Here is a 128453-nt window from a genome sequence, read left to right as displayed (position 1 = left end):
GTTTTACACATAGAAGACACATTTACACATTTATACTTTTACTAATGCTGCTACGCACATGGAGTTTATGTAGTTACAGGTTTCATGAAATAAGATCATTCGTTTCTTATTTACTGTAGATAAAAACAATGAGGGGTCGATGTAGTGGACTTACAGGGCACTGTGGAGCTATGACTTGACATGACAGCTGAAGAGAGACAGGAAAAACGGTGACAGCGGGGAAAGAGCCAAGGGAGGGTCGAATCTGCAGCCGCTGCATCAAGGACTGTAGCCTCTGTATACGGGCGCCTGCTCTACCCACTGAGCTAAACCAGCGGCATCTATACTCTATATTTAAAACAAATCTAATCAATCAGATGCAGACTTATTCTGCCATCTTTTGTTAGCAGATCGTTTTTAAATAAAACAGGGAGAAATGATGGAGCAGCAAGTTCTTACTGTGGTTGTGACCGGCACACCTTCTACACTTGATCAACTACTTTAACCTGACTGTGCTGAGCAGTGGAAAAACACTTTCATGGCTCAGCATGACTAACCTCCACTCCATTAAAAACCCATGATGCTGGATTACACCAAAAATCATTATTTAATGTGAGATTTGTGTTTTTATTTAGTTAAAATTTTATTTAACAGAGAAAAACCTCATTGAGATTAAAAATCTCTTTTACAAGAGTGTCCTGGCCAAGACAGCAGCAGCAGCAAGTTTCAGACATGCAACACAACAATTACAAAAACAAGTCTACATATTCTGTGTCACATCAAAGCATCAACAACCTGATGCATCTTCCTCTGATGCCTTCAATCTACTTTTAAAACGATTTAAAGAGATAGGGTCCTCCTGCAGCAGAATCCAAGCAGCAGGAGCAGCGTACCTGAAACACCTTTTCCTCATTTCAACACGCTCTTGTTGTGTTCAAAGCTGAGCGAAAGAAGTTTAAAAAAGATTAAATCAATCTGGTAAATTACAGAGCTCTGTTGCAACATTAACTCTCAGTTTATTGATGTAAAACTGAAATTAAAAAGGAGTTTAATTGATGCTGAGATGATTTCTAACCCAAATTGAAATCAGTATATATTAAAAAAAAATAAATGTCAGGACGGAGTTAGTATAAAAGATGGGTAAAAGCTTCATTCTTTTTCCTTTACAAAACATTACTTTGTTTTCTAGCCTGCTTTAAAGTTAGTCTTCTCTTGACTTCACAGTACAGAATTATTTCGTCTCCAAAAATATCTTGTTGACCAAATTAACAATTTCCAGTGATTCTAATTGGCCGAATCATCTGAACACAATCTCAGAAGGCCCTTAAACTTTATTCCAGCAGTATAAAATCTCAGGGCCAGCTGGAGTGGGAAGAAAAGCTACATCTCCCTCACTGCTATGTTTGACCGTTGGATCCAACTTCCTGTTCAGCTCCACAACAGTTTCTTTGCTGATTTAGTATCTGACGAGAAATTCAGGAGAACCATTAAGGAGCGGCTGATGCTCAGTGGTAGACTACATTGTCTCGCCATCAGAAGGTTGGGGGTTCGATCCCTGACTGCTACGGTCACGTGTCAAAGTGTCCTCAGGCAAGACTCTGAACTCAAAATGCCCTCGGGTATGAATGGACATACATCTGATTGGAAATTGGTAGTTAGGCCTCTGCCATCAGCGTGTGAATGGGTGAATGTGACATGTAGTGTAAAAGCAGCTTCGAGTGATCGGAAGACGAGAAAAGCGTCATAAGAACAGTCCGCTTATTAAGGTGAACTGCTTTAACCTGGAAATCAGAGTTCAGCAAAAGAAGGTTTAATAAGACTAAATATGTGAAATCACGCAGAGCTCTGTTGTAACATTGAATCTCACTTTAATAAATCCAGCTTTATTGATGTAAATGAAATTAAAATGGAGTTTAATCAATGTGGAGATGCTTTCTTAGCCAAATTAAAATAAATAAAAATCAACGTCCGTATCAAGTTTGTATAAATGATGGGTGAAAACTTTCACTTCAGCAGCTCAGTTTCTCTAACAAAACATTACTTTCTTTGCCAACTTGCTAAATACTTTATATGTGTACTCACGAAAGTGCGGCAGAGAAGCTCTAACTTGTTTGAGAAGTACTTTTAGACCAAATAAAAGTTTATTACTTAAAATCTCAGGGCCAGCAGGAGTTGAAGCAGCGGTTGAACTGTTGTGTTTCTTTCACTGCCATGTTTGACTGTTTGACTTCCTGTTCAGCTCCAGAAAAAGTTCTGCAGCATCATAAAACTTACATTAGATGAGTCTGTTTCTTTACTTTCTCAGAGGAACTTTATCATTTTGATCGATCCATCTCAATAAGGCAGTTACTTTAAAATCTCAACTTTTCAAGTGTAAATTATAAACGAAAGTTTTGGTGCAACGCAATAAAATGTAATGTGCGTTAGATCTTTCCAGGCTCACATCAAATCGGTCACCAACTCTGCTGTTTACCACCTCCAGACTCCGGCCATCACTCTCCAACCCTCATTCATGCTTTCATTACCTCCCGCCTGGATTACTGCAATGGAGTCCTGTTCGGGTTCACCAAGGTCTGGCAGCACATCACCCTGACCCTCATCCACCTCCACCGGCTCCCTGTCAAGTCCTGCCTCACCAATAAAATCCTCCTCCTCACTGACAAGTCTCTTCATTCCCTCGCCCCCCAGTACCTAAAGATCCTCCTCCATCCCTACACCCCATCCCGGAGTCTACAGTCCTCAGATGCAGGCCTGCTCTCCATCCCCCACTCTGAACTGTCGGGGACCGAGCCTTCAGTGTTGCGGCCCCCACCCTCTGGAACTCTCTGCCTGCAGAGATTTGCAACACCGCCTCCCTGGACTTCTTCAAAAACACCCTCAAACCCATCTGTTCACCACGGCCTGTGGACGATAACTTCCCCCGTTTTCAGTGCTAGTTTTATCTCTCTTTCTGCCTTATTTGTTTGCTTGTTTTGTTCCTGTTCCTTATTTACTTGGCCTTGGGTCCCATGAAAGGCGCTATACAAGTCTAAGTTTTTATTATTATTATTATTTATTAATTACTTTTTAATAATAATAATTAATTATTAGTTTAAATTCATTCTTTCTTAACTTTGCTCTTGGCTTGTCTAAAATAATCGCCCTTATTTTGGCTCGTATTACTCTGATGATCACTGCACATTCACTGTTTGCCATCGGGATCTGTGTGTTCATGATGGACGCACACACGAGCATTTTAAAATAAATATATTTTATTACTTTGCCAGGACAGTTCATGGTAAAGTTAAACAGTATATGAACATAAAAAGCATATGTTAATGTACAAACAAAGACAATATTTAAAATGCAGAGCTGAAACAGATCGAAGCGCAGACCTCGGAGCAGCTCCTGAGGTCCTCTTCACCCTACAGGCCGGCAGCAGGGGCTGATGGGAAAAACCCTCTACAACCCCCGCCTCTTCCACCTTCATGTCTTATATTAACACGACTATACAACACTGCAGGTGATTGGTGGTGGATTTCTCTGATAGAGATGGAAAAAAGGCGACGATGGACAGTTTGTGATTTTTACCAAGAACACCTTCAGGACGGACGACAACAGAGCTGCTGTTCATGATTCATTTTGAGGTTCACAGTCATGTTTTCTGGCTCCTGTTTTCTAGGGTTGGACCGATACGTGGGGCTTTAGTCTTTATACCTGCTACTTAGCTAGTAAGCTAATGCTGTGTTCCTATGGTGTTCAGAAGAGTAAAAAAACTTCATCAGTTTTAAACTTGTAAAACAGATTGAAATGGCTGCTTGGCCACTAATACTTATGGTTATATCAAAATACACTCCAATATTAACCTTAATTTAATTAGGCCATTTTGCTTTGTCCAGAGTCGCATGCTAACAAGCCTTATATTTAACATGATAAAAATATCTAATGACACATAAAAGGCTAATAACGCAGGTCAGAGGTTGTGGTATTCCAGGTATGTACCAAGTATTTTTAAAAGATCAAATTTAAAAGGAACATTTAAAACCAAAGCTTTTAAAGCAAATTTTGTTTAAGGACCATTGTACTGTATGTACCGTTTTATTCTGGTGGGTTAGTGGCCCAGTATGTAGCTTTGTATCCACCCTTTCAAGCTGCAGTTCGCAATTTCATACAAAAAATCCTCTTCAGTGTAGCTTCAGGGGCTACAAGCTGATCTGATGCTAACTATAGCTCAGCGGCTGACTGAAATCCACACTTGGGTAAAGTTGTAACATCTGGCCAACAGCTTTCGGGAAACTCAGGTACAGGCTCCGCCCTCTACTCTCTATGGGTACTACTCTCCTCCAATCACACGCACGTATTAGCCCACTGAAATTTGCATCAGCGTAGCCGGCCTATCAGGACGTGCCTATCTGAATACATGTGTCTCTCACAGTACATAAGGCAGCACACACCAATGTCTGCTATTCTTTTTCTCTTCAGCGAGCGGGGATTTACCCACTGTCTAGTTTTTTGACCCCCGTGAAATTAGGCCATGGCTCTACCCTGTTCAGTTGTGTAATAGCTGCTGGGGCTCCTACTTATCTGCGGTACAGCCAAGTTATCAGGGGAGTAGGTGGGCCAGGTCACCTGACCTTTGCCAGTAAGGGTCAGTATGGTTGGTTCGACAGGGCGTTCCTGCATCGGGGCTCCACCCACTGTACCCATACCCTGTGTGAGACAGAACGAAGGTTATGTGTTATAACCCTAGTTCTATAAGCACAGGCAGAGCCCTCTAGCGAGGGACTAGAGATGTTTCAGTCATGAACAATTCGCTAAAAAAGAACGGAATGATCCGGGGCGGAAGTATCTGTCAGCGTTTAAACCACTGACAGATGAACACACACTAAACTATGTTTATGTAATTAGACATTATAACGTCCAGTGAATGCAACAGGAGCAGCCATCGTTCATGAAGGAGTGAAAGTGAGGAAGGAGGGAGTTGTTTCTTGTTGTTACGGGTAAACCTGAACGATCACTGAATGACTTGGTGAACAAGTCTAATGAACGAATCTCGCAGCTGAACGAGATTTGAAGATCCGGATCACTGTAGACCTCTACAAGGGACCCAGTCACTCCTGCAACGCTGAAGAGGGTGTAGGATCGCAGACAGCAGTGTGTACTGCCTTTGTACTGTGAGGTCCACACGTATTCTGGTAGGCTGATACCAGCCTGATAGGCCGGCATGCAAAATTTCAGGGGGTGAATACGTGCGCATGATTGGAGGAGAAAGTACCCATAGAGACCAGTAGAGGGCTCTGCCTGAGCTTATAGAACTCAGGTTATAACACATAACATTCGATATATTCGGCGTTTTGTGCGCCATTGAACTGAAAAAGAAAAAGAACAGAAAGAACAGACAAATCTGATTTTACAGACATCGTTCTGAGTCCTGGAGCCGTGTAAGATCTGATCGATTAACGTTGTTGGGCTGATTATTGGCAGAAGCAGCAGCTCTACCTGATTACACTGAAAAATGTTCTCATATCGGTCGAACCCTAGTTCATTAGATGACCTGTTAACCAACCAGCTGTCGATTGATTGGGTTTGATTGATTGAGGACAGCTGATTGGCTTCCTGGCGGAGGAGGGGGAAGGGGAGCAGCTCTGTTGTTTGACATGGAACAGGAACAGAACATATCAAAGAGATCTGGTGCTGAGGTGACTCGGTCGTCCATCTCTTCCATTGGTGGGCTTCTCGTTCTCATCGTCCAGGATCATGTGTGAGTGTGGTGTGGAGCCTGATCAGCCCACAGAGTTCCAGCTCCTGCTTTTTCTGTTTTTTTTTCTCCATGTGGATGTGTGTTGATGTTCCCAAGGACAAACACCAGAGCGTCTTTTCCACAGAGCTGCCAATTGGAATGCAAAGCACACACCATTTATATAACATCTCTGCAGTGAGCTAGATAGTAGAGTATTACAGTTACGTCGGTACAACATTCAACAGAAACGAACAAGAGTAATTCAGCATTGTGAAGTTGTTTCCTAAAGGAACAGATAACAGTCCCTGCCGCGGCCGGGCGCCTGAGGGCGGAGCCTGACGCTTCAGGGGTGGATGTGGACATTCTTCGGCTGTGAAGGTTTTCCATCTTTAAGAGAAAAAAAAACAAAAAGAAAAACACCAAGATGCCTCCCTTCATCTCTCACCAGGAGAGCAAGACAGAGAGAGAACCGAGGGAGAGCATTTCTTATGTTACATTGAGAGAGAAGTAAGTATTCCTTAACACTGCATATCATTCTTCTGACAGACTCCATGACATTATTCACATTCAAACACGGTAAAAACGAAAATCTGAAACAGCTCTGGTTTCCCTTATGATATGTATTTCTGAGCAGGGATGGAATGCAGATGGGTTTGTCGTTATGTGCTGCTGAGACCCAGAACCCGCCACCGCCCTAAAGGGGTGTCTCACTTTCCCATTTCAGATCCAATGCAAGAAGCTGAATGACTCATTGCAACAGTTTCACATACAGTCTACATCTCTGCAAATACTGTGAGGTTTACGGGACAAGTGTGAGAAGATATTTGTGCCAGAAACAGGTTCTGAATTTGAATTGTATTTAAGATATGGTCTGACAAGGATTTCGCCTATGGGCTTCTGGTGTAGCCAACGAATATCCAGAAGTGATAACAGATCTCTGACCAAGACTTCCTTTTCTGCATGCTGGCTGGAACTAGAAACCTACCACTCAAGAATGGATGCCTTCAGAGAGGATCTCCAGCTGTCTATAGGTACTAATTAAAAGTAAAATCAACATTAGACAAAAGCTATCGCATTCTGTCAGTTCTGCGTCTTTCGCTCTCCAAATAGACTGTTCCACTCTAATGTGACGCAAAATTCAAGAAGTTGACGTAGCCTCTTGCATTCAAAAGTGAAGACATTGCAGAAGTGCCTTAAACCTGCATTCTTTCTAACGGCCAGTCCAACGACTTCAGTGGTTAAAAAAAGAAGTCAGATTGTATTCAAGTCTACCAGAAAATACGCCAACTTTTCAGTTGATTTTCTTCCTCAGTAAACATTTTCCTAATGAGCTTATGGCCTCAATCTCTAGTGTCAAGTCTTCTTCAACACAGCATGACGTTCACTGAGTAAATAAAGGAGTAAAATAGACCATAAGGGCCTGTGTCCACAAACAGTGTTTTTTGGGTTGGTCTATATAAACTCAACGCCCTCGCTGCGCTCTCACTTAAAAACAGTTAAACTTTTGGAACACTGTCGCATTCGTCAATGTCACTTCTCACTCACCGACCAATCGATATAAAAGACAGGGTGGGACTTCAGATATCAACTTTGTCAACAACAATGGCGGTGGAGAAGCTAATCCTTTTTCTTTGTAAAATTTCCTTGAATAGAAGTAAATATGAAGCATGCAGAGCGACTTAAAACAGACTTAACGGTGCTGCCAGACAACTTTCGTAACCTAGCAACAGTAAGCAGCGGTGAGAAGCACTCTCAAATTGAGGTTGTGGGCGCTGCGAGCACAAAAAACATTAGTGGACACAGGCCCTAAAGCAGCGTATGCTTCGGGGCGTGGCTACCTGTGATTGACAAGTTGCCACCTGGTTCTCCACAAAGTAAGATGGCGATGGTCAAAATGGCAAACTCTGGGCTTCAAAGAATAACTCAGCTGCCAATGGGAGAAGTCACAGCGGCTACATCTTCACTTCTTAAAAACATTCTATGAGCGAAATGAATTCTGACTCATCAAATTCAACACCTGCAGGCACAAATATCTGCTCAGAAGAGCAGGACTTCCTGCTTCAAAAGGAGGAGAATCTATATTCATCTTCCCAGTGACTTTGTGCTTCATTTCTTTAAAGCTGAACTTTGGCCTCCCCTTATTGTCCTGGTTCAGTCGTATAGCAATGTCTCAGGGGTTCAACATGTTTAAGTGCTTCAGTTAGTTTGTCCCCTGTGCTGTACAGTTGATATCAGAGTAATTGGAGCTGTTATTAAGCCATCAGGGGCAGCGGGGTAGTGAGGGATCTGGGTCCTATAAGACGATAAAATGGAGGTTATTAGTTATTGTTCAGTATCATGTGTGACCTCAGCTGTGGAGAAAAGCAGCTTTCTAGAATCATCTGTTAATTTCTCCTCATCTGATGTAAAACACACCGCCTTCTTCCCTGCCAATGAGATTATGAGCTCAGCTGGATCTACTGTCCAAACCGAGGCTTTACTCGACTGCACTTCTCAGGGGGTTCAAAGGTCATCTGGAATCTCCTTTTGCATCGTTAAATGTAACTTACACTGTCAAGTCTGAAGAGCAAGGCGAACGTTCGGAGAGGATCTGCGGACCCGCCCCGCCGTGTGCTTTCTACATTAGTGTACAATCGTCCCGACCCTCGAGGTCCGGTCATCAGCGTGGTTTAAGGATTGCATTGCCCCCGTGTTTCACCGGTTCAATCAAGACACTTCTGAAAAGGGAGAGCGGGCTGAGGAGCTCTGTTCATAAGGCCGTAACAGAGCCAATGTGCGTTCGGTTGGTAGTACATGCTGTTAGCGGTGGATACACACTCATTAGACCGACATTCAGGCAAAAGCCGAAGTCTTCGTAGGCTGTGATCAGACAGAAAGCTTAGACACAGAGCAGAACATAGACAGCAAGAATTTAAATGGCAGTAGATGCATTAATAACTACAGAGGAACTACAGTTTGTTCAAATTTGTTTTGTTTTGTAGTTTAGTCATGATTTCTAAAGGTTAGGATCATGGTCATTGTAGTCAGCAAAGTAACAGAACGGTGTCACGTACAACAATAAAGAACGAGAAAGGGTTCAGCTTTTCAGATTTCCATCTGTGGACAGCAAACACGCCAAGGAAGTTCAAAGTTGAAGTTAAAGAGGCAAATCGTCTTAAAGAACTAAGTCCAGTTGCCTTTTGGATTAAACTTTGAATGACCGTGACCTGTATGGCTGTGAACCTTCACAGACACGCCAAAAGCTCGGCTAATGTTACTCGTTGTCAAGTGATGAGGCTGTTGAGCTAATGCTGTTAGCTTAAAATAAACATAGGCATTGGCTCGTTGAAACAGAGACGCTACGATTTTATAATCATATAGAAGTCTGCATATTTCCCAGAGCTTTATCTCCACAGACTGCAAAGATATCCTAGTTTTCTAGCCATACTTGACTGTTGTTGTTAGCACAAAGTCACGGTGGTTGGGTCGAAGGCTTTATTTAATTTCTCTTCTAGATGTGTTTCGGCAAACCTGAGGTTGTGTTAAAAAGTGATTGTCTGACGCTCTCTTTTTACAAATGTTGCTGCTTGATAAGATCTTAGCAATCACTTTAGTGAGTTCAATCTTTAGTACCAATAGAGCTGATGGCCAAAGATGTGAAAACACCAGTTGTGATAATCTGACATTTTAGATTATTCCGACAAACTTTTTCAGAAGACAAAACAAAGACGAATAGTTAAATTATGACCAATCACAAGACAACTGTCTGGTTTTACCTTTACGTTCTACATCATAGTCTTGCATGAGAACAGTTTCCTTCTGCAATTAAAGACATTTCTGGTTTGTTCACCGTCTACTTTTCAAGTAAGCTAGCTCAACTTTAGCTTGCTTACAGCCTGTGCTAAGTATCCTCGTTGGCAGGAGCTGGTAAGATATCTTCCAAAAAGTCACATCCTACGAAGGTTGTTAAATGCTTTATCATGACCCGCCTTCAGCGCCTTCATACTGACAAACAAGGTAGCGTTTGTTTAGTGTCTGTTTCAAGGTACTCGCTGGTACAGTGCTGAAGTGGCTAATGCTACCAAATGTTTGCTAATGTTGAATTGTTGTGTGTACCTGAAATTAAAGATTCAGTTCAATGACTTTCTCCTTCTTATCTCCTCCTTGCCTCCTGTGTTCTGTTCAGTAAAAGACATAGACTCACTTTACAACAGGCAATCATGTATGCTAACACATCCGCTAGCTAGCTAACAGGAAGCCAGCTAGCCAGTCAGGAAAGGTAAAATATGGATACATGACATTTCAAGGATTTTTTTGTTCATCTCAGCTTTACTGTTGTTGTGCCAACATTTGTATTCCCCTGTTTTCTCTGATAAGTTTTCTCTGCAATGAGATCTTTTTGTACTTTTTCCACAGAACCACAAAATCGTGTTGGTGGATATAAGGTGAATAAAAAGCAAGTAACTAATGTGAAGCCAGACATATTCCTCATTGTATAAGTGGAAACTAAGTATAAGCGTGATGTCTTAACTTTTAGGGGAAACAAATTGTAGCACAACACCGGCTTGTTAAACTTGTTAACGGCTTAGATGAAGATAATAAAGTGCGACACAGTTTAAGTTGAATCACGGTCCAGTTGAAGTGCAGGCTAACAGAGAAGCGTCCTATGTGATCACAGCCCGCTGCAGAAAACATCTCTGGCATCTTTCAGCAAACTAATTTACCCAATTTGTTTTGACAGCGAGGTAAACTGATTCAGTGATCAGATACAGACACCGAATGAGTTCATTTCATAGACCGGCTTATTCTAAATCTAATCTCGTACGCCGGGTCTCGGCGGTTCATGTCGAGACTGCGACTTAAACAGACTCAGTCGGTCTGATGAGTGTGTATCAAAGGCTTCTGCTGTTGTGCTTCCCTCCTTTGAGGAAACAGTTGAACAGACTCGGCTGTCGATATGGAGAGAAGCTTTGCATTCTGGCGGTGTGGATGTACACTCACTCATGTAGAGACATGAAGTGTTATAAAAGACGAAAACAGTTTTAAATATAGGAACAAATATAAAATATTAGACTTCCATAATGTCTATATGCAATAACATTCTAGATAACTTTTTGAGGGACAATTAGTCCCGCTTTAAACCTTGATGTATCGCCTCAAAGATAATATTTAAGACAATGAAAAAAGCACCACAAAATTCATCATAGAAACAGAGATCTAACCATACAATGGTATGTACAATGTACGTATGCCAACAATACGCGAGATGAAGAGATGAGGACAGAGAGAGAGAAAGAGAGAGAGAGGAGTAAAACCACTTATCAAACTCCCGTCATGCAGATAAGAATTTACACAGGAGACCTGAGGAGTATCAACTCTGGTGGATTCGGGGGCCTCGCCCCCCCGTCACAGTCCCTGTCCCAGAGACGCCACGCCAAATAAGAGCTCAATTCAGATTTATACACAAAGCACTGATCCTTTGAGGCCTCCGTGTCGACGTTTTCTTTTCAAGGAGGGAATTTTAGGGGAGAAAAATAGGACGAGGTTATAAAGATAACATAATACCAAGCAAAGGAGAAGGGTCGGGGGGTTATAGGAGATCGGAGCCTTGCCCGGCTGTTCCTTTTTTTTGTGCAAAGGAATGTCAGAGAGTTTTGGAGGCACCCGTAGGTGCCTCCTAGGGCTCGTCGCTGGGTGGTGTGGCTGCAGCCCCCTCCGTGTCCAAGGACTCTGGTGACTCAACAGCAGGGGCGTCCTCTGTGTTGCTGTCCTTGCTGCTGGGGCTGGCCGCCGCCTCTGCAGAAGTGCTGCTGCTACTGCTGCTGCTGCTGCTGCTGCCACTGCTGCCACTGCTGCTGCCACTGCTGCTGCCACTATTGCTGCTGCTGCCACTGCCGCTGCCACTGCCACTGCTGCTGCCACTGCTGCTGCCGCTGCTGCTGCCACTGCTGCTGCTCTGGCCGTCCTGGCCCTCTGAGTTCTCAAGCATCTCCTGGATGAGCGGCGGCATGGAACCTGGGATCTCCATCTTCAAGGAAATGACCCGCTCCGCTCCTGCAAGACAGAGTTGAGGGCAAAGAAAGTTTAACATTTTAAAGTAGTTAAAGTATGAAAAGTTTTAGAATTGTTCTAGTAGATTGCTTCAGTCTGCAGCTTTATAACGGGCTTTAAGGTCGTTAACATAATGCATTGGGGCAAATGTATCAGATTGAAGTACATCATGCACGGGGAGAACATGCAGACTCCACACAGGAAGGCCCCCTTCGTCCGTACCGGGACTCAAACTCGGAACATTCTAGCTCTGAGGCAACAGCACTAACCACTGTGCCACCGTGCAGCCCCTGGTCTGGCATACTGTGTGAAATAATAACATAAAAAAGAGGAGTTAATACAGAGGTCGCTGGAACCTCTATATTTACTAAGCATGAGTAATTTAAATTAGAGAGAACTTTTAGAGCTAAGCTGCTTTAGGACAGCAATAACAAAGAGATAATAAAACCAAAGAGTGAAACCCAGAGTAAGTGATACTTTAAAAAAAGGATTAGGAGAAAAATAAAAGCAGCACAAACAGTAAAAGCATCAGTAAGAACATAAGCTGTTAAAGCAGACAGATAAACCTATGCAACGTTACAAAAAGGAAAGTTTAAAAGACGGGATTTAAAGAAGACACAGAGAGGATAAAGTACAGGGTCGTCTACAGGAACTTCTTCAGGCAGGTCATCTCAAAGTCAGGGGGCCCGGGTCTGCAGAGGGGCAGCAGGATCTAACAGAAACTCCGGCTCATTCGGGGTTAAAGGCTCAGCACTATGAGCCGGTCCAGAATGTGCATTAAAAGTTAGCAACAGAAAGTTCAAATCAACATCAGGCAGCCGGTGCCGAGAAGTTAACGCGAGGTTATGTGCTCAACTTCACAGAGGAGCTCCGCTGTGAACTGAACACAATCTATATATATTAATGTTGATTTTATGCCTCCTACGTGAGGGCAGAAGAACTACACATCTAACACCAAAACACAACATCACACATTAAACGGTCTTGTGATGTTGTTGTTGGAGCAAACTGAGGCTTATTTAAAATCTATCTGGGTCTCCACCAACTGCTTACAAAAACATCTTTATAGCTGCTGGTTGTAACCCTAACCCCAACAGAAATATACCTTTTTGTTGAGGAGTAAGATGCATTTTAACATCATTAACATTTCTGTCTTTAAAGCCACCAAACACCATGAACAAAACAGGTCATTTTACCTCACAGAACATGATCGGTGTGGTCAACCGCGGCCTTGTTTGGCTGGTTTGTTTCTGTTATTGTGTGACTTTAAAGGGTTACCTCAGATCCAACGCAACACAATAACGCATAGAAAGCAACAAATTGATGCAGCGGTAGACCAGCAACTTCTATATTGTCAAACTTAAAATCAATGGTTTTGTTAATGGAGTCTGTGGCTTTGAAGAAAGTGAAGGAAAGGCTGATTCTGGTTACAATAAAGCCTGTTATTCTTTAACAAAAAGGCCTATCTCTGTGAGGATCCTTTCTGTAAGGTTGTCGGACACAACCTGAGCCTGTCAGTGACAGAAACAAGAACTTTTAGTGGACTAACTTTTCCCCAAAGGATTACATTGCAGCCAATACAGCTTGTGCCATGGCTGCAGACTGAAGCAATCTACTGGAGCAATTCCAAAACTTTTTCTACTCATTAGTCATTTAGACCCAAAGAGCCCAGTTATTGTAATATTTCAGAGTGGGAAAAAATGTGTCTATAGAGGAGTCTGGGACTAGTGATGCCTTCGCAAACAGAGATTAGCCAAGTGTGCAGGGATATGAAGGTAAACGGCATTTGTAATTCTGGCTCAAACACCAATTTGTACAAATCATACTGTCAAGATTACAGCAGACTTTCCCCATCTGGAGTGCAAGCTTTAAACACTTCCTGTGGTTGTCTAAAGCCGGAGATATACCTGCTTTTAACTATGCCACGCATTCCCTGCATCTGTTCGGAGCGTCATCTGTGCACGTCCTCTAACTACCACAAGAACATACACTACACATATGCACATGAACAGTAGGGGCAGTGTAGAGGCAGCGGGGGTGTGACAGGGTCAACACAGCAGCAGGGACAACAACGGCAGAAAGTTCTGAAGACAAGCTGATAGACCAAGTCCTCAATTATCTACATCTGTACGATGTGTCGTAGCCACTGCACAGAGACAAACATGCCGTCAAACAGCTGCAGACAGATAAGTTCTGTTTTAGGAGTCGACGTGGAAACCTGCAAAACTAAATGGAAACAAGTCCGGGACCGTTACGTCTGTGCACGGCGGAACATGCTGGAGAGACGGAGCGGGGACAGTTCTGTCCACTGAACTGAAGCTGTCACTGTTTCTGCTGTGATCTCAGAATGAACATCACAGTAACCTCCTCGAGTGTCTGCATGTCTGTTGTTTACATTCCACACATACGGTAGTTGCATGGGCCTGAGCTCTCTGGTGCGCCCTCTAGAGGTATCCTCCAGTAACACACGTAGTGCAGAGACAAGTATGTGAACAATTACGTTCATGACGCAGACGGTTGTGCACGTGAATGCAAGGTTAAAACGCCAGTATATCTCCGGCCTGAGGGGTATTGAGACTAAACAGCCACTGTACTCTTGAAATATTTGTCCACAGTTACATCAGGTAAACTGTAAGTTGATATCTGTCTTACCTTTAGCGCTGATGCTGCGCAGGTCTGTGATCTTCATCAGGGTTTTGGGGAACATGTGTGGTTTGCTGGGCCGACGCTTCCTCACGTAGATCTTCAGAGCCTCCAGGAGCGGCTCCTGGAGCTGGTCCACCTTCGAGGGCTCCTCCAGGTCCTGACGGTCTGCGCGCACACACACACACACACACGCACACGAATCCAATCAGACTCGAGGCTCAACGATGACAAATTCATGTCTGGGCTTTATCTGATTGAGACAAGCTGCAGGCTGCAGTGTGTATCACAGCATGAAGCCGGTTTGATTAAGAAGCAGAGTTTATCTCATTATGTCAACTCATTACTGCAGAGAGATTCTGCAGAGATTCTTACAATTAGATAAGTTGAGCAGAAAACTCATTTGAATCCTTTCTTTTGAGTGCTAAGCTCTGATAAGCGAGGTTTTAAAGTCTCAAACAGCAGGAGGCAACAACTGAACCCATCGGACGTTTTATTCACAGCTCTGCAGGCGTTCAGAAACCAGGTTTGTGCACACTGAGGACGGCCAGAGCCCTGGCCCCCTGATAAGAGACGCTGGCTCAAATCCACCATCAAAAAACGTCTTGGACCAGACAGCACCCTTTTACTCCAGATTCTTTAGTCCTTCCTCATGATTACAGCTTTTATTTTACTTTATTATACATAAAGCTGCTGGCAATGTAGAGACCAATCTTCATTTAATTTTCATCACACTTTTGCTTCCATTTGTCCTGGACTTGTTCAGAAGTAATCTGATGAGATTTCGGCCGTCTAATAGGTAGATTCTGAAATAGTATTACATCACATAATCTTGTTTGATTGTGGATCTGCATCAAACTCGACAGTATGTGCTACATTTTTGAGTAGAGTTGGATACTGGTGATCCAAAAAACTTCAGTGAAACATTTTCGCTCTTTTGAAATGTTAGAACAGGAGTTTAAAGGATAGAACCACTTTTTCCAATCTGACTTAAAACATTATTAACTTGCCAATACGTACATTGGCAGATTCCCCCCCATTAATTTGGGCTTACCTCCGCCCCCCAACTACAGTCTTCATTGAGTGTAAAAACCATAGGCTGTACAAAAAGATGACCGACAGGCAGCTCCCTAAAAGCAAAGCCAAACCCTCTCTATCACCCCCTGCTGACTGGCTGCAGTATATATATATCATAAAGCCCGCCTCCTCCATGTTAACAGATGGGACATGAGTCAAACTATAAAATCTAAATTGTGACCGCCTCCTGCCTGCCGGGCCTGCTATCTGTTTCCTTGTTTCTATTGTGTTCTGTCTTTTTGTCCTTGCAGGTCATTGGTGGGTGGTGCTGCGAGACCTGGCCAGTCTCGCAGGGGTATAAGTCCATGAGGTTAGTCTCTGCGGCCCCTCTCTCCTCCTCCGCTCAGTTCTACCAGGCTCTGTCCGGCTGGGTGGGGTTCGGTTCACCCACAGCTCCTCGTGCTTTATTTCTGTTTATTTATCTTAAGGTTGAGAGGCATTGTTTATCTGTGTTTATGTCATAAAATATGTTCATTATTTAGTTAAACCGTGCATTCCAGTGTATTTTGTCATGACCCACCTCAAAAACATGACAAATACATTTTTCTCAAACATGGTTTCTGTCATTATAGTTAGTTCTTATCATGCAGATTTATGTCCAAGTGTTCATTTTTCTGACAAGTTTACTTTTAATTATCTATTTGATGCTGTAAAAAGGGGGTGTGGCCTCATGATTGACAGCTCAAATGGGGCTCCTGCAGCATTCTGTTCCCGAGTAGAGGAGGAACGGCGAGAGGAGACGAAACACTACAGTCATTGAACTTTCCATAAGCGTGAATATCTGCTTCAGACCGACACAAGAAGCTGTTCTGCTGCAGTTTGGTAGAGGAAGGGGCAGGACGTCTATAGTGCGGCTCCACCAGCCGATCTCTACTGCACACACTCTGGATACAGATGAGCAGGATGGCAAAATGCCTGGACAAAGTTAATTCATTAATCTTATAAGTCACTTCTGAAGTGTAGATTTGCTTCTTTTCTCTTTTTGTGCAGAAAACACAAGACAACTGAAGAAGTGACCTTTGAATCTGAGAGTTTTTAACTGGAATATTTCACATTTTCTGACATAAAGACAAAATAATTCATTAAAAATCAGCAGACACTTCATGAGGAAAATATATATATATCCTCAACACAACGAGGACCGAAGTATAATAAATTGAAGATATAAATGTAATGTGTTTCATGCTGAAGACTACATTTCCATTGGGTCTGCTCTTCACACACATGCATGCTCTTCCTCATCCGGCCATCAGGTGGCAGTGTGTGCACTGGAATCAGCAGGTGGAGGTGTGTGTGAGCGCAGATGCAATCAGCGGCGTCCCTCACTGTCCGTGGATTATGCAACAGCCTGTAATGTCTGCTCAGGCTCCGGGGATTCAGAATATAAATATATATTGTTGGATGAAAACCAGCAGCGAGGAAGATGACAGCAGGAGGGGAGAGAGGAGGGCTGCGGCTGTGTGACTGTCTGTGGACGTACAGTACAACTTTATGTGTGTGTGTGTCTGTGTGCGTGTGTGTGTGTGTGTGTGTGCGTGTGTGTGTGTGTGCAGCCTGACATGAGAGAGTAAGTCATGTCTCTTGGCAGAAAACAAGCAGAGCCGGATTATTTCCTCTGGGAGGTCGAACACTCAGCGAACTGACGCTGCAGTGACACACCTGTACGTCATCCCTCCCTCCCTCCTCTCCTCCTCCTCTCCTCCTCCCTCCTCCGTGTTTGTGGGTCAGGATTTTGCTGCCTCACTGATATCAACCTGTGTTTGACCTGGTTTCAGGCTCCCGTGGAGGCTGGCTTACTTCCCTCCCAAACTTGGCTGCAGCTCCGCTCAATATTTAACCGGAAGAATCGATATGAGCTGAAGATGTGGGAAGGAGAGCAGACAGGCACGGTCTGAATGTGGAGTGGATTAGATTGTTCATTCCACTTGATAATCTCTCACATCTGTTTATCTCTGAATCTGAATTTATGCTAAACTTATGATGCAATCAGGCTGCAAAATGATTTTAATTTGACGTGTCAAGTTAAGAAGTAAGGGAGTGTGACTCTGCAGGCAGACACTGATCGTCTCGGCTGAAGCTGCAGACATTTGATACTTTACAAAACATACTCATCAAGATGTTGAAAAAACTTTGCTTTTCTCAACTCAAATCTTTGCAGGACGGTAGCACCCTGAATTTGCCTCTAAGATTACCATGAATCCACTCATAATGGCAAATGGCAAATTAAGTCAGAAGGTCCTCTGTGCTTGCTATAGCCATGTCAAGGATACATTGCTGCATTGCTCAGCTTAGCTTCTCTGTATTTTTCCGTCTGTATACCCTGTCGTGTATCAAGTTAGCTGAATATTCAATCAACCCAAACTCGTAAAATGTCTGCTTGTCCAAAACACCCTTTGCACGCATCATATTTTGCGATGCATTTTGTCTGTTTGTAGTTTAGTTTTGAAGCTTGTTTGCAGAGACTACAAATCCCAGCTGAAAGTTCTTCTGAGCAAACAACTAGAACAAATTACAGAAGAACTGTTTTTGCAGCTTTGCTGAGCTGCATCCCAGAGTGACAGAGAACCTCGTCAATAACTGCAAGTGTTTTCCACACTGTAAACCATAACTCTGATAGGAAGAGAAAACATTCCCTTTATAAACATCATCATTAAGTGCGCTGACGGAACGAGTTAAATTAGATCTAAAACAGGAAACATGTCTTCTCCTGGTGAGGCGAACCCAGTGAACACTAACCGGGATTTCAATGTGGAAATTTGGTTGAAAACGGTGAACTTCGTTCTGAACATCTAAGACCTCATTTAACCATTTTTTAACCAGCTAAAATACAGTAAAGACATCAACGTGTCAGAAACACATTTTTGTTTTTTCATTTGTTCATTTTAGCGTTGAAAAGGTGACAAAGTGATGATCGGAGCGCGATTGTCCAAAGTAACTTTGCAGCGGTGGTTAAATCCGGTCTGCACGAAGACGTCATTTCAACAAGACATCGTGAAGGGAGCAGTTTGAAACATTCCCCACAGAAGAAGAAGAAAGAAGAAGACTGAGCATGTGCAGGAACTGTGGCTGTGCAGCTCTGACTGTGAAGGCAGAACGAGCCCTGAATGCTGACGGGGGTGATTCATACCTGACGGGAAGACGAGTCTGAAGAGACCTTGGTGGCCTACGGGGATGAGTGCTGGGTTTAAATGCAGCTCTTGTGAGATCCGACTCCACCCATGTGTGCATGAATTTTTTCGTTGATGACTGTGATGCTCTGCTCACTTATACAATCCTTTTATGCCGCTAGATATGAGATGCGACTTGAAAATCACTGTTAATGTGTGTGTGAATGTGTGATAAATCTTGTGGCAGAACAGATTTCCTGGTGAAATTTGGTCTAAACGTAAACGTTTAATCAACTTTTTCAAATAGTCGGTGAAAAATGTCTTTTCAACAGAAAAATGCTCCCTGGGAACTTTTTGTTTACCTTCTGATCAAATCTAAAACATCAATAAATTGAGGTATAAAGCCAGGAAAGTCATTAAACTTACTCAGTGATGTTTGGAAAACATTTGCTCACATAAACAACTAATCATATCAGACTCTATTAGGCTGCAGCAGTATATAACATTGATTAAGAGTTTGCTTGTTACTTTGTTAGGAATTTAACTTTTCGTCTTCTGTAAGTCACATAATCTAGCTTTGGATGTAATTAAGTGATGAAGTCGCTTTGAAAAGTAATTTTTCCTGAAAAAGTTGGTGTTTAAAGTTTTTCTTAAAATAAAAGAGGGACTTCAACTTCTACACACATGCAACATGTGATGATAGGCGCCGAGTACTCTTAAGAAATGTTCTTCTAACTAATATTCATGTCATTTTCTCTCTATCAGAGTCCTTCTGTCCTGCTGTCCCCTCCCTCCCCTCACTAAATGCCCAGCGCGCCGCTCCGGCTCGCTCACCTCCAGAGATGAGACAGATGGCGCTGAGGAGGCCTGTCTCCGTGTCGTCCATCTCGATGGGCAGCAGCTGGTTGGCAAACGTGAACACCAAGTCGGTGAGCGGGCCGAAGCCAGCGTTGTGCATCTGCGTCCGGTTGAGGGTCAGCCCGTCGGAGAAGGTCATGGTGTCCTGGTCGGGGGTGTACCTCGTACAGATGCGCAGGATCTGCAGCGAGGGGAAGACGAGTCAGCAGAGTTAGTGGGCACAAAACTTGACACACAGAGAGTTGATCCAAAGACGAGAAGATGCAGAGATGGTTGGCTTTTAGCATCTTTAATATGAGCAGAACTTAATGTTTATTTCCGGCTTTTATTCTTGTATTCTTCTTCATATTTGAGGTCTAGATGACTAATAGGTACAAAAAGTTTAGGAACAGCTCCAGCAGATATCTCAGCTGCAGCCAGGCTGGAATGGCTGCAACGTCATCTTTGGGAGGAAACGGTTTGATCAATGTCCTCCAAAAGTCCTTGTTTTGTTCACTGACTGGTCTGACAACATTGCAGAAAGGATCCCTACAGAGACAGACCTTTGAGTCAAACTGGAAGATGATTTTTTTAACCAGAAATAACTGTTAGAACAACCTTTTAAAAGCCACCAAACCCCATTGTTAGAAACAGTCATTTTACCTCGCAGAAAACTGGAGTGTCTCGTTTATATAATTTATTAACCACCAATAAAGACGTAACTTACAACTCAGTCAGCCTACAAACAAGCATCATATTCTTTACACGCTTCAGGGTTCCCATGCGTCCTGGAAAACCTGGAAATTTAGAGACTAGTTTTCCAGTCCTGGAAAAACCTGGAAATTGATTAAAATAACCAAATGTCCCGGAAATAATTTATGTTGTAAAATTTTAATTTACTTTACACCCTCAGTCGGATTGCATACATAAACCTAGGTGCGTATTTTTGTTTGAAACTTGACTGTTGGTAGGATAAGCTGTGCGGTATGACAGGTTTGCCCTCACCTGGCACACAATGTCTCCTCCTAGTGGTGGCTGTATTTTTAAACCCATTGCATTTCTGAGTTTTGACCCTTTGAGGTTGCTGTACCTGGTTAGTGTGCAGTATTGAAGCAGCAGATTGTTAGCAATGTAAAGTGAGAAGCTAATAGTTATATTCCTGTAAGTATGAGCACACGTCTTTTTATGTTAAGCATGTAGTAAAATGGATTGTTTGTAAAGTTAATTTATCGTGATCGAGATGCTAATTTCTGTTAGCGCACAACTAAAACACCCGATCTTTTGACTTAGAATTACTTGATGACATATTCTAATGTCAGCTAGTCGGTAGCACAAGCTTGCTGTCTCAACTCCAGTCTCGGCTCGACGATCGAGCCCTGCGAGCGATATAAGATTGCCGCCTTGAGACACTTTGTAACCAACTGAAAGATGATAGAAAAGTATGACACTTTCATCGATTGCTATGTTCTTTCAGGTGTAACTTCGATAGGCTTAATTAACGACTTTGCTCCGCCATTCGGACTCCGTGCGTTTACACTGAAGCCGGGACATAACAGAGGTGTAATAATCCCACCTTGATCTGACGGTGTAAAAGCGGGCTTGAGACACTTCATCATGAACCCTGCTTCATTAAAAAGGAGGATTAAAAGTGGGGTTAAATGTGTCAGGCCTTCCGCTAAATTATATGACCGTTTGCAATAAAGTGTTGTCCTGTATTGTCAAGAAAAACTCCTGGAAAATGATTAAACATCATTTAACATTTAACATTAAAGAGAGTGGGAACCCTGATGCTTATAGTGGTTTGACAGTATTTACCTGAAGTATTACTAACAAACGGCAGCAAAGAGGGACAAATAACTTTGTATCTTAAAAAATAAGGAACAACCATTTTCAAGTCTTTGTATGTGCAGAAAGACCAGGAGCAAAAACCTAGAGTCATGTTGAAACTGTCCTGCAGGTCTGTGTGAGGCTTTCAGGGCAGCTGTTGAAGATCGAAAACAAATATAATTGTTGTGAGTTGCAAACAGCTGTGAGCAGGTGTTTTGCCCACTCTAGTTTTGGTGCATATCTCTGTGTGACAGATTGCCGCCCGAGCCCTCCTGGAGATCAGATGTGTATTACTGAAGGTAATAAGACAACAGGGCTTTCTCTCAGTGCCATTATCCCTGATACAAAACATAGTTTAAAGAATAATTCAGACAAAACTGATCGTACTGTGCTCAGACTTTTGGTTTATTTGTCCAGATCTCTAAAGCTGAACCAATAATATGTCTCTGTTAAAAATGGATCAAACAACTGCGTGTAAACTCTGCGGCTCTCGTCAGCCTTACGGAGCTTTTAGTGTCTTGGAGGTCTTTGTTTTGGTTTTCTGACTGGTTTACCTGCTCAGCACCAAACAGCAGACAAACAAAGTTAGCAACAAGCTGGCAACTTCATATGGTGACAATATATCAGGTAACGACTTTTCAGACTGGTCAGCCAGAACAATCAATTAATGACGCTTTGAACGAGATCAAACATGTTATAGTTCTGTGAGTAATTTGGGTGAACTAGCTTTTAACAGAAACCGAATAAAGACAGAAAATACCGCCCTGAAATATACAACAAGTCCTCCGACCCTCTTTCCAACACACAGGACTGTTCCCTAAATTAGTGCCTACAGACGGCAGCCAACACGTCCTCATACCGACACTTCTTACAGGAAGCGTTGAACCTGACAGTTTTGTTAGGTTTGTTAGGCAAAAAGAGCTTACAGTCTTGTTAAAATAGGTACATTAGTTATGTTACATGAATTATGTAAATGAGTTACATGCCATCACGTTATCAGTCCCTCCAGGATTCCGTGGGCCCTTCTTGTGATTGTTGCAGGCTGATTTCACGCCAGATTTTTGCAAAAAGTTGCGATACACGTGTAACACGTGACACATCCACTGTGAGCGACAGGGGTAATAAAGCCATCTATTGGCTGAGCGAGCTGTTTGTCTTCTAAACAGGTGTAATACAACGGCTGCGGTTGTTGTCATTTCACGTTTTTACTTACTGTATATCTGGCTCCTTCAGTTGCCGTGGTTACTAGCCCGCGCACGCTTGATAGCCTCCTCTGCTAGGAGGGCCTTGGAGGCTGGACTGAGCGCCGCGGAGAGACAGGGGGAGGGACCTGGAGGTTTTGATCTTTCTAATTTTGAAGCAAAGTCCGCTCTCTCCTCCATCTTACCTACTGCAGCTTTAATCACTCAAAGTTCATCGTTCGACTCTTGCCTTTACTTCCATCATTATAACTTCGGCCACTAGAGGTCACCGCCTAACTATAGAGGTAAGTATGGCTCTTAATTAGCAGCAATAAAGTCGTATTTTGGTGCGGACACTCAAAAATCAAACAGTCCTTTAACCTCCTGATACACTGACAGTGATGTCTTATTTTAATCATGAGATCATTATTCACTGGACATCCTGTCACCCTGTGATTTATGATAACCTGCTAATCAGGGGAGGCGGACTCAGAAGTCTGAACCCGGTCTGACAAGTTTCCCATAAAGAGCAGCAGACACAACGACACAAGCGAACAATGACCTTCCACTCACACAACTGAATAACCTCTGGATCTCCTGCTGCACTGCGTGTGTGTGTGTGTGTGTGTGTGTGTGTGTGTGTGTGTGTGTGCACCTAATGAAGCCACTGATGGTGATGTGAAGCTCTTTGAAGCTATTTGAGTGGGCTGGCTCTGACAGTGAGTGGCAGGCGTGTCTGCAACATGAAACAGAATAAAACATGGCTACTGGCGGTGACTCGCACCGGCTGGCCAGGCCTGCGCTCACTCACACACACACACACACACACACACACACACACACACACACACACACACAAACACACACACACATAGTGTTTGATCTTTCACTCTGACACTCCCTCACCCAGCCCTCGTGCACAATATCAGCGCCCTTCACCACAGAAATGTGCTGGTGAGCGGATGTTGATGGCTGAGCGAGAGCCAGAAAGTCATCACAGCCGGCCTTCAACTTCTCACCTCTGAGTCTCTGGGAGTTCACTTCACTGCTCTGTCACATCTGACGAGTATGACTGAGTCAATACAAACTCCACCACCCATCTATTAGCACTGCCCTGCCACTGAACGTAAACAAACAACTTATGTGCAGCAAACTCCTCCTCGGTAACATCAGCGTTCATTTATCCAGGTTGATCGGATTTACCTACTCTGCATTACACGTCACATAAATAAGCATCTTCATGCATAAATCATTGACTTGCATTCAGCCACCAACATGCAGAACATCGTGTATCCTGTGCCACCTTCTCTCATTATTCAGTGTTGGCTCGTTTGTCCTTTAAGGGGACAGAAAACAACGTGCTTAGAGCGATTCTCTTCTTAAAAGGCAGCCTGTGTGAAACTGTAAGCTCTGCCTTTATTAATGATTAAATAATGTGTCATGTATACGTCGCACGCATGTCGGTAAAAAGCCAGTAATAAGGGTAGCATGTGGGTTGCAAGGTTTATATCAATAAATTATTAATAAAGTTGTGGCTATACAGGGGGTCTAAATGCTAAATGGATTGCACTTATAAAACCACTCAAAGCAATCACATTCAACCACACACACTGATGTCAGAGGCTGCTATCCAATCATCAATCAGGACCATTCACGCACTTCGACACTTCAACAAGTAGGCTGCAGCAGCCGGGATCGACCACTGAGCCACAGCCGCCCGTAGAAATCGTTTTGTAGCTGCTCCAGTAGATTGCTTCGGCCTGCAGCATCAGAACAGGCTGTAATGGCTGCAACGTAATTGCTGAGTAAAGTACGTCCGCCGAAAGTGTTTGTTTTTTCTACTAACAGGCTCAGATTGTTGTTCTAGACATTACAGAAAGTATTAACAAAGACGTTGGTAGACAAGCAACTCCTGAGCTGTGTAAAAATTGCTGTTTTTGTCACTGTAGTTTCTGTTTCCAAAAGAAGTATCATGCTTTACACATAAAGGTCCATCTCTGTAGGGAAGCTTTCTGAAATGGAGCCTGTCAGTGGCAAACACATCTGGTGCATTGGCCCTAAAAACCATTGTAGGTCTTTCCCAAACCTCCCCACTCCCACTCCATCGTGGAGTGAACTCTGTTTGACGTCACCCTCACAGCCGAGCGGAAAGCTCCCCTAACCCTTTATTAGGGTGAGGGGAGTAAATACAGCGACAAGCTTTGAGACGAACTCCCCTCACACCGGCGGAGGCAGGAAATGTGTGTAACCATGGTTACATCACTCAAATAATAAAAGCGGCGTAAATAACAGCGTGGCAGAGTCATTAAAATCACTCAGGAGGAACATGAACTTCATCCCGCGCTTCCTTGGTGGCTTGTCTTATTTGTTGTCAATCTATTTCTAATCTAATGTTAATGACCTGCTGAGTTTTTACAGCCGTCCATGTTAATAAAAAACACCTTAAAGTTTTCACTTGTGTCGTTTCTAAGCAAGAAAACGGTTCATTACATCCTGAGTATCACGTTAACTTTGAGACGCTGACGTCAGTTTATTATTTCATGTTTATCTTAATTAAAGCAGTACTCGTTTGTACGGGTAATAACACGGAACTTTAATTTACGTCTCTCATCTCATGACGAACATAAGACAGCTTTGCACCTGCTCAGTAAGTCAGCATCGGTGCAGACTCGCTGTTGGTGGGTGGAGCAACCCACTCCCACTCCTCAGAGGTTTGGGACAGCACTCAACGTGGAGGACCCACAGGGAGAGGGTGCGGGAAGTGGTTTGGGAAAGGCCGTAGACGTGCCTCTCTGATGTAACAAATTTCCCCTATGAATAGCCTCCTAGCAACATTTTTGGACACTGTGTCGCTCTTTCTTTCTTCAGTTATCAGTTTTTTTGGACTGTGAATCAACAATGTCGTTCACTAAGCAGAGAACCGATACAAAGCATCCTAAGTTGACTAAACCATCGTCACGACTAGATGCAGTTGATAGCACTAGCATGGCTAACAACTCTGATCTATGGGCTCTGCAGCAGGCACGTTGGAAATAGAGGTGCAGGTGGTGCGACAGCAGACATCACCTGGATTGTCCCAGTTTCAAGCAGGCTGCCCAGAGTCCTAGCAGATATTTGTAGAACACTAAAATGTCCCGATTCTGATAATAACATACTTGTTTTCAGCGCTTACATTGGCGTTTATCCTGTTCTGCCCCACTCATTATCATCTCACCCAATCAAAAAAAACCACCACGTGTCTGAATTCAACACGGATTTGTATGTATGTGTGTCAATCAAGCAGTGTGTCGTTGTCAGGGCTGTTGCTATGACACGTGTGGCTGGATTTCTGATGCGTGCTTGTGTGTGCATACAGGATATCAGATGATTCCAATGGTTTACAAAAGCACAAAGGTCTTCACACACACAGCTCTTAATTTTGCTCTCAGAGCACCAGACTGATGCTTTTAACACAACAAACCCTCCACACAGCAATGCTGGATGGAGGGGGTGGACTCTCTGAAGGAGGAAATACGTGGCTGAACTGACTCACTGGCAACTTCTTTAAGAGCTCAAATTCACTCAGTATGCATGGAGTTGAAAAGAAACATAGCAGCCAATAAGGCCAGTTTCACGGCTGCAGGCTGAATGAATCCACTGGAGCAATTCCAAAACTTTACGTATGGGTAATTTAAACCCACAAAAAGGCAAAATGTAAAAAAAAAATACTGAAATAACCCTTTCATAACAATTAAATTAAAGCTTTTTAAACGTCAGAACTTCTAAATGCTAAGTAGTGATTAAAAAGAGTTCTAACAATAGGCTTGTAGCTGTAAACTCTTACAATCCCTCTGGTGCTTGTATAATACATTAATAACAGCTTGTAAAACAACAGGTCTATTAGCATATAGCGTGGCTGATTACCTGCACAGCACAGATAACCTTAACTGACACTCCCGCGGACCATCTGAGAAAGTAAACTTCTCTGTTTCACTTTCCTGACTGTGTTTTCCAAACTTCTCCGCAGACATCATTTCATCTCCTTTTCCTCTAGTCTGAAAACCAACTCGCAGAGACTCGAGACTTGCATAATCATCACAGTGAAAATAAGCCATGCTTCTATTTTTGTCGGTTACATAATGGAAGATTTGGGTTGATGCAGCAGCTGAACGTCTGGAAGTGGAGCAGAATCAAAGAGGTCTCACGACGTGTCTGCTCCGTGTTTAAAGGCTGACAACGTGGAGCTGACGTCAGCCCAGACACCGGAGGAGCCGCGCGTTCGTGTGCACCTCTCTTTGACTTTCCTCAAAAGAGTTTTCGCTCCTCATGAAGAGGTGAAGCAAACTGTAGCCGTCTGCTGGATTAATATAAGACAGCTGTTTGTATGCCGGCTGGTTCTTTAAGTGGCAATTTGCTGCTCACTCCACCTTATGCAAAAACTGTCGCCTGTGCTCAGCTCGTTAGGCACATCGGGTTTTTAATTTGAACTTATTTATTCTAACGTTTGTGTTGTCTGTGAATAAAGGCTTCAAACTGTTAATAAATATTTTAATTATACTTGCCATTAATATGAGATATTGCAAACCCTGTCAACTCTAAAGTTGTTCTTAGTGATCGTTTATAACTGACCTATAAAGAAGTAATAAATGGTTCATTAATCGTTAATGAAGCCACTAGTTACAACATATATTCTTGTCATAAAACTTGGAACCGAGGGCCCATGTAAGGGACAGTAAAGCTGAACTTGTGATGTCCAAAGCTAAGAAGATAGCTGACAAACAGGTAGCATGATGGTGGTTTGGATGTATTACCTCATCCATACCGTGCAATTATGTGCAATTACTTCTCATGTGCAATTGTTATTTATTCTGCAGTACTGTAGGTCACTTTACTTACTATCAACCATGTCACCATGACAGGTGAAAGGTGAACATTGTGTGTGTATTTATTATTAATATTATTGTATTTTATTGTCTCTTTTTCTCACCTTTTTTTTTACCCATCACTTGTTTTACCCCGTCCTTTACTTTGAGCTGTTGTAACAAGTCAATTTCCCCCAATGGAGGGATCAATAAAGTCGATGTTATCTTATCTTATAAAAAGGTGTTCCAAACAAGTCATTGGTTGATGCCTACGGAAGCCCTAAGCGGACATGCATGCATACATTTTATTTACTGCATTTTCCCGTGAGTCATTTCTGGTTGTTTTCTTGAGATCTCGACTTATTTATGTCGAGATAACAAAGCAGCAGCACCGTAACGTCAGATGATCATAACTCGTGTCCTCAGAGCTGCAGAAGCACAACACAAACACAGAAACAGGCTCCACACACCTCATCAGTGTGGCCGATGGCAGCATGGCATGTGCTGCTCTGTAATATCACAGTGAGCAGCCTGTTGTTCTGTTTTCTAGATCGACAAAAAATAAGTCGAGATCTTGTGAAAACAACCGGAAATGTTTGTTGTCACAGGAAAACAGAGTCAATTAAATGTATGGATGCATGTCCACTAAGGGCTTCCGTAGTCGCCAACCAAGATGAGAAACACAATAAACGTTAAATAAAAGTTCCAAACATTTCCGGGTCACGTCCTTTTTTACGTCTTGGTTGTTTAACGATTTGTTTCCGCCAGGTGAAGGATTTTAGTCTTTAGGTGTCTGGATGTTCAGTTCTATGTTGCTAACGTCCTGTGTACATCAAGAGTGTTGAAGAGACGTGGATTTTTAATGTGAAACAGTTTATATTCAGTTTCACCTGTGTTAATCACCTAGTCTGTTTAGTTTGGAGTGAAGAATAGTTTGTCCATCGGACGATGAACACTCAGACGACCCCTCAAGAAAGTTGCAGTGACGATGTCGTTGATGTGCAAGTAATTTATTCTATTCTATTTTGAACTATAAATTAAAGTTGTTCTGTTCAATGCTGAGTGTCCACTTGGGGCTCCAGAAAACAAGAAATAACATTACGGCAGATGGGGAAATGACCATTTGTACAGCAGAAATTATAATTAAATAAAGCTTTAAATTTTAGGGGTGGGGTCACAGGATTGACACAGACACACAGTCACTGAACTTCACCTGTTTGTGTTGTTGGAGCCTTTTAGGGATTTTTTCATGCAAAAATCAGACAGACAATCTGTCTCTCTCTGTGGGATTTATGGAACTTTTTGTCCATGAAAGAAGTGCGCCCCAGCTTTTTGTTGAGTTAAATGCAAGTTTAATTGTATTCATATATTATATGCACTAAGTAGCAGGTATACTGTGCTCGCCATACCTGACTTGTGAGCCTGTTCAGTGTTTATCAATCATTTATTTATTCGTCGGCCAGTGCAGGAGTCAGGGTTGTTGGCTTTTAGGAGAGATTACAGCGGACCGTCGTGATGAGAAGATTTTATGTTTCCTGGTACTTGCGAGTGAGCAGCGAGTCGGCTACTTCTTTAGTCTGATAAATAAACACCTGCAGTCGGTCACCACCACAGAAAAAATCTCCTCTGTGGGAAACATAAAGTTAAACTATTTCATTCCCCAGCTAATGGATCAGCCACAGACTGTTTAGCTTTGATCACTTGGTGTTTGCCAACACCTCGCTCCTCTGAAGCTCCACCCTCTCATCCAAATATGGTCACTTCTGGCTCCAGGAAACCAACATGACAGCGGCCATATCCCAAACTTGAGGCTTCATTTATGCAGTCGAGAAACCAGTGGGTGACGTCACAGTGGCTACATCGATTATTTATACAGTCTATGAGTTTAACTAATGAACTCTGGTTTCTTTAGGCTGCCGTCATAATCAGGACACTCTTCAAACTGGCAGCATTATAACAAATGATAAATATCAATCGTGTAGCTCTGCCTTGTTTACACAGTTATATCACGTCTAAGGCCTTCAAAGTGATAATACAACCTGTGTACAGCTTTACTTTCATGTCAACAAGTTGTTATCTGGAGTTTATCCAAAGTTAAAATTAGAGCATCCCTCGCTGTATTGAATCAATGATAAGATAATAACACTAAAACAACTCTTCTATTTCTCACAGCTTACTAACATCACTGGCATTATGAGCACCGATGGTCAACATGTGACTGTAGTCCACGTCACAAAAGATGACCGTATGAGACATAACAAGCTGTTGTCTCTTCCTTCCTCTCCCTCTGTGCCATGAATGATAATTAAATCACCCGACGACAGGCGAGCATGAGCGAGACAGGAGAGGAAGAGACGTAGACGTTCGCCTTTTTCCATCTCGTTACTGCGGCTGCATTAGAACAGGACGTCGCTTCACTTATCGACTCCTACGTAACGAACAAACATCCAGCAGGCCGGGCTCTGCAGACGTTTCCACATCTGAGCTCCTTAAAGAACACGCTGCCTCATTAACAAACACAAACACAGAGACTGACCGGTGTTATGACCCAATCGACTGCCGTGATCAATTAATCAGAACTTCCTGACTCCAATTGGCCAGCTGAGTAGGTCAACCAATGAGGTTAGAGGATGGGTCTAATGGGAGCTGAGCTGGAGGTTAAACCCTGGAGATCAGAGGGTATTGATTCTAACACAAAGAGGAGCAACAACAAAAGTATAAAAGAAAAATGATTATAAAGCGAAGGAGCCGACTTCCTGTTTGAGGTGTGTTTATATAACTGACACTGCTGTGAACGGTTCAGGGAAGGTTTTTAGCTCATCACTGAATATTTCAGAGTTCAGACTGCACTGAGGAAGCATCTAAACCGTGCATCCAAGAGTTCCTCTTTTAAACTAGTTCATAGTCTGATGACGAATGTACATACAGAAGCAGGAAAGAGACTGGGACTGTGTGTGACGCAGACATGAAATAAAAAACATCCCAGGACCCAAAAGTTCTTTAGCCTGAGTGTGAACTCATGGACTGGATTCTGGAAATGGGACGTTTGCTGCACAGAGGCACAAATTCACAGCTGAAAAGTAAGATTCAGGATGAGCCGGCTGTACTGTCAGGTCCTTACGATGAACAGCAGACACATTTACACAGCAAATTCTAGTTCGTCCAAATATGATGCAATGAAAGATGTATGGTTCCAATATCCCTTTAAGAACATTAGAAATCTATCCAGGCAGAAATTGTCATGTGTGACTGGCTCAGCTTTTGCAGAGAAATCAAGAGAAAAGTGAGCATGGAAACTCGTTCCTAAACTCTGGGACCTGCTAAATGTCAACGTGTTACTTTCTTGTGTTGCCTTTACTTGTCTTTAAAGTCCCTCCAGTCAAAAGTGTGTTTTTGTTCTCGTGCAGTACGGCTGTATCCAGCAGTCGAATCGGATTACGCTGTTTAATACAAATCCTTTTTTGTTACAGTTCAGATACACACTCCTACACCTACAATTTGAATTGTAAAGCCCTCACTCATCACTGTTTGCTGTATGCACGTGTTGGATGGTCTGCCTTGTCCACACCTAGAATAAAACACTGGCGTATTCTTATTTACAAGTCTATTTTAGGTATGCTTCCCTTGCACCTTCTTACCTCCATCAGACAGGAGGGTACAGGAGCTTACAATCTTCGGTCCCAGGACCTGTTCTTACTCTCTGTCCCAGACAAGTTATTTTAAACAAAAAATCTCCTGCTTTCTTTAACAGTCATATGTATCACTCACTTTAAATGTTTGCCCTGGAAAATGTAAACAAACACAGCGTGCAGGTAATCGCCATCGTCATCTGACACCTACCCCCCGCCAGCAGTTTCAGGCATTTAAAAATAACTCTAGAAATAAATATAGAAATAATCAGTCTTGTCGCTGATGGTCTGGTTTGCGTTTGTAGCTCATATAGAGTCATCATAGGTTTCATAACCAGCAAGAAACTCCTCACAGGAGCTTTAAGTTTGCTGCTCTCTTTAAAAGCATCTTACTCTTTCAGAAAAGGACGATCTTTGTTGGGATCATTTCCATAATGTTGTGGGACACCTGGAGTAACAATCTGAGCCTGTCAACAAGCACTGTTAGTGGATGTACTTTGATCGGGTACAGTTGCCACAGGGTAATATGTTGCAGCCATTGCGGCCGTATCGCGGCCGTTTCGCGGCTACAGCGGAGGCCGTCTACTGGACCGATTCCAAAAGTTTTTGTTACTATAAATCATTTCAACGCACAAATTTGTAAAAAAAATAAACATTGATCCCAGGTTTAAAAAAACTAACTTCTCCTTTAAGGAACTTTCTCACTTCATCTTGAAGAACTTGGAGACAGGCACATCTGGCTGTAGATGTTCTGCTTGATATATTTATGGTCGATTTGGATCAATATTTGCTTTCTTTTATTGTATTATAGCCGTGTATCCTGTATTATGTTTCTATATGTACGGCTGCTCATTATTTGTCTTTTTTCATTGTTTTAATAGTTCCTCTTATTTTGTTTCTTTAGTTGTTTTTAATAATGTAAAGTGACTTTGAGTACAAATAAAATGTATTATTATTTATTATTATAACTGTGATGCTGCCTGTGTTTTATTTTTTTTATTTAATTACTTATTTTTTTAACTTTCTCTTACCTTTATATACATATTTTATTTAACTGTAACTTTTTGTACTTTGATTGTTTTTGTTTAAACTGTATTTGCCATTGTGGCTTCTGTTCTTTCTTTCATGTAAAGTGCCTTTGAGTTCCTTTTAAAGCGCGATATAAATAAATATATTATTAATCCAACAAGTTTTTTTCCTGGTTGAATAAAGGTTAAATAAAAACGAAAATAAATAAATAAATAATCATTAAGTCAGTTTGTTTTGGAGAGGAGATCCTGTGGATCATTTTCTCAATGAACACTTAAGAAAGCCTAAAAACAAGCTGAGCACTTAGAAATAAGGGGTGTCCTTATTTGTACGTTTTTTGTTGCTGTTTTTTACCAGCGTAAGTTATCTGATTTGATTGTGGATTATGAACACTGTCAGATTATTCTGAAACTTATTTAACAAAGTTTACAGTCATGCTGCTGCTCCTGTGTGACTCCTGTGTGTACGAGGATGCAGCTAAAAGAACCCAAAATGGAGACATTCAACTGGCAGAATACTCAGAATAATTTCTGCAGCCATTACATCCACAAAAAGGAACATTTCATGCCCTAAACAAGAAGTTATTTCCTTTCAAAATAAAAGCACCAGCACCCACCAGAATGTCCAGGCAGGCAGCTTTCAGGAGCGTGATCTGGTCCGCGATGGTCAGCCCCGTGAAGCCAGGCACTCGTTTGGCAAATTCCACGATCTTGATAATGCACTTAGTGGCCAGCTCGCTGAACTTGTCCCACAGGCCCAGGTCCAGCCTCACACGGTGGTCTGCACTCGAGTTCTGCAACACACACACACACAGGAAGAGAAAGAGTAAGGCGTCAGGTGAAGAAGCTACTTTGCACAGACGGCTGCTAATGATCTCCTCAGTGCTCCCTCCTCACTCTGCTCTATATGTGTCACACTTACACAGTAAATAGGCTCTATAAGACCGGAGCTCTCACACACACTGGCAGGATTGTTGTTGTGAAGCCGCTGAGCCGAGCCGGGTGCCCGGGCCCTGAGATAATGAGCCTAACAGTGTCAGTGGGATGCTTTGGCAATGACGGGATGCAGAAACAGAGCTGTGACAGGTAGCACAGAGCGGTTTGAAGCCAGAGGTGCCATTAATACAGATATACGGTCCAGAACCTACACAAACACTGGAGGTGGGGTGAGGATAGATACCCGGGAGCGATAAAGATATAGCTACACATCGTAATGAGGAAAAAGTAAAAGTGCTGTGAGACACCAGAGAGGAAAGAAATAGAGGAAATGACACATGAAAGGGAGGAAAGTTAAGTCTGAGAGAGCAGAGGGGGATTATGGGAGGATTTCTCCCGCTGGGAGGTGATGTGTACGCTCAGGTGAGAATGAATTATCAGTTTGTTGATTCATGGCCTTTGATTCAGAAGCACATGACAGCTTCTGATTGGTTCGCTCTGATTGTTATGTGGGATCTTTGAAGAGAGAAATCAACATCGTTAGCAGTAAGTGGCTACTTCCTGTTTAATATGACCTCCTCCTGGTGCAAGCATGAAGAGGAGCAAGTTGTTGGTCTGGTTTGTGACTGTTTCTTTCTGTAGACACCCTATCTCACAAAGCACGGGACTAATTATTCTAATATTTGATTAGTTTTAAGCCATCAGTCACTGCTGATTAATCTCTTTACAGTATCTGCATAAAAATGAAATTGGAAGTGTTCTGGTTTCCGTTTGTAGTCCAAGTAGTATTGGCCAGTCACGTCTCAGCAGGCTTTGGCTGCATGCAGGAAAATCAGTCTGTGTGGAGAGCAAAAGTCGGAGAACACAATCTGGCTGTAATGCCATCCCAAGTTAATCTGCCGATGGTTCAGCTTCTGTTTTTCTCTATAAACAGATATCTGCATGCACGTGAAGGTTACAATCTGTTATTAGATGTCATATCTAAACTCCAACCCAGTTCTCCCTTCTCAAGGTGCTAGTCTGACTATAAACAAAGCAGCACACGCAAAAAGGAAGTCTTCACAGGAAGTCCGTTATAGCTAACTGCTGGCTATGGAGTTATTGAATTTACTGATTCTGGTGAGAACATAAACGGACTTAATGCAGGACCAAATACAGGAAACAAACCATAAAACTGTGCATTGTAGGATGTTTACAGGTGCTGACATTCGCAGAGGCATGAGATGAGTAGAGGAAAGACGTGGTGAAGCGATGAGGCAATAGAAATTTGTGCTGACCAAACAATTTCACAAACGCTTGTGGAAACGCACAAAAACTAAAGGAGAATGGAACCAATCGACCTGTGGAACGATGACGGTTAAAAAGTTAAAAACTCTAACAACAAAACATTAAAGTCTGCGATCATGTTGAGTGTGATTGATCAGTGCTCTCTCTCTTTGTTTACTTCAGGGAGTTTTCCCATGTGGAAATTCTGACCAATCAGAGAGCAGTTTCCTCACGCATCAAAACTTTTGGTCCGCTGGTAAAAGCTGCCGTGTGAACACAAACCAAACTCGAGGCTAAATGCAACTTTGTAACAATTCGGTCTTTGTTTCGGATCAAACAAACGGACTTTAGGTGTGAATGCGCCCTAAGACACCCCACCTTCCCCCCGAGGCAGATACCTGAAGGTTTTGTTTACTAGTTTCTATACTTTTGTTATACGATCAAACCTGTTTCACAGCAGGGTGGGCTTTCAAAACAAATGGCAAAACTAATCACCTTGTGTTATTTAACGTAAAGAGCAGCTCCAGTCATGTTTTGAGACATAGAAAATGCTCTGCTTGAAATAATAAATTGTGTCTGATATATTTTTACTGCAAAATACATTTAACTAAACGTATGGTAAAAATCCTCCCAATGCATCTCCTCCTCCTCTCTCATTACAAATTCCTGAATCTGCATAGGCCCCGCCCACTATGCACATTTCCAACCGCCAATCAAAACATGTCTCTGCCATCGTTTAGTGGCAACTTGTCGAAACTTAGCTAGCTTGAAATGTAGTAATTAGCAGTAGTAACGTGATGTTAGTAGTCAGTAGTGAGTTTGCAAAAATTACGATGGCATGGCGCATCGCAGAAGTGGTTGCCATAGGTTACACATAATGATACGCATAGCCGTCCATTAACAAGATTGGCTCCTTAGGTTTGTGACGTCCCAAACCTGCCAATCTGAAAACGTGTTGTTCAGCCTGTCCTTGGTACACTGCAGTTTAAAAGCAGACAGGCCCAGCCATGACATGAAGAACACCACATGCAGATGTTTACAAGGTTTAACACTTTAAGTGGATTTAATTGAAATTCATCATAGATTATAAATATCCCCAGTGTGTCACAAAGGTTGATTATAAACTTGGTTTTCAGTAATACATTGGACTTAAACACATGAGCTAACAGGGTTGTATGATATCTATAAATAAACAAGCTAACAGTGTACATGGAGTGTGCAGGAGCCTGGCAGGAAAGGCCTTCACACTGTGAAAGCATTCTGCTGTACTTGGTGATCCTGATGTATAATGAGTGTCGGGCTCAGGTGTAAAAGTTTACCTGCGATGTGCGTCTTAGAGAAAGGTGAAGCTAATTTGAAATCATTGGGAGAAAAAAGCTTTTCTGTTGGTCCAAAGCAGCAACATCTCTCCTCTTTGAAGAAGCGATAATAAGAATCTCGCCTCAGGTCCTGAGTTTGCTCTGGACTTCATGAGTGCAGGCAGGGTTCAGGCTCATGTTTCTGCTCTAATTGGACTTTTTACCCATGTTTCTGTGTTCACAGACCTCCGCCAAAACTTAGTGAGTATCATGAAAATATTACCGATATATGTGATGGTTGGAACTGAGAAAAAAGACCCCAAGTTAAGTTTCACTAGTTTTATCCTCATCTCCTTACAGATATTGTTTTCTTTACAATGAAACTTAAAGGTGGCTGCACGGTGGTACAGTGGTTAGCGCTGTCGGCTCACAGCAAGAAGGTTCCTGGTTCGAGTCCCGGTTCAGACGTAAGGGTTCTTTCTGTGTGGAGTCTGCATGTTCTCCCCGTGCATGCGTGGGTTCCCTCCAGGTACTCTGGCTTCCTCCCACAGTCCAAAGACATGCTCGTTAGGTTCATTGGTGACTCTAAATTGCCCGTAGGTGTGAATGTGAGTGTGAAAGGTTGTCTGTCTCTAGCCCCTTTTCCCACAGGTAAAAAAACCCGCTAACACACAGCTTTTTTGCTTAGAGGGAAAGGTTACAATCAGCATTCAGACCCGGGTCAAATTAATCTGCAGTAGACCCGGGTCTACATTATCGCCTCGGCTCCGATCGGCATTGGTAACTTGACGTCGGTAACAAAGGATGGTTAAAACTTTAAGGGGAATGCTGGTATTTTTACACCTGGCCCCCTTTTTTGTACATATTTTTAAATGACGGTGATTTTTAAATAGATTCCTTCAGCCTGCAGCTGTGAAACAGGCTGTAATGGCTGCAACGTATCACCTATACGGATCAAAGTACGTCCACTAAAAGTTCTTGTTTGTTCCACTGACAGGCTCAGATTGTTGTTCTAAGTGTCTGACAACATTACAGAAAGAATCCATACAGAGATAAAGCTCTTTATTAAAGAAGAAGATGATTTGTGTAACCAGGAGCCACCAGATTTTGTGTTCTGCAAAGAAAAAACACACGAGGTCAATGTAGGAAGCAGCTTTCAGACTGTGACAGATCATCCAAACGCTGAAGTTTGACTAATGAAATTTTCCAGTTCTTTACTCCAGCTGAATAATTAACTTGACCTCATTCAACACAGCGTTTTGGAGTGAACACTGCACAGAGCTGCACAGAGTTTAAAATAACAGGAAACAGCCAGGAGGAGAAGAGGAAGACGACAGAGGAGGGGAAGAAAAGGCCATCAGACCAGAAGATATGATGACGGACAGACTCAGAGACGCAGAGGGGAGAATGTTTCTGGTGTAGCGAGGGGAAAGCTGCGGTGTGTCGGCTGAGGGAGCATCTGATGATCATTTGTTTGTTTTCTGATGGTTTACATGGAATAGGCCATCTGTTCTGCACGAGTGAGTCTCCACATGTTGCAAGGACACAGCCCACATAGTGACAGGGGGGGAGGTGACACACACCAACACACCGGAAGGGACGGCTCTTTACAGGATGGACATCAGTAAGACCAATCAGGACAACATCTCTCCTTATATTATGCATGTATACAGGTCCTTTGTATATATATGTGTGTGTGTGTGTGTGTGTGTGTGTGTGTGTGTGAATATATTTCTACAACACATTCTCACTCCCAAGTCTTTAAATAGGTCAGCAGTCCTAGTCCCAGTAGGACAGGATAGGTACCTCTTTAGTGTCAGCGTTACCCATGTTGCATCGTCAGGTAAGACTTTCAAAAGGTTGTGTGCCAACAGGAAGTAGGAGACGCGAGCTTTCTTGCTCAATCCGTTTGCAATGCAGCAAAGCACGATCAAACACAGCACAAGTTGAATCTCCTCCATGCTAACAAGCTAACCGTAGTGTCGCACAAATGATGATACTTTCTTCTTCTTTGAGTTTTAATGGTGGTTGGCAAACCAGCTTAAAGGTGTACTACCGCCACCTACTGGACTGGCGATGTACTGCAGTTACTTTTACTGTTCCTTCATACGTCATTGGCCTGATTTGCTTCCCGGGACTTTAGGCCGCTGTGGAAACGCAGACAACAATGGGCCACAGGAACCATTTAGTTCCTTGAAGAGAAGTTCTTGGAACTTTTGGTCGAAAAGCAGCTATATACTGTATATCAGCACTGAGCATGTCGGGCTCTAGCGGGTTCTCTTTTAGTTTACATGTTGTTTACAAGTGTCTGTTTTCCTTTTAGAGTCCTCTCTCTCCCTCCGTTTGATATTTCTCTTATTATGTAACAGGGATAGAGCTTCTGCATATAAACAAACAAGCAGTGATAACATTTGTGCCCCAGCCCGGGCCCGCAGAAACACGGAGCTATGTTGTGAGTGTACACAGTGAGATTCACAGGCCTCAGGAGGGATGGGGAAATGGCTTTGTGCAGCTGTAAAGGACTGCTGCACAGCCTTTTATTCTCAGATCATACAGCTGCAAAGAGACGCTGACAAAGAGTGAATTGTGTCTCCAAACAGACTCTTTGGATAATCAGGCTGCTTATTCAGAGTTAAAACCAGAGTGTCTCCATTCAGACTGGATTTAAAGACAAAGATGGGACTGACTGATCTGAGAGGGCACTAATATGATCTGATGTGCTTAAATTAGCAGCTTGACTTTTAGTGGCTCTTAAATTAGTTATATAAAGTCTGTTGCTGCTTCCAGTTTCTTCGACTTTTGAACTAAGTACTGTACAAACAGATGAATAATATATAAAACTGACTGTGAAAGCAGTGAACTGTAGGAGAATGACGCTTTAAATAACTTAAGCACATCAGAACCCAGACAAAGGGAATACTAAAGCTGGACAGAAATAAGGAAATCAGTCTGATGTGTCTTAAATCTTAAATTCTCATTTTTAAGTTTAAACTTTTAAAAGTGGAACTCTTTTAAAAGCTTCACATGTCGAGTCTGCAGCCTTCAGAAGAAAAGCAGCAGAAGAAAAGAGGCACATTTAAAGATTTATGTTAAAGATGGTCACAGGGGCGTTATGTAATCTGTAAACTCAGTCCAAAGATGATATAATTTGTCTTTCTGTTTTATTTCTGTCTGGGTACAAGAGGCTAAATTGGGACTCCATCCATCCATCCATCCATTTTCTATACCGCTTATCCTGTTCAGGGTTGTGGGGTTGCTGGAGCCTATCCCAGCTGCCATTGGGCGAGAGGTCCAGTCAATCACAGGGCTGGCACATAGAGAGAGACAAACTTTCACACTCACACATACGGGCAATTTTAGAGTCACCAATGAGCCTAAAGAGCATGTCTTTGGACTGAGGGAGGCAACAGCGCTAACCACTACACCACCGTGCTGCCTAAATTGGGAAGCGGGAGGAGGGGGGTTTCTGGTTTCTATTTTGTAAATTTTGTTGTCAAAATGACCAAAAGGTCCAAATGTTTAGGAGTTGATCAGAACCTCCAGGATTTCACAGACATTTCCTTGTGGCCAAAAATGTCTGATTTCACAGCAGCTTTCTTTAAAAAGTTGTGATGCAAGTTTTAGGCATTTTCTCTGTTTCACACATCACACATCTACTGTGAGCTACAAATGAAGAACTTTATTTATCCCCGAGGGGAAACTCAATGTTTTCACTCTGTTGCAAACATGCCACACACACAAAGGCCCGAAATACACACATGCACAAACAGCTCCCATGGACATGCACTAATGGAGAGATGTCAGAGTGAGGGGGCTGCACATGGACATGTGCCCCGAGCAGTTGGGGGATCTGGTGCCCTGCTAAAGGACACCTCGACGGAGCCCAGGAATGGAACTGGCACCTCTCCAGCTACCGGCCCCAATTCCATGCTTTGTCCGTACCAGGGCTTGAACCGGCCACCCTGCAGTTCCCAAGCCCTACAAGTCCGTCCAGACTGAGCTACCAAATGCTCCTTTACAGCCATGTATTGGCTGTTTGTCTTCTGACATCACTTCTGGTTGATTTCAATGTGAAGATGCCAAATAAAATGTGCAAAAACTGAATGTCACTCAGGTCAATAACCATAAAATGCTCATTTCTTACTGTGCGAACGACTAAAAATGCCGTCTGTATGTACAAGGGAGATTCAGCCCGTTATCACATGTACGCTGTTCTACTCTGTCAGCTGCTGCAGCAGTAAAACGATTGATAAGAGACGGGGGAGATTACTATCTGACTGTACAATGACGGTTTGAAATCAGCGCTGAAACAAACATCAGTGACAGAGCCTCTGGTTCATTAGACTCAACACAAGGCATCAGGAGTGCCTATGTGGACGGCCTGCACAGAAACATCAATAAATTACATGATAGGTAAGAGGACGGTGATCAAATCTGCAAAAACGTTGCAGCAATAGGCCAAATTTACAATGTTACAATTTCATTAAGCAGACGCTTTTGTCCAAAGCGACATACATCATACAGAGTTAATACAACACAAGCACGATCAAGACAGGAGACAGGAGGGAACGAAGTCAGTAAGAGCCAACAAACCGCTTCAAGTGCGATCGGACACTGATGCCGACAGGCAGTGTATAGGGTGTTTTTTTATTTTTTTTTAATAATAAAAATCATCATCAGCAACCTCAACAAGATCAGTATAGTCATCATCATCATCATGAAAATCCTAGTCAGCATTAACTACATCCTGGATGTCATCATCATCAATAGCATCAGTATCATTAAGGTCAGGTGTTCATAAAGAGCTGGGTCTTTAGCTTCTTCTTAAAGGTGAAAGGGACTCTGCGGACCAAATGGAGTTTGGTAGCTCGTTCCACCACCGGGGGACGACTGAGGAGAAGAGTCTAGTTAGAGACTTAGGGCCCTGTTGTGATGGGAGTACCAGGCGCCTTTCATTGGCAGAGCGGAGTGGGCAGGAGGAAGTGTGGACCTGGATGAGGGCGTTCAGGTAAGCAGGAGCCGTTTTTGTCGCTGTTTCGTAAGCGAGCAACAGGGTTTGAATTTGATGCGAGGGGCGACTGGGAGCCAGTCCAGAATATGAGCAGTGGAGTGACGTGTGCCATTTTGGGTTGATTGAAGACCAGTCACGCTGCTCGATCTGGATCATCTGCATACGTTTGAAAGTGCATGCAGCTGCCAGTAGGAAGTTGCAGTAATCAATGCGTGATATCACGAGAGTTGTGTTGCATGCTCTGAAAGGTAGGGTCGGATCTTCCTGATGTTGTACAGGGCAAATCGACATGACCGAGCAATCAAGGCCACGTGAACCTTAAAGGTTAGCTGGTCGTCAATTGTGACGCCCAGGTTCCGGGCAGACTTAGTGGATATGAGTTCAGTTTGTCCAAGCTGGATATTGATCTGTGGTTCCATAGAGGGACTGGCTTGGATGACAAGGAGCTCAGGCTTGGATGGGTTGAGCTGAAGGTGGCGTTCTTTCATCCATTTAGAGATATCCACGACGAGATATGTGCCGAGACTGTAGTGTCAAGAAAAAGTTGCAGCAATGGGTTGAATTTGCATGAATTGGTGGGATTGCAACATCTCAAATGGGAGACTGACTGATCCAGTTACTAACTTGTAACTCTAAGCTTCTGACAGCCTCAAAGATAGGATCCCTACAGAGACAGACCTTTCTCTTAGAGTAACACTCTTTTTTATAAAACCAGAAACGTTTGTGCAAATTTAAAATTCTTTAAAGCAAACAGACTCCATTGAAAAACACAGAGCTAGCTCGTTTACAACTACCTCGACCGGTTTGTTTTTTTGTGACATTTTGTTGCGGTGGATCTGAAGTTACGCTTTATTCCAAGTTAAATGACTATTTTTGTGAAAGGAGTCGTGGTGGATTTGAAGGCAGTGATGTAAGAGCTGTTTGGTTAAAAAATAAAGGATCTTTCCTTTTATGTTGCAGCCATTACAGCCCATTTTGCAGCTGCAGGCTGAAGCCATCTATGGAAGCAATTCCTTTTGTACCCATTCCTCATTTATACCCAAAATACATAAAAATAATGTTACATTGTCAACAGTACTCCTTTTAATAACAGCGTTTTCCTGCAGCAGTAGAGTTGGTGTTAAATATTACAACAAATAAAAGAAACATTAGCGAGGCTAGCTACATCTCCCCAATGACTTCATGCTTTATGTAATTCCTTGAGCTTTAGCTGCCCAATGTTTACACCTGCCAAAAACTGTCATGCTTAATAAAAGTTGCCATTGCAGTGTTTGATTTAACTGCATGTTAGTGTTCTGTCTTCTGCGTGGATTTAACCGCTCGTGTAGAAATAAGAAGATATCTATTTGAAACCATCAGTGCTGTAATCCTAACATCTGTTGTGAAGTACACAGCCGGTTTCAGTCTGCCAGTATCTGAAAAAGGTTTCATGAGCCGATCTCGCATTGGGAACGCCGGCGGGTCACCCATCAGGTCCAACATCACAGCCGGAGATGGTCACTTTGTTTTGCCCCAGCAACTCCCCGTCGCTGAGGGCATCAAGATGAGAGAGTTTAAGAACTCTGGTGTCGTGTACACTCCCTGGAAAACGTAGTAAAAAGTTTGTTTAATTGATGCTAAATAACAAGCTAAGTTGAGCTAGAGGGTTAGCAGAGAGGCTAACAACATCTTACATTCAGTCTTCTTAAGAATAAAAATGGGTGGATCATTACCTTTCTTCTCCTAAGAGGTCACCGTCCATGGAAAGCATGACGAGTAGCACAAATGTGTTGGACAGGTTGTCTTTGGGATCTAATGTGATTTCGAAAAGAGGAGCAACAACGGCAAACATGCCGTGCAGTCCGCCATTGTGGTTACTGTGAGGGAAAGTTGCTGCTGGGAAAAGCGACCACGTATAGAGTGACGTCAGACGTGGCTCTTCCACGGGCTCCAGCGGGTGGAAAAACAAACTGGTTCCGAGTTGATTCGCAAGTCGAACCAGTCCCCGAACCAGCACGAGAAAAGGGGTAAGAGATGCAGAGTTCATGGGTCTAGTTTCCTTCGGGAGCCGTTAAAAAGATCATCTCTGGACAACACAGCTCAGACTGCTGATGATGTGCAGGACGCTGAGGCGGGTTTTACAGCCCTGAAGCTGCTGAAGAAAAATAAGCAGGTGGAAAAAACTAAGCAACTAATATGACATCCTTTACTGAAAATCCAATATGTACTCAATATGTTGGTCCTCTCACTTCAGCATCAGTCTAAGCTTAGCCCGGGGAGCTCTTTCAGTGTGAGACGGCTTTAACACAGCCGCCGCCTCCAGCCAGCAACCAGCGCAGACAGCCGGAGCGTCCCTCTGCTCCTCAGCACATCAATCCCCCTGAGGTTGTTACTGTGAGGCCGTTAGCAGCGCGGCTGCTGCTGGACACTGTCACCAGCAAATAAAATCTATTGTGTGGCCACCCGAGAGAGAGACAGAGAGAGAGAGGGGGAGATAAAGGGAGACAGAGAACAGGAGGGAGAGAGAGATCATTAAATATGATCTGAGGTTAAGTGAGAGGCACATTAGGGCCGTGCTTAAATCACAGACAACGAGCTGCAGTCGACACAACAGCACTACGGACGCACATTCCACTGATTGACGTCCGGTTTGATGGGGAGGGAGGAGGCACAGAGACATGAGAGAGAGAGAGAGAGAGAGAGAGAGAGAGAGAGTGTGTTTGCAGAGTGCACATATGTTGGGGGGGTGGAGGTGTCTGATATTAAAGCAACTTATCTTGCTCTTCCCTCTGGGTGGAGAGGGGAAGGGAAGAGAAAGGGGGGAGCTGAGGAGGATAATTTGCAGTTTCAACCCTCCTGCAATCTCAGTCAATTACACAAGTCCCATAATTCAATAGAGTGAAACAAGGAGGTTGCACGGGATTTCTAATTTCATTTAAGAACATTTATAAAAACAAATTAGACAAGTTGCAACATTAGAAAAGAAGCTAGCAGAGTGGAAACGAGCGCTCTGCAGGCTCGTGTGTACAGATGCAGAACTGGAAAAGGCAGTAAAAGCAGGCAGCACCTGTGACGAATGGCGACGACGGACAAACTGTAATGTGGCTAATATCTCCAGGCGGGGCCGAGTTACTGTACAGCCGCCGCCTGCAGCCGCCGAGCGCTAATGTTTTATTTTGTCTTTGAAAGTGCCAGGCTCGTTTTTCATCACCATCACTGTCAATGAAGCGTTATTCATTGTGGAGCTAAGCCCTCTCACTCGCGCAGCTATCTCAACTAACCCGGCAATGAACTCCTAAATCACTGCAGACTAGGATTTGAATATTTCACCACATAATTGGAGCTTTAACCTAATCTAGGGGCGCGGGAGCTCCTCTTCTGTTTCCGACGAGAAGGACTCAAAAGGCGCATCAGGATCCAATCGCTTGTAATAATGAGGAACTTCTCACAGTCTGTGAGCAAGCATAATTACCACTGATCCAGATTAAGGCTTTATCTGAGGCCCTACTGCCACTCCAACAAACAGCAAACACTGGCTTATATCACAACCAGGGAGCAAGATTTTTGCTATTATGTCCTCCTATTTTCAGCCGCTCAATGCAGACTGTTTATTTTGTAAAAATCAGGAAGTATCGTGGGAGAGGGAATGGGATGAGGGTGGAGTGGGGAGGGGTTGCAGCGATTAGCAGCTTTGTGTTGGGATTGAAAAGGGAAAAATAAAGAGTTGTGGAGATGGAGGCGTACTGTACATGGAAGCGACAGCAGCAGCTGCACACAGTGGAGAGCGAGTCGCTGCACTGTGTGACAATTTGCTCCACTTTAGCATCTCGTACGCATCTCCGCTCCGAGGGTTTATTGTCAGTGATTGAATGATTTTCATCACAGCAACAAGAGAGGCATTACAGCACATTATGGCTGCTCAGCGGGGTTGTTTACCTCAGTACAAACACTATTTTACATGATTGACAGGTGTCATGAGATTTCCAGAACTATCACCGCCAAATCTTTACACATGCAGCCCCCACCCCCCACCCATCCGCTCCCAAACACTCGGCACAGAAGACTGTTTGTGTGTCAATCACCGCTCACTGTAATCTATATGTAAGTCATCTGTAAAACAAACACATTAGACACTGTCAGCTCGCTGCACAATGCTGCCGTGCCTACGTGTCAATCAAAGCGCCGCTATCTCTGCTCGCTATCAAACATGCAGCCGTCCTGCAGCTCCAACCGCTCGCCTGTCAAAGCAGCTCAAAACTCAGCCGAACAACGGTTTTACAGTGTCAAGTATTCGCTCTGGAGGTTTTTCCTCGACACTTGTTTGACCTCCAACTTTTGCACCGAGTCATGGCAAGTGCAGAAGCGTCCCTCAGGGGAAAGAAAAGCTCGCTGTCACTCAGATGAGTGTGTCCTTTACGAGTCGGCCGCTTTGAGACTCGACAATGGAGGGTCTGATGTGTCCAACTGACAAGATTCTCCTACAAGGTCCTGCATGGATTACATTCCCCTCGATATCTGGCCTTTCATGGATTGTTAGTTTTGCGCGGGGCCCGACGTTTGAGGGTTTGAGGGAGGTTCAGGGACGACACAGAACTCTCAACCTTGACGTCTGCTGGGAGATGAGAGAAGGAATAAAGCTCTCACAAACCCTGACAAGCATTCACGACGCCCAGCTTAGCGCTGTCACACACCAGGGGACGGATCCACTGCTTCCGCATGCGCTTTTGATTTATGGAAGCAGATAATGACGTAAGTTGGATTAGCCGCATTTATTCCACTTCTCAGACGTGTCAAAACCTGGAGGCTGGAGTTGGTGTCTGCCTGCAGCAGACTGATGGGCAGCTGCCTGCCTGGAAAACATTTCCCTGGTGAGGGTTTGATGTTTGCAGCTGCAGCGTCTTCCAGACCCGACAGCTCTCCTTTAGTTTCTCCTCCTGCTGTTGCAGCATGCAAACATGGAGCCAAAGAAACCCTGCTACTGTCTCGGATCCATCACAGAATAGAGCTGGAAGTCGTGATGTGTTAGCGGCACAGTGCTATCATAATGCATGTTTTTTATTGTCTTCCCATCAGGCTTAAGGTCCAATCAATAGCTATGGAGAGGAGAAGAAGAGTTGGCGAGGATTTGCCTCGACAGTCAGCTGCATTAGAGGGGATTTAGAGTACAGTAAGAGTGATTGATTATCATTATGAGCTCTGCACTCGCAGCTAGTTTGCAGGACTGGATGAAAGGAGCATATGGAGCAGTCTGCAAAACAGGGTCATGTAGTATAAGGAACATTAGAGCTCTGTTCATGTTAACGATCAGGGCTAAAGACCAGTCATCTCTCTGATGATGCAGCGTGTGTTAGGGATGATTCCTCTGGACGCCTTTGCAACAAAAGTGATATTTGTATGTTGATACTATCTCAGAGCCAGGGCTGACTTCATCGGCACAGAGTTTTCCATAAGAGCTGCTCTCTTACTGTTTCAAGGCACAATCTTTAGGCACACGTCTTTAGACAAGAACAGCAGAGAAACATGAAGCTAACTTTAGCAGCAACTTAGCTAGCAGCCATAGCATCAGATACACTGATATTTGACCTGAAACTGCTTTATTTTAAGCAGCATTAATCATGTTTGTTTTGTAGAGGAGGAAGCTTCAGGGGATATTTGGGCTCAACGCTGAAGGAATCCCGACCTACAAAACAAGCTGAGCCAACGTCTGTAGCAACGGTGCGGCTAGCAGCCCCTCCTGACGTCCAGTGTGTCCCCCGAAAGGCGTTGAAGAAACAGTGATTTATAACATGAAGCTGCTTCAGTTTAATTTGCGAATTCGCATCATACCGCTTGCATTCAGACTGCAGCCGAGATAGCGTATGCATTCCCCCAATGCCTGGTTTGTGCATATTCAATACGTACCTAGGAACCTTTTGCAAGCACTGGTTTCTCGTAGGACCGGTCGGAGTGGGACCTACATCCGGTTAATGGAAGCGAGCACTGTGGATAGCTGTCAGTACCCGATCCGTCCCGGCTGCCCGATCTGTTCAACACATGCATCGCTCGACTCGAGAGAGTTGTGTTCGTGTGCTGGCGGTCGAATTGACGTGTAGCATTAGATTAGAGAGTTGGGTCATTGGGTTGGCTGTCAAATTAGCTAGTTTTACCAAATTAGCTAATTAGTATGTATGATACAGAGTTCTTTTAACAATCTATGTTAATAAAACAAGCAGTTGTGCAACTCTTCTGTGCTTTTATGTTGGCTAATAACGGCCACGTACTGTTATTTGTATTGCAGTGTAAAGTATTTGTCTAATATTGTGTTGTTAATAAAGTTATTAAAAAAAAGACTTGCTGCCGTCAAACGTTCACACGTGTAGTACAAATCGGGCAGGAATAAGTATGCACATGCGCAGAACGGATCGGGCAGCCGGGACGGATCTGGTACTGACAATAGCAAAACGAATATATGGAGGCTGCAAATTTGGAGAAATTGTGGAAAATGAGGCAAGTTGTGCTAAGATAAAAATATGTACCAGCTTATTGTTTGCTTATACAGCTAATTTATTGGAATAGAGTTCTTATTTCTATATTTCTTCTTTCTTCTTTCTATGTAATTTGAAGATTTCTGTTTGTAGCGAAATCGCTACATCTGTCCATAATGGCTACATCCGGTCATAATGCTAATGCTAAATAATGCTGTATTTAGATGGATTTCTGCACTCACATGCATTTTCTTTAGGAAATGCCATTATAGTTAAGTTCTATAATCATTATAAAAAGATCATGCTGGGATATAAATGCAATTTCTGCCCTTTTTTTTTTAACACAGATCAAAATGAATTCATCTATGTTCTATGGGAAGCGACCAGGTGTAATTCAAACCAGGGTTCCACCAGAAGAAAGTGAACACAGTTGTCTCAGTGACGGTGGGGATAGCGATGATGACTATACTCCTAAACCAGGAGATGAAAGCAGCAGTAATAATGTTATAATTATGTGTAGAGTTTCAGTTTTTTTGTTGTTTTTTACATATGTCCATATATTTGTGAATGTAACCATGTGTACATGATGTGTATATAATGTAGATAAAAATGTCTGCACTTTTCTATAGTGATTTCTTTTTTCTACACCAGGTGATGAAAGCAGCAGTAGTGAGAGTACTGACAACAGGAGCAGTGATGAAGACTCTGGAAATCATGATGCACCTCCTAGCACCAGTGCTTCTGCTGCAAGAGGGAAATCAGCTGCTGCTACTACAAACAGAAAAAAACAAAAGGTAGCATGGAAGACAGCGAAGCAACAGAACTCTGCAAGAGACGTTCCAGTGTGGCAAGGTGCTCTTCCAGATTCTGATGCAATCAGTCTGCCCATTCAATACTTCAGAGACTTTTTTGATGCTGATCATTTGGATAGTATTGTGGAACAAAGCAATCTGTATTGCAAACAACAAAATCCAACACATGCCCTCAAACTGGATCAGAATGAATTGGAACAGTTTATTGGCACTGTAGTGTACATGAGTGTTTTTAATTTACCAAGGTCAAGAATGTACTGGTCCAGTGAATGTCGAGTTCTGCAGGTGGCTGACGTAATGTCCCGAGACAGATGGGAAGAAATAAAACATCTCATCCATTTCTGTGATAACATGGCACCCAACAACGGTGATAAGCTTCTCAAAGTCAGGTCACTTATTGATTCACTTCTCCCCAAATGTCAGGCTCTGCCTCAAGATCAGATGTTGTCTATTGATGAGCAAATGGTGCCATTCAAAGGCAGATCAAGTCTGAAGCAATATATCCCCAAGAAGCCCTACAAATGGGGATACAAAATATTTGTGCTTTGTGACTAAAAAGGCCTGGTGCATTCATTTGACATATTTTCAGGGAAAACTGATCCTGCACCAGGACAACCAGACATTGGGGCAAGTGGAAACGTTGTGCTGAGGCTTGCACAAGTTATCCGTAGTGCTGTCAATCACCTGCTGTACTTTGACAACTTGTTTTCATCCTTGGATTTGTTTGTTGCTCTTGCAAACAAGGGGATACCAGCTCTCGGGACTGTGAGGCAAAATCGCCTGCAAGGGTGCACTTCCAGTGCAGACACAGAGATGAAGAAGAAGGGAAGAGGGACATTTGAAGAGCAACAGGCTGTTGTAGACAATGTGGTAGTAAGAGCAGTCAAATGGTTTGACAACAGAGGAGTAATCGTTGCCAGCAGCGCTCAGCCTGTTTCCAGCGTAGAAAGATGGGATAGAAGGTTGAAACAGAATGTGTGCCCAAGCATCATCTGCTTGTACAACCAGTTCATGGGTGGCGTTGATGCTCTTGATGCACTGATTGCATATTACCGCATCCACATAAGGTCAAAAAAGTACTATCACAGGTTATTTTTTCTTTGTGGATGTGGTGATTGTCAACAGCTGGTTGTTGTATCGGCGTGATTGTGAGTCACTGTGTGTTCCAAGAAAGCTGCAGAAGGATTCGCTTGCTTTCAGGATATCCATCGCACAGGCACTCTGCATGCAAGACAAGGATCTGTCAAAGAAGAAGAGGGGGCGGCCTTCACTGGATTCAAAAGAAGAAACACCGAGGTCCAGCTGAGGCTATTCCGACACAGGAGGTGCGTTCAGATGCTGTGGGTCACTGGCCAGTGGTTGAAAGGGAGCGGCAACGCTGCAAACGCCCAAAATGTAACGGACAGATTTTCTTTCAATGCTCAAAGTGCAAAGTTCATCTGTGCCTCGACAAGAACCTCAACTGCTTTCATGAATTCCACGATTAAGGACCAAAGGGTCCAATCCGGCCCACTGGATGACTCTTTAAAGTGTGAGAAAAGTGGACACAGACTGTTTGTTTGACACCCCTGTTCTAGTTGGTCTCTAGTTGGTGTTCTAGTGTAAATAGTTGTACATTTTTACCATTAATGCCTGTTGTCGCTAATTTGCATCATACCTAAATTTATATCTATTCTATTTGCTATAGACAAATTAACAATCTCCACTTAATTTAGCATCCACTTGAAAGCAAAAACACAAATCATTTTTTTATATAATTGTAAATAAATTCAGGCGTCAATTAAAAAAGAATACAACCTTAAAAATGTTTGATGTGCTGGATGTATATTTACGGAGAGGTCTTAATGCGCGCCGCAGGACAGTGAACTCACCGTGGTGTATTTGCCAAGCTGGCAGAGGGAGGGGAAGGTTTCTTGATGGGCTTTTCGAATCTTCTCGATGATGGTCTCCAGCTCGGCTGTCAGCTCGTAGCTCTCTGCCAGCTCCGGCTTTGGGCTCTCCTTCTTCTTCTTATTCCGGTCATTTCGAACAGCTGAAGGAGAACAAAGGATTAGGATTAGCGTCAGCAATGACTTTGCAAATGGGTGACTTGATCGTCGAAAGCAAATGTGGATGTTGGTTGACTGAAACAAAATAAAAGACAATCAGAGGAGCGACTCTGCTGCTGTAAGCATTTTTCTGGTGACTTTTAAGATACGCAGCAAGTTTTTTTAAAATAAGAAGCCTTGCATAAGGACAGAAAGTTTCTCCCTGCAGTCTGTCGGCTCAGACTCTGTCGGCTCAGACTCTGTCAGCTTAGTGCTGCTGGCAAAGTCTCAAAGAGGAGAAAACAAAAGTGTCTGTGAAAAACTGAAGTGCTTCTCCAACGGGTTGTGCCATTTCTGCGGCTAATTGATTATCTTGATCAGGTTCCTTTAGGAGATATTTTGGTGTTTTTCTGTGGCTGGGGTAAGATCAGATCGGAGCTGTTTGCATAACAAAGGTTAAAGATTTGGTATTAAAAGTCAGAGGGGCAAAATAAAGTCTGGGAAATGATTTTGAGGCACATTAAACGTCGTCACGTGTTGATTAGAATGATTGGTAAGTGGTTAGACTGACTAGGCGGACTAGATGTCAGTGACCTTGACCTCTGACCTTTGACAACTAAACTCTAATCAGTTCATCCTTGAGTCCAGGTAAACTTTTGTGCCAAATCTGAAGATATTCCCTCCAGCTGTGTCTGAGATATGGCATTGATAAGAAGGTCAGAGGATTTCACAGTGAACTTTGACCTTTTGGGTTGAAAATGTCATAACTTCATCATTTTCATCCTCTAAGATATTTGTGTAAAATTGTGTTATAAATACCGAATAGTTTTTGGCCCCAAAAAACATTCATTGTGACCTTTGATCATCAAAGTCTAACCAGTTCATTGTTGTGTCCTCGAGGATGTTTGTGTCCCTCCAGACGTTCCTGAGATATCACGTTTAAAACAATGCAAAGACTAAATCAACGACCTGTAAACATATCACCTCCAGGCGTGGCTGTGGCCATAGCAGAGGTATAAAAATCTGTGGGTTAGCTAGTTAGTAAGTGTTTGAAAGGAAATGCATTCAATTTGTTTATAATACACAACGCACAATTTTGGTGAGTAACAATAAATGAAAAACAAACTTTTCTATTAGCAAATTAAATGAAGTAATTATAACAGAGGTTCAGGAACAGGGCCACACCACCCTCACTAATTTCATCACCTGTGTTTCGTTAGCTCACACACCTGTGCCTCCCTAAAGCAGTTACCTGTGTGGACATATAAAAGCCTACCTAACCCCTTCTCTCCTGTTTGTCTCAGTTCTTAAAACCTTCCTCCCCCAAACCCATTCCTCTTCTCTATCTCAACACAGGAACCACGGCGGGATGCTGAATCAGACAGGGCATCGAGATATGCCCCCTCCCTGAGTCTCGACCCCCCTCTAATCCTACACTACTTTGACCCCCTTCTCAGCCCACCTTACCTCGACCCTTTAACATATTCCAGTAAACTACTTATATACCATACAATGTTGTGGTCCCAAGCCAATTAAGTTATCGCATATTGTTTAAAAAAGATGGTTGCAGATGGACAGTCAGAAGGCTCTTTGCACTGAATAATAAACTACTTGTAGAAATGATTTTAAAGATCTCAAATAAACATGCTGAGAACCCTCAGGAGAGGGTCCCTCTCTGTAGCAAACAGGCAGGAGCTGCTACAAAGCCCTGGTTGTTGTTCATGTTGTGAGCAAAGCGCACCCTGAGAGTCCACAGAGTCCTCCGCTTCATTAGGTGCAGCTCTTTGAAGTCCGTCACAGCGGGAGATTCAAACAAACCAGCCAGTTTTATTACTCAACACGCAGCATGATCGTGATCACACCAACATCACACGCCTGTGATCAGCTGCACGCCCAGAGGAGACATGTTGAATCAGACAGGAAAGAGAAGCGATTGATCTCCCGTATCCATGTGATCGTTGCCGTGGATACGTGTGGGGCGGTGCTTAATGTGGCCCAGGACGCATGTGCGTTCACACTACCAGATGTATGTGGATAAATGCGTCCCAGACCACCTCCGTATGTGGCCTGAGTGATCGGATCTGAATGCGTCTTCAATCCGTCCTGGGTGTGTTCACACCTGTAGTTAAGGCTGTCCACATGTTGATACCAGGTCTGAACGGCCTCTAACATAACAAGAAGAGGAGCAGCGCTGAGACACCTGAAACCTTTCATGGCTGACGACACAACATACGCAGCGTACGCCCTAGTTTACAGTAAAATCATTTTCATTCACGCACAGAAGCCAGTCTGTGATCCTGTGTTGCACTACGATGGTTGAATGGGCAGAGATGACGCCATTAGAGTGTGTGTTGGGGTTAACTCCTGGTACAGGTGTACAGCAGTGGTACGTTACTGTGAAGGTTTAAAAAAGGCATCATAAAGTCTGTGAGAAAGTCTTCCTTACATTTGGCTCTACTAGAACACACAAAATTAAACAGTTTGGTTTGTGATCATCTAATAAGAGTTAAATCCACTCACGCTCATTCATCAGTCCACTGTCCTGATAAGTGGAGACTATTTTTAACCCAGTGCAATCTATGAACTGTATAATCTCTGAGCATCATGACGGATGTGTGATCAGGGATAAACCTCCATGTGTTGGCACAACTTTATCTCAGAGAGCACTAATGTCAACATCTGGCTGTTTCCTTTCAAACACCATCAGCTCAGCGTGTTGACGGTCAGAGGGGTTATGATATTGACAGATTATAGTGCTTATCGCCATAATCAGGTATTAACCCTAGATGGAGTTCAACCTCAAATATCTGATCTGCATCATCAACAATGTTTTATATCCTGAAATATTGGAATTATTTTCCATCTTTACTCAAGAGCATATCTGTCAGTTGGAGAGTACGACTGATTCCTGTGCAGATGTTAATTTCCCACAAACCCTCACACTAAACATGGCTCTCTAAAGCCGGAGATATTCTTGCTTTTAACTACGTGTTTGGTGCGCATGAAGGCTGCCACGCGTTACCTGCGTCTGTTTGGAGCATCGGCTGTGCACGTCCTTCAAAATGAATGCTATGTGTACGCAGTCTGCAGTACGCACATGAAAAGTCCACGATTATCCACATCTGTACCATGTGTCACTGCCACGGCTACTTTTGAGACAAACATGCCTGTCCATGCACGGAGGAACATGTTGGAGAAACAGAGTGGGGACGGTGCAGATGCTGTGTTCTGTCCACCGAACACACAAACACGTAACAGTAACCTTCTTGAGTGTCGCCATGTCTGTTGTTTACATCCTGCACATATGGTTGTTGCATACGGCCTGAGCTCTCTGGTATGCCCTCTAGAGGTATCCTCCAGTGACACGCGTAGTGCAGAGACGTGAACAAATTCTGACGCGGACGGTGTGCACAAATGCATTCATTCATTTATCACATCTTACATATTCTGTTGTTCTTACAATATTCGTCTCATTGCTTAGATCTTCTTCTTTCTGAACAAACCTTGCCCTTAAATTAAAAGACCGATTCTGGAAAAAAAGATTAGAAAATTACCCATAATTCAACAAGTCTCTTTGATTGAAATGTTGCACATTAACTGCGTCAACATAATTCAGTACAGATACACAAGCAGCATATGTGCAGCCGCGGTCCTGTCTAAAAATGTCAGTACTTCCTAACACAGAGAGTCCCTCACATTTAGTCCGTATGCTGTATACGTTTCATTTTGGTATATAGGGCACATCACACCCACATCTCATGTTCTCTCTCAGCATCATCCGATCATCTTAATGCTTCAAAATAAAAGAAGAGTCGATTTCAATTTCAGAGAATTAGACTGAATGTTTGGGTCGGCCGTGGCCTCATTCGGACGACTGTCACTGCTGAGAGGCGGCGGTAATGTGCTGACATTAATCACTCCATACACTCTGACCTACATCTGTGACCTATATGTCCATTAAATGTATAGAAATGTACTTTCAGCTACATCGACTGCCATTAGACGGAGTGAAGATTTCTTGGACAGCAGGAATGTTAATTATTCTCCATTAGAACAAAATGAAGGGAGAGAAACACTAACCAAAGCGAGCTTACGTTTTCCTAAACAAATGAAACACAGGATTCTTGTAGTTACCCTCAGACTTCAAAGGTATTTCCTGCTTCTTATGTAGCAAAAATAATCTGTAAAATACAACCGGAGAATTGATCCTCACCTTGTCGGTCATCATGGTTTATAATGTCAGTGAGGGGGCAGTGGGAGGAGCTTGACTTTAAGAGGACTGCTGACACTGAATGGAGACCTGCTGCACGTCTCTACAGCGCACACAAGCAAAACATGGATGGACCCAGTGTGGCCTTATAATAAAATAAGATGTGAGTTTAAAAAACAAGGATATGTAGTCAATAAACAATAATAATTGATGAAAGGTTGGTCACTGTCTAACGCCTCAGATGTGTGCTACAGACATATTGATTTATGTCAAATAAGATACTGTAAAGGCCCTTCACACATGCTCTGCAATCCTGATTGTCCAGTTGGGCTGCATGTCTGGACGTAAACAGCTGAATTCTCCACCCCGACTTTATGCAGACTTTTTCCTGCCAGCCTCTTAGGAAAACGTCCGCAAGAAGTCGGGGTGAGCCGATGTGTGAACTGAGCAGTCAGGAACATCCACTGCCAGCAAGTGGGAAGGCTGAAGATGTCATGTGACCAGTGTGAAACCAGAAGATCAACACATAACAGGATGATTATAAACACCCGAGACTCAGGACCTTCTGGCTGCAAGGGTCGACGCAGAAATTGTTCGGCAGTTGCGACAGCCGCTTACTTTTTACCTCATGTCCTGCCTCATGAGACCCCCGTCCCTGAAAGAGCTTCTCTAGAAAATCTTCAGAAGTTGAAACGGTCTGGAGTGCACGTGTGAAAGGGGCTTGTGTGTGATACATGTGATTCTCTTTCATTCACAGTTTACAGATCGAATCTCCCTAAACGTCGGCCATCTTGCGCACAGAATGGCCTGTCAGACAGTGATTACAATCAGGCCTTCTATCTGTCCCTGTTTTCATTCTTTAACCATCTATTATCAACATTTTTCAGGAGCAACCCTATCAGCCTTTTTTAGGAGAGACTTACTCTCCCTATTGCTATCAACTCCAGGTGAGTGAGGGAGGATTACCTTACTGTCGTGTCTAAACAAAAAGGATCTTTAAATCCTGATCACAACAAGAACACCTGCTGTAAAGTGTACGCTTGAAGAGAACAGCTGGTCGCCCAAAGCTCTGGCAATTCTGTGCAAAGTGGAAGAACCAGGCGGTCCATGAACCTCAGTCTAAACACAGGAAAAACACTTTGCCCCATGGAGGGGGAGGTGGTGCAGAGGAGTGGTATAGAAGGGGGAGGGTAAACAATCTGTCCATGCGTGTCATTTGTCATCGAGAGGTGACAAACTGTGTCTGGCGAGGGGGTTGTGGTCTGCGCACAGGCCACATGATGTTATTTAGGAAGACAGCAACGTGGCAAGTGCACCCCCCCCCACCGGCCCATCCTCCTACCCATCCAGGGCAATCAATTATCTCTGCACTCTGAGCAAATTACTGCAAGCATGAGCAGATACATCCGAGTGATGCATCGGACAAGAGGCCGTGAACATACACAACTTTTTAATACCCACAGAAGAGGCAGAGGGAACTCGTGCAGGGCGAGGACTCTGATCCTAATGTCCTTCCTGTGATCACTGCGGCTCCTGATTTGAACATAAAGTATCTGCACAGGGGTGGTCTAAAAATACAATCGAAAATATTCTCAAATGTGAGAAGTTTGAATCAGCAGACGTTTGGCATTTTTGTTTGATAAAGGCCTTAAGATTCAGTCCTGTAGTTTGAAGGCTAAGCTGGACATTTTAACCCAATTTTACACCAGGCATTAAAATAGGAAGGGAGAGAGGTACTGCCCCAAGGGAAGGAGTTCAAATATCTCAGGGTATTGGACCGTCGTGGTGAAGAAGGAGCTGACCCCTAAGGCGAAGCTCTCAATTTACCAGTCGATCTGTTCCAACCCTCACCTGTGGTCATGAGCTTTGGGTAGTGACCGAAAAGAATGAGGTCAAGGATACAAGCGACTGAAATTCATCCACAGGGTGTCTGGGCTCAGCCTTAGAGATAGGGTAAGGAGCTCAGACATCCGGAGGGAGCTCGGAGTAGAGCATCGAAAGGATCCAGTTGAGGTGGCATCTGATCAGGATGCCTCCTGGGCGCCTCCCTGTGGAGGTTTTCCGGCCACCCAGAGCTGGCTGGAGGGACTGTATATCCAGTCTGGCCTGGGAACGCCTCGGGATCCCCCAGGAGGAACTGGAAAAATGTGGCAAGGGAGAGGGATGTCTGGACCATGCTTAGCCTGCTGTCACCGCGACCCAACCCCGGATAAGTCGCAGAAAACGGATGGATGGATTAAAATGGGATCCTTATCTGTATGAGGAAATTTTTCTTTCTTAGCTACGAACAACACTGCCGTGTTCATTTGCCTGTTGTCTGTCTGCTGTTTGGTGCTGAAAAGACAGTGCACAGTTGGTTTATCAGCTGACTGCTGCTGCTGGAGTCTTTTAGCCCAAACCAAAACAGTACATTTGTAAGATCCATACATCCATTATCTATACCACTTATCCTGTTCAGGGTCGTGAGGGGGCTGGAGCTGAACCCAGCTGTCACTGGGCGAGAGGCGGGGTTACACCTGGACAAGTCGCCTGTCAATGACAGGGCTGACACACAGAGACAGAAGACCTTTCACACTCAAATTCACACCTACATTTTACAGTCACCAATGAACCTAACGAGCATGTCTTCGGACTGTGGGAGGAAGCCGAAGTACGCAACCCCCGCATGCACGGGGAGAACATGCAAACTCCACTACGTCTGAACCGGGGTTTGAACTAGGAACCTTCCAGCTGTGAGGAGACAGCGCTAACCACTGCACCACCGTGCAGCCCAAATCTGCAAGATGTAAAACCAAAAAAAGCGGCTCTTAATCAGGCCCCTAAATGCCCCCCATAACTGCCTACCCTGCCTTTAATCATTGCACATGTTGCACCCTCCTACCTCGCTGTGTCTTACTGCTGCTTTTTTTTTTATTGTTGCATCGATGGCGATCAATTTTGTTGCAATTAATTTAATTCTAAATATCTGACGCTGATGGCACTTGGTATAAAACTTCTTCTATAATCAACAGATGAATAATAACCTCCTTCTGGCTTTAGTGGTGGGAACAATAAAGGTCGCTGGGACCAACTATTGAAATGTCTTTGTGACATGAGCAGCTGCTGCACAAATCATCTGATATTAACCTGAAACTAAAGGCTGAAAAGTGTGTGTGTGTGTGTGTGTGTGTGTGTGTGTGTGTGTGTGTGTGTGTGTGTGTGATAGGCATTAACTCTGAGCCTCTTCTCAGCCTCTCTGTCAGGCTTTGAGTGAGCTGCTGTGAACGAGCGAGTCGAGTGTTTCTGAAGTGCTCTCCTGAGTGTTAGACCAGAGGATGAAGGGTCATTGAGTGGAGCTCAGACACGCTGTTAAATACACTCTTCACAGCGATGCCTACCGTCCCTCTGCTTTCCAAGGCACTCATCTCCCCCTCCTTTAGTCAATGAGCAGTGTCCCACCCTCCGTCTTTTGTCCTCTCTTCTATTTCTTCTTTCACTGCCTCCAGCCCCCGTTTCTTTAAAAATCTGTATGTTGTGTGGCGCGGACGGTTTCGAGAAGCCATCGGCGAGCCATCTGCGGTCTGCCGAGCTGTGCACAGAGTCTCTCTGTGCAAACAGATGCAGCGGTAAATAAACACGATCTATCTGCAGCCCACGTGGTGCAGCCCGGGCCGCCTGCCACAGCACTTAACATGGCAGCTCCCTAACACTAAGCAGGTGGGTGTCGAGCAGCGATGATCACTCTTTGCTGCCTCCTAAATGTTGAGTTTAAGCTAATGGTCCTGATGGGAGCGGGGGCAGGGGGGGGGTTGTCAGATGGGAAACCTGCATTGTGCAGATATGACCTTGGGGCAGGAAGGGGATGAGAAGGGCACAACATGGAGGTGATAAAATTAGATTGTCTCATGATGCGCTCACTGCTGATTCAGAGGCTTTCTCACGCTGATAAGATAAACAGCAGAACAACAGTTTGGGGCGAATAAGCTTTAAACACAGAATCACAGATGAAAAGATCAATATTATGTTTGATCTTCAGGCATCCAGTATGTTGAGATCAGCCTGCTCTTGCTCCTCAGGTAGGTAGTTATGAGGATCTTCATACCCTTCTTGCATCTTTTCACACACCGTCTTCCAGCTTCATGTTTAAAATCGTTGACTTTTTATCACCCAAACCAGAATGTTTTCCTACACCTATCCACGAGGTTTTTGGTGCTTCAACATAACCAGAAGAGGACCGTATTACACCTTTAAAAACACCCTCAGAAAGGTTTATTGTGAAAGTCAAACTGGATGTTGCTTATTTATTTCGGTTATCGTGCCTGCTTTATTTTGAAAGTCTCAAATTAGATGTTGTTGTTGTTGCCTTTGCACACCAAGTCCATATTTTCGGCCAAAATGATCGCACGTTAAAAAATAAACATGACCTCACATTGTGTCACGTTTACACTACGAATCTGAAAAATTAAAGAGTTGTTTGACCACTCAGAGCCACCATACATGCAAAAGTCAATCATTTCGTCTCCCAGCAGAAAGCACTTTGTGATCAATCTAGAGATGCACAATTCAAAGACAGATTTGCCGAACAGCTTGGAATTGGGGATGGTAGATATTGATCGCAAAACAAAGAATGTACTAAAGATCAGGCAGTAAACGAGTGATTGCGCTCCAGGCAGCTAAACGATAGCTAACAATTTGCCTCATTTTGTGTCATGTTAGTTGAAGCAGTGAAGAAAACGTGGCATAACCTGCAGGACACATAAAGCCGCAACTAGAGAGAGGGACAGGGCAGAAGTCGACAGGGAGTCTCATATCGCAAATTTTTCGGACAGTCTATAAGTTTAGACTGCCGGGGGGATCTGACACACCGAGCTTCTCTCTCTCTCTCTCTCTCTCTCTCTCTCTGTCTCTCTCATATTAATGCATCTTATTAACTATGTATCTTCTTGTCCCATTAACATTACTAACCATATATCTTCCCGGGAGATCTTGTGCCCCCTTGTCTTGAAGGTTCCTGGGGATCATTACCGCAGACCATCTGCTGCTGTGGACCTGCTTGACTCGGACTGCAACAACTACTAACATTGTTGTTATTGTTGTAACAAGAACTTTTGTTGTTGTTGCTCTCTTTGCCTGTCTCTATCCTGCATCTCCTTCTATCCCATTTTAGGCCCATCCAGTCGAGGCAGATGTTCAACATGAGTCTGGTTCTGCTCGAAGTTTCTGCCTGTTAAAAGGACATTTTTCTGCCAATGTGCTGAATGTTGCTAAGTGCTGCTCATGGTGATTCATGTTGGGTCTTTATTTAAATAACACAAAGAGTAAATATATAGAGTAAAAATAAATAAAAACGCATCGGACTCAGTGTGCAATGTTTCTGTGCTGAACGATTTTTATCGGATGACAGATAAAAAAAAAAAACACATACAAAAAATACAGACTTGGTGTGCTAAGGCCTTAAGTGTCTGAAAACATTACAAAAAGCATCCTACAGAGACAGACCTTTTTGTTAGAGACGAGGACCCATTTCATGAGCCCGAAACTGCCGTCACATCGCTGCCACCAAACTCCATTGACAAAATCAGGGATTTTACCTCAGACAACATTGGTGCTGCTGTTCTGCTGCTGCCCCGAACAGTTAGATTGTTTGCATTGTTGTATGACTCTGGTGTTTTAAAAGGGTTAGCTGTGATCCAACACGAAACAATAACAGGCACAAACTAACCGATCAAGGCAGAGGTAGGCCGGCAGCTCCTGTGTTCTGTCAGGTAAAAATGCCATTTTTGTAAAAGAAGTCTGGTGGCTGTGAATAGAGCAACGTAGCTAACAGCTACTTCTTCATAAAAGGACTAAACATGTGGGAATTCCTCTTTGAGACTGAAGAAACACTGCGAATTTTTAGGTCGAGGTTACAAACACACCTCTGAATGATTGTACTGCTATTTAAAAAAAAAACATCATCAGGCTTTTATAAATCTTACACATGAAATTTATTGAACTGAAGTTTTTGCTACAAAAACTATTTAGATTTCAAAAACTAATTGCACACAAATTCCTCTTTTCTCTGTATCATCACATGACTTCACTTAATCTGTGAGGCTCACGGACCTGAACAAAACACACACATACACACACAAACACACACACACAGACCAAACATATCTGAAGGTCTTCCTCCTCTTCCGCTGCAGATTCAAAAGATTAATAATAAATCACCACAATGCTCATGACTGTGTGAGACTCATGATCGCTTACCACAGGAAAAAAATACAAACACACATCCTGTGCAATGACGCATTCAGTGCCATACCTGCTGGACCTGCACACACACACACACACACACACACACACACACACACACACACAGACGTAACAATGCCCCTTTTGTGCTCCACTCTAAGTAGCTGTTCAGTTATCTCCAGAGGCACATGATAGCACGAGTCCAGTGTCCAGAAGCAGATGTTCAGTTGTGACTCACACTGAGCTCTCAACACTCTCATTATGAAATAACCACAAACACAAGCTCTCAGGTGATTTACAGCCTGTGGCGGCCATTTTGGATTTCTCCTTCTCCAGGTCCGATAAAAGCTGAGAATGATTTCTAAACATATATGAAGACTCTGAAACTGAATGTGAATGTCCTTTACTGTCTGATTGTGTTCAGCTTGGCTGTTGACAGTAAAAAAGTAGACTGTATAAAAGATGCCAACATGACAGCTCCCTTAAAGTGAAGCCAAACCCTCTCTATCGCCCCCTGCTGACTGGCTGTAGTATAGCTCATAAAGCCCGCCTCCTGCATGTTAACAGATGGGACATGAGTCAAACTATAAAATCAAAATACACGTCAAATACATTTTTCTCTAACATGGTTTCTGTCATTGTAGTTAGTTCTTATCATGCTGATTTATGTCCAAGTGTTCATTTTTCTGACAAGTTTACCTTTAATTAGTTATTTGATGCTGTAAAAAGGGGGTGTGGCCTCATGATTGACAGCTCCGTTGACAAATGGGGCTCCTGCAGCGTTCTGTTCCCGAGTAGCAGAGTAGAGGAGGAACGGCGAGAGGAGACGTAACTAACACTAACACTACAGTCATTGAACTTTCCATCAGCGTGAATATCTGCTTCAGACCGACACAAGAAGCTGTTCTGCTGCAGACTGAGCCCACCTGAGGGCGCCAACACGGCAAGGCCACAAGGTAAAGGTTGGTAGAGGAAGGGGCGGGACGTCAATACTCCGGGGTATTTTGGCTTCATTTTTGTAGAATGAGAGGCGGTGGAGTCGTCCATCTTTATGTACAGTCATTGCAGTAAACATATCTCTCGTAAACACAATAATGACACACAGCTACTCTAAATTTCAAGCAACATTTTTTTTTTAACACCTGGGGATGTTGTATCAAGCTGCACGCCATAGAGAGACTTAGATAAAAGGTGGACCCAGCTTTCCCGACATAACGTCACACATTGGTCTGTACGCCACCATTTGAAGCCCCAAATTGGTGTTTTAGTTTTTGCCATCTTGTTTTTTTTTATGTCAGAAGTGACCATATTTGGGCGGAGGGTGGATACACATTTGTATATCACAGGTATTCACGCCCAGAAGCTACCCTGCTTTACCCTCTATTGTAATGTAGCTCAGCCTAAGTTCAAGAAGAAAGACTGTTTAGACTCATTCATTAACCATCATTCATCATGTCACATTCTCTCTCTCTCTATCCCTCTCTGTCCTTCCTGTCTGGTGATCAGCTGATTATGGGCGTATACTATCTAAGTACTAAACTAACCAGATACAGCCTCAGCCCGTTCACCTCCAAACCATCTCATCAGTATCCAAGTCCTCAGCTCATCCTGTCTTCACCACCATCACCACCACCAGTGTCTAGACTCCATCAGGGGGGTTTCCTATCCTGCTCTCGGCCTCTCTACATCTTCATGAAGTCATCACGATGGAGTCTAATCGCCAAAGACTTTGCACATTTCATTCTTTCCAAACTTAAAAAATAAATCACAGGGCGGCTGTGGCTCAGTGGTAGAGTCGGTCATCTTTCAATCGGAAGGTCGGAGGTTAGATCCCCTGCTCTCTCAGGCTACATGTCGAAGTGTCCTTGGGCAAGACACTGAACCCCAAATTGCTCCCGGTGGCATAGCCAACGGGTGTGAATGTGATATCTGATTGACAGTTGGGCACTTTATGTAGCAGCCTCTGCCATCAGTGTGTGAATGGGTGAATGTGATATGTAGTGTAAAAGCAGCTTTGAGTGGTCGCAAAGACTAGAAAAGCGCTATATAAGTACAGTCCATTTAAGAGAAAACAAGATGGTGACGGACGAAAATGCAAAACTCGAGGCTCTTAAACAGTTTCACTGTGGCTTCCTCTACTGATTCACAGTCTATACATAGCTGCTTATAGATTTGTGACACAAACCCTGTAGACCCAAGAGTGAAAGCAACACTGGCACAGACCTTCTCGAGTTGACTTTCAGAGCAGGAGGCTTACGAAACCATCCCATCACCTCCGTCCATGAATAAAGAAAAAAGGGAATAGTCCTCTTTTTCATCAGGGGCTCTGTGGGGGGTTTAGCCTCAGGACATCAAGACATCATCTTTTCCATGACTCCTCTGCTGAGGCTAATGGAGCGTGAAGTGGACCTGAGCTATAAATGCTGATGCAATCAAAGGATGCCAATAACCTGTGAAATGCAAACTGTTCCTATGGAGGAGAAGGAGCAGGGGGGGGCATGAGGGGGGTGACAGCAGCAAGTGACCGGGTTTCCTTCATACAGAGAGTGTGGTGTCATCGAGAAAAGGATCTATTTTTGTTTTAATGTGTTCATTAAACGACTCTGAGCTCCGAGAGTGGATGATACAAAACAAACAGAACTTTTCACATCCTTTTCTTTCCTTTATATTTGACTGTGTAAAATGCTACTTAATTTACATTTATTTTATGATAACTCAATTAAGTGTTCCGTTTTACAATTATAAGAGGAATTCCAATATTTTTGAGCTTGCTCGCTATTTTTTGCGGGTAAATGATTCGTAGGTTTGAACAGTTTGGGATTTTTTTCTGGTAGATTGACTCACTCACAAATGCCTAATTGGCTGTAATGGCTGCTACATAATCCTTGGAGGCAAATGTCATCAAAGTACGTCCACTTAAAGTTCTTGTTTTTGCCACTGAAAGACCTAAACTATTTTAAGTGACTGACAACATTACAGAACGCATCCCTGCAGAGAAAGACCTTTTTGTTGAGGTAAGATCTCTTTTTATTTACCAGAAACAGCTACGCCATGGTTCTGTTGTCCCTGATGTGTCTTGTAGCACATGAAAAACACCACATGGAGATGTTTACAAGGTTAAACACTGGATTGTCTACCAGACTGAGGATGCCAGACTGCACTGACAAAAACAAAAGAGTTTCTTGTCTACTGTCTATGGTTAACTTTGGTCTTGTAAATTGTTCGTTCTGATCCAACACATTATTTGTGTTTTACACAATAACTCAAATAAACTGACTATTCAAGTCAGCTGTAGACAAGCACCTCCTGTGTTCTGAAGGTCAAAATGACTGTTTTCGTCAATGGAGTGTGGTGGCTTTGAAGAGAGCAATGTTACATCTGTTTATTACGGTGGCTGACAAGGGCAGTCGCGCTGCCCAAACGGTTTTTCCATTAAAATAGGCTGCAAATACAGAAATACATCATATGAATATCAGAAATAAGGAATTCAAAAACACACAAAACGATGGATTTACACCATTTTTCTTTTACATGTGTTTTTGACTTTGCATCATTTCTGTATTTGCAACACGTTTGTTTTGGCCTTTTGCAGCATGTTTCTTTTGTTGCATTTGTTTCGGCCTTTTGCAGCATGGTTCCGTGTTTGCATTTGTTTTGGCCTTTTGCAGCATGTTTCTTTTGTTGCATTTGTTTTGGCCTTTTGCAGCATGTTTCTTTTGTTGCATTTGTTTTGGCCTTTTGCAGCACGTTTCCGTCGTTGGTATTTTGCAGCATGTTTCCGTCGTTGGTATTTTGCAGCATGTTTCCGTCGTTGCATTTGTTTTGGCCTGTTGCAGCACGTTTCCGTCGTCGCATTTGTTTTGTACTTGGACCGTTGCAGCACGTTTCCGTCGTTGCATTTGTTTTGTACTTGGGCCGTTGCAGCACGTTTCCGTCGTTGCATTTGTTATGTACTTGGACCGTTGCAGCACGTTTCTGTCGTTGCATTTGTTTTTGCCTTCTGCAGCATGTTTCCGTCTTTGCATTTGTTTTGAACTTGGGCTGTTGCAGCACGTTTCCGTCGTTGAATTTGTTTTGTACTTGGACCGTTGCAGCACGTTTCCGTCGTTGCATTTGTTATGTACTTGGACCGTTGCAGCACGTTTCCGTCGTTGCATTTGTTTTTGCCTTCTGCAGCATGTTTCCGTCTTTGCATTTGTTTTGAACTTGGACCGTTGCAGCACGTTTCCGTCTTTGCATTTGTTTTGTACTTGGGCCGTTGCAGCACGTTTCCGTCGTTGCATTTGTTATGTACTTGGACCGTTGCAGCACGTTTCCGTCGTTGAATTTGTTTTGTACTTGGACCGTTGCAGCACGTTTCCGTCTTTGCATTTGTTTTGTACTTGGGCCGTTGCAGCACGTTTCCGTCGTTGCATTTGTTATGTACTTGGGCCGTTGCAGCACGTTTCCGTCGTTGCATTTGTTTTGTACTTGGACCGTAGCAGCACGTTTCATATCTAAACACTTCAGACCTTCTGGACATTAAAACCAAAACATGTAGAAAAAGGACCCAGTTTAAAAAATACCAGAATTCACCTTTAATAAATGTATTGCTATGATGGAGACAGACCTTGTTTTTTTCCAGTTTATCAAGACTAATTGAATGTCTTGGTATTGATACCTTATGTTTCTAAAAATGTAGGTCAAAATATAACTTGAAGACTGCTTGTTATGTAGGCCTACTGTATGTACGCTACACCACACTACAGTCATTTGCATTTACAGTTCATTTGCATTACTATCCACTTCCCTCCTCACAGTCTATTACTGGAAACTCCTTTTTCAGTGTACGGTAAACAATGCTGAATACTGTCTGCAAGCAGCCGGCAGGAAATTCAATTATATTTTGCTGAGTTGCTCCTTAAAAGCCCCGCAGACCCTCACCCCACCCTCACAGCTGGTGACAGACCTCTTTACAGCACTGTGTGCCTCTAAAGAGTGTATGTGTAAGATAGACGCTTAACTGAGGTTAAAAGGTGGTGTATATAAAAGCAAAATGCTGCAGAGTTTTTGAATTAATCATGGCACACACGAAGCGGCGATGCAAACATCGCTGCAGCTTCTGCTCCACTGAGGAGAAAAAAACATCAGATCTTTGTGGTGCGATGAAGAGACGGTGACTTTCCACATGTTAGTACTTAAATAACAGAAACGTCATCTTTAAATCAGGTTTTTTTCATCCTTCATTTGAGGTTTGACGTGTGCTGTTTTAATAATGTCATCACGCCAGAGGGTCCGGACTGCGATGCACGTACAAATCTGATTGCAATCGCTTCTCAAATCAACTCCAAATGTTTTGTCTTTGCTGTCTAGACTTTCTAAAATAAATCTGGAGCGAATTTGGATGAGACAAAAAGTTATTCAAGCTTGGGAAGTGGTTACTAAATCGTGTCATGCCAGTCCCCTGAGTACAGGTTGAACTAGAAGCCATATGAATCATGTTGGAACTAGCTAACTAGCCTAGCAGCCGACAGCTGTGGTGCACTGCTCTGATTGGTTGTAGCATCCAGAGGCATTAAAAGAGGTCAGACCCGAGCTATCTGAAGTTTGGACTCTTTAAACACGTTGCCAATACGTTACGGTTGCGGTCCAACAATGACTAGGTCAGGGGTCAGGAACCTTTTCTACACAGAACAAAAATATAAACGCAACACTTTTGTTTTTGCTCCCATTTTTCATGAGCTGAACTCAAAGATCTAAGACTTTTTCTATGTACACAAAAGACCTATTTCTCTCAAACATTGTTCACAAATTTGTCTAAATCTGTGTTAGTGAGCACTTCTCCTTTGCCGAGATAATCCATCCATCCCACAGCTGTGGCATATCAAGATGCTGATTAGACAGCATGATTGTTGCACAGGTGTGCCTTAGGCTGGCCACAATAAAAGGCCACTCTAAAATGTGCAGTTTTATCACACAGCACAATGCCACAGATGTCGCAAGTTTTGAGGGAGCGTGCAATTGGCATGCTGACTGCAGGAATGTCCACCAGAGCTGTTGCCCGTGAATTGAATGTTCATTTCTCTACCATAAGCCGTCTCCAAAGGAGTTTCAGAGAATTTGGCATCCAGCATCTTCACCTCCATGATCGTCTGAGACCAGCCACCCAGACAGCTGCTGCAACAATCGGTTTGCATAACCAAAGAATTTCTGCACAAACGGTCAGAAACCGTCTCAGGGAAGCTCATCTACATGCTTGTCGTCCTCATCGGGGTCTCGACCTGATTGCAGTTTGTTGTCGTTACCGACTTGCGTGTGCAAATGCTCCCATCGATGGCGTCTGGCACTTTGGAGAGCACTTCACGGATGAATCCCGGTTTTCACTGTACAGGGCAGATGGCAGACAGCGTGTATGGCGTCGTGTGGGTGAGCGGTTTGCTGATGTCAACGTTGTGAATCGAGTGGCCCATGGTGGCGGTGGGGTTATGGTATGGGCAGGCGTATGTTATGGACAACGAACACATCTCTGTGCATTTTGAATGCACAGAGATACCGTGACGAGATCCTGAGGCCCATTGTTGTGCCATTCATCCACGACCATCACCTTATGTTGCAGCATGATAATGCACGGCCCCATGTTGCAAGGATCAGTACACAATTCCTGGAAGCTGAAAACATCCCAGTTCTTGCATGGCCAGCATACTCACCGGACATGTCACCCATTGAGCATGTTTGGGATGCTCTGGATCGGCGTATACGACAGCGTGTTCCAGTTCCCGCCAATATCCAGCAACTTGGCAGCCATTGAAGAGGAGTGGACCAACATTCCACAGGCCACAATCAACAACCTGATCAACTCTATGCGAAGGAGATGTGTTGTACTGCGAATAATAATAATAATTTGGTGTATAGGCTGCACAGTTTTTACATGTAGAGAATGTAACACTTTGTTATAACAATGATAAATGAAAATTAAATTGTAAAAAGAGTTTTTCTTGTCTGGCAAAGCCACAGGGAGCCACTGAAGGGCAAAAGAGCCGCATGTGGCTCTGGAGCCGTGGGTTGCCTACCCCTGGACTAGGTCATGTTGTCAACAACAGTAAGCAACAGCAGCCCCGGCTCAATATTCAGTAAAACATGGGACACCTTCTTAGATCATATTGTGATGAGAAGGCACAGACATTACTAAAGAGGCCTCTATGGACTTATCTGGACAGACGTTCTTAAAGAGGCCCGCACTCAACCCTTAACCAAGTGACAAACTGTAACACTGCATTGCCTGAACATCTGGTCATGTCCCTATTGAATTGGTGAACCTCTTTTTTTTCTTCCTCATTTTATGCTATGTACTTATTTTGTTTTACGTTGTGTGTAAGGTTCATGCATGTAGTAATTTCTCATTGGTTTAGTTAAAACGAAGATATCGCTTAAATATGTTTGTGCTTTTTTATTTAAGTCAGACAGTTTATTTCCTTTTTGGCTGACCGCCGGGGTCAGCCCTACACATGGGTCTGTATGTGGCTGACTGAGTGACTGACTGAGTGACGGTACATCCGGAGCCAGAGAGTAGGTGGAGTAGGCGGGGCTGCGTAATCATCCAGGGGTAGTTTCTGGTCTTTGTTTTAAAGGGGGTTGGTCTGAACCGAAAACGATCTTATTTACATTAGAAACGGGACCTTAATTAACACACAGCGCAAACAACCGTATGAGCCGAGACGAAGAGGCAGAGAGCGAGCGGGTGGGAGAGAGGGACAGATCGCACCCACGTTCTGTCTGTAACATGATGTTATTTATTTATTTTTACTAACATATATACTTATGGCCTGTGGGAGACTTATAACTACCTTTTCTATTTAAAAGAAAATTAAGCAGGAACTGCAACAAGGAGCCGGGGAAACCAAATAAATACAAAATAAAAGCATTGTGTACAAACAAGGGGAGTCCGACTTCCAGATCCGGCTTTTACTTTGAAAAAGCGTACCAGAAGTGTTGCCCTACTTTACTCTCCATGCCTGTGACTTTTACAACAGCAAGATACGTTAATATATTGTCAGAGGTCAGTAGGACTCATCACAATTCATTTTCACCGTTTGGCCGAGAACCGCGCGCGGCTCGTGATAAATATAGGCAAGCCTCCTATTCTCTACATTTTCGGCGGCAGCAGCGTGAAGACATGAATCCGGTTTCATGCATTTAAAATGGACACGTCCCGCAGCCGTCACGCACACGCCACACTTCCAGTGTTGCCCACAAAGCGCACACTGACCCATTGCGCTCAGCCACATACCAGGTTCTGACCGAGTCTTGTTTCTTGTATTCTGTCTTGTCAAATCCTGTTTTGTCATAGTTTGATGTTTATATGACAACTGTAGAAACAATTAAACTCAAGTCCTGCAGTCAATCCTCTTATAATCTTGTCTATCCTCTTTGTTGTCAGTCACACATCCTCCTTAAATTAACCCTTTTATTTTAATTCAAAGTTCTTCATGGAACATTTGGTAATGGTTTTGGTGCGGTGTTGGTGCTGATATAAAAACATATCTGGCCATCCCCAGCACAAACCATAGATGACATTTTGCCCTCGTAGGCCATCGTCATCTCCTGAATTCTACTGTTGCTTGGATGGGAAGCCTCTCAAACAGCAGAGGCCACGTTGTATGAAAACCCCTTCCCTTAAACCTAAGAAGACGTTAAACTGACTTTTCTATCACACTCTGTGGACTGGGTTTCAAACTCACACTCTTTGGACATTCCCACTCCGAAGCACTTCTGCAGGCGGCAGTACTGACAGCGGTTCCTCGTCACCTTGTTGATAATACAGTTCTTGTCCCGGTGACACGTGTACACCATGTTCTTCTGGATGCTTCTGCGGAAAAATCCCTGAGGAGACAGACAGACAGAGAGAGAGAGAGTGAGGGGGGGGTGATGAGAAGAAGAAGACTCACAGCGTTAACCTCATTCTGCTTCTAATCTTCTGCAGACGCCCTGTTTTCTAAAACATCCTCACGGCTCTTTGAAATCCTGCCGCTGCTGGATTTCATAACGTCACGACAGTCTGTGTAACAGTGTGCTGCGTGCTTTGTCTTTCATCGCCATTAAGGCTGAGAGAAGAGAGGGTCGCTGTGTTCCTGCGGGGAGCTCTGAGGAGCTTCAAGTGCAGGATTTAAGCTGAGAAAGAGACGACGAGAGGGAACAGAGGGCGAAGAACCTCCGGGTATCAAACACAGACGCTGCTGGTGCAACTGTGGAAGAATAACGGGAGACTTTGGTTCAGGAAGGTGACATTGAGCTTCTGAGGAGGCGAAGAATCTCAGAAGAATCCTTCTTTTGTAATTCAGCAGTGAAAAAAATTGATCTTAATTGGTCTTACTCGATGTTTCAGTGTTGGTTGAACATGTGGTTTTGTTCATGCTTGCGACAGAGTTAGAGCTCTCTCATCGGGGATTCACATCAAGCTCAGGAGATCATCGTAGCCTACGTGAATCATGTCTCCACGACATTTACATTACAAACTCTAACGTTACACTGAATGTCCTTGAATTTCATAAACGTTCAGTCAGAGCTCTGATGTTTGAGACGACATGCACATTTAAAGGTTCGGCTTTTAAGGCTGCTCCATGAACCCAACAGGGCCCAGGAGGAAACGTTTACACAAGTTTAAAGCGATCAATGTTTAATTAATCATGTAATTAATTGGGATTTTGTTTGGTAAATATGCAAATGTAAAAAGGGGATTAAATGAGTATGTCATTTTTAAAACAAAAATGAGTGACTTCTGTCCGTCAGTGGGTACTCATGTGCACCAATAACCCCTAATATCAGAGATGGCAATCTGGGAACACATCGGCTATAGTCTGACGACGATGTAGCCTCCAGGAGCAACGGTGAACATGTTGGTTGAGCAAGCGTTTAACGATAACATCTAGCCAAGACTTCCTTCTCCGTGCGCTGCATTGTTTACAGTCCAGTAAGCAGCTTGAGAAGCGACCGTGTGTTCTGATCAAAAGTGAAATTCTCCAGATATGTCTGCTAAATAAACGCTGTCATCTCTCGGTTCGTCCCATCCCCCGGAGGAGCGTCCGTTCATCCGTCTGTGCTGAGTCTCAGTTTCACTGTAAACAGTAAGTTACACAGAGGCTGCACTCTGGCTTACTTCAGCGGGATGAAGCCCAAACAGAAACAGATTTTCTTTTCTATCTCCCAATAAAGATTAAAGCTCCTGTGAGGAACTTTCAGTTTGTGTTGACTTTGGCGCCCCCTGTGGACAAAGCCATACCTCTCATCTCTTTGCTGATTTTGTCCTGTACATGCTCAAGTGTTTTTTTTTTTTTAAGTCATCATATCTATCACTCACTTTAAATGTTTGTCCAGGAAAATGTAAACAAATGCAGTTAATCGCCTCCTCTGACACCTACCCCCCTCCCCCCGCCAGCAGTTTAAGACATTCAAAATAAATATAGTATTGTAGCTCATATAGAGTCATCAGAATTAATTTCAGACTGTTTCATAACCAGCAAAACATTCCTCACAGGAGCTTTAATCAATCATTGTCACATGACCACTGATGGGAGCCGGGATGTCATGACGGCGGATTACGTTGCGCCTGCTTGTGCTCTCCTTTTTTTTTCTGAATGCACCGCATGGCGTCTGTTGATACGTGATTGGTCAATATTATGGACTACAGAGGCACTACAAACAGAAACCAGTACCAGACTACATTTCTATGTTGAATCTGTAAATAGAGATGATTGACATGTCTCGAAAAAAGGAGTGTAGTTTTCTTTTATATCAATATGTCTTCTGTATGTCTTTTTTTATTTGTATGACTTATCTTGAGCTCAGAGCTGATGTGACGCTGGGCTGCCTGCTTAGAGGAAGGGGATAACAAAGACACTGTGGATCCTCCTAAGGTACACAGAGACAGAGGCTGAGCGGAGCCTGGTGACGTTTGTTTCTGATCAGGGTGAAAGAAAGCAGAGGAGCACAAACAGGAAGCACGAGTCGTCACTGATTCCTTCTTTTCGATATTAATTTCCAGTTCCTCTCGGGTCGTTTTTTTGCAATGATCGTCCATCATCAGCGCCTGTTTGCACGTGTTTGCAGACGTTTGAGCCCGGGGAGCCTCGTTCAGAATAAGGAGGGGGAGGAGGAGGGGGAGGGGGGGTTAAAATTCCATTTACCATAGCTGCCTGTGACAAATGAGACCTTGCCTTTTCATTAGTGAAGCAGGATGCATGATGGGTAACAGATTAGATCACAGGACTGAAACGGCTGACTCTGTAGCCCATCTCGCCTCGGCCTGGAACATCCGTCAACCTCCGGACCCCCCCACCCACCCCTCCCGGTAGCACAGATACCAACCAAAAGCAGCCAATCGCGTCTCAGCCTTGACGTCACGTGACCGACGCGAGGTCACCTCCCCTCCGCTGGTATTATTCATTTTCTTAATAGAGGCCTTTATCCTGGCCGGTGTAAGCCGAGTGTGCTCGCAGACATTACCTGTGAGCTCTGATGGATGGACGGAGGAGCGTCCTGCATCGCCATCAGCCGCCGTATGAGTGTGTTCAGGTTGGGTGCAGAACCCAAGGCTGCTCAGGTACTTATGTCATTCAAAGCTGAGAGCATTCAGGTCACTTAGCCTTGGAAATCTGTGTGTGTGTGTGTGTGTGTGTGTGTGTGTGTGTGTGTGTGTGTGTGATAAGTGCGGTACAGTGTGCCGGAGGTTAAACTGGAGCCTGAGCTGCTACAGTTTGTGTGTTGTGCCCTTTCTGCAAACTGTTCCCCAAAGACAGATTTGCATTTTGTGAGCTTAAGCTGTTTGGTGAAGGTTTGTTGACAGTTCACGGCCCGAGTGCCAGGGCTCTTCATTTAAACTTTCCTGCACTGGGAGTCCACAGTAAAGGTCGCTATCATAACAGCTTGCACCTTGCTCTGTCTGTATAATAGACTGTGTATGAGAAGTGGATGTAGCCTCCGTGATGTCACTCATTGTGGACGCCTCAAGTTTGGCATTTCGTCCACTGCCATGCTACTTTTTTACATCCTTAAGTGACCATATCAAGACGAGAGGGTGGAAATGCATCACTAAGCCTCTGATCTGGTCGACAGGTAACAGTGGTTCAGACTCAGACTGTTATCAGAGTCGACAACGTTACAGAAAGGAACCCTACAGAGCTGGAGAAACCAGAAACAGCCGTCACACCGCTCTCTTCAAAGCCACCAGACTCCATTTACAAAATGCATAACTTGGCCTTGCAGAACGCGTGATTTCCTGGTGTACCGCTGCCGTCATTGGTTAGTTTGTTTTTGCTATTGTGTGACTTAAAGCTAGTTTGGACCCTGCACAATATCTATGTAACAACACAAACTAAGTGATGGAGGAAGAGGTAGATGAGCAACTCGTGGTTCTGTGAGGTAAATTTACAATTTTTGTCAGTGGAATCTGGTGGCTATGAAGTCTTAGCACCTCATAAAGTCACAGAAACTCTTTTTGGTTTAAAAAATAGCATCTTATTCTTTACAGAGAGGTCTATTTCTGAGGGGATCCTTTCTATGATCTCAGATCAATGGACATGCTCTGATCAGCACTAAAGTGATCGTCTCGAAGATTCTCATTTAAATAAATCTCTGTAAGTCACTATGTATCGTCAAATGCATTTGCAGTATTACAGACTGGGTGTCTGTCGCGACTTTTGCAGAAAAAATCACAAGCGGCGCCCAGTTAATGACGCGTTTTCCATCAGCCAGCAATGATTGGTCTGCCAGAGAGGGTAGGCGGAGCTAAGCGGCTGCTTTTCCGCTCTCTGCAAGTGTTGCGAGTAAACAGTAATCTACTATGGCTGAACAAACAAAGAAAAGATGACTACAGATACAACTTCAAAAATAAGTGAAAATCCAAAGAAAAAGACACAAACTCGACGCTCAGATGAAGCAAACAGTCTGAAAAGGAAAGCGACCGTCAGCCAGGAAAATCAAGAGTTACAACCGGAGCCAACCGTGGACGTCACACATGCAACACTGTCTGGATATCTGGGAAGTGTGCTCCCGCAGTTACCGTTTATCACCATAGGTGTCGCCAAAGAGAACGAAACTGAGATCTTCCAGATTACCACTTTAAAGACATTACCAAAAACCCTTCCCTCCTGCTGCAGTCAGACTCTTTAACCAACCTGCTGCCAGTAGGACATAAAAGCACACACCCAAACTGAACATGCATTCACTGCCAATCACTTATGTGCATCCCCGTAAAAAACTACAATACCCATGTGCAATGATACTTGCAATGTGCAATAACAGCATGTCAACATTTATCGATCATTTAGACGGCAAAATATATAAAAATATGGACTTTACACTCTGTGTCCTGAGACCCCTTGACTGTCTTCTCACAAGACGGTCTGTCTCTGCTCACAAGTAAAGCGTGTATACAGTTTGTGGGCTGTTATCGTGTGTGATGTGTGTGCAGAGGAGGCTGTTTGTGTATCTGAGCAGCAGTATGAACATATGCCGCGACTCAGATCGCTTCATCTGTATACGCCTCCGGGGAAACACCAGTCTGACACCGACACTCACACTATCATCACATCTGCTCTTTTCCTTTCACTGCCTCTTATTCTACGCTCATCTCTTCTCTTTCCTCCGTCTCTCCTCTCTTCTTCTTCTCTATCCTCCGTCTCTACTGTCTTTTTCCTCTCTTTCCTCTCCTCCACCACAGGACGCGAGTGTTGACCTGAGACTGCAGACTGCTCTGATATTTGCCGCTGCATGGTCTGCAGGGTTTACTCATTTGAAGCTTATAAATGTGCAACCAAAGGACACCCTCGAGCCGAGTGTTGTACAGAGGTGTTTACCTTGGTGGAGTGCAGCAGGGGGGAGGGAAGGGAGCTGCTGGGCTAAATAAATGATAGGATCAGAGGTTTGAGCTGTGGGGACACGCTGAGAATGAATCACGGCTCCAACACAAGGATGCAGAAGATGACAGAGCTGCTAAACACCTCCAACAGTGTGTCTGCAGAGTACAGCACTCTTCTTTAAGGTTAGCTTCTTATTTTTGTATTAAAGCTGCTAAATGTGCTGAGATTGAACTTCATTTGAATCCAATGTTCCTCAACAGTTCCTCAAAAGAGGAAAACATGAGACTGCCTGCACCGGCTGGGCAAAAGCTTTATAGGACCGATGTTAAAGTTAATAGTTAGGTGGCAACGTTTTAAGTAGTACCACAGAAAAGATGACATAGTATGAAGATAATAAAGTGGAGAGGTCAGGGGCGAAGCATGGGTCAATCAGGAGAAACATGCTGCAAATGAAAAAAACATACAAAAGTCCAAAACACAAACAACAAAGGCAACGAATGAAAAACAGCGGGGAGCGTTGGTGGAGTTGACGACAGCCAGTAATGTTAAAGCCCCTGGAAACCAAAACCCACAAAATCCTTGTAACTACGTAATTTAGGCTCTTCTGTACAAACTAAACAAGTTTTAGAAATTAGCTTTAATCCAAACTCGAGTTATAACCATTCTTTCTTTGTTAACTTCCCCGACATCGTGGTTATGTTAGGGTATTTATTATGTCATAAATGTCCTTGAACCAATCGTGAAATAATCCCGCCCTCACAGGTGCAATAACACTTCTCGGCTCACGATCAATCTTCCTCTCCGAGTCTGAGCTAACTCTTGTCCACATACCCCGAACGTCTCTGCACATACCTGTTGTAATTAGCTACCTAACGTCACCTTTTTCCCATCATGCCTGTGTGTGCTGTCCCCGGGGTGCACATCCACCATTGGAGATGACAACGTGTTATTCTTTTATTTTCAAACTGCGGTGGACTTGGAGAAGCAGCACTGTTTCTGCTACATACATTTAGTGGCGGCGGCCACAGAATTGTTGAAATAACCATCGAGAAAGAGGACAATCCAGACCGAGTAAGTCTACGTGTGATGTGCTTCTCACAGAAATCATTGATATATGAGATTAATTGAAATCAATTGATTACAAAGCCTGTAATTAATTAGATACTTTTTTTTTTAATCACCTGACAGCAATAGTTTTGATATGATGTGCACATGCGCACATACCTGGGTGACCAACAAACCCTCTACCCTGCTGCTGAAAAAAATCCTAGAGGAAACACTGCTGTCCCATGCGCCATTGTTGTATTGACAGTTGCCATGAGAACACAGATAGGTGGACCCCGGCAGGTGACAATCAACATGGGATCTGCAACGCCTACACAGTCCTGAGAAGTCCTGAGTCCTTTTTCAACAAGGTGTTCTCGTGGTTCTGAACATTTATTTTCACTCAGATTTTTGTGGATGCTTCATGACACACTCAGCTCTGATATCATTTATGCATCTTTGCTATTTGAAGCCGAGTTTAAAGAGCCTTTAAGGTTTAAGTTAAAGGAGGTTTACGGCTGCTCCAACCAGGAGGAGGACACCAGGAGGAGCACACAGCGGTGATGGGAGGGAGGTGAGAGGGATCTCAGGCATCAGACCTGAGTGTGGATGCCAGGAGCCAAACGAGGCAGAAAACACCTCACGACAGTCTTCACCGTCGTCACTTTGAGCTCCGTTGGTAGGCTGTGACTCCCCATCGAGACGTCGTCCTCCCAGCACCTAAAGGTTTTCTTCTTAAATTAAGTTTCACAAACATCCAGTTGACAGTAGCGCCCGCGACAGGCCTGGAGCTCTTGATGAATGGATCTGCAGTCATCACTACAGGATTTGTGTGTTTTTGACTTTGCATTGTTTCTGTATTTGCAGCACATTTGTTCATTTTCAGCACATTTTTGGACTTTAGTATGTATTTTTGAATTTTCAGAGTGTCTGAATGGGCATAGTTCCTCCCAATGAAAATACATTGAGCCGTTGCAGCATGCAACTTATACAGCTGCGGAAAAAATGAAGAGACCACGGCTGGTTCTTCTCTTTATAGGTTTGTGTTTGTTAATAATGAACTTTTGTTTTATTGTTTACAACATTTCTCACTACTTCAAATAAAATATTCTCATTAAGGTCTTTTATTTGCAGAAAATGACGACTGGTTAAAGGGCCAGTTCACCGATTTTCAACCTCAGTCCTATCTTGCTATTATGGCGAGCTAATGCCATTATGGTAGGAGAAAAATGCAATTTGGCTCTGTGCCTTCTGGAAAACCTCCGCCAGACGACGTAAAATGCGTCATCTGGCGGAGGCCAGGGAGCTCTCTAAACGACACTTCCTCAGTCTGGGACGCCCGCCTCCGATGTCATGTCTCGTTCAAAATCATCAGGTTTGAAATGTAGACTGCAGACCTGAAGATTTTTTTGACGATCCACCGGTATGTTCTCGTCGTATTTCAGATTCTGTACCGCTCTGAGCCATCGCCTGCAGTGAAACGGTAGTATTTCACTCCAGCGTCTCTCGCTGAACCGTTCCTTTCAGAGGGAGGGGCACAATGCATGCTGGGTGTTGTAGGAAAGTAGAAACCACAAGCTGTTTGTACAACTTTCTCCACAGCTATGTCGCCAATTTCAAATATTATTGTTCTATTGATTACAGAGAACACCAGCTTTTTCCAGGAGTTCTGGTGAGTACTGGTAGCCACTGTCCCAATACAGATCCGATCAGAGGCTTTCTCAAAGGATCTAGCATGTGAGCCCTTTTACCACTGATCAAAAACCTGCGAACACCAGCCTTTTTTGCTTAATGGGAAAGGTTACAATCGGCATTCAGACCTGGGTCACATGACTCTTCAGTAGACCTGGGTAATTATTGCCTCGGCTCCGATCGGCATTGATGGGAACACAAAACCCGCGTTGACACGCTAATCTCCGCCCCCTTTCCGGTGCGATGCTATGCTCCGTCGGTAACTACAGCGACTCCTTGTCATCTGAGCTACAAATTCCGCCCGTCTCCGTCCAAGCAGCGCTCGAACATCGTTCCTAATTTGTCGCCGAGTTTGATGCACTCACTGAACGAGTAATAGATACAATAAAGACCACCATAACATCTTCACTGTTTAGTAACCCTGTTTACGTTGACGGTGATGCAGCAGAAAAGAGACCGACAGGAGGATACTTCACTGACAATGGGAAAAGAGACAATCGGTCAGAAAAACCTGCGTCAACACGCTAATTTAGGTGGGAAAGGGATATTATACTAAACTTCAGGGAGCAGCTGGAATCAGTGCCTGTAGCAGAGTTAATTGTGACATGTTTACACTGTCACCCTTCATACCAGAACTCTCTCCATGTCGTGCAGATAAGGCCTCGTAGAGATGTACTGTCAGGGTATCAGGGGACACGGGCCCAGCCACCTGGGAGACGAGGCCACTTCCCCCTCGACTGATAAACTGCACCTTAACCGAGATCATTATCCAACATCTTGTTATCTTAATGGGCCGGGGATCGGGTGTCAGAGCGCCGGCCCCGCCATCTTAGGCCTTCTCATTTACAGATTAAAAAACGAAAGTGCCGCCCATTAATTATTTAGCTACAATCCAACCCCTTGTCCACCTGGCCTCCTCCTCTTTCTCTCCCTCTCTCTCTCTCGCCCTCTCTCTCTCTGTTCCTGCCATCCGCTGGCTGTCCGGCTCTTTGGATTCGGCCGCGGCGTTTTGTGTTGCCTGAGCATTCAGTACAGCCGAGGGGAGGGCGAGAGAGAGAGAGAGAGAGAGAGAGCAGCGGATTAGCTTTCGCTCTTAATCGTGTCGACATCTTATCACTGCCGTGGAAAGTGGAGAGGACACTGGAGACCCTGGGGGGTTCCAGAAAAATGAGGAGGAGAGGTAGAGTGGAGAGTTGGAAGGGGGGAGGGCAGGGGGTGATATTTATCCAGTTTATCCAGTCCAGGCTATTACTTACACCTGCAGTTCACTGGAAAGACACGGCAGAGTTCAGGACGGGGACTCTGCTGGCAGAACGAGACGAGTTGGAGCAGGAGGAGGAGAGTCAAGCAAACGTGTCTGTTCTACTTCAGGAAACGAAACAGAAAGAAGTCACTGATACTTTAATTTTTGTGATTTCCATTTAAAGATACACAACACTGCAGGCTAAAGGCCGCAGACAATGAATATTTAGTTAAGTTACTTTTAACTCTAAACTTCATCATTGTTATCTTGTGACAAAGTTTTACAGAACTGACTTAGTTACTAGTAGTTACTAAAAAACGGACTCCAAACCACCAAGTTATTGTAGTCAGCTAATTTGGCGCTCCACCCCACTAACCCCGGACCTTCACTGGTTGTGTGTCTGTTGGGTGACAGCTGCTCTGTGATCCGCTGTCCGTCAACACCAAAGACTGCGTATATAGATGGATGACATGTCAGCTCCCTAAAAGTGGAGCCAAACCCTCTCTATCTGACTGGCTAGCCAGTATAGGTCATAAAGCCCGCCTCCTCCATGTTAACAGATGGGACATGAGTCAAAGTATAAAATCTAAATACAGGTCAAATAAATTTTTTCTCAAACATGGTTTCTGTCATTATCGTTAGTTCTTATCATGCTGATTTATGTCCAAGTGTTAATTTTTCTCACAAGTTTATTTTTAATTAGTTATTTGCTGCTGTCAAAATGATGATTGACAGCTCTGTTGACAAATATGGCTCCTGCAGCCGATCAGTTCCGGATTAGAGTCGTGCTCCTATTCAAACATGTTCTCTGACATTTAAATGCTCATAATGTAACAAACAGTTTTGTATCAAATGACTGTAACAAGAGTCCTGGGTCCGATCAGGGACACAATGGCGGTGACAGTGAAAATGATAATAATACAGTTTAATAAAGTGTGATTAATGGCAAAAATAATATCTTGGTCAGGTAAATGTGTAAAAGAGAGAAATTACAATACAACATAAACGCACCGGACACAGGATCCGTGTCCGGCGTGCCTGTGCCCCGGTTCTGGTCTGTCAGACGGCAAAAGCCCTCGCCCACAGGAAGCGTGTCTGATCCGCAGCGCAGCGGAGCGCTGGCCCACGCAGCTGGATTTGCGAGATCACAAGATCACAGGAGAATTACATAATCACGCGAGAATTGCTGTGGAATCACAAGCATCGACTTGAATGGGTGCGATCGACTCCGAAGGACGCGGCACACACGGAACGCAGCAGAGACGGATCCTGTGGAATTTGAGGGTAATATTGTAAATGGCTACTACTATGGCTCCATTTTTTTTTGGGGTCAAAGGTCAAATTAGTTATCAATGTTATTGGGCATAAAAATGACACCACGAATATATAAGATTATTACAATATCAGCTTCATACTTACAACCAGTTGTTAACAGTCTTTTGACTCGCTGTTTGCACGGTTACTGCAGCGAGGCTTTCTGAGGCAGCATAAAGAGCCCAACTCATTGTGACTCAAGGACGCAGGGATGAAAGGGCTGAAAGCAACAAATAGTTTGTATGAATCTGCTCATCGCTAGAACATTGAGTTATTTTTTGTTTACAAAAGTTGCACAGTTTTGCTTCCAGTCAGAGATTCTTAGTTTAAAGCTGTTTCTCTTTTCTGTGCTGGATGAAATGTCTATCGACCTTTACTCAGCTCATAAAAGTCAACTATTTAGACATTTTTATATCCATTTAATCCTCCAGTGAACACATCAAAGCCTGAGAAAGTGCCGAGCAGTTCAGTCAAAGCTAAAAGTTGACATTTTGAAAGGGGACACAGCGGAGATGTTGCTGTCTCAACTGAAGAAACAGAACAACAGGACAGAAAGGAGGCCGGACCGCACAAAGACCTGCATTGTCACTGTGGCAAACGTGAAACCTGGACAGATAAGGCACCAACAGAGCGGCAGTCAACAGCTACAACACGGAAAACAGGAGACAGCTCTCTCAGACCCCCACTCCTCCCTGCTCTGTTCCTCCTGCTCTCCACCCCCCCGTAACCCAATCAGTGCTTATCTGTCCATCCGAGCACCTGAAGTGCACAGATGGAGCAGCAGATACAGTAGAGATTGAAAGGCGAATAAGGGGAAAGTAGAAGGGAGAGGGTGAAAAAAGAGGAGGAAGAAAAAGGAGAGATAGCGAGTGCGAGCTGTGAACAGAGGAGCTGTGTGACTCACCCCGCCTGCTCTGAATAGCTGCAGAGACAGAGAGCCGGAGCCGAGCGAGGGGCAGAGAAAGACAACGGAGGAGGTTTCAGATCACCCGGTCCTCCACAGACGCCCCACTGTGGCCCTATTCTTCAGGTCGCCACTCTCCATTCAGCGCTCATCTTTCGGCCCCTGGACCTGGCGGGGGCCCCCGGAGTGATCAGAAGCCATCTTTAAGCTCTCTCGCTCTCCGATGGGAGGCCCCCCTTTCTGCTCACTTACACACTCACACACAGCACACAGAGTCAGACCTGCTGCTGACCTGTGAGGACTCACAGTTAAAGTGTTTCCAACATGAGGATATTCTACAGGCCCAACTTCTGTAGGGGGGTTAAGTTTAGGATTGTTAAGGAGAAGTTTTTAGGCGTTCAGACCTAAAGCTTTTCAAGATTCTCGGGATCTCCTGACTGCACAAGAAGTGGTTGATCTGAACTTAAGAAACAAGCGTTTAAAGTTTGTTTGTTAGTTGTTTGCTTTTCATCTCGCAGACAACCCTGACAAAGACTTCTTACAAACCTGCATCATGATGTTGTTGTTTCAGTAATCTGAATTTAACATAGAAATGTAGAATCTGTAGGCAGGTACGTGGATTTCAGGGATGGCAAGTGTTCTGGTTACTGTTTGTTGTACGCTTATAGTCCGAGTAATATTCGTCAATCACGCATCAGCAGGCTGCGGCGTATGCAGGAAAAACAGCCTGTGAGGAGAGCAAAAGCAGGCGGAACATAATCCTCCATAAAGACATCCCGGCTCCCATTAATTATTATTATTATAATTATTATTAATCTCTATAAACATCTGCATGCTAACAGCTAACAATCTGTTCTAGATCAAAAATCGAACTTGAGACAAATTTCTTTGACGCTGTTGTGAAAGCTTTTCAGAGTTTAGATTTCCTGACTTCCTTGAATGCATCATAAATGATGGCTCTGCCCTCCGTTCAACAAACTCCTCATGTTAAAGTCGTTTTCTTCTCCTCTTGAGGACAGACCTGACAAAGCTTCATGTTGACTTGTTCCTAATCTGCATCATGATGTTGTTCTTTCAGCAAACTGAAGAGCTGTTAATTAAAGTCGATCACAAGAAAATCTGTTTCTGTTTGGGCTTCATCCCGCTGCAGTCAGCCAGAGTGCAGCCTCTGTGTAACTTACTGTTTACAGTGAAACTGAGACTCAGCACAAACAGATGAACGGGCGCTCCTCCAGGATGGAACGAACCAAGAGATTACAGAGTTTATTCTGCAGACACATATGGAGGGGAGAATTTCACTTCACTTTGATCTGAACACACGGTCGCTTCTCAAGCTGCTGACTGGACTGTAAACAATGCAGCGCACGGAGAAGGAAGTCTTGGCTAGATGTCGTTTATCGCTAAATGCTGGCTAAACCAGACACGTCCGACATGTTCACCGTTGTCAGAGGATATATTGTCTCAGGAATTTTTTAATCCTGGTTGAAAATCTTTTGTTTGTTTGAGCAAACACTTGCCCCCGACCAGCACTGCTGATTGCAGCTTCCCCCCGAAACACGGCAGGGAGGTGATCGCTGACAGACTCTTTTCATCGTGTGTGCGTCCATGAATATGTAAGTTAGTTTTGCACTGATGTTTATGTTACACTGTGTTAGCGTCGGCTTTGGCCACCAGTGTAAGTCGGTAAAATAACAAGAATGTGAGCTAACTAAGAGTTGTGAAAGTTGTTCAGCTTCTCTTCATTGGCTCGAGTTTCTGTGACTTTTTAGTCTTTACTTGCATATTGTTGATCACTCTGCGCAGGCAGCGCACGCACACTAGTGCCGAGTTAATGTCGTAGCATTACGCCCAGTTTTTTGAGGGAATCATTGAGCATTTAGGCAGAATTAAAGCGTTGTGTTGGTATCTGCAGATACCGATAACGTGCCGATAATATCGTGCGTCCCAAATAATAATGTCTGACAGGGTAGAAAATATTGAAAACCAAGCACACACTGCTGGAATACGTTTGCTGCTTCATAAAATCCTGCAGCAGAAAAGTTTGAACTCCTTTTAATTCCAGTTATGATTTAAAAAAACCATTTCACCTTTGATTTGATCTTCCTGTCGTGTCCATGTAAATGATGTCCAACAAATAAACCAATGTGTTTACGTTAAAGTCTCCACAGGGCTCCTTTAACAGCAAACTCACACATTAAAGCAAAGAACTTAAAGAGCCTCATTCACAGTCTGGATCCCGTTTTGGCCGGCGAGTGTTAATTCTCCTGACAAACAGTAGAAAGGATTCGCTCCTCAAACAGAAAATCAGCCTCCACAGCTGGATGTGAAAGAACACTTCACATACTGTTACTTCACTTCACACACACTCGACAAAAAGAGTTCAAAGTACACACACTCCAGGAAGCACAAGCTGAATCAAGTCTCCATCTCTGAGTGGTATCAGCGGGCGAGCAGCAGGTTGCTCTGCAGGGAGGAGAAAGATGTCGTGGCACAACAATCATATCTATTTCCTGTCACACCTCTGCAGCCTGACCCGCTCTGTTTGATTTTCTCTCTCTATTAGCGCTCAGGCTCCTTTCATGTTACACAACGTTGACAAATCTCATTATGAGTGTGCATCGGCTCTGGGGGGAGCTGTATAGATTATGGCGACAGGCTGAACGCGGGCAGAGAAGCAGCAGATACGCGTCCTATTTTCAGTCTCTGCTGTCTCTATCTCTGCAGAGAAATGCCAACTCAACATCAGCGCTGTCCTGCAGCAGCTGGAGGAACATAAAGATATGAAAAGCACGTTGTAGGAGGAGGTGGGTGCTGTGTATGTAGACAGGGGAACAGGAGGGATAATTATGGCAAACAGCAAAAAATGTAAATGACAGATGAATGTGCAACTTACAAGTACCCAGGGACAGAGGAAGAAAAGTCAGAACCAGAAACCAGCACATCCAGAGAAGCACAAACATGCATATTCATTCTTGTTACCAGATTTATAAACTCCTGCATAATGCATCGTTACACCACAGAGGTTTTATTCTTAGTCATGTGTTTGTCTGTTAGTCAGCAGGATATCTTCAAACCAGTGAGCATGATCCCCCCTGACAGTTGACAGGAGGGGGGTCCATGCTGTGCACAGTACGTCCAAAGACCTGAATCAACAACACAACAACACTACAAGTGCTATTTTCTCCATACCCAGTGAAAAGAAAAGGACACGTTGTTAAATGTTAGATTTAAGTTCTAACTTTTTTTTGCAAAAACAACAAAAACTCAACACTGACCTATTTACACGTTTCTCTAAATCAATGCTGACTTGAAAGAAAAATTATTTTCAATAAAGGTACAAAAAGTTTTGCAGATTGCTTCAAACAGTAGCTGTAAAACAGGCTGCGACGGCTACAACGTATTCCTCATGGGAGAATGTGCCTGACCAAAGCACGTCCACTGTCACTGACGGGCTCAGATTGTTATTCTAACCCTCAGATTCCACAGGATCCGTCTCCGCTGCATTCTGTGTGCGCCGCGACCTCCAGAGTCGATCACGCCCATTCAAGTCGATGCTCTTGATTCCACAGCACGCGCTGCGGTCCGTCTCCGGTGCGTCCCAGAAGCGTCTCTCCGCTCTGCTCCGCTAAAGATGCGCGCTGAGTCTATTTTTGACGGAGGCCGCTTCAAGCACAAGTCAAGCTGAACAGAGCAGATCGTTCCAAACAGGAAGTCACACACGAAAAACAGCATACAGCATCCAAGCAATTCAAAATAAAACACCATGTACAGACCGGTACAGACACACTGAGATCTTGAAAAAAGAACACTTTTAATTAAGTAGTGTCCTCAGCCATGGTAGAAGCACAAGAATCACAGAATGATCTCCAGATGAGCAGATAATCAACCTTGGAGGTGCAAACTGAACTGTTGATTGTGTGTTGTTCTGTTTAACATCGATGTTATCGCGTGATTTAGCAATGCTCGCACAATAACGTAGTTCTCTCGCAATCTTGTGATCTGGTGAATCCAGCTGCTCGGGCCAGCGCTCCGCTGCAGGTCAGACACGCTTCCTGTGGGCGAGGGCTCGCGCCATCTGACGGACCAGAACCGTGGTGCAGACGGAACGTGCTGACACGAGAGTATCTTTTCCGTTGCTGCCTTTATTGGTTTTTCTTTTATGGTATTGTGTGTTACACATACTGTATATTGTGTTGTATCCAAAAAACACTAAAGTCACACAATAACACAAACAAACTGACTGATGGAGACAGCAGTGGAGCAGGGGCGTACACTATGAAGCGAGTTCAACAGACCCAGTGTGTCTTCTCCTGATCTGGCTTCACTTAACCTGACAAAGTAGATCGCGCTGAGCGCTCACACAGCGCTGGTTATCACGATAAGTCAAGCCAGGGTTTCTCTGAGCGCGTTCACATTAAAGGGCCGTTGTCTCTAAACACGGGCGAGTCTGCCGTCAGCTGATCGGCATTTACAAACTCAGAGCAAACTATGATTTTAGAAAGATTTGAAGTTACACAGAATCCAGACTCAGCTGCAGCTGCTGAATGCAGGAAGGACAAACAGCAAAAAAACACAGACTGTTAATGTGCAAATATAATAACATCACTGCTCCATCATTAGAGCATGACATTTATTATAACACTCGTTTGTTACATTAGATTAATACGCTGCACAGATGTATTTCTGACAGATTTAGACTCTCAGCCGTATCAAACTATGGAGCAAATAAAAACTAATATAAAACCACAATGTCATAAATTCAGACGATGAAGTGGAAGTGTTTTACCGCTCTCTCTCTCTCTCTCACCATCGGCTCTCAGAGCTCCTGAATCATGAGACTCAGGATGTGTTTCTACCTTATTTTGTGTTAGCCTGAACCTTGGGCCATCACAAGATGAAAACGACCACTCCCAGCTCGGGGGCCGCTTGATCTCGGGGGCCCAAAAAACTTTTTTTTTTAAAAGATGCTTTTGGTTACATGATGTCAGTGCACATATGAACGTGCTACAATTGTATAAATAGTCTTATGGATATGACATTTGGCAGGCAGTATCCTGAAACGTATGGAAAGTAAGATTTAGGGCCTTGCTGCCGTTGTGTTTTGAAATATTACGCACATCTTTAAAAAAGACCAAAAAAAAGACTGAAAAATTCTCAAATAAAATGATCACATTTAGTTAAAAATTGCTGTTTGACATGTTTGTGTTATCTTTCTAAAATCATAGTTTGCTCTGAGTTTAAAACTATGCCGATCAGCTGACTGCAGTCTCTGTGTGTGATTGGTCATACGCTGCAGACTCCGTCCCTTTTATGTGAACGCGCTCGCGGAAACCCTGGCTTTACTTTTGAATGCACATATTCTGTAAATGCTGATATATGTCTGTTAAAATCTACACACTGCAACTTATGTTTTTCCTCCATGGAAGGTGGAGCTTTCCTTTTTTTCTACGTGCTCTTTACTTTCATGTCAGGCCCCTGGTGTCAGCGAAGCCCTTCCTGGGAATAAAGACAAAAAATGGTTTACTCTTCCCTCCATCCCTGTGGGTTTAAAGAGGAAAAACATGGAGCAGAGAGGGCCGAGGGTTCACATAGAGGAGTGTTTCTTTTCCAATGTGAGCATTCTGAATTGTGTTTTATTCAAAGAGGTTATGGTCTCCCGCTTGTCAAACCAGTTCCATCAAACTAATCCCGCTGTGTCGACGCCTCAGGACCCAACAAGTGAAAGAGAGAGGGGGAGGAGTGTTCACAGCTCAAAGTTTTGTCTTCATCCCTAAAGGCCTGTCAGCGCTGACGACACGCGTTCACATTCAAGCCGTCTCTCTTTTATGGACATTTCAGGGCTTATGCAAAACAATGTTAAGATGTCAACTGTTCTGCAAGCTCTCTCTCCCCTCACCCTCCTCCAGTGATATCCAGTCATACAGAGAGTTCTGCTTTTACTCGTCTACTTCTAAAAGTTCTGCCTTTCCTGCAATACAAGGGCGGAGAGAGTAATACTTCTGAGCGGCAGAGAATTAAAACAACAAACAGGAACTTTTCAGACATGGACTTAATTGTTGTTATGTGTCGTAGAGGACACTGCAGGTGTTTGGTTAAACCTTTACATAAAGGGTCACTACAGAAAGAGCCACAGTGCTCACACAGTTTGCTGAAAGAGGGAGTGCTGGCACGGCTGGGAAAGTCTAATGATGGTCAGGAATTCTGCTGCATATTTATTGATATCCAACAGTGCAGAAACTTGGATGTTTGCGGAAGGACTAACTTTTATTTGTTCACTTGCTGTGTTTAAGGTCTTTCATTGCTATTCATAACATCCTCATGCACAAACAGACATAAAGAGAAATAAAGAGAAGGTGCAGGTTTGTTTTTTTCTGTCTTCTGACAAAAGAGGAATCTTAGCAACTACTTCAAATGTGGTGGTTCAAGGTGTTTGGAGTTCATTCATTTCATACTATTTTCCCCGTGCAGCAGGTTCTCTTACAAGGTGTGTTTAAAGTAGCATTTGATTTTTTGTTTGTTTGTTTTTGGACATTTAGTGCAGCAAGAGAAGATGTAAACACAACCTTTGCCCCAAATGTTCGGACGTGCACACTTTGTGGGCGACTTCCTTGGAAAGCTGGAAGTGCTGAGTGCTAAACCCACAATTAACCCAGCCTGCGAGGGACCTCAATCAGGCTTTCTGCAGGCTTCTAGAGACAATATGTAATAGTATAGAAATCAGCAACATGCACGTTATTGTTGTGTTCGGCCTGTCTGTCAGAGGCTAATATAGCCATGCGTCCTCGCACCCTCACAGACTTGAGTGACGTCAGTGAAAACATCACAGTTCATACAACATGTGGATTTAGCCACCGACACATTGCAGTAACAGCTTTTAGAGTTAGCAACCTGAACAGTTTCCGATTCACACACCCAGCTTTTTAAAACGGGGGTTGAAATGCTTTCGTGGCCGACCTCAAGTGGTCGCTAAAGGGACTGCAGTTTTTGGCACTTCAAAGTTGACTACGTTTTTTTCGCCCTTATGGTCTCCACTTGCGTCAGACCTACTCAGATTTTACTTGAATTAAAATGGAAGACAATCACGTGTCGTTAGTTTCCTGTTTTATTTTGTAAGTCCTGCCCCGTGTGTGTCATGTCTTGTTTTACTTCCTGCCTTTGAGTGTCCCGTCTTTCAGATTGTGCGCCCCCTACTGCTGGAATGCTGCTGCTGTCCGTCATTTCAACTGCCACTGTGACGTTCCAGTGCTTTGCATTGTGGGATACAGTAGACGAGGTAGACTGATCCGATGCATACTGGAGATTTTCTCCGAATCAGTACGACATCATGGTGTTTTTGGCATACTGCACATTTTGCTTCTGTTTGGATACTTCAAACTACATTAAGGCCACATCAGTACGTACTGCTAGTACAGTATGGCATTTTCGAACGTCTCTGTGTTCCTACCTTTCTTTGCTAGTTTGTTGTCGTCTTTTATCCTGAAACCTTGTTCCCAGTGTTCCCGGTGTGGATTAACTGTGTGGCTCCTTCTGCTTTCCGCCTGTGTTGGACTTTTGTTGGATTTTAAAACCTGGACTAAGTAAGCCCTTTTGTTTTTTGTCTTCTTGTCTTTTGTTTTATTTAATAAATCAACTATTATCTGCACCTGGGTCCTCTACCGTTTTGTTCAGTTCTTAACACCTGACAGCATGTCAGATTGCCAGCACTTAAGTCCAAAAGGGGCTTTTTACATTTTGATCAAACCTTACTTTAAGCTTTTACCCGACTCAGAGTTTTGTAAGTTGAATCAGGTTTGGATTTTCAATACAACCCTTTTTTCCTTTCCTTTTTAGTTTAGCACCACTAAACTACTCCTCATGTTTTACCTAGTTAGTAGCTTGTTTATGACATCGTGTTACATCCGCACTGACTGTCGACTGGACATTCCGGGACATTTCCAGCTCAATCAAAAGTTATCAGCAGCTCGGCTCGCAGCCCCCGAAGCCCAGTCCAAAGCAAGGACTAACATTTTCAACATGAAACTGGTTTATTCAGTGTTTTCAATCACCAGGTCTGGGATTAATTTGCTTCCCAGTAGATCGTTGTGATCTATAAATACTGAGAGTAATTTTGAATTTGTTCATTAATTGAATTCTGCAGCCTGAAAACAAAAGTGATGAGATTCAGCCGACGCAATGTGAGCGGACTCGGGGGCTTCTCTCCTGGTGATTTTTTTTAGTTTGTGTCGACAGCACAGACGCCTCTTCTGAAATCTGGTGCACTGTATTATTATTGAAACCTACACTGCAGGAAATGAAGCCAAGAACATACAAGTGCTGACAGGTAGACAGATATCTGATATAACCTGCTGTTTCTCGTGCTTGGAGAGCATGTGTTTGTCACCGATTAAACAGCAGAGAGAAACAGTTCAGACATCACGCTCACGACGTAAGGCCTCTAATCTGGAACATGCAGGAAAGTTTTCATGTGGACTTTTCAGAAGGACGCTGCTGTGCATGACAAACCATCAGGAAGTGTAGAGGTGACTGGATGTGAAGGCTGCCTCGACTTTGGAGGATTTCTTGACTTTGGGTCAACACAGATGAAACTGTCATCTTGTTGCATATGCATGTGCTTCTGGAGGCCCATATGTCTGCACCCTGTTTTAACAATTCAAATCAGCTCTGTCCACACAGCAGGTCTGCTGAGGCCGGGCAGCACACCAACTCAGTCAGGCTATAGTCAACCAGCGCTCAAAGTGTCACCGCTACGTACTGTATGATGTGTGTTTGACAGAAAAATATTACTCATTCAAATTAACGATTTATTGTTTGTGATAATTATCAGACACAGTCAGAAACCGTCAGTGAGAAAAGAAACACTTTCTGGGGACCTACTTTAATCGGGTGCATCTGCAGCCAAGGATTACGATGTAGCCAGTTCAGCCCATTATAATCTGCAGGAGCAACTCCACAACTGTTTGTACCTTTAAGTCATTTTGACCCCAAAACAAACATTTCTGTGAGGACTGAGAAAACCAACAAATGCTTGGAGGCTCATCAGTGGAACAGTTATATTAATGTAGATCTGTGCCAGCCGTCTGTGCAGTGGGAGTTTATTACAGTGCTGCATATGTGCATGCATATGAATGTGCAGCAGTTGACTGTAACAAGTGCTTCAAACGTGCATCAACATAGCCCGCAAAGCACAAACACACACACACACACACACACACACACACACACACACACACACACACACACACACACACTCCATCGGTGTGTCTTTGAGTCTATTTGTGGCTCTAATTGGCACATTCACTGGGCAGTAAAAGGCTCTCCTCGCTGGCTAAAAGCCTACAGCTGTACAGCATGCTTGGTTGCATCCATCCAATAGAAGGGGCTCGCCCCTCGCGCCGCAGACAACAATGCCTTCGCCATGGAGACAGGAATACAACACGGGGAAAAAAAGCTATAATCCGCTGCATAATCCTCTTGAGTCAGGATGTTACAAAAATCAAGGCCATTCTGCCATGAATTGAACTATTTTTACATCAGCGCTGTGCAGACGGAGCGGGTGGATGGATGAAGCTCTGCCTGATTGTCTGTTTTCTCGGAAGCACTCTGACAGTGATTTCATTTTGTTCATCGTCTCAATCTGTCATTAGAGAAGCACTCAGGGTGCTCGGTCCCACAGCCATGTGATCCAGTGCTGTGTAATGATTCTTCACTCCTCTGTGTGAATGAGAATAAACCAAGCTGTTGTGTACATACAACACTACTTTTTCCAAGAGCGTCACAATGTGTGTCTTTATAGTGGGTTTCCCTTATGGGGGATTTCTGGTATTTTTGAATGCAGGGTCTATCTATAAATATTCTGGTGTGTAAAGTAGATCAACTAAAAGTCCTACATTGTGTCTGACAACTTTACAGAAAGGATACCGACAGAGACAGACCTTTTTGTTTAAGGGTAAGAGCACAGCTGTTACTTCACTCTCTTCAAAGCCACCAGACCGCATCAACAAAAACAATAACTCTATTCTGCAGGACCTGGAAACTTTGTGTTATTGTGCATTAGACAAATATGATGTTGGATTCAAACTAACTATTTAAAAGACTAAAGTCACACAATAACCCTAACAAGCCGACTTTTAGAGACCAGCGAATCTTGTGTTCTGCCAAGTAGAATGAACATTTTTGTCAATGGAGTCTGGTAGCATCTCATTCATGAACATGAAGGTCTGTCTCTGCACGGATCCTGTATGTATGTTACAGAGAATAAAATCTGAGCGGCTGAAGCAAACAACTGCAGAAATTCATGCTTGTACCTTTTTCTCATTTAGACACATAAATATGTAATAAAAAAGAAACAGGGCCCAGGTTTCAAAATACCAGAATTCCCCTTTAAGTGGAGTGCAGAGCAGGGAGGTCAGAGGTCATGACAGGCCTTAACGATGAGGCTTATATTGGCACACATAAAGGAGAACTTGGTTTGACCCAGAGCCTGGTGAGTGAGCTGATCACCACCTCCCTCTGGGCCAAAAACTCCAAAGGATTCCTGACATACCACCGCTTCAATTACAGAGGCGGGAGAGAGAGGACACACACCGCAGTCTGCCTGCACGAGGGGAAAAACTGCATCGCCTGGGAGGGAAGAACGCACACTGTCTGCAGAGTGCATGTGCAATCCTCAGCAGAGTATTACTGTAATCTATTACTGTTTCTACTCTTTAGTTTTCACATGTTTTACATACAAAGAAATATTTAATCGTGTTTCTAAAGGTTCAGTATATTTAGCAGCTCAGAGAAAGTCCTATTTAACATTTTTTTAATATATATCCATGTGCATGGTGGGTGTGTGCGCTGTTGCCTAGCAACAGCTGCTGTAAGTGGGAGAAGACAGACAAGCGCTGGCAGGGCAGATGTTGGAGGGAATTTCTAAAAGTAGATCATCTGAGAGCTGCAGACGGAGACGGTCTTAAAGGAGCAGTCAGAACAAAAATAGGCTGTCTACGCTGTAAATAAGTTTATAGTGCTTTACTGCTGCGGCTCTACCAACCAGTCAAGGAGCAGTTTACATCCATCAGAGTTTCCCACAGAATCACAGTGTAGCTGTGGCCGGGCAGGGGGACATAACTGTATACTGCAAATATTTAAAAGAATACACTACTGTGAAAACAAACAGCATTAAAAGGTCTATATTAAATCTGAGAGGTCGCACCATAATCATTCACAGTTAGGACATAATACAAGACAACATATTAAAGCTGAACAGACAGGTAGGCTTTAAGAGAGGGACAGATAGACAACTAATTGATGGCCGATGGCCGATGGCCGATGGCATAATTCTCTCAGAAAGATGAAAAAAATAAACTGAAACATATTAAATAAAATTCCCTCCAGGCGTTTTTTTTTAAGACATCACAAGAATGAGGCGTAAATATCAGTGTTTTCCAGGATATAATAATGTCACAGAGAAGTTGACCTTTGACCTTTAAGCAGCAAAAATATCGCCACCTTCCATTTTTATTCTTTCAGAATTTTGTGTGAAATTGTGTAATGTAGTGTGATGAATTATTGAGTTATGGTCAAAAACAGGGACCGTGATCTTTGACCTTTGACCACCAAAATGTGATCAGTTCCCTCTCGAGTCCACATGAAAACTTGTGGCAATTTTAAACATATTCACATTTATCTCAAACACATCTTTGTCTGTCTAAACTTCTGAATTTCAAATTTACAGCAGGTCGGGCTTTCAGGGAAAAGTTCAACATACAACTCTGACTGTGATGAAACTTGATGATCAGCTCAGTTTCAGATCAAAGGTTCAGACACAAATTTGTTTTCTAAAAGTTCAAGAATGCCCATAGAAAGCAAAGCCTGGAGTAAAAATGCCCTTTGTCTCAGCATCCCAGAGAGAAACCCCAGCGCGTCATGTCTGAGGAGGTAGTGAAGCCCTACCTTGCAGCCTTCACAAGCACTGACACCATAGTGGTATCCCGAGGACTTGTCCTGGCAGACGAAGCAGGGCTTGTAGACTCTGGGAGGGGGCGGCGGGGACGGCGGGCTGGGGACCAGCTCCTCAGAACTGGTGCTCTGCGTTTCAATGGCTGCCGGGAACACAAACAAGAGAAGAGAGAAGATGAAGGAGATTGTTTTCAAATGACTCAATGATTCATTCAGACATCTGGAGCTTAGAAACAGACAGTCACATTCAAAACAACGAGAAGGACATGGGCCTAAGCGGCTAAATACAACACTTTTATCTGTTTTCATCGGTCTGTTGTCTCTATACGTCATTAACCAGGTCAAGTCAAGTCAAATTTATTTATATAGCACATTTAAAACAACGTAAGCTGACCAAAGTGCCAACTTGTTTGTTCCCTGAATTATTGTTACTGGCTAAAACTTTCGTCACATCCTTTATGTGTTTATGTGCAAATATCTGCACAAGTCATGACACTCAAACCTCTTTTGCCACTTAACAAAAGTTAGCATGCTAACTCGCTTAACTTAGAATAGCCATGGCAAACACTACCTGCTAAAAATCAGCATGATAGCATTGACAATGAATGCATGTTAGCATGCTGTTGTTAGCATTTAGCTTAAAGCACAGGTGTAAAACTTGTGCTAGTGTAGCTTTTACCATCACATGTTTCTCATCCAAACAAAGCCAAACATTTAAAAAGGAAGAGCAAAGTTTACATCCATGTTTGGTTGCTAGCAGTTTTATTCTTCACCGTGTTTTTAGGACTAAATGTCATTAAGTAATAGCTTAAGGTGACATCCATCCATCCTTTATCTATACCACTTATCCTGTTCAGGAGCCTATCCCAGCAGGGCGAGAGGCGGGGTACACCCTGGACTGGTCGCCAGTCAATCACAGGACTGACACAAAGAGGCAGATTTAGACACATCCGCAATTTAGAGTCACCAATTAATCCTTACAAGCTTTGGACTGTGGGAGGAAGCCGGATGCATGCACAAGGAGAACATGCAAACTCCGCACAGAAAGGCCCACCTTGCCCAATCCGGGGTTTGAGCCGGTGACCTTCTAGCTGTGAGGTAACACCGCTAACCACTGCACCACCGTGCAGCCCGCTTAAGGGCATATGAATATTTTCTGCCTTTATATGGAATCTTAAACTTCACAAGACAACACTTTTGTTCAAAACAAAAGACAGAAAATGATAAAACTTGAATTTAAAACCTTCAAAAGTAACCAACACTTTGGTTGTATCTGTGACTGCTGCACTTTTCTGTAATGGTGTGAGCAAAAGAAAGGGGATGTTTTAAGAGCCTCTTTCTGTCCCTGCAACACACGTTTCAGTTCTTGCTGCCGTGTGGCTCACTAACAGTACTTCAAGATAGAGGCTATAATCATAGCACACTTAGCACCTTGGAGTGAAAATGTACCAGACTTTAAATTGATGCAAGGATCAATCTGCTGCCCTGACAATGCACACAATCTATCTGCATAGCAAACAGAGGGCAGTGTCTGCAGCATCTCCTCAGATTAGATTACTTTCTTCCGTACTCCGTCACAGTAAACTCAATTACTGATGTAAGGGACGAGCTCTTATAATTACTGGACCCTCGTCCCTCCATGGAATTCCCTGCCGCTTTAATCTAATCTCTCGCTGCGTTCACCCTCTGCGACTTTTTGTCGAATTTGGAGCGTCGCGTTGGAAAACTTGAATGGCTCGAGGGAAGACTTAACCAGTCTGCGGCACACGCAGGTCTGAGCGTGAGGGTAAATGTTGCCTCTGTAATAAGGGATGAGAAAGTGAGATGACCACAAAGGTTAATTAGAAAGAGATGATTTATACATCTATCGATTCTCGCTCCTATCTGAGTACGAGGAGCATCAAGGAGAAGTCTCCGTGACTCGTTGCGAAACAGCGAGAGCATCGACTGCTTAAAAAGTTGTGCAGAATCTGTAAGTAGACTTGCATAAAGCTGACATAATGGTGCTGCGTTCGGATTTAGAAAAGTTTGCTGGTCTGAATTTCAAGTGCGATTCATCTGAGAGTAAACAACTTCAGTGGAGGAAGCGAGCCGTGATGTTTTCCTCCGTTCTGCAGTACGACCTGGTTTCATTGATGACGACAGACAGACAGACGTTTGTTCTCATTGAAGTCGGGTCATCTCATTGCTTCAAACGCTCCAAATGGTTTCCCTCTGTTGCTGGCAGAGAGCGGTCGAGCAGCTTGCACATAAAGCAGATGTATGGTGAGAGACAGCACTGGAGGGAAGCCAGAGCTCTGACACACCAAGCTGTCTGATAGGGGAGGAAGGGGGGAAATACAGGCTTCTACATTTTCTGCTTCAGGCTTGGTTGGCTTCACCAAAATCACCAAAGCCTCGGGTCTCATCTCAACAGAAAATCTTAAACTGAAAGGGTATATCTGGTATTTTAAACCCTTTTACATATTTTGAGAAAGGTTTCCGCCTCCTTCGTTTCCCAAAAAAACCACGTCCACACAAGGACGGTTATAAAAAATCCCGTCCAAACGAAACCACAACAGAAACGCTGTCATGACAACGCCACACCAACAGGCGGCGATATAACCCGGTCATGCAAAGAAGAAGAAGAAGAATCACGGCCAATCAAAAGTCTGAATAAATCTATCCTGACGCCTTTGATCCTCAATATAGTAGACGAGTAACTGTACATATATGTGTAAACATTTAAAAAGTCATCACTGCAAGGAATGTCGCCTCATTAGTGATGCGTCACCATGGCGATAACGGCGAACAGCCTGACGTTACGAGCCAAAAAGTCTGTTTACCCCGTCTACACGTCTACAGGCTAAACAGCCTTTCAAAAATCTTCACCCTGGCCGGAGTTTTACCAAAGATCAGTGCTATCAGTGACCTAAAACGGCTGAACGAATGAAGGCAGAAAAAACTACGTGTACGTGTACGTGTACTTAAAGGGCCTAAAAGGGTACGTAAAATACCTGTGTACTTGTGGACATGGCGTTAGGCCTCGTGTCCACATAGCACCTTTTTTCTGTTGTTCCTAATGAGGACAGAGTGACTTTTTCTCAGAGCGCTTTGAGATGAAAATCCCTGAACTTTTCAGAAAGGCGCTGGTGTGGTCACCTCCGCTTTTTTTCCCTCAGATGGGGCGCCACTCGTCACCCTGGCTACCACCAAACATGTAGGAGCAACTTGTTTTGGCCGTTTCCGTCTACCCGGAGCTGTCAATGGGACAAACAAACAGCATCAGATCGGCCGGATACTAAATGTTGCTGGTACGTGTCGTGCTTTTATCGGCCTAGGTGTTGTAAGCTTGTTGTTGGCTGTGTAGGAAGTTAAACTTATTGTTGTCATATAAACAAAACCCGTGAGCAGCTTTTATCTCTCACCCCACTGCTTCATCCCAGCGCCCTGCCAGCGCTTTTCTGCCAGCAAAAGGCGCTTTGTGGACGCGAGGCCTAAGAGGTACAAAATGTTTAAGCACTGCTCCAGTACATTGCTGCAGCCGGCAACCGTGAGTCAGGCTGCAACGGCTGCAAGGTAATGTTTCTGGATAAATGCACCTGATCAAAGTCCGTCCACTAAAAGTTCTTGTTTTTCCACAGACAGAATGAGATTGTTCTTCTGTGTCAACATCACAGAAAGGATCCCTGCAGAGATGGGCCTTTTTTCCGTATCTAAAAATAGTTGTTTCATCCGTCTCTTCAAAGCCACCGGACTCCATTGACAAAAACATTTTACCTTGCAGAACACAGAGTTGCTGCTCCACAGCTGCCTTTATCAGTTCGTTTTTATGTGCCATCAGGGAACTGAACTGAACTAATCCTGACTAAGTGCAATTAACTGACTATTTATTACTATTTATTTCTCACTGTTGTGCTGTGTAATTATTTGTTCTATGTGTTGTTTTGTTTAAAGCTTTACTACTGAGAGGAGATGTAAGGACAATAAAGGATTCTATAACTCTAGTTTGTGTTTTCAGTTGACTTTGTAAATGTTTTGTTCTAATCGAATACTTCTTGTATTGCACAACAACACATAAGTAACTGAGGCCGCAGCAGACCGGCAGCTTAATAATGATTGTATTTGTCAGTGGAGTCTTGTAAAAAACATCCTCGTCTCTGTAGGGATCCTTTCTGTAACATTGTCAGACACTCTGAGCCTGTCAGCAGCAAAACAAGAACTTTTAGAGGATGGATTCTTCATCTGGCACACTTTCTAACAAGGACTAAATTGCATGGAGAGGCTGCTTCTAGTTTCAAATCAGAATCCCTGCAGAGACAGACGTCAGTGTTAAAGAGGAAGATGCTTTCTGTGATGTTGTCACACACAGAATAACAGAATAACAACCGGAGCTGGTCAGTGAGACAAAGCACTTTTAGTGGAAGTTTTCACCCTGACCACCTGTTTCTTGGCTGTGGGCCGAAGCAATTTAGTGTAGATTTTCATAAACTGTTTTGTACCTAACTTAAAAAACTTAAAAAACAGGGCCTAGGTTTGGAAAATACTGGGATTACCCTTCGGTCAGTTCTCTGGTGCTTTGAGCATTCTCTACTTCGGAGACATTTGTGCCGCACAAAACTTGTGTGTTGTGTTATTTCCTTTGTTCAGCCTGAGACTGCTGAAGCCTTCAGACAGATGTAACTTCACTTAGAAGGAGGACCGAGGCTAAGACCCGCCCCTCTTGGTTACTGTTGCTACGCCTGTCAAGCTTTCGCACCAGCATGTAAGTATTATGGAGTTTTCAACTATAACAGTGGGAGATGTTCCAAAGGGAAATAACAGAACATTTCTAGAAAAATAGTTCCCAAACATCAGAGAGAAGTCGACAGAAAGGACGACGACACGCATTCAAAAAGCTACATCCAGAATATAATGTGTCAGCGGAGTGTTGAGAATGAAGAGGACATAAACATCGAGGCAGAAGCTCAGGGGGCGTCAGGCATGAACAATCCTCAATACATTGTTTTATTTTACGCTAATTATTAGTTATGACTTCCTGTAACTTTCATGATCTAACATGTTTAAGCCCACTGCTAGCAAAACTAAATGATCCCACTTTTTCATTTTGTTTGTTGTAAAGCGAGTCAGGATATTGCTCGTGTGCTTGATCCACAAACTGGATCTCCTAAAGGCACAACAGCAAAGCCCAACACAATCCTGCACAAGTTTGCCACAACAACGGCACAAACCAAGGGCTGGTGAAGTAAAGCCTGCGCCGATATCATCGGCGGTGGTAGCGAAGGTCAGACAGGATCGCAAGCAGAGACCATCATGTTGCATTATCCTCGCAAAGCGAAGTGATAATGCTTCCTTTTTTTTAATTCCATGTCTGACATCTCTCCTCTCGACACCACCTCTAAACTTTGAGGGTATCTGCTGGGCATTTCTCCTTGTTCTAAAAGCTTGACAGGCCTCCCGTGCCTAGTTACAGTTGCTAACATAGGATTGGACAGTGGCTGTTCAAGGGAGGGGCTTAGTGAAGGGTCAATTGCAGAATGACACTTTATTGTCACACACTTATTATATCTTGTTTTAAAACACGAGAGACATTTAAATTGAATGCACATATTTATGTCTTCATTTTGTCCGTTTGTCGAGTTCTGATCTCACAAAGAATTGTGTATGTGGTTCTGCAGATAAAGGAAAGGGTTAACTTTGTGTCTACTAGCTCCCTTCATCTCTTCCTCTCCTCTGGTCACATCACACATCGTCGAGTATCAAACATGTAATGTGTGAAACAAGTGTTGAGCTGAGCTGCTGATGAGGATGTATAGGACCACTGGAGCTCAGAAACAATGTGTATGTATGTGAATATTAGCTTTCTGCAGGCGGCTCGGCGCTCTTTAACATACATCTGGAGGAAAAATACTTCTGCGGCTGATATTCTGAGGGAGCATTTGTGACGGCTCGGTGGTCCCACACCGAGGAGACGCAGCGCCAACAGTCAGCCTATTTGAAACTCATGGCTGCGTCTGGGAGGCAGTGTGACCACCTGCAGACAGATGGGACGCATAAACCTGGATTCATTACACCCATCAGAGTGTGTGTATGTGTGTGTGTGTGTGTGTGTGTGTGAGGGAGGGAGGGAGGGGGCGGAGGGAGGGGGTGGTCAATGGGTACCTGTGTGGTGCTGTATAGGCCCTATCAGGTGCAGGGGAGCCTTTTTCCATTTTCTGCGTGATTAAACTTTGAGTCGACTTCCCCGCATGTTAACATACACAGAAAGCTCCATTAGAGGAATAAAGACCGGTGACAGACAAGCGCGCACGGCCGGTCTGGCTGAGGAGCAGGCAGAGAGAAATCTGTGGCTGAACCCTTAGCCTCTGGCTGAACCTGCCGCCGGGGTCAAACAGGAAAGCACACACTCCCTGCTGGAGGCTGCAGGCAGAATGGGGGGCAAAGACGGGAGAAAACAGCTCCTCTGATTGGTCCGTACGACGGGACAGAGCCGGCAGGAGCACACAGACACACTGAGCTGATACTGGTTTCAGATCAGCCAGGACGAGCTCAGGCAAGCAGAGAAACTTTGCTCTTAAATGAGAGTTTGTTTTGGCTGATAACATTAAGACATGATGTGATAATCTCATCATGTCCTGATCTGATAAAGACACTGCTGGGACTTTATCAGATCAAGTCAATCATGAGGGATTACTGCTGACGTGCACCACAGTTTCAATATTCAACACAATGTTCTTCTAACAAATGGGAAGTTTAATTCAGAACAGTGCTGACTGATAAATCCTATTTTCTGTATGTATTTGATGTGAAAATGAGCACAATTTTGTATCTTGATAACCAGAAAAAACACATCATAAAGATGCATGAAATATAATTTAGACGAGCCAAGAAAGCCACCAGACTCCATTGACAAAAACAGTAATTTTGCCCAATAGATTTTTGTTTGTCTGCTGCCTCGATCGGACAGTTTGTTTGTGTTATCGTGTGTTTCACAAGGATTTTGTTCAATTCAAACTTCCCATTTAATTTACAAGTTGCACAATAACATAAAAAAACTACCTGTGGTAGATCAACAACTCACAGGTTCTGCAAAGTAAAATTACTACTTTTCTTAATGGAGTCTGGTGGCTTTGCAGATAGGGATGGAAAGGCGGTTTCTTCCTCTTTAACAAAATATTCTCTGCAGGAATTATTTCTGTAATGTTGTCAGACACTCAGAATAACAAAGTGAGCCTGTCTGTGGGAAAACAGAGCAGTGTTGTGACGTTCGCCAATGGTTCGATTCTTTTGAACGGCTCTTTGGTGCAAACGACGGGAGCCGAGTCATAGGTGAGAGCTGTTCTTTTTCACCGCCCGCCAGAGATCCACTCCCCTTTATGCCGAATTACCACAGGCAGTTTTTTTCAGCTGCAGCTCTGCTTTGCTCGGTCACATACAGCGGACTCATGTGACCACAACATAGTGCCGACGGTGAATAACATTGGAGCGGTTCTGTCTGTGTCAAAAATCCGCTTCCAATACGTTCCCTGTGTAGATTAAGGATTTAGGATCCATCCCTTACAGTGGCCAGTACAGACAGGAGGAACAATTAGAGCAGCCAATTTATCCCCTCTTTTCCCCCTCACCTTACAGTCTGATCGTCTGACAACTAGTGCTTTTTTAGCAATTAATTTAGTGGGTGCGATGTTATAATGAACAATAGGAATGAGAGCCGAAATGATCAGACCCAACTTTGTTTGCTTGTTTAGCATCAATACTAGCATGCACACAAATACATTCATCGAGCACAGAGTGGATTTGTGTGCTCAGACTCTGTTTTCTTTGTGAGAAATGTCTCCTAAAAATATATGTATTACTGCAAAAACTTGAGTGCCACATGCTCAGGACGGAGACATAAATCTAGCGTCACAGAGAAAGGTCATTACTGGTAAATTATCTAAAGGGGAAATAAGCAGCAGGCGCCACAGCCGGCTTAATAAAGCCGACACACTGACCCTGCTCAGCCCTAAATGAGCAGTGTGAGGCAGGATGTGAGGTCACGTAATGTGGAGATAATCCGCAGAGCTGCAGCGTCATCTATCCGCTCTGTGCCCTCCTCGTCCTCATATCCAGTTCCACCAGTCTGAAAACCAGTGACATGTAAAACTCTGCCCACATGGTCCACACGGCCAACAGATGGCAAAGAACCTGCAGCAAAGTCTGTCGCTGCACACACACAGGCCGTTTAACACGGAGAGGCCGAAACGAGGACAAAGCTTTTACTGCTGCAGATAAATGAGAGGGAAAGGTGAAATCTAAGGCTTCATTTTAATTTAAATAAAAAATCAATTGAAAGCAGGAGCCCATTAATCTGAGGGATTGAATTAAAGTGGACAAATTATAACAGATCCCCCGAGCAGCAGGGACAAGGAGAGGAAGAGAGGAGGTGGGGGGAGTAAGAGAGGCATTTCCTGGAGCTCCTCGGGGTATTTGTGTGTTTGGTTTGTGTTAAGGAGAAAGCTGTGGTGATTTGGGTGTGGAGCGGTGGGCATAGCCTGCGAGGATTAGAGGAATATTACTCCCAGTCGGTGGATCCAGCCCCCCTCCACCTCCTCCTTCTCCTCCTCCTCCTGCTCTCAGCTGACGCTCCATCCAGTCTGGAAGTGTTTTTTCTTCCTGCAGGTTTTCTCTGCAGGAGCAGCGAGTGCATAGCTCACATACAACAGGCCCAGTCAGAGGAAATGGTCAAAGTTCACCCAAAGTACACCAAATTAGAAGCAGCTTTGCGCTGCTCTCCGGTGCGTTTTACAGAGAGGGATATTTAGAGGAGCTTTAAACACTCGAGGAGGAGAAAATAACAATGGAGAGGAGTCATTTGACTTCATGTCTGGTGTGGAAATAAGAGGAGAGAGAGGAGGATCTGCTTTTCATCAGGAGATCTATTTTGACAGAGAGTTTGACAGAAAAAGCCTCCGAACTCACTTTAATTCTTTATTCTAATCGAAGCTAGTATTCTGTGGCTATTGTTGAGGGAGTAATGTGACCAAACAATCCCCGAACCCCTTCCTTTGACCCCCTCTGTGACCCCTCTTTGACCCCGGGTTTGACGTGGCACAGAGGTCAAACTCCACATTGACAGGAAGCAGCGTTAGCAGCAGCAGTGCCGAACACAACAGGTGCAGCCGCTTCAAAGCTTTCATAAAAAGTGAAGGAGAAACTAAGAGCGCCATAAAAGCAGAAGAGAGGAGAGAAAGCTCAGAGAAGGACGGGACGTGAGGAGAGGAATAAGGTGCTTGAAACACGAGAGGTTTCTTTATAATCCGCTGGAATTCATGGCCTTAAAAGCACAGCGCCGCCCGGGATGATTTTATTCTCCTGCTGCCAGAACATGAACGTGAACCTGGACTCTGTGTCGGGTAAAGACAGAGAAAAGAAGCTGGGAGCTGTGGGACGGGAGGCGAACAGAGGGAGTAATCCAATTCAACTACGAAAATGTTCAACCGAGAAAATAATCATTTATGAGCTTTTTTCAGGTACAGAAATGTTCAATAATAAAATTGAGGAGGAAAATCTGCCTGATGGTGCTCCTATTTTAACATTTAATTCACTCATATACACGTTGATAGGTAATAGCATTTAGACCAAACTCAATAAAATCTATTGTCAGTTTTAAACACCTTTTTCAAGGCATTTACTACCACTGTTAAGTCTGAGGTTAATTCTACTATTTGGCCTCTTGTTGGCCTTCAGTTTGACACCTTAAACAGTCCTTATTAAAGTTAAGATTAATGTGCACAAACAGTTTAATTAAAGGGTCTAAAACTACTGAAGTTGCGTCTTTAACAAACCAAAATCGAGCCCAAAATGTTGCAGTCTTCTACCCAGTCTTAGTGTAATTGTAGCGCAGTGATAATTGGATTCACGCTGCTAAATCAACAGTTAACAATCACCTTTAAAACTGTTCAGAAAATATGGGCACCAGTTCAGCTCAGTGGTTAAACCAGCAGCTGATGTCTCAAGTCCTCGACACGGCGGTTCAACTCCGTTCAACTCCCACCCTCGGCCCTTTGCCGCGTGTCATCCCTCATTCTCTCCTCCCGCTTCCGACACTATCCACTCTCCTCTCTATAAATAAATGCATAAAAGTCCAAAAATAAATATATATGGGAAATATAAAGAAACATAGTGCTCATAATGTAGAGAATTGAAACAGGCGGTGAAGCAATTTTTAGGTTCTGAAAGGATGTGTCCGAGCTGTTTATGACCAGACAAACTCTGATAAAAAGACAAGTCAGGTCACTAACAATTAATCTACAAAATAGCTATTTTTATAATCAATATAATGGCTATATATATAATTAAATAAAAAGTCCAAAGAGGACGATAATTAGCAGGGTCTGTCAGTGTTTTTCAGGCAGAAACCTCATTAAAAGGTGCAGCTCGCTCACTTTATATTTGACCTTTTCAGATTCAAAATCATCGTCATGGCCGCCAAACAAGAGCGACTCAAAGTCTGTGTTTAATCTATGATACTGAAGAGCCAACCCCAAATGTTTTGTTAAAGTCTCAGAGCTAAATGTTAGTATCAACAGCGACACGATCACAAAATCAGCCTCGTGTGACCTTTAAAAAAAAAGGGGGAAACTCTGAGTGAGTCTTGTCCTAACTCGTCGGCGCTCTCGGCTTTAGGCCTGACACTGTACGCGGGTCTCTTCAGGTCTCTCACACAGCTGCAGCTGAGTGATCGCTCCAGCTCTCAGATCTTTGCTCCGGCTTCCTGTGTTGCCAAAGATCTTAAACTGTTGCTTTATAAAGCGCTGATGGTTTAGGGCCAAAATAACTTTCTGGTGCGTCCTGACCTCTCAGCTGGTCGGCCTCAGGTCTGCTTTCTGTCTCCGTTCACTGCAGTCATAACAAAGTCCAATCCAAGCCTTCAAACTTTTCTGTTTAAACTTTTATTAAAGTTAACTGTAGGAAACATTTTACTCTACTTTAATGTGAGCAAATATAAGTGTTATTTATGTGTGCAGCTTTAACTGTACTGTGGACAGCGTGCAGGCTGCTGTGTTAGCACATCATGAATGACTATATAGTAAAGGTTGGTTATAATAGCATTACATCGTAATGGGAAAATTCACATCTGCTGACAAAAGCTTTTATCTTTTTAAACAACATATAAAGCATCTACTAAACATTTGAAAACGGACCAGGAGCAGGCGGCGAAACTGACAGCAGGAGATCGTTGTTTGCATAATCCAGCTTAAAGTAAAAAAAACAGAAGAAATACAGGAAAATGTACTTTTAAACACCTTCAGTTGTACAGATTTTAAGGGATTTAAAGTATTTAATGATGCATAAAGAAATGACGCCCAAACATAAATATTTTGTTGATGTTTCTTCATACTGAACGGTTTTGATCGATATGTTTTGTGTCTTTATTTTTATAAATTTGCAGTAAAAACGTGTCCAATTTATGTATTCATTACATTTTACGACAGAATTACAATAATTCTATTAATTATTATTATTATATATTCACTAACAGTAACTCTCAGTTTAGGATGTGCAGATTCTAAGGCATTTCTGCTGCAGAGTTTAAAGGGTTAACTGATGTGTTTTTGTCAATCATACCTTTTTTCTTCCATTTTATTTATTTATCTTTAAATATTTGTTGGCATCTCTTTAGACTTTTCCTTGAGTGTCTTAATACGCAGACAAAAAGCCTTAAATGTGTGACATGAAGCCTTGTTTGAATGGCCCTGTTGTTATTAGGAGTCTGAAGTGTCTGTTCTCGTGAGGGCGGTTAAGCCTCTTAAAGAGAAACTAAACCATCGAGAGAAAGTAAAGTTCTGCACTGGAGCCACATTCAAAATGATGTCTCAGAGTGTGTGAAGGAGCTGCCTGTGCAGCAGTGGAGGCCACAGCAGACGTGGTATTTGTAGTTTGTTAAAAGGGCAGCATCAGTACAGACGCACAGTATCAGTGTAACCCTGATGGGACTTTAACACTGTCCTAATCATGTCCATTAAACATGGCTGGCATCAGAGAGCCCCCCTCCCTTTCATTCCACTGTTGTACATCGCTTTTTATTTCCCCCCGTCCGCCTTTCATTTCACACGCCCACTGAATTAGCTCGCTGTGCAAGCTGTGCTAATGTCCTTTCATGTCCATATCAGAGGCGCTTCAGCCTTCAAGACAAAAAGGCCCCAATTATCCCCAAACACACGTCAGCTGTGTACCAATCACCCTGCAGCAGCACGCTCGGCCTCGCTACGTCACAGTAACACACAGTCACACTTACACTTGTTTGTCTGATGGCTTCTGGATTTGTTTTGATGAGACAAAAAGACTTTTATTGTGAAATCCATTTGATTCTTTACAGGCTATCTTGCTCCTCAGCCTCAATGTGTGAAGCGGCTCCTTGATCATTGCTAATTAACATCCAAACTGGAAGAGGAAGTGCATTAATGGTCGGCTCGTTGTCAATGCGGCTAATTAACACCCAGGAGGTTTCCATTATCCCGAACAAATAAATTAATAAAGCAACATTTCAGTGACCCTGGGAGAGGCTTTCTCGAATCAAAGTGTGATTTAAAGAGCATCTCACTCAAACAGGAAGAGGGCAGGGGGGTCCTGTCTGACGGCACAGAGGCCAGCGAGCAGCTTTACAGGCCGAGGACGAATCCAGCGTGAGAACATGGATAAAAATGAACAATAACTTCGGCCTGTAGCGCTGCGTGAGAATATTGTTAAAGGGCAATGATTGTTTACTTGCATGGTGAACACCTTGGTGTGCTGCTCGATGGCACAGGCGTCAGTGGGAGTTTGGGATGCTGAGAGAAACAGGACTCTCATTTGAAATGGTCAGGAACATTTTTATAACAATTTCTGCAAGGAACCTCATCATCATCGAATACATGTGAGATTAAATGGGTCCATCCACACAAACGTGCACACTACATGTAAGAGTCTAAATGTAACAGCTTGAACTATTATTACCTCATGAATTTAACTTCCTGGTTTTAGGAGGTTTCTGCAGCCCATGCAGCGTCCATGGTTATTTAATGGAATTGCTTTTGTATCTAATGCAAACATTATTTTAAAAGCGCAGAGACGTTATCTGGGCTTTATTGCTTTTTGTCTTTTTAATTCAACTGAAACAGCAGTGTTAACCCGAGCAGGGCCGTAGCTGCCAACATGGAGCTCGTCCTACAGTTTCAAACGCACACTGTGGCTGTTTTATTGGCTAATTTCAGTGTTTTTAGAGTCAGTATGTTTCTGCAGCAGTAAAACAGGCCGGCAGCCTTTTGACCTTTATTCAAATATTTAAAAAAAACTCCAAACACTTTGGAGATTTGGAGACGATTTTGGTTTTGGGCCAGACTCTTGAGCGGGGGCCGAGCGGTGCAGGATCTGGATCTTGACCTCAGTATTGTTCAGATGTTGGCCGCGGCCCTTTAAAGAGCGACCGGACACTGCAGCGGCTTAAACACAACTCAGTTATCATGTCTTACTCATGAACAGGTTTATTTAAGGAGTAAAAAATATATGAAGTTTAATTAAGCTAAATCAGCGACCTTGAGTGTCCTGAAAGGCGCTTATAAATAAAATGTATTATTATTATTAAATGCTTTATTATTCTCCTTAGTTTACTTTTACAATCATCATTATGTTTCAATCATTTTTCTTTTCAGGGATGTTAATAAACTTTAATCGTTTCAGTGAGTTTTACCACAAATTAAATGGTTTCTATCCTGACTTTAAATGATTGTCAGTGTTACGAGCAATAAGCGATTCATAATATACAAAAGAATAAGATGATTGTGACTACATGAACATCCCGTAATTAATGACAGGAGAAACCTTGATAAGCTTCATGTAAGAAAGAAAATAATTTGTATTTCTATGAGTACCAAAGCTAGCATGGAGCGGGCAGCATTTACGCTTTAATATTAGGAATTTAAATTGGCAGATTATGTAGCTAATAGAATTATTGAACAGGAAACATCTAAATAAGAACATTTCCTGGCGGATGGACAGCTGGGTCCTGAACATGACGCTGTCACAGAGCATTTAAAGGCTGCTGTCAGAGACACTAGATTGTAATGGAAATATACGGCGACAGTTTTTAGTTTGATGCAGTTAGAAAATTATAACAATGTGGCCGAATTTTTAAATGTGTTTTTATGCATTAATGGAACGACGCAAATAAAATCCTTTAAGACAAATTGAATTTATTAACACGTGTGTGCGAATATATTATAAAGTGAAAAGGTAATTCCTTTAAGAATATCATAATTGTATCAGGTTTTTAAGTTATTGTTGAATTATTATTATTATTCATCTAAAAGCCATCATGTCTACTTTTTTAATCAACAGCAAATTCCCCTTTTTGAAACTATTTTGAAATGAATTTTTAAGTAAATTAAAAACTTTAACTCCCAGCTTCTTTAATATAAAAACATTTGTTGCCACCTTCATCACAAAGAGCGGAACATTTCATAGATTTAATTTAAGAGATAGTTTACAGGTTTTGGACTTTAAGATGCACCTTGGAAACATTTTACAGACACAAACGTGAATCTGTAGATCCGTTTCATTCAGTTTTCTGTCACCTCTCAAATGTCGCTCAGAGACCTTCACACCTCTCCAACTCTGCAGAGAGACAGTCACACATGCAGCTCAGGTGAAAGGTGGCAGCCCTCGCTGTTCCCCTTTCCCCTCCGCTGATAAGCAGAGCCTCTCCTGACGGAGTGCCCTTCAGCAAACACGTCCTGAGGAATGACAGCTGCGGGCTGCTCGTTATCACAGGAGGATAAATCACGGAGCAGCAGCGGGGGACAGAGAAAGACAAACAGGGACGAGTGGCTCACGAGCTGCACGAGGAGAAAGTGTCGTTCATGTCTTAATAAATAATAAATGTATGGGGTATTTTAATGCTTTTTATTTTACATAAATCATTTTAATTCTGCATCAAGCTCCTCTCAAACTTGACGTTCTGTAAGATTGTTTCTAAATGTTCATTTTGATTTGATATTATTTTAAGTTTTGGAGGGAATCAGTTCTTAAATTGGTCGACATGCAGCTGCAGCTGCAAACATCCACTTAATCTCCCGGACAAAAACTAAGCAGCAGTCCATCCATCTGCCTAAACGCACGAGGTTGACATGTCCCGATAGCCGCGCACTAATCTGGTTGAAAAGCTCGCGGGGTCATTTGTCTAAATGAGTGTCAGGGAGCGCATGCAGGTCGCGGCTCGTCAGGCCGGCCCTCCTGTCATGTGCGGCCGGGAGGAGGCGGCTGGAAGCTCCGCCGCCTGTTTACTCTCTGCATTCCTGCAGCCTGCTGCTCTCTGAACTGATCTGAGACCTGCCATACATCAGCAGGTCCCGGCTGCTTCACTGTGCAGGATTTATGAGGGCGCGCGCTGACAGTGAAATATGACGTTTGGAGACTTTTTTTTTTTTTTTTTTTTACTGAACCAAACGTCAAAAATAAACTTATTTTTACTCACGCAGCAGATTATAATGACACTTTGTAAAGTCACTGTGCTGCTGCCCTGTGTTATTATTCCTCCTGATTATTTATGGTGCGTTCATGCGCCCTACATTTCCAAGTATTTCCCTTTGACTCTCAGAGGAAACTTCCCTCATGTGTCTGATTTCAAATGAGCAGTTTCATTATCAGATCACTTCCACAATAATTAGAACTCCTGGAGGCCCTTTAAGGCAACTTGTTGTGCACCCTGGACTCAGCCCGCACCGGCCCGTCAGCCCTCAGACTGAGGTAACAACAACAACAGCAACAACAACAACAAACAGAGATGATGAGAAGTTGGGACCTACAGTGTGCGCTCCGCCGGTGCTGCCACTCTCTGTGCGCCAGTCCGCTGATGCAGGCTTTCAGAGCCTTCTCCTGCAGCATGCACGAGGACGGGCTGGACGTGTAGAAATCCAGCATCTGCCCGGGACTCACGGCCAGTACGTCCATGCAGTCAAACATGGTGACGGCGCGTCGTTCCGCTAGTCTTGTGCGTTATGGATAAAAATCGCCGGCAAAAGCGCACACAACTCCATCAAACTCCGCTGTTTCCCCCCTCCTCCTCTTCCTCCTCCTCTCCCTCCTCCTCCTCCTCTTCTTCCTCTTCTTCTTCTTGGCACGGCAGATTTCGCTCCTCTTCTTCTCCTTCGTCCCGCACCGGAATCATTAATTATTCGGAACAAAAATGCTCCTCTAAATGCTTGTTGTCCATTTCCTCGCGCCGTGTCCACTCAGCGCGTCACCGCGGACGGTTAACGGGATTCCTCCATAATAACAACAACAATAATACCCCGACGTGTCTGTGTGATCAGCCCGTCCCGGTTACCGTCAGCAGAGACCGCAGCGGCGAGCAGCCCGAGCCGGAGGATCTTTTCTTTTCTCGAATCAAAAATAATCCGGACTGCGTTTAAAAGCTCACGTTCTCCTCTCCGATGACGAATGGCTCCTCCGTCCCCCCGTGCAGCTCATTTCCAACTAGTTTTGCCACAGAGAATGAAAGATTGAATTGCCTAATATATGCGAGTGAACTTTGTATGAACCCTTCCGAGGCTGCTGACCTTCAAATGACCCAGGCGGGCTGACATCACTGCAGCTCCGCAGCGCGAGACAAGGCGGAGAGAAGAAACGCAGGACGGGGAGAAATAATAAAAAGCTTTTTCTTTTCAAAATGAGAAATATATAAATGATAGTTCCGGAATTTAAAAGCAGATTATTTATTTTAAACTGAAGAGCTCTCGCTGTCTGCGCTCTGAGGGATGTTGCTTTTCACGCGCAGAGGCAGTTAAATGTTTCATTCCTGCGCAGATTAACGAGCGTGTACAGCACGAATATGCTGATTTATGTATTTATGAAGAGCGATATTTTACTTACAGTAAATAAAGAAAGACAAGTCTGTATCTCTTTCAGCACATTTCTGTTGACAAAGCGCAGCGATGATCGATAACTCACATGTGATTATCTGCTCTGTGATCAATCAGGAGGTCCGAAGTGTCGTTTTAAAGGATTTCTGAATGTTTACTGATAGAAACTTTATTTTGACATTTCCGGAGCTTCCTGTTTGGATTTTAATCTTTATAAAATGACACAAAGGCTTAATAAACATTATAAGATAAGATTTTTTAAACCACATTTAGATTCAGCTAAACTTTATTTTGAAATTCCTGCCTGGTTTTAATTGTTTATTAGGATAATTAATCCTAAAAAGATTAGCTGTATCAGCCAATCACAACTCACCAAACAACTGTAACAAAAATGAGTGAACTGTCTGGGTTCTGTGTATTTTACTTTGTATGTTTTATGTTCATTTTAAACTCTAACTTCCTGTTTGAAACTTTTTGCACGACAGGCTACGCCTCCTTTGGCCCGTTGATTTTAAAGGTGCTTCTTAAATAAAGTTTACTGATTGAAAATTTCTTTCATCATTTCACAGTGTTGGTATATAAAGAATAAAAACTAGAGAAACATTTTCAGGTTAAAATTCGTGTCAGTCCCGACACACTGAATCTGAATGTCTTCAACAACATGAAAACTGTAATTTTCTTTAAACATCACACAACGATCAGTTTTGAGTCTTATTGTAAAGTCTGAATGGTGTTTCTACGTTGTACAGTTGCAGTTATAATCGTAAGAGGAGGAGATACAAACATATAAACAATCAGATTTAAGAAAATACCTTCATAATAAATAAATCAGACAGTTTTCAATAAGAAAAAAAGACACAGAGTAAAAATAGGAAGAAGCATGCAGCAAAACGTGTGCAAGAGCAATCTGCACCTAAAATCTTTCTAAGCTCACTGGCACATTTTACATTTATAATTCTTTTTGATCATAATTGTAGTTAACAAAGAAAGTACTGATAAGATACTGCACCTGTTGTGTTCTGTATTACAGGCAGAACAATATGAAAACAAACTGTAAGCTCAAACTGAATAATATCTTCAGTATTAACAGAGACTAATGTTTTTTTAAGAACCACATTGGTGTTCAGTGTAAGACAGGAGACGTCCAGCAATCACAGTCTGCGCAGGAAACATCACAACGTCCCTAAATCTAACTCTAACGGAAGGTCAGGTGTGTCACTGTGAAATGAGTTCCTTCTTGAGAGTTTATTTCACCGTAAAATAAAGCAACTTTTAATCTACATCCTGAGCAGACCTCTGTATTTTACAAGTACTGCTGTTGGATCAGAATGACATTTTTTATTCCTGGTTTGTTTAAAAAAAACACGACGGACCAGAAAGAGTTTCTGCAAAAATCACATCGATTTAAAATGTGATTTAGTATTTTAAATATTAACGTAAAGTAAAATATGCCTTCATGGATCAAGGTTAAAAGAAGCATAAGTCTGTTTTCAGACACACACAGACTTTGTTATATCATTGTTACATAAGGCCATAAACACCACACAGGATACTGGACCTGAATCCTAAATTTCAAAATAAGAGGTTATGTAGTCATCGATCATTATCCTGCAGGACAGTTGATACAACAACATGAGCTCAGTGACAGCTATGACGTGGACGGCGTGTGACTGACAGCCGTAGTTACATAACAGATTTGACTCACAAACATATGAATAACTATAAAACATGATAAGATGCTTTGTAACAGATTAAAACTACCCAACAATGCGTAAGCAGTAAATCACAAACCTCACTGACAGCATGCAAATGCTGCTTATTATATTAAACAACAGTATGAAGGGGCCTGAATACATACTTAAGTACACTTTGATGATTGGACGTCTGCACCTCGACTCAAACTGAGGACTTACTCACTGAAGTTTTGCTCCTTTCACTCAGATTTAAATCCCCCTCTGTTAAAGAACAAGGCATGAATATGATGCTGTTTTTGGCAGACGAATGATCAAATTTGGTAGTCGTGACACTGTCCTGAGTTTATGAACTGTAGTTCTTGTGATGTAACAGACCAAAGACCGAAGGGAAGACAAATAGTGCAAAGGAGATTCCGGGGTGCAAAGAAGAAGACCTTAAGTTGCATAACTGAGGCCTGCAGGGCCTGCAGCTGAGCTGAAAGCACAACAGGATTTTCACTGCACTTCACTCCCTTTAATAGTATGAAAACACGTTTAATTGAAGAAAAATATGTTAAAGGGTAAATTCTGTATTTATTTCAAACAGCTATGAGAAAGAATTTTGGGTCTAGATGACAAACAGGTGCAAACAGTTTTGGATAAGCTGCAGGAGGTTGCTTTAGCTGCAGCAGTTAAACAGGCTGTAATGGCTGCAAATAATCTATCACAACAAATGCACATGATCAGTACGTCCACTAAAATGGAGTCTGACACCATCACATTAAGGACCCTTGCAGAGGTAGACTGATGCCTTCTTTTTTATAACCAGAAACAGACGTTACATCGCTCTTTAAAGTTGTAATCTTGAAGGTCTCAATTTCGTTCTCTTTGCCGGCACCTATGGTGATAAATGATAATTGCGGGAGCACACTTCCCAGATATCCAGACAGTGTTGCATGTGTGACGTCCACGGATGGCTCCGGTTGTAACTCTTGATTTTCCCTTTTAGACTGTTTTCCTTCATCTGAGCGTCGAGTTTGTTTCTTTCTCTTTGGATTTTCACTTATTGTTGAAGTTGTTTCTGTAGTCATCCATCTTTTCTTTGTTTGTTCAGCCATAGTAGATTACTGTTTACTCGCAACACTTGCAGAGAGCGGAAAAGCAGCCGCTTAGCTCCGCCTACCCTCTCTGGCAGACCAACCACTGCTGGCTGATGGAAAACGTGTCACTAACTGGGCGCTGCTTGGGATTTTTTCCGCGAAAGTCGCCACAGACACCCAGTCTGTAATACTGCAAATGTAAAGGCTTTCATCAGCGGGCCATAGGCTCAGTCACCATTGTGATTTATCTACATTTATTTACATGAAAATCTTCGAGATAATTACTTTAAAGACTCAGCCATGCAGAACAGAGGAGTTGCTGCTCTGCCTGGATCAGTTAGATCAGGGGTTCCTAACCTTTTTGACCACCCGGACCAGACAGCAGCTGTAATATTTCTGACGGGATGGTGGGTGGGGGGGTGGGGGCAGGTTGATACACACCTGCTGGAAATCTACTAATGTCATGTTCAATATAGAACTGAATATCCGGCCTCACACATGTATATATGTATGTAGATGGGAATGGCAGCAATGTCTTCAATGCCCTTGTGGCAAGTTCTGAGTATTCTGGGAATATTATTTATATCAAATCTGTTTATTTGAACATCAAAAAATAAAATAACATCTACATTGTACACTGGAAAGAAAAGATTACCTTCTCCCTCATGTCAAACACTAACCTCCTGTTACATCCCCCCCCCCCCCCCCCACAAAAACATATTGACCTTTATTTTCAGCATTGTCCTTTCTGACATGTTTTTGTCCACAGCTGTCATTTCTGCTAACGCTTTTGCATCTTGGCTGATGTTGCGTACAGCTGTAACATTTAGTGTGGAACGTGGCGAGCTCCATCTGTAAGTGTTGAAAAATGATGACAGTGTTTGGAAACTTCCTGACTGAGACTGTTGACACTGATTTTGCAACAGCGTGAGCTGCTGCTGATGACTCGTTATTTCAGACTGTAAACTCCATGAACTGAAAGTCACGTATCAGCTGAAGCCGTTTCATCACTACAGATTTTTTTGTTTTAGCAGAGTCTTGGCTGATTCAAAAATAAAGGAGTCACTTTATGATGCTTTACAATCACATGTGACATTTAGAGGCAAAGAGGGGTTTGTTGAAAATAATCATCAGAAAATGATATGAATTATATCATCATGTCATTTACTGTTTAACTGCTCCATTAAACATTCACCTTCCTTCATACAACGCACTTTATCAGTATTATATCATGCTGTAATTATGCGAACAGATATGTACTCAGTTAAGCTTTCGTGACTCACGACGACAGGCGAAATGAAATAACCTTGTTTTGTACAAAAGCCCACTTCTCAATTCTCCCTCAGTGATTATTTTCCTAAAGAGTTTATGGTCTCAATCTCTGGTTTCAAGTCTTCTTCAATACAGCATGATGTTCATTTTGTAAATAATAGTTCCATTTAGAGTCAGATGGATGCTTTAGGGGGGGCTACCTGTGATTGACAACTCACTACCACTTTCATTTGGTTGAAAAGTGCATATTGTTTAAAGACTGTTTTTGGCATCCCATTTCATATCATATTTTTACCCTATCGTGCTTTGCTTGCAAACTAGTGCTTGTGTTAGCCGAGTTTGCTAACGCCTCGCTCCTCCAGAGCTCCCCAGACTGAAAATACAACAATGTCATACTGCAGCTTTAAAATGATGTGTATGTATTTGACCAAAAACTAACTACTATGTGAAAAAGTAAACAAGAAAGGGTCAAAATACTACACTGAATTTCAAAACAATGCCCAGCCAACCATATTCATGGAACAACACGGAGGTCCCGTCCTTTAAACAAGGCGATTGCAGCCCATCATTCCTTCCGTTATTACCTTTCAAAACTAAAGCACCATATCTACTAAATCCTCGCACAGTCGCAGAAGCTGCTTGCAAGCTGCGCTCGCGCAGAGATGCACTAGGTGACAGATGCATTGGTGAACTGTTATTGTGGGTTTCTTTGAAAGGGCAAAATTATCGTGCATTCGGTCTTTTTTGGCATCATATCGTATATCATACAGAGGGCAAAAATATCGTACAAATACGATAGTTATCGAACATCTGGCAACAGCTCATAAAAAGGGGTGACGGTCAACATGCCAAACGGGTAATCCACAAACCAATGGGTGATGTCATGGTGACTGCGTCCACTTCTTACGTAAAGTCTAGGGTTATGACAGAGGGGCTGTCATTAACATCAAACAACACAGAACGGAGCGGTTAAAACGCCTGTGAAACCTTTTTTAATTCAACTTTAGTGTCTTAAAGCCAACACATGGCTCTCATCAGCTGGAGACAAGAACAAACATCTTTAAAGAAACTGGCTGAAATTGTTGGTGTTTGTGGAAATTCCCCCTGTGACTGCTGCATTCAGGGTTGGATGGTAGTCAAAGGGACCCCGGGACAAAGTAAGCTGTGCAGCAATTCCTCCAAAAAATGTTTTTCAAAATATTTTACCAAAACAAAATCTCCCCAGGACTTAGTGTGTAAATCCGAGAAAATGTTTGTTCTGCACTTCTTGAGAGAGAACAGAGTTTGGTTGAGTATGAAGATTTCAACTTGTCAACATGGGAAACTGAACGTTGTCAAAACGTTTCCAGACTTTTCATGCAGCATATTGCAAGACATCCAAGCACAATTTGGCTAAAATACTCAAATACTTAGTAAAGAGTAGATGTTGTTGTTTTTGCAACATTTTATGGTGATTTATTCTGTTTGTAAAAATGTTACGACATTTCCCCGAGCTCATATTCTTTGAGATATTCAAGAACCAACTTTGCCATTCCTTGAATGCCTGCTAGCATGTTGGCTAAAAATAGAAGTCTGTTATTTATTCATGTTTTAAAGTGAGGTTTAGAAACAATGATGTTATATTCTGTTGATCGAGTTTTGTTTGACAAAGACCACACATAGCCACCAGGTTTTAAGCTTTCACACCAGCCAGTGACATTATCTAAAGCTAGAAGTGTCACAAACTCAACACACAACTGATTAGCCATGCTAGTTAGCGCACTCTCTGTGCTTGTAATTCTTTCAGATGTAAAACCATAACCAACATTTGTATCAATTCTGTTTCTCAGTTTATTAATTATTAACAAATGAGGAAAGAATGTATAATTTCCTGCTGAGCTCAGGGAGTATTTTCTAAAGCTAGTCTTTCATGTATCTTGTAGTGGGGAAGGTATATGCATATTCACATACGGCGATTCCTATTGACAATGTACATCATGCTAAACAGTGTTTAATATCAGACACATTCAGATGCCAAGAAAAGAGATCTTATAAGCTTCTGCTCTTTTATGTACACACGATAGCCATCAGGGACCTCAGCACTCATTCAAGTTCCAAGTTTCATGCAGAGAAGGGATGTGAACCACAAGACTAACATGGACGTTCAAAATCTGAATTCTGTTTTCTCAGAACGGAGAATTTAGATTCCGCTCAGTGGCTTCTGCTTAAACACATCATGTCTGAAAGGGGAAAATCATTTATTTTAATTCAATGTGATTTTTGTCGTCGTATTGACCATCAATTCACTCCCCCATTTAATGCTAGAGAGCCAAGAACGTACTGTCACCAGCCCCCAGATTCTCAGCGGCAGGGCACAAGGTTCAGATGAGATCCAAGCTGAGATTCTGAAGTTCTCTGGGATTTGTTGGGATGTCTTGGCTGACTCATCTCTTCAGTGTTGCATGGTCAGGAAAAGTGTCTATAGAATGACAGACGGAGGGGGTGGTTACCATTTTATTTTAACAGGGGGTTCGAGATCAGGACATCACAATGCTCAGTCATTCTGCGAAGGATTAGGAAAAGAGGCTCAGTCCAAATGTTGAACCTTAGATCCAGGAGAATTTGTTTCTGTCCTGGTTCTTGATAATTGACCAGCTCCTATCCCTTGCACTTGCAAGTTACTAAAGGGGTCAGGGGAGTTTGCCCATCCAGTCCACTCTTAGAAGGCTAACAAGTATGTCCATGCAACTGCGGGTTATGATGCTGGGGCAATCACTTTAAGCTATCCAGTCCTAGAACTGGAGCTGTGTCCATATAACCAGCAGGAGTTGGTAGACAGGGTGTACGGCTCAAGAGATTTGGCCACCTATTCTTTCTGGGTTTAATGGGTTTCATCTGGAATCAAGGTAAGCCTCTAAAGATGCTTTTTGACGGCAGGAACTTTCCCCAGGAAGTAGGAACGCCACACGTTTCCTTATCAAATAAATACAAGTTGTGTGGGCTGCTGCTGTGTTATTTATACGGCATGTCATCGACCATTTCTAATGGTGTTCAAATCTAAGTTTAATCAGCGTGATCTGCACCGCGACAGTAACTTTATGAAAAGAAAACTCACGTCTCCTACTTCCTGTCGGCACACAACCGGACGTGGACGTGCCGCGGAGTGTTTACTCCTGCAGCACACACATGGCTTGAGGTTGTGTGCCGACAGGAAGTAGGAGACGCGAGCTTTCGTGCTCAATCCATTTGCGATGCAATAAACCTCCTCCATGCTAACAGGCTAACTGTAGTGTCGCACAAATGATGATTGTTTCTTCTTCTTTGAGTTTTAATGGCGGTTGGCAAACCAGCTTAAAGGTACATTACCGCCAGCTTCTGGACTGGCGATGTAGTGCAGTTACTTTTACAGTTCCTTCATACGTCATTGGCCTGATTTGCATAATCCTCCCAGGACTTTAGGCCGCTGTGGAAACACAGACAACAATGGGCCACAGCAACCATTTAGTTCCTTGGAGAGAAGTTCCTGGATCTAAAAGTTCCTGGAACTGTCTTTGACACTCAATAGAAAGCACCTGTTGAACATAGTGGAGCTATGAGGATCTAAAGAGTATGAATGAAAAAGTGGTAGGGACCAAAGTCAGAGCTCAAAGAGAGTGAATATTAGACTTACATCCATCAGGTGGCCCCACACCTGACTGTAACACCTCTGGTCTCCATATCATCTTATGATATGTTGATGCAGCATTTACATGTTGTTTCCACTGCCCCCAATAATGAAAGTTTAATAGGCTTTGTATTAAAATGCTGCTGAGAGGGAATATGTCTCTTTACATGTTTGGTGTACGTGTTGGCAAGTTTATTAAATGGGGTCCATTAGAGAGGCTGACTCAAGAGATATCAACATCAGCTTCAAAACCATCGGCAGAACCCTACTCAAAAATGTATGTATAAAAGATGTAAGGAAACTTTAAATGACAGCGTTGTGGTCTAATATATATCATGGGACACACAGAGCAGTCACAGTTATTAGTGTGCTCAAAGCCAGATGCACACTCACTCTTGTGATCGTGTTTGATGGAGTAGAGACGGCAGTTTGAGAAGGAGAGGCGGCCTGAGCACTGCACAGCACACTGATCCCCACGGAGCTCATGAATATTGCAGAGAGTCTACAGCAGAGCTGAAACAGGAACCCCAGGACCCCCCCAACCCTCCCCAACACACACCAGCTGACCCCCTACAGTTCAGCTGGTGTAACAGTAACCCCCGGACTCTCTGACACACACACACACACACACACACATACACACACACACACACGCACACACACACATGCATACAAACAGCCCCGGTCAGCGCAGGTAATGAATACACCTGAAAATCCACCTGTAATTAGAAGGTGATAATGAACCCATCCATCAAGATAAGCCGCTTTTTGGCATCAGTGCACCGCAGCTCGTGGTCGCTGCGGCCAAAACTCACCAGGCTGTGACAATACACAACGTAGCTGATCATTTAATAAGGCCGGGTAAAGCCTGACAGCTTCGAGGACGACTCGCATGCAGCGGCTGCTATTTTCACTCTGCAGGTAACTGAGCTTCAAAACCAGCAGTAAGTGGAAACTGAACCAAAACTGCAGCTTCAGGTGAAATTTTTGACCAATTCTTCTGCACCAGAATCCGTTTATTTCATTGTATATTCATGAGAAGAGCTGAATTCGGTGCTCACAATTCCTCTGAGGGTCAAACCGCGTTCAAACAGCTATATTTAGTTACACTTGCACTTAGCCTATTGGTAATTTAATTGAAGCCGCGTGGCAGAAGAAAATATATTTTCCACCCGGGTTGTGTATCACGCCGGAGCGTGAAGCGAAATAGTGCCTTTGTGTAGCAACATGATACGCAGAGTGAAATTGAAGATTAGGATTAATTTCAGTCGGCGTCATTAGTATAAAATCTTCATATTCAAACAGTGAGGGAGAATTCACAGTTATAAATACCTTTGCATTCAGAAGAATTTATCTTAATAAAAATAAATTGCCAGGGGATATTTTTCTGCAGTAATATAAGGTATTAAAATGTTTATATTCCATTTGTGTGGAGTGTGCAGAGGTGTGAGCTGGAGGGGGATTAACAGCTTGTTCCCATCAGGTTGGATTAACACATTGATTCTTGTTGTCACTAAAAGCAGGTTCTCTTAAAGAAACAGATATTGTCTTTAAGAAATCTTCCACAATAGATGGAGTGCTTGTGTTGAGTGCATGTGCAACATTAACCACTAATACTGTCAAGAGAAATCTGAAAGATGTCTTTATAAAGTGTTGTTTTATTCTGGTCCGGCTCCCTCTCTCAAAGAGCTGCTGTGGAAGCAGACTGAACAAAGCAGCGAGCCAGAACAAGGCAGCGAGTCTGAAAGGGCTCAGAAAGCACAGGAGCGCTTTATTCTGAAAATCACAAACCAAGCAAAGGATGAAAACATGAATCATCCTCTCCCTATATATTGTTTTTCTTTTCACTAAATATATAGAGCAGATCTATACATCTCCTGTCTGACAAAAGTTTATGAAAAGAGTATTTGTTTATTTAAAAGTATTTGCTTTCTGCACAAACAGTGAGAAAAAGTCAATTTACCCATCAGGAAAAGATAAAGTGAAGGATTCACGAAAACAGGAAGTAGTTTGACATTGAGATGCTGAGGACAGTGAGAATGTGGAGGTCAAGTAGGGTGTGTGTGGGAGGACTGACTTTTAACTCTGGCTAAGTGCGCCGAGCACAACGTTCTGACTTCTAGAGAAACTGAACTCTGTTATTAAAAAAGCAAAAGCCATAATAAGAATAGAGGAAATATTCCAACTACCGTGTTTTGTTGTTCTTTCTATTCTATTCAAAGGTCATTTTTCATCAATGTTCATAATATTTAAAAGCTGAAGATTAAAGTGATGCTGGGTTGAGTGAGATCTACACTGCAGCCGTCTCTAAGACACGACAGACACATTTTCAGTCTCAATGAAACCTGAAGACAGGAAGGAGCCCGATATTCCTGCTTTGGCAGTTCGGCCTGACGTCATCCAGGGAGCATTTTTCCGTTGGATGTCGTTCAAAACTGGTTCAATGTTTTTTCACCGACAATTTGAGGACGTTGATTAAACGTTCATGTTTAGACCAGATTTCATATCAACTGCGATTGTCAAGTCGCATCTCATTAGCGGCTAATATGATCGTATAAGTGAGCAGTGCATCAAAGTCAACAAAGAAAACATTTTTAGAAACACTAGTGGAGTTTGATTCAATCTCACAAGAGCTGCGTTCAAGTCCAGCACTCATCACCGTTAGCCACGAAGGTCTCTTAGGTCTTTGTCTTCCTGTCAGGTATTAATCACCTCCGTCAGCATCCAGGGCTCGTTCTGCCTTCGTAGTTAGTGCTGCTCAGCCCAAGTCCCTGCACATGCTCAGTCTTCTATGTTTCAAACTGCTCCCTTTACGATGTCTCTGAACCTTCTTGTTGAAGGATGAGTTAAGTATTTTAAACCTGGGCCCTATTTTTTTACAAATTTGGGTGTCGAAATGACTCATATGAACAAAAACTTTTGGAATTGATCCAGTACATGTCCTCCACCGTAGCCGCGATACGGTCGCAATGGCTGCAACATAATCCCCTGGGGCAAAGCGCCCGATCAAAGTATGTCCAAGTACGGTGGTTCAAATGCCTCATCTTCATCATTGATCAGGTAAATATTCAGCTGTGGCTTTTGAAATATTCCTGCTGGCAGTCCTTTACGTAAACAAATCCTCTCTCCAACTCACGTTTCCACCGGCCTGTTCAGGTAACATCTCACCACCCGTGAGATTTCAGAGCGAGACATCTCCTTGAGCGAGACTTCTGTTTCTGGTTACACAAAAAGGATCTTACTCTTTAAAGAAAGGACGATCTTTGTAGGGATCATTTCCGTTATGTTGTCGGACACCTGGAGTAACAATCTGAGCCTGTTTAGTGGACGTACTTTGATCGGGTGCACTTGTAAATGGATTATGTTGCAGCCATTGCGGCCGTAATGTGGCTGCGGCGGAGGCCACCAACTCCAAAAGTTTTTGTTCCTATGAGTCATTTCGACACACAAATTTATAAAAATAGGGCCCAGGCCTAAAAATACTCCTTTAACATCACACAGCTGATAAAGTGCTGTGTTTTTAGATTTTCTTGGGTAAAATAAAATGTGTTGAAATGACGTCTTTGTGAAGCCCGGGTTTAACCCAACACTGCAAAACGATTTTGGAAAAATTCTGCTACAATCATCATTTCCGTCCTCCTTTCAACCCGAAGGTGAACAAGTTATCAAGATGATAAAACAAAAGTGTGTTCATGACACGTTGATGTCGTCACCGTGTCTTAGCCGGTTGAAAAATGGTTGAAATGAAGTCTTAGTCCTGATTTTACCCTGTTTTCAACCAAATTTCAACGTTGATATCCCGGTTGGTTCTCACTGGGCATTAAGATGACCATGAAAAGGAACAGGGACACAAGGCTTTACTCCAGACAACCACAGGAAGGTTTTAGTTTAAGTTTAATATTTAAAGCTGGTTCCATAGCTGTATGGGAGTTTCTTATTTTGACCAAATGCTTCTCCTGATGGCAGGTTTATTCTGCTGAAAATTCATGACACAATTTAAATTATTTTATCAATAATTATTTTAAATGAACTTCCATCACATTTTAGCCTAGATTGTACAGATCGCAAGGACGTGAAACATTTGAAAATACTCCTTGGAATGACCTCACAATAAGCAAAATAACAATGTAAGCACTAACGGACCAGACAGAGTTGTACAGGCTGAAGTCCAGCTGTTGGTAGAGTGTCAGCAGACTGCTCTGTGAACTCTTTACACTGATTGTGTGTCTGTGTTTGGTTTAGTTAGCGTCTGATAACAACACAGGAAGTCAGCTTTGGTCCTGTAATTCAGCAGCCCCCTGTGACCTCCTGACCCAGAGGCCTGCTCTCTGTGTCCCCTTCCTCCTCGCTCAGCGGACGACTCACAGACAATAATGCATTTCAACAGTAATAAAAACAGACTCATGCTTTCACTTCATCTGTTACTGACAGCTGTTTCCCCTCCGTAACTGCTACATGATTGTGAAATGGTGCAAACTGGGACCAAACAAGGCCCACAGACGGGATCCTCACAAACCTCTTTTAGAGCATCTACAAAAATGCTTCCATCGTTTAATAAGAAGAATCTTTTTGAACACAGTGAGCTCATAAAAGATAAAACGGAACATAAAAATCTGTGCGGTTTAAATTATTTGCAGCGTATTTAATACAATCAGAAGAGGACGAGAGAGTGCAGACAAACAGAGCAGACATCGACTGATGCAACGTGCTGTAAATACAGTCTGTGCGTTGCAGCATCCTCGTATGGGCCTTCATGAATAAATAAAATGCAGCAGTGTATGGAGCTCCCTTATAGCTGCTTTTAGAAGCACTCTCACTTGCTCAGGGCTCACCAGAAGAGCATGTTATACAGCCTATCAAGGGAATGTATCAATCAATCAATTCTTATCTATACAGCACCAAATCATAACCAAAGTTATCTCTGGACACTTTACAGAAAGAGCAGGTCTAGACTGTACTCTGTTCATATTCATACTATCCGCTCCTCGCTCACCTCCGACTGCAGAGTTTGGCTCTGTCGGAGCAGTTTATGCTTCGTGATGGAACAAGGCTTATTTGATAGCTTCTCCCTTTCTGGACTCTGCGGCTCTCAGTTCAAGCGAATGGTTTGACCTCCAAAACTCATAAAATGTGAAATGTTTTCCCAGCAAACTTTATGTGGAAAGTTTTACCAAAAGTTGCACATTTATTATTGCTAGCTTTACCGCAGAGCCCTGCATGTTCAAACTGATGCTCGAGTTGTACCGAGGACGTTGAAGTCTGTGTAGGGCCATGAAATATTCTCCATATTTGATCATCTGGGAGTGAGATAATGTTGGAAATACACTTTTCACCGATTCTCTGTGTAACATATACTGTATATGGAGCTATTCGCTAGCTGGCTATTAGCTAGCTTAACACGTGGACAGAAAAAAAGGATGAAGCAGCTAACCTTTCTTTGTTTAAAGTTGGTACAAGTCATCCAGGCAGGAACATGAATCTTTAAAGTCATGGTAATCTATGGTGAAACAATAACTCCCAACCTTGTGGTGGCGACCTGTAAAGTACAACGGTGTGTAAGGGATTTTTAAAAAATAAAAGGAGAGAAAAAACTTGAAAACTTTTAGATTGAAGTTGTGAATTTGCCAGAAAAAGGAAAGAAAATCAAGCAAATTTATGAGATTAAAAAGTCATAAACTTTTAAAAGAACAAAAACTACTAAAATCGTGTTTATAGGAACCTTTTTGAGCCATGACCCCCCAAAAAGTTAGTTGGGCTTCACGGCCCCTCCCTCTCCATTCACCGTTTCTCTTGTCTGCCCTGTTGGCTCTGCTGCTCACACAGGCGTGCATGGAGCTCAGAGCAGATTTAGCCTGTTTACTCTGCACACAAGAAGCAGCCTTCATAGAGGAGAAAGAGTGAGCGACCCTCTGCTGCAGAAACACACGTTTGCTCCAGGGGTTATCATCATGCATAAAAGTTACCCGACGCACTCATGACGGCTACTTTAAAACTAAAAACTACTTTAAATCAATAGTTTCAGTCGTTTTGGGTTGTGACTACTGACTATTGTATTAAGTGTGATACGCTTCCACTTGTGTATTCAGAGAGGATTTGTTTATAATCTCTTATTTTCTCACTTATTTGACTTTTTTTTCTGGCAAATTTACGACTTTAATCTCGGAATTGTTTTTGGAATATTTCTCTTCTCCTTCTTTTTTCTTTCTTAATACGCCATCATAGTTAAGTACTCATTCTGTCAGGACCACAGCTGCTGCTAGCATGGCTAATAATAACAGCTTACATGTCAAACAAACAAAGAACCAGTTTTCTCAACGGCTAAAGGCAAACTAGGGGTCTAAAGTTACGCAAGTGTAGAAATTTTAAAACTGCTTTTCACACGAGCCCACTGACAGTGTTAGTGTGTCCTGGATCAGCTGTTGGACCAGCTGAGAGCACGTTGCCATCTGGAGTTAGTGAGTATTTTACCTTCACTTTTGTCCACTGTTCAGTCTCAGCTGCATCTTGTTGTCATCTCCAACCACAAATATCCACCTGTGGACTCTGTTTCTTCACCTTCTTCAGCTCTGAAGCCGCTTTCCCACCAGTCAAAAAACCCGCTAACACAGAGCTTTTTTGCTTAATGGGAAAGGTTACATTCAGACCCGGCTCCGATCGGCATTGATGGGAACACAAAACCTGTGTTGACACGCTAATCTCCACAACGATGCTATGCTCCATCCATAACTTCTGCGACTCCTCGTCATCTCAGCTACAAATTCCGCCCGTCTCCGTCCGAGCAGCGCTCGAACATCGTTCCTGACAGGAGTATACTTCACTGGCAATGGGAAAAAAGACAATCGGCATCTATAAGCAGGTCTTCCCAGATCTGAAAAAACAGCGTCAGTGCGCTAAATTTTGTGGGAAAATGGTTAAATTAGCTTCACAGGAGGTGACAGAAAACAGAACCTCAACACCAAGATACAACATGGGTTTACTTTTTTTTTTTACCAACAGTTTACCCCTGCTCATTGTAGCTTCTGTTTGCTCTCAAGAACAGGAAGATGCGATAAAACAAGATGGATAAAAAGTAAGGGGGGTTAAGTATTTAAAATCGTTTCTAAGAAACATGGAAGAAAGAAATGATGTTAAAATTCTACCAACAACACCTTTCATAATCATCTAATTACTGTCTTAAAACGTTGATGATCTGCAGTTATTATGCAGATATTTGACCACAAACCCACAAACAAAAACCCAAACAGACACATGAATATATAATTTGCCTGCTGTGAGGATCAACAGATATAATAACCCGCCTCACCTCTCAGCTGCACAGCTGGAGATTGAACTGCGTGCAGTTATAACCTAAAGCCTCCCGCTGTCATGACAAGGCATTTCCAGTCAAGTGCACTTTATTGTCTGCTCCGTACAAGACAATAGCTAATAAACATTGACTGCGCGGGCTGATTGTGATTGGTTAAAGACGTGTACCGCTGGCCAGAGGTACGGGAGAGAGACCCATTACAAAGTAGAAGGCAATAAAGTGAGCTCATTTACCGCTAACAGCCTGAGCACCCTGCGCGATGGGTCCCCTGCTGGAGCTTTGGGTCGATGGAGGAGCAGTAATTACACTTGTGTCTAAGTGTCTTAATGCCACTGCCTCCATTGTTTACTTTTCTGTCTGCTGAAAAACACCGGCTGATGGATCATTTTCATTTACAATCAAATCTGTGTGTTTGTGTGTGTCACAGCATGCACGTGCACAAGTGTGTGTGTGTGTGTGTGTTTGTTCTCCTTATTGTACCAGAGATAATGGTACGTTTTCATCAGTCTAACAGCTGAATCAGATTAGCTGACCCTACAGCAAAGGCTTACTTGGACATTTGTTAATGTAGTTGTATTTAGTGGTTGTAGTTTTTTTTAGCTCCCTAAAAGTGAAGCCAAACTCTCTCTATCGCCCCCTGCTGACTGGCTGCAGTATAGGTCATAAAGCCCGCCTCCTCCATGTTAACAGATGGGACATGAGTCAAACTATAAAATCAAAATACATGTCAAATACATTTTTCTCAAACATGGTTTCTGTCATTATAGTTAGTTCTTATCATGCGGATTTATGTCCAAGTGTTCATTTTTCTGACAAGTTTATTTTTAATTATTTGATGCTGTAAAAAGGGGGTGTGGCCTCATTATTGACAGCTCTGTTGACCAATACGGCTCCTGCAGCATTCTCTTCCTGAGTAGCAGAGCAGAGGAGAAACGGCGAGAGGAGACGTAAGTAACCCTAACACTACAGTCATTGAAGTTTCCATACAGTACCTGTGAACGTTAACCTGTGAAGCTGTTCTGTTGTTACACACGCCGCCGTGCAGGATCCTTGCTGTTTTTTTCTGGTAAGTTAAGTGTGTGTTTTGGTTAGTGGAAGTGGCTACGTTGGCTCCACCCGCTGATCTCTCCTGTTCAGCCCTGGCTCCAAGATCGCAAGTTGGCAGCGCCTGTCACAGAGGCTATTTTGGCTTCAGTTTCGTACAATGGGAGCAGATGGAGACGCGTCGTCCATCTGTATAGTCATTGGTGTATATGTAGATATGTCTGTATAGAGTTTAGACTAATTTTAAGTCAAGTCAGTGTATCGCCTGTAAATTCTCATTCAACTTCTATGAACTTTAAAAAAGCTAATTGGTGCTATTGACTAATGAGGTCTGAGTGCATCATCTCCCCATCTCCAACACTTATTCAGGTCCAGTTTAACTTTACACCAATCTAAGCAACGTAGCCCTGATGTCTTTCTGCAGTCCAGGGCTGTGTCCGAAATCACCCACTACTCACTATTTAGTGCACTTTATATGCAATATATATAATAATGCAATGTGAAAAGTAGTGTACAACCGATGGTCACTAACCAAGCAATATATACCATAATGCATTGTGGCGCAAGGGGAGTGCGACCAGCGTGATCTGACGTACAGTGTAAGTCATTCTCCTATTTTCTCAGTAACTTTAACTTTTGATCATGAAGTGTGTTTTACTGGTTTCTTATCCACGTATTAAAGTCAAGCTGAAACGGCATTTCGAGAGTATCCAGCTTCCGTATCGTGACGTATATACAGGACGTGCAGGCGGGACATATCATTAGAGGGATTTGATTTGATCGTTGTAGCTCGCTAACTGACCGAGCGTTCTTGGTGCTCTGCGGCTAAATGTTGCAGATTGATTGAACTTTAGTTTTACCGGAAGAAAAAATGATCGGATTTTGATATAAGAATATGAAGAAATTGATTTTCTGTATTTTTTTTGGCCTATATTGTCAAATAGATGCACAATATTACCGTGGATGTGATCTAAAAGAATTAAAATGACATTTCACCTAGACTTTAAGTTATGAATATTATTTATAAATTACGCCACTACAGTACTAATCATGGCTAGCGATCCAGATCGCTAACGTTAGCCTTTAGCCTTGTTATGTATAATAATTGCCTTTGGCAGCACTGCTAACGTTAAGCCAGACGGGCTAAATGTTTTTATTTCTCTCTGGAGGAATATCAGTTGTCAGTTTATTTTATTCTGTTCAGGGAGCGACGGCGATGTGACCAAACTGATTCTGATCTTCACCGAAACGCTTTGCTGCTGCAGCTGGACGAGACGTGTCAGACTCTTCTGAATGGGTTTCTTACTGTGATGTGTCATTTTCTCATAGGCACAATTTACTTGGGAAAAAAAAGCCGTCTATTTTCATTAGTATTTATATTGATAAATATGTTTATGTTTTAATATATTTGTTACTTGTTCTTACATGTTGAAGAGCTGTTGAAAGAGATGGAGATAAATAAATGAAATGTGACGTAGTATTTTATATTTATGATTGTATTGTTATATTTTGTGGAAATACGCTCAGTATAATATAAGTTATTACTGAAATTCATGCCGTCATTTATTATTGATCCCAACCGGCGTTGAGCTACACGTTTTATGTGTGTGACAGCAATGACGTCATCACTGGCGTCCGGCGAGATGGCAAGTAGTGTCCGAAATTTGATTTTTTATTGTGAGTTCACTACATAGTCCACGACAATCAATTCACTATCTACGGAGTAGGAGTAGTGAATAAGTGATTTCGGACACAGCACAGGTCTTTGTTGGGGATCCCTGAAATTTGCCAGACTACGGGGTTTATATACACTACCAGTCAAAAGGTTGGACATATTTTCTCATACAAGTGAATGGAAAAGTGTGCCCAAACTTTTGACTGGTAGTGTAGTTCCTCAAGTGTTTTAAGTTTGCCCCCTGAACTCCTCCCAGCTTGATGTGCCTAGAAAGGCTTTAAGATGAAACGTCTATTTATTGTAATCTCATGCCGCAATGACCACAACTGTCCATTACACCGTGAATGCCTGCGAGGAAGGACTGTGTAAAAGTGTGTGTTATCTCTATTTGTGTGATTATCACACCCCCATTATCTGTGATGCAGAGCTTCTCTTTCGGTTTCACATGTGGACGAGTCATTTGGACGAGTTACAGGACCTTTGCCTGATTAAATTTTGGTTTAACAAACCAAATGTTGTAAAAACAACTGCGTTTTCAATAAAGTGAGGATGTTCAAATGACAGCTGAATAAATATGTCTGTTTTACATCCATTAATAGATAATAATGATGTGAATAGTGTTACTAAGCATCATTAAGAGAAAATAAGGCTTCAGTTTGAATCTGTCTGTAAAAGGAAGCACTGCTGTGGGACCAAACAGAGAAACACCGCTGTGATCGCTCTGGTTCTCTGACAGCAGAATCAACTCTCTCCTCAGCTCTCCCCACTAAACCATCACCTCAGCCCTCACCTCCTTAACCCGCCCGTAGTCTTCACAGTCCCGGCCGTGATGAAGAGTTTTAGAGGCAGCAGCCCGGTGTTTGCTGCGAGGTGAGCTGCCCATCAGTCAGCCGGGCTTCTCTGTGGCTCTGGGAGGGATTACGGGGCATTCAGGCGGCTTCACATGGTGAGCCACAGCCCGTCTGATCAGAGAGGCACTCGCCTATCTCCCCACCTCACCCCCGGGCCCGTGATTTCACAGGGATTAGCACACAAAGTTGCCTAATCTCTCCCTCCACTCTCTGTCTATTGATGGCCATCTCAAACATGAACACACACACCGGCATTCACACACATAGGAACATGGTCAAATGCAAAAAAACATTTGAATCAGTTTGGAAAATTTCACAAATTGTGATAGTAAGAAACACAATAGAAATAGTTCAACATTTTGGAAGTAGGTTGAATTACGCAGAGTATGAGAGAAATGTATCTCAGGACTGGTTTTTACTTGCAGGGCAGAACATTGTTAGCCAGGTACGCTTAGCATAAAGACATAGAGCAGGGGGTTTATGGAGTCAAATAACAGTCAATAAGACTTTTAGCTTGAAAAATAAGCTTCACAAATATTTTAACAGCCTGCAGTTGTAGTTCACATTTTGTGTGCATGTAAAAAAAAACATTGCATGCACGTATAGTAAAGTAACACAAGGTCTGATCGTCTCCCACTTTCTCTCACGTCAACAATAAACCTGTTGTCAGTTCCACCAGGAACTCATAAACTAGAATCAGTTGTGTCCTGATTGGACAGTTTGGCTTCCTCTGATTGGATGGTCAATGGACAATGTGGAGGCGAGCAGAGGCGTAAAGAAACGGTCAAAATTCGTGCTTGTAACTCGTAGCTCGTGACTTCAGGTTCACACATGCACGTAGGAAATTTGTGTGTCTGTCTCAGACTTTTTAAATTCTCAAAAATGAAAATGATGTGGCACAAATTTTAAGTCCACAAACACAAACTGTTTCTGCAGCTACA

The 128453-nt window shown here is 43.2% G+C and overlaps 2 protein-coding genes across 4 annotated transcripts; one reads left to right on the top strand and one right to left on the bottom strand.

The window, feature by feature from the left end:
• Positions 1-11197: 11197 nt before the first annotated feature.
• LOC138608410 (retinoic acid receptor beta-like) lies at positions 11198-108049 on the bottom strand. Of its 3 annotated transcripts, none has more exons than XM_069680989.1 (9): positions 107893-108049; positions 92084-92232; positions 68835-68976; positions 49536-49696; positions 32516-32692; positions 19390-19594; positions 14381-14539; positions 11609-11731; positions 11198-11434 (listed from the first exon to the last, which is right to left on the bottom strand). In XM_069680989.1, exons 1-9 carry the CDS (start codon positions 108047-108049, stop codon positions 11355-11357), a joined length of 1353 nt encoding a protein of 450 aa, XP_069537090.1. In that variant the 3' UTR covers positions 11198-11354. The 3 variants fall into 3 exon arrangements, with proteins under 3 accessions (XP_069537090.1, XP_069537091.1, XP_069537089.1); XM_069680990.1 differs by having other exon boundaries at positions 19390-19456; XM_069680988.1 differs by having other exon boundaries at positions 11198-11731.
• Positions 41839-49151, top strand: LOC138608545 (piggyBac transposable element-derived protein 3). The gene is given in 4 exon segments (XM_069681150.1): positions 41839-41974; positions 47504-48761; positions 48763-48939; positions 48941-49151. Coding segments are annotated over 4 exon segments (1782 nt in total).
• Positions 108050-128453: the final 20404 nt, after the last annotated feature.

The sequence above is a fragment of the Semicossyphus pulcher genome, unplaced genomic scaffold (genome assembly GCF_022749685.1).
Source record: "Semicossyphus pulcher isolate SPU_LCO1_2020_fin unplaced genomic scaffold, fSemPul1.0.p SCAF_5, whole genome shotgun sequence".
NCBI classification, from domain to species: domain Eukaryota; kingdom Metazoa; phylum Chordata; class Actinopteri; order Labriformes; family Labridae; genus Semicossyphus; species Semicossyphus pulcher.
The sequence above is the reverse complement of the archived record's forward strand: the minus strand, read 5'-3'. Positions and strand labels throughout refer to the sequence as shown.

Excerpts from the sequence above, each read along its gene's own strand:
- LOC138608410 (XM_069680988.1), bottom strand. The coding sequence starts at position 108,049 with ATGTTTGACTGCATGGACGTACTGGCCGTGAGTCCCGGGCAGATGCTG. Across the intron at positions 68,977-92,083 it reads GTGCTTGTGAAGGCTGCAAG|GGATTTTTCCGCAGAAGCAT; the intron begins GTAGGGCTTCAC and ends CTGTCTCCTCAG. Across the intron at positions 11,732-14,380 it reads GCGCAGCATCAGCGCTAAAG|GAGCGGAGCGGGTCATTTCC; the intron begins GTAAGACAGATA and ends TCTGTCTTGCAG.